At 36.1% G+C, this 144,179-nt stretch overlaps 12 protein-coding genes and 1 non-coding gene across 18 annotated transcripts in view; 5 read left to right on the forward strand and 8 right to left on the reverse strand.

Annotated features, from left to right (window-relative positions):
• Nucleotides 1-3,187: 3,187 nt before the first annotated feature.
• Nucleotides 3,188-6,099, forward strand: LOC128235961 (spidroin-2-like). The gene is made up of 2 exons (XM_052950746.1): nt 3,188-3,241; nt 5,372-6,099. The coding sequence occupies exons 1-2, from the start codon at nt 3,235-3,237 to the stop codon at nt 6,097-6,099; spliced, it is 735 nt and encodes a 244-aa protein (XP_052806706.1). The 5' UTR covers nt 3,188-3,234.
• Nucleotides 6,100-9,720: 3,621 nt separating this feature from the next.
• On the reverse strand, nt 9,721-27,163 carry LOC128234260 (KAT8 regulatory NSL complex subunit 1-like). 2 transcript variants are annotated; one of them, XM_052948380.1, is made up of 9 exons: nt 25,263-27,163; nt 23,246-23,988; nt 21,385-21,490; nt 19,513-19,610; nt 18,674-18,787; nt 18,359-18,468; nt 17,099-17,226; nt 15,901-15,976; nt 9,721-13,002 (listed from the first exon to the last, which is right to left on the reverse strand). In XM_052948380.1, the coding sequence occupies exons 1-9, from the start codon at nt 26,549-26,551 to the stop codon at nt 12,379-12,381; spliced, it is 3,288 nt and encodes a 1,095-aa protein (XP_052804340.1). In that variant the 5' UTR covers nt 26,552-27,163; the 3' UTR covers nt 9,721-12,378. The 2 variants fall into 2 exon arrangements, with proteins under 2 accessions (XP_052804340.1, XP_052804339.1); XM_052948379.1 differs by having other exon boundaries at nt 18,359-18,471.
• An 8,221-nt stretch (nt 27,164-35,384) lies between these two features.
• LOC128233647 (condensin-2 complex subunit G2-like) lies at nt 35,385-69,001 on the reverse strand. Of its 2 annotated transcripts, none has more exons than XM_052947429.1 (29): nt 68,947-68,977; nt 67,924-68,049; nt 59,717-59,824; nt 59,094-59,268; nt 58,049-58,215; nt 57,151-57,285; nt 56,761-56,855; nt 55,096-55,246; nt 54,522-54,614; nt 53,823-53,948; nt 51,989-52,168; nt 51,496-51,648; nt 51,035-51,152; nt 50,219-50,323; nt 49,859-49,935; nt 49,277-49,426; nt 48,894-48,971; nt 48,499-48,569; nt 47,717-47,859; nt 46,201-46,406; nt 45,789-45,896; nt 44,325-44,468; nt 42,561-42,657; nt 42,023-42,258; nt 39,352-39,495; nt 38,449-38,540; nt 38,107-38,210; nt 37,663-37,765; nt 35,385-36,747 (listed from the first exon to the last, which is right to left on the reverse strand). In XM_052947429.1, the coding sequence occupies exons 2-29, from the start codon at nt 67,999-68,001 to the stop codon at nt 36,678-36,680; spliced, it is 3,507 nt and encodes a 1,168-aa protein (XP_052803389.1). In that variant the 5' UTR covers nt 68,002-68,049; nt 68,947-68,977; the 3' UTR covers nt 35,385-36,677. The 2 variants fall into 2 exon arrangements, with proteins under 2 accessions (XP_052803389.1, XP_052803388.1); XM_052947428.1 differs by having other exon boundaries at nt 35,597-36,747; nt 67,924-68,029; nt 68,947-69,001.
• Nucleotides 41,034-41,183, reverse strand: LOC128236322 (U12 minor spliceosomal RNA). Its single transcript, XR_008261322.1, has one exon. It is a non-coding gene; the product is annotated as a U12 minor spliceosomal RNA (small nuclear RNA).
• A 6,640-nt stretch (nt 69,002-75,641) lies between the features above and the next one.
• On the forward strand, nt 75,642-78,708 carry LOC128235962 (uncharacterized). The gene is made up of 4 exons (XM_052950747.1): nt 75,642-75,655; nt 77,508-77,691; nt 77,937-78,074; nt 78,205-78,708. Exons 1-4 carry the CDS (start codon nt 75,642-75,644, stop codon nt 78,706-78,708), a joined length of 840 nt encoding a protein of 279 aa, XP_052806707.1.
• A 1,200-nt stretch (nt 78,709-79,908) lies between these two features.
• LOC128235162 (zinc finger protein 189-like) lies at nt 79,909-87,426 on the reverse strand. The gene is made up of 2 exons (XM_052949904.1): nt 87,262-87,426; nt 79,909-85,183 (listed from the first exon to the last, which is right to left on the reverse strand). Exons 1-2 carry the CDS (start codon nt 87,347-87,349, stop codon nt 83,169-83,171), a joined length of 2,103 nt encoding a protein of 700 aa, XP_052805864.1. The 5' UTR covers nt 87,350-87,426; the 3' UTR covers nt 79,909-83,168.
• Nucleotides 87,427-90,314: 2,888 nt separating this feature from the next.
• LOC128233780 (endothelial zinc finger protein induced by tumor necrosis factor alpha-like) lies at nt 90,315-96,962 on the reverse strand. Its single transcript, XM_052947632.1, has 2 exons — nt 96,853-96,962; nt 90,315-93,664 (listed from the first exon to the last, which is right to left on the reverse strand). The coding sequence occupies exons 1-2, from the start codon at nt 96,920-96,922 to the stop codon at nt 92,016-92,018; spliced, it is 1,719 nt and encodes a 572-aa protein (XP_052803592.1). The 5' UTR covers nt 96,923-96,962; the 3' UTR covers nt 90,315-92,015.
• A 3,062-nt stretch (nt 96,963-100,024) lies between these two features.
• LOC128234871 (zinc finger protein 37-like) lies at nt 100,025-104,705 on the forward strand. Its single transcript, XM_052949459.1, has 2 exons — nt 100,025-100,130; nt 102,482-104,705. The coding sequence occupies exons 1-2, from the start codon at nt 100,061-100,063 to the stop codon at nt 104,242-104,244; spliced, it is 1,833 nt and encodes a 610-aa protein (XP_052805419.1). The 5' UTR covers nt 100,025-100,060; the 3' UTR covers nt 104,245-104,705.
• Nucleotides 104,706-109,225: 4,520 nt separating this feature from the next.
• Nucleotides 109,226-115,157, reverse strand: LOC128235226 (uncharacterized). The gene is made up of 10 exons (XM_052950004.1): nt 115,109-115,157; nt 112,991-113,290; nt 112,381-112,674; nt 111,965-112,285; nt 111,415-111,687; nt 110,938-111,228; nt 110,363-110,725; nt 109,829-109,960; nt 109,682-109,712; nt 109,226-109,551 (listed from the first exon to the last, which is right to left on the reverse strand). Exons 1-10 carry the CDS (start codon nt 115,149-115,151, stop codon nt 109,383-109,385), a joined length of 2,217 nt encoding a protein of 738 aa, XP_052805964.1. The 5' UTR covers nt 115,152-115,157; the 3' UTR covers nt 109,226-109,382.
• Nucleotides 115,158-117,756: 2,599 nt separating this feature from the next.
• LOC128233562 (uncharacterized) lies at nt 117,757-123,546 on the reverse strand. 4 transcript variants are annotated; one of them, XM_052947292.1, is made up of 10 exons: nt 123,428-123,546; nt 123,029-123,328; nt 122,522-122,812; nt 121,909-122,220; nt 120,807-121,079; nt 120,302-120,592; nt 119,732-120,094; nt 119,219-119,341; nt 119,097-119,127; nt 117,757-118,971 (listed from the first exon to the last, which is right to left on the reverse strand). In XM_052947292.1, the coding sequence occupies exons 1-10, from the start codon at nt 123,477-123,479 to the stop codon at nt 118,797-118,799; spliced, it is 2,211 nt and encodes a 736-aa protein (XP_052803252.1). In that variant the 5' UTR covers nt 123,480-123,546; the 3' UTR covers nt 117,757-118,796. The 4 variants fall into 4 exon arrangements, with proteins under 4 accessions (XP_052803252.1, XP_052803251.1, XP_052803253.1 ...); XM_052947291.1 differs by having other exon boundaries at nt 121,909-122,229; XM_052947293.1 differs by lacking the exon at nt 122,522-122,812 and having other exon boundaries at nt 121,909-122,229.
• A 3,970-nt stretch (nt 123,547-127,516) lies between these two features.
• Nucleotides 127,517-134,090, forward strand: LOC128235963 (uncharacterized). Its single transcript, XM_052950748.1, has 5 exons — nt 127,517-127,543; nt 128,140-128,466; nt 132,465-132,554; nt 133,410-133,521; nt 133,982-134,090. Exons 1-5 carry the CDS (start codon nt 127,517-127,519, stop codon nt 134,050-134,052), a joined length of 627 nt encoding a protein of 208 aa, XP_052806708.1. The 3' UTR covers nt 134,053-134,090.
• A 6,328-nt stretch (nt 134,091-140,418) lies between these two features.
• Nucleotides 140,419-142,455, forward strand: LOC128236073 (uncharacterized). Its single transcript, XM_052950893.1, has 2 exons — nt 140,419-140,721; nt 141,165-142,455. The coding sequence occupies exons 1-2, from the start codon at nt 140,520-140,522 to the stop codon at nt 142,397-142,399; spliced, it is 1,437 nt and encodes a 478-aa protein (XP_052806853.1). The 5' UTR covers nt 140,419-140,519; the 3' UTR covers nt 142,400-142,455.
• A 1,122-nt stretch (nt 142,456-143,577) lies between these two features.
• LOC128235965 (uncharacterized) overlaps nt 143,578-144,179 on the reverse strand; it is a 1,838-nt gene continuing 1,236 nt past the window's right edge. The window contains exons 2-3 of the mRNA XM_052950749.1: nt 143,700-144,179; nt 143,578-143,592 (exon numbers count right to left, since the gene is read on the reverse strand). The exon at nt 143,700-144,179 is cut by the window's right edge and continues 799 nt beyond it. Coding sequence (XP_052806709.1) covers nt 143,578-143,592; nt 143,700-144,179 — 495 coding nt within the window. The remainder of the gene's footprint in view (nt 143,593-143,699) is intronic.

Here is a 144,179-nt window from a genome sequence, read left to right on the forward strand (position 1 = left end):
TTAATTAAGTTCGAATTATAGTATCATGGAGCACTATTGACATGCCGTATCCTCGTTATTTGACATTATATATATTAAAGATGAGATAGGAAAACAGTATATGAAACTAAATGTTTCAGTAAGGAATTCATTATATTAGGGTTGGTTTTATGAAATGTTCAATCACTTTATACTAGGTTAGAAATTATCAATATATGCCTTTGAAAATGCATTTAAAATTGGTATATTGAGTGTAAAATATTTTGCGCAGACCAGCATGAGCATGCACTGCATACATTTATCAGTTATTATTGTAAGAAAAAAATCATTATATACATAATTCATTTCTTATATGTCTTACCAGTATGCAAATAATTAAAATTAAAAAAATCACCTGCCACCTATGGTTATGCATGTATAATCTTAATGAGAATCATATTGCAAAAAAATCAAAGGCTATAAACAAAATACTACGCACAAGTATAAAATGATTTATATGTTAAGGTAATTACACATTGAACGGCATTCATTATAACATTTAGCTTTCAAGTAAAATATTTTATGAAAATGACAGAACAAAACAGAACAGAGCATTTGTTGTTATCTTGAAACTATACAGTTCATCGTTATTACAATATCATAAACGCATGGCATGGTAATAATTGTTAAATGATTGTTATTATGAAAATTACATTATAAGTATGACTTTTTTGTTTTAAAAAATATATTAAAACGAGTTACTTAGTTAAAACATGAAAATCAGTTGTATATGAAGTTTTCTTTCATTAATAGTCATGTGATATGTACATTTCGTAGTGACGTTGTGCGCACTATTTTGGATTTATGGCATATTTGTTATTGTGATAAATGCGTCTTTATATTATAAACAGGAGTTTAAAAATGTCAAACAGGTTGAGAGAAGTCATTTGGTAAACATACATTTCGATAGGTTAACATTACTCAAAAAAACTGTGACATTAAACTTACAGGTTTTTTGTGGTTAAATTTAGATAAATAAATAAATAAATCGTCTTACTATTATTTCTATTCTGGAGCAGTTACATTTAGTTCTAATATTATTTTGAAAATATATCTGGGTTTTATTATTAATTTAAAATATTTAAATTTACTTAAAGTGCTTCTGAAGTACGGGCTCTGATCTGCTAACTTTCCTCTCAATACAGTACATTTTGTTATAGCGTGTGAGTTCGGAAGGTACTTTGAACATGTATTTCTCCATTATAACAATGATGAGTTTCTTGATACCTTAGATAGTAATGTAGATGAGTTCATAGCATGTGAAGATCGAAGCCATGATCCTGATCTAACGAAGGAAGTACAATCAGCTGATGTAAAATTGGCGGTTAAGGATCTGAAACTACGCAAAGCACCTGGCCATGAGAGTATCACATCAGAACACTTAAAACATGGTGGCAACGTTTTATACAGATACATAGCTAAATTATTTACATTGATGATAAACTGTTATAATGTACCTGAAAGTTGCAAAATTGGAACTATAATCCCAATACACAAAAAAGGAACACCTAAAACAAATCCCAGTAGTTATAGGCCCACAACACTATTACCTTTTAAATACAAACTGTTTGAGCACCTGTTACACAAACTATTGACTCACTGGCGTTCTTTACATAATGTACAACTCCCAAATAAACAACAAAACGCCTACCAGAAACACCTCGGATCAATCACTGCTTCCTTATACCTACAAGAATCGATCTACGAAAGATTCGAACTTGGGTCCAACGTCTATGCTGCCTTACTTGACACTGCTGGAGCTTTTGACAATGTACCACACAGTGCAATAATCATTAGAATGAGAGAAATCGGGATAAAAGGGATGTTTCTACGCTGTAGAGTACAGTGCTTATAAAAGATACGTTTTGGTAAATGGGATAGCTTCGAACCAATTCGATGTAAAGCAAGGCATCCGACAAGGGGGAGTACTTTCCACGTGGAGTTATCTCCTCTTTATAGACGGTCTCCTGAACTAACTTGAAACTACCGGAAACGATCTTATCCTTAATAACAGTATTCATTGCGGTAATTCTACGCTTGCAGACGACTTGATACTGCTATGTGGAAACAATATATGAATAAAACTGAATAAAAGTAGATGGTTTTTAAAAGAATCATTGTCAAATATATCGAAATTCTCACTAAGTTGAAAATATTCACCAAGCTGCTTTATGAATACGGCCCCAGCACTCTTGTCATGTTGACGTCACTTGGTCGAAAGTAAAGGCCATGGTGACCTTTAGCCGAAAATCCGATTTCGTTCAATAACTGAAGAATACTTACAAGTATCCAGGTACCCAACACATGGTATGCTCGAGAACAGCATCTCCTTCGTATTAGTCATGTTTTAAAAACATTCGCGGCGCCTTTGACGCTATTCATTGCTTGTATATATTATAATCGTGAAATATTAAATTACAAATGAATGAACGTGTTATAATTATGTAAACGAAACAAAATGTGTTATGATGTGTGTGTTTTCTAAACCATCATCTCAACAACGGTATTATTCTAAACACTTCCATCATCTCAAACACGGTACGTATTATTCTAAACACTTCCATAACACGGTATTATTCAAAGAAAACATGGATAAGTTAATATATTAACAATACGTAGGTGGACATATGATAGGATATGTTTAACTTTAAATAAGAAACTATGGTAACAATAAATATAACCTTTATTTTCATCTTGAACCGAGCTTGCTGTTGATGCCATTTCAAACAAGAACCAACCATTTAGTAGCGTGAAGTATTTATTGGTATCCAGACATTTTTAAATTTACGGTGTCAAATGAAATGAATGTTTATTAATGAGATAAAAAGAAACTACTATTCACCTTGTGTCCGCAATTTTAAACATTTGCTTTCTTATTTGAAAAAAAAGACTTATTTATGAATTAAAATATTTGTTATAAGACTAAAGAGGTAAAAATAAAATAAAACAAACGTCGCTTCCACCAAACCCACTTCGACGTATTGACAAGTGGGTACACACATTCTATTCAAATTAGCGTAATTAATTCACACTGTCTGGACACCTCGATTGTCAAAATTGCAAAAGCTACTGTTTTGACAAACGCCAGACAAATATTTCCATAATTTACCCATTTTCAAATGAGTTACTGTCAATTAGCGTGTGACAGGCTTTGGAAAGGTAGGATAAAAGCAAGGGCTACCGTGGAAATGTATCTTGTACCGACTGGACGTGAAAATGAATGGTTAGAGGAATTTTCTTGCTTTTGTTTAAGCCTTGTGTTGTTTTAGTTATTTTCCATGCATATTGCTTATCTTTATATGCCGTCTGCTTGAGATCGATTTTAATTATGGCAATGTAAAAGTGTATTGTTTCAAAATATCTAGTTTATATTTATTACGTAGTTCATGGCGTTATCTTAAAGTTCTTAATACTGGTGCATGGGTATGTTTGTTTGAATCTGTTTACCTACCTGTTTTATATGTATTTATATGACAAATATGCTTTGATCTAAAATTATGTTTATTCAATTGACTCTGCTCACATTTCAAACGTTTATGATTAAGTTACCGTAGTTGATATCGTTGTAACCAATATTCAATTCATAAACTTATCATGTTTTAAAGTAAATTCGTTCGAGGTTGTTATTGAACTGAGGTAGTACAATTATATCTTCTCTTGACACATTTCTTGATGGTTCTTGACCGGTTAATATAAATAACGTAGTTCATGCCGTTTTTATATTATACCGAATTGAGGAATCCAGTTGACGAAGTTGGCGACAAGTTGTTTCCCAAAATTTTATCAATTAAATCGCAAAACAAATACATACATTTGCTCATATGTGTGTTAATATAAGACTACACTCCATCATTGTTCAATTACATTCGGAACTCCTCGGCCATTTTTCTCGAAAACCAGTTGTATATGGACGGTTTACATACTCAGAAATCGTTATGTTTAAGACCGCTGCAAGAAGATTGCGTAGTAATTTAATTTAGCAGTTAAACTGCATGACTCAACTCTTGGGAATCTTAATTATGATTGCAAAAATACTCTTCACTGGCAATGAATATTTACTTAGATCAATAAATACAAGCGAAAACACTACATTTAATTAATGATATAATTCAAAAATTTACGAACAACTTCTACTGATGTACCGGCATAAATCTGAGGTTGTTTTCGAGAAAAATGGCCGAGGAGCTCCGAATGTGTTCAATTAGTGTACACAAATGCTTGGTGGCAAGATTTACAGTACTCAACGTGTACAAGTATGTGAAATAGGGACGACTGATGACCATGTTGCTTTTAGTATTAATTTGGAAGAGTTTGGTGTGTAGAGAAAAAATATATAAAAATATACCAATATCAATATTAAAAACAAAGTGTTTTGGCCTTGAAAGTTTGCAAAGTAGATCATTTGACGTCAAATTTCAAATAGATTAATAAAGAAAAAAAAACAAAATGCATCAACTTGTATTGAACTCTCAGTTCTGTATTCGGCATATTAGTAATCATCAAGAAGTAACCTACATACATTGGGAGTCGCCATCAATCAAAATCTAACAGTATCGCCTATGGCTCGCTAAAATGACATGCTCAGTTAAAACACGATTATTCAAGTTTATGCACGAACAAATTATAGCATATATGATGTTGTGGATCAGGAAACAAGTAGTATAGCAACTTCCATAAATCCGTTTCCACCGTTTGATATAGTACAAACTCTCGATAACTTACATGAATTGGCCAATATCGATACAGTATAAATTACTTATGTTGTTAAGCAAAATATGATGTTCTAAAACAATTAACTATGAATCAAGCTTAAACAATATATAAGGTACATATTTTGTAAATTTAACTTTCAAGTTGTATTGCATGGCTTTGAAAAAATAGCATGGCTAGTTTGGACATTAAAACAAATTGATTGGTCTACAAATATTATTGGATAAATATTTACCAATGAAAACACATGTGGCTTGCTTTAACCAAATTAAAGAATAAACTAGTTTTATTTAACTGACTGGTGTTGCTTTTGACGACCAAAAATGACTTCAGCAGGGAATATGCGAGAAAGACGTTTTTAACTAAATCAAATACATTTCATATGTTTTCAATGTAAAAAAATGGAAATTTGAACATTATTTTATAATTAAGATACATTCTATAACAAAACATGTGACAGAATAAGTTAAAAACAACATGTATGTGATTTAAAAAGTGTTGTTCAAATAAGAAGCTGTTAGCTACCGTTGTCGGTTTTAATAATGATAACTATTGCAGACATTCATAGGATATAGCCAGCATGATCTCTATAGTTCACACTTTAGCTTCTCATCAAAGGCAAACAATATATGTTCTGTTTCAGGTTATTTGAAGTCCGCAGTTGTTGCCCTTGGCTTCCTGGCGCTGTGTGCCTTTGCAAACGCCGATGACAGCCGTGGTAGAAGATCACAACAAGGGTATCTTCAGAAGTATCCACACGACCTTGGAACAAGTTACCGCATACTTGGTATTGGCAAAATGCCTTCCGGCTCTGGTAGTTATGGACACGGATCCGCTGGCTACGGTAAACAGGGATTTGGCGGCTACGGACAAGGTTCAATGAGCTACGGCATCGGTAAACAGGGATTTGGCGGCTACGGACAAGGTTCAACGAGCTACGGCATCGGTAAACAGGGATTTGGCGGCTACGGACAAGGGTCAACGAGCTACGGCATTGGTAAACAGGGATTTGGCGGCTACGGACAAGGGTCAACGAGCTACGGCATCGGTAAACAGGGATTTGGCGGCTACGGACAAGGGTCAATGAGCTACGGCATCGGTAAACAGGGATTTGGCGGCTACGGACAAGGTTCAATGAGCTACGGCCTCGGTAAACAGGGATTTGGCGGCTACGGACAAGGTTCAATGAGCTACGGCCTCGGTAAACAGGGATTTGGCGGCCACGGACAAGGTTCAATGAGCTACGGCCTCGGTAAACAGGGATTTGGCGGCTACGGACAAGGTTCAATGAGCTACGGCCATGGTGGGCAGGGCTTTGGTGGCTACGGACAAGGTTCAATGAGCATCGGACACGGTAAACAGACGTACTGACCGATCGGAGCTGTGGGCTTACTGGGTGCTTTGTAAGTATTCCACGCCATCAACTTACATGTAGGGATATTACGAGCAATTCGAGGGGTGAATGCGAAAGTGACATTAAATAAAGAAGATAGAACCTTTTTGCTTTCACCCCTCGAAGTGTTTGTCTGATGTTTCTGATATGTTAATCTCAATTATAAGCCAGACTAAGATTATGCGTTTTTACCATAGTTTATCACAACTTAGGTGAATATTGGTACTAAGATAGAGCACAATAAAACACAGAGATTTAGGTCTTCCGACTTCTCGGATCGCATGAAACCTGGAACAAATATCTAAAACATGTTTACCTCAAAACAAATGTTTCAAAAGATACCCAAATATCTGTTATATGGTACATACAGTTTGTACACACAATTTATATAGTGAAGTTGTACAAGTTGTTACATCTTTCGGGATTTTTCTTTGTGGTCTCTGATGTAATGTCGACTTAATATACAACTCAGGTTGAAAAGAGGTTCTGCAATTAACAGCATTAAAATTCATAGTGTTTGTATTTCAGATTAAAAGCTTCCGGAGTAGCTCTGTAGTAGCTCTGGCAGGGATGTTGCTGTATTTGTCATCGACTTATTTATATAATTTATTATTTTTATAAACAAATCTTTTTGATAATAAAATTATCATCACACAAGTGTTTCTCATTTTCGATACATCAAAACAGTAAAAATTGAAAAAAAATAATGTTCCTTCGTCTCCTTTGGTTTAAAAGATGATGATGATGATGATGATGATGATGATGATGCACATGAAAAATGATTCTAAACATAAATGCAATATACATGCAATGCTACGATAACGATGGTATTATATAGAGACTTGGACTTGTTTAGGCTTGACTATACAATTTCAATATCCGCTTTAATATTAGTATACTTGTGTTTTTCAACACGATTGAACGGTAAACAAGATAGTTTTCGAATTATGTTTATATTTTTATTCGAGATAAGTTCGATGAAGTTATGCGCCAGTTGTAGCGCTTGATATACAATGTTCGTTTTAATAATCATGATAAAAGAGAAAATGGAATTCAGCATCGACTGTATTTGGAAAGTTTATCCGATAAATAACGAAAGCTGTGTTTCATAATTTTGTTTAAGATTTTTTGGGGCCATCTAAACGACCGTTCGTTAATTGTTGCTAATCTGTTTGTTTGGTGTGTATCGATCAAAACACCACAGACGTCTAACGTTTTTAACGTTTACTTTACGAGTCTCTATAAACCTCGTTGAGTGGAGAAATAACGTGGCATATGTCGACAACTATGTCATAATGAGCATCACTACCAAAATATACAAACAACAGTTTGATTACCGAATTAAAGACCACGTGATGTGAGTATTAAACCACCATATATATATATTAGAATAAATATATCTGACAAAATAGTGTACTCTTATATAGATAGCATCACCTCTAAAGCTTCAACATTTCTAATTCATCAAACGACATCTTCAGCATTCAAAGTAGTCAAAGACCGAGATTTTCAAACACTAACTGACCCAAGCTTGTAAACAGTTCCACATGAGGAGTACTCAACAAAAACAAAAAAACAAATTAAACAAACCGAACAAGTTAAAGAAATAAGTAAGTTTCGTGCTGAATAAACCCTAACGGTTACCAGAACCCGAAATGTGTAAGAGAACTGATCAAGTAACTAACCTGGCCAACATTAGAGCAGCCGAGATACCTAATGCACAAAGTCGTGTGTACTGATCTACTACCATCAAACACGTTCTCGTATCTAAGCAATAACGTTCAAAAATCAGCCTAATAAGTGTAACGGTCAAATGGCTTTAATGGCCCAAACGGAAATTGGCCAAAAATACATAAACCAATTCTGGAGTTGGCCTGACCTTTAGACGTTACCTCCTAGATACCCACATTCCATCCCGTTTTACTACCGAGTCAACGCCTTTCAACATTCGTGTTCTCCCATAACAGGAATCGCCTACGGGTCGAAACTTCTACCCATCTTTTAACGGGGCCAAACTCCTTTGTTTGAAAGTTTCAATAAATATATCTCATTCGGTTGATCAAAATTTCGACAACTTCCTCCTACTAATTTTGAAAATAAGTCGTCCGCACACGTATGACACTGCAAAATTGTATGGAAAGTTGAATGCGAAAACTTGAAATATGTGTAGAACTTCACCATTTATGGTTGCGACATATTACTGACGTAGATGATTACCCTTAATTTCTGCGATTAATATCTAGGTAATATTGGCGAAAGTTTTTCGGTAAGCTAAATATCATAATACTTAAAACAGGCTTGAATGTGCCCACGACTGTCACCTGTGACCTTTTCATTCTGAGCTACACTAACCGGCTCTCTAGTGATGTTTGCGATAGCCACAAAAAGATAACTGGTAAAACACCAATAGATAAAACATTACACAAATAAGTGTATGAACAAATAGATGTATGAACCTACAAAAGCAATCACCAATTATGTTGAGAAGTTCGACCTTATCAATGAACACTGATTTAAACTATATAGTTTATGCAAGAATTTAATTGTGCTGTTCATTTATCTAATATACCGACAGCAACGGCCGGAAATGCGCGTCAACACCTATAGTTTTGGAGCGTTGGATGACAAAAAATCGAAAATGCCTATTTTAGGTAATAGAAAGGCCGTAACTATCCCCTTTCTCTATGCAGCTGAAAACATCTTCATCATCTCAACAACACTCCCCCAAGGTTTCGAGACTCTGTCTAATACTTTTGGAGATTTGAACGACCCAATTTCGCATATAATACTCCACGACGGAATCACGGACGGACCAAGGGCATATCTAGACCCCCGCCCCCCCCCCCCCCCCCAATCAATGGAGGTATAAAAAAGGTACCAGGTAACAGTGGAGAGCACGATACTGATGCAAGAAAAGGCTATATCAGCTATACGGGAGGTAAAAATAATAAAGGGCCTTACCACAGACGTGAACAAGAAAAGGCCATTAGTTGAAAATGTATAGTAATGCGTTTTAGGATATATTTCCTCTATTATTTAACACTGGGTGAGTCAAATCCATATATGTTTTCATTTATTATTTTACTAGTTCCCTAGTTGGTTTGGGTTTTCCAGTTATATTTCGTCAATTTAGAGGTCAATCTCAGAATGAGGCTGCTGTCCTACGGAAAGACCTTCCGTTGGCGCAAAACGTTATTTGTCTAGGAATCCATCTGATTTCATATTGTTTACACATATAAAAGCAGCGGAATTGAAATTATTCGATTTTGTTGTTTGTTTATAATGTATTGTTTTTTTCTTCCTGAACTTTTAAAGGCACATTTAGGGAATATCGGGGTCTGCCGCGCGTACGGGCTACGACAAAGTAGGGATAAATTGCCCCGACTAATACTTAAGCGAATAATAAATGTAGTTAACTATATCTTCCAAAATAATTGTATTTCGGTAATCGAATATTCGATCGAAAGAATTATCGAATATTCGAATATCAATTTTGCCATTCGTTTGCATCCCTAGTTGAAAGCAATCAGGACAAAATTGAATCCGGATTGTATCCATGCTGTACAGTACTCATCCTTAAGTAAACAACAAACGAAGTGTTCCTCCATGGTAGTTTAATGTTGAAGCATTGAATTGCACAGGAATAGCTACTGTCTAATTTTCATTCATAGTGTTAACAATCTTCGTTACACACCAGTGTAAGTAACAAGGCAAATCATATATAATATAACGGTTAGTTCTACAAAGTCATTAGATTTTATACATACGATATATACTTTATCTAGGTATGTCAGTCAATTATTTTCCTTTTTTGATACGTATTTAAGACCTCGGGCTTATAAAAAAGGATTAAATTCATCAAAGCATATATTTTCGTTTCATAATTTGATAGATCTATCTTAGACTTTATAGAAATATTATTTTTAAGAATGACATCTTCTCACTAAATAATTAAATTATAAACTACAACTGTAATGAATTCTATCCAAAACACAACAATAAAACAATTTAAAGAAAGATTCTTGAATTAGTTCAATACTCAAATGAGAGCTCTAATAATACAGGAGCAAGTCCATACATAATAGCACTTCAATGGTGTTGATTTGATCACAATTAACAACAATATATATAACAAAAGGAAAATGCAAAACAACAGGTATACTCAATACAATATAGGTAAGTTTATCTGGTGTTAAGTTCTGGCATTAAAATCACATGTATGTGTATGAATCAAAAAGGAACTTTATGGAGAGAAAAGTGTCACCAAAACATACATAAAACAACTATTTCAACATTTTTTTCCAGTCAAGTTTATAATCTCCGGAGTTAATTAATTAGTACGAACAGAGCAAATGTATGAAATTTTGTAGCTTTTTTCAAGTGCAAAATTTACCATGGAGGTCCGTTATTCCTTTTTTAAGAGTTCAGAGAACTTTTTGGAAAATATGCTAGAAGATTCATAGATAATCATGACCATATATATATATAATGTACAAATGTATAATGCCTTTTTATGTGGCGAAAGGATGATGAATGTTTTATTGCAGCAAATGTCGCAGTTCAGCGCTGTTTTATTTACACTTTTTGTTAAATAGCACAGTGTAAATAAAATGTTATTTAAAAGGATTTCAAGGCATGGTTGAACAAAATAAAGAAATTCAACAATTACATTTCATGTGAAATTATAGCATCCAAATTTTAAAGCGATGAAATGTTTATCCAGACTAGGTTCAAAACTGGTTGATTACTATTACATCCATGTGTATGCTATTGGTTGGCGGACAGTGCGTTTCTCTTTTATTTGTAGCAAAGAATAGTGAACGAATTCTTGATACAAGAACTTTCAGATGCATCTTCAACAGTAGTACAGAATTCCAGATTGTTTTAAATTAAAATGTAAATAATGCCTTGAAGTGGCTCCTACTATTTGGAGAAAAAATCTTAGTTCATATTAAATTGTAAACAAATACAACTACTTATAATTAAAGCATATTTTTTCAAAATGTTTCATTCAAAAAAGCTGAACAAGAGCATCATGGAGTAAATGCAATGGGCATTAGTTTTTTTTTATTCTGGTCAACCAAACAGCATCACTCAATAATTATTAATGCCAGAGTTGAAGGCCTTGCTCTACGAGTGCGTATTGTCTATGGTATTATGTGTAGTAAGTTGCATTTCAATACCTTGAACAAATTTTGAACCTTGGCCAGGTGATCTTTCTTGCAAGAAAACAACCAAGACACTAAGGCAATGACAATACCTCACCTTTTTTCTTTGGATGAGCTTAAAAAGGCTGATAAAACAGTGATACATGGATAATGATGATTGATCTGTTTGAAGTGATAGAGTTAGCCTATATACACATTATCATACTATTAATGATTATTTACAGAACTATTTACATGGAATATTTTAAGTCAATACAAAACAAGTTTTTGAAGTAATTTGTTAAAAGTTCTAATCAGTGATCACATAATTATGAATTGTAATGAAACTTGGAAAATGTTCCTTACATCTGAATAAAGATCTATAAAAGATATCAAAATGCTAGTACAAACAAAAACAAGTGCTTTGTAACAAAAACGATCATTTAACAATTGCAATGCCAACATCCTGATCAACTCAAAAACCAGTATTGCAATTAATTTCACTATTAAAATGATAAAGTAATCTTGGTATTTCTGCGTAATCAATAACATGATTTTGTTCAAAACACAAAGAATAAAGTTCATGCAAGTAGGTTTCATGATTAAATGAGAATCATTATCACCTGCAATATATAATGATCTTATACAACAATGTGATAGCATATCATCTTATCATCTTCAAAAATGCACTTTATACATCTCAAAACATCGATACAAAAATCAAAACCTGGTGATGACCATACATTTCTTAAGACTTTTTGCCCTACATAGAATTTACTTAACTGATTATGGAACACAATCTCCATCTTTCACACCTAATTTGTGCTGTCAACTAATATTACAACATCAACTAACAAAGACATGGGTAGTCTGATCTCTCCTCGCCTCTTTGCATACAGTCTTCACTATCACATCTTTCTGGACCATCTTTAAATCAATCACAGGACCTTTTATCATGAATCTGAGTCATCTCCAATCCTAACCCTTACACAAGTTTTCTCCCTTTACTTTAGCATCACTTCATTGACCAGATTTTCATTTCCCTTCATTACCTCTCCACTTTCCAATACCATATCATTTTTTACAGCAAATGAACAATCATTAACGGCATCATCTCTTGTTACATTTATTTCCAACTGACGCTCTTCTCTCACTCGGGCTTTCGTTCCACTCTGGATCGTTAAAATCGTCCACATTCGAGTCCGTCGAGCCCGAATACTCAGGAGATGGCGGCACGAAGGCCACTTCCTCTTGATTTTCCGATTCATCATAGTCCCCACTAACAAACTCAGTGGCAAGATCATTCTGAACTTTAAAAGTTCTTGCCCGTCGAAACTTTTGCTTCACTTTAAGAGCACTAATCTGCTCTTTTTTCATATCCTCGTAAGTATTTTCAGGCAATGGAAAATCCCTTGGTTGGAATGGTTCAGTTTGATACTCAAAGCTGGAACACGGATATTCATCTGCAAAACTGTACCTACGGGATGTTGACGTAGAGCCACTCCGTCTCCGGCTATCATTTAAACCAGCCATCATATCACACGAGCTTCCGTACGACTCTGCCATACCTCCGACGAACTCGGACGATCCGTCAAGCGCATTACTCTCGCTCTCTCTTGACAATCGTGTCCGACGAGAAGGGGGGTATGTAACAAAGCTTCTGAATCGTTTCCTCTCATCAGTTTCTGATGCCTCGTGTCGTTGAAGGAAAGCACTATCGGAGACATCCTCTTCCTGAAAGATATACACATAAATTGATACGTAATAAAGTGTAAGGCCTTGTCAATACCAACAGCACTCAGTTATGTATCACACTTTGTATGTGTATACTTAACACTAAGAAAACATTCAGCACTTTTATTAAAGTTTGCACTGAAATTGTGCTCTAGATATTTTACGACAATAAACACTTACCATCCATTTTATACTTAAACAACAGTAATACATAATTCCGATGTGAAACAGATTCAGGTCTTGTTCTAGGCATGCCACGAGTCAGATAATTTGACTCATTCCCCATGCAAAATTCAAAATGTTTATATTTTACTGTGGGATTTTCATACCCAATCAAGAATTTCAGCGGTAAAAACTTTTTTTTTCTACTGTTTTGGATGAACAAGCCTGATTCTTATATTAAGGATTGGCATATATGAAATGAAGAATTTGAGCATCCCCGAATAAGCATTTTACCACTGCAGGGCTTGCAGGCTTGTACTTAGAGCTATTCCAGTGAAACATATAACCCACTGGGGGAAGGCAATCATTTAAATAGTAAATGGGTGTGTGTCATTTTTGCTGACTATGACCCCAAAAGAGTAAACTTGTTTCTGTAAGGGGGTGGTATAGTTTAAAAGTGCCTCCCCGCGGGGGTTATATGTTAAAATGAAACAGCCCTTATTAAGACCACTGTAAGAGTGCAAATACTTTTTCCAAAAATGGCCTGTGACACAAGATCATAAGATGATGGACTTTTCTTAATGTCCTCAACTAATGCTGATATTAACAAGAGATGTTTGTCAAACATTATGCCCCCTGAGCGCCAAGTTGCCAGAAATATTTGGACAATTGAATGAAATATGCATGGACTGAAATGACAGCTGATTTGTCATTGGATGCATATGAGGCAGGTCATCTACTTATGATAACTTAAGAAGGCAAATAAATGCCCAACTAAAATAGTAACATAAAAGAAAATCATTTCTATACAAACATTTATACATCAATCCCAATCATCTGTGCATGCATTAAAAAAATATGGACAATCAGAAAACCTTTTTTCAGCTTACAGTCACACTGACCTTGACCTTTGACCCACTGACCTCAAAATCAATAGGGTTCATCTGCTGGTCATGACCAATAAGCCTACCTAGTATGAGGTCCCTGGGTCAAAGCGTTCTCAAGTTATTGATCGGAAACCGTTTTTCATGTTAAGGTCACACTGACCTTGACCTTTGACCCACTGACCTCAAAATCAATAGGGTTCATCTGCTGGTCATGACCAATACACCTACCAAGTATGAGGTCCCTGGGTCAAAGCGTTCTCAAGTTATTGATCGGAAACCGTTTTTCATGTAAAGGTCACACTGACCTTGACCTTTGACCCACTGACCTCAAAATCAATAGGGTTCATCTGCTGGTCATGACCAATAAGCCTACCTAGTATGAGGTCCCTGGGTCAAAGCGTTCTCAAGTTATTGATCGGAAACCGTTTTTCATGTTAAGGTCACACTGACCTTGACCTTTGACCTCAAAATCAATAGGGTTCATCTGCTGGTCATGACCAATACACCTACCAAGTATGAGGTTCCTGGGTCAAAGCGTTCTCAAGTTATTGATCGGAAACCGTTTTTCATGTAAAGGTCACACTGACCTTGACCTTTGACCCACTGACCTCAAAATCAATAGGGTTCATCTGCTGGTCATGACCAATAAGCCTACCTAGTATGAGGTCCCTGGGTCAAAGCGTTCTCAAGTTATTGATCGGAAACCGTTTTTCATGTTAAGGTCACACTGACCTTGACCTTTGACCCACTGACCTCAAAATCAATAGGGTTCATCTGCTGGTCATGACCAATACACCTACCAAGTATGAGGTTCCTGGGTCAAAGCGTTCTCAAGTTATTGATCGGAAACCGTTTTTCATGTAAAGGTCACACTGACCTTGACCTTTGACCCACTGACCTCAAAATCAATAGGGTTCATCTGCTGGTGATGACCAATACACATACCAAGTATGAGGTCCCTCGGTCAAAGCGTTCTCAAGTTATTGATCGGAAACCATTTGGTATTCCGACCGACCGACCGACAGACAGACAGACCGACCGACCGACCGACCGACCGACCGACATGTGCAAAACAATATACCCCACTTTTTTCAAAAGGGGGCATAAAAATATGAATGGAGGCTATTCTGACACAGAATACACACATCATATCATGGGTTAAGTGTTTTGCAGATCAATGAAAGTGCATGCATTACCAGTTGATTTCCTTGTTCACACAAGAATTTATTCACTTGATCTCACCAAATTTCCACTGAAATGCATCTTGGTGTTTATTTTGCATTTGTGACATTACCCAGAAATCAATTATCCGCCTTGCTGTCTAAAAAGAAGGCCTGGAATGATCTAAACAGAATGGGATTTGAATAACAATGTTTACAAAAAATTCTGTGTCACTGGTACTACTTGATACTTCTTGCATAAGGTTGTAAAAGACAAAAGGAGATGACCCATTCCAAAACAGTCATTGTTCATCATTCCAACCACAACATGTGACTGGGAAATGTTTGTCATGATGACCCAAAACAAATTGCTGCTTGTCCAGGCTTTTAACTATATTTTTAGTCTATTTCTCAGGATTTTTTATTCAGTCTTGATCAATACTTTTGATGGGTCATCTACTAACCTTTCAACGTATATATGATGTTAATTGTTAAATTAATCAAATGAAACAGTAGACTTGATATTTAAATAACGGGTTAAAAAATTTCATCAAAATCAGAAAATAGATCCCATTTTGGAACTATAGAAAGGTTTGACATGGAAAAGTATGAGGTTACAGCTAGGCCAGTCCTCGACCAATGGCCAATGGTCAAGTTGGAGGCATGAACGGGGTGATATAACCATTTACCTCCGTCATTTCTTTGTCTGTACCATCAGGAGTACTTGGCTGCTCCTCAGCTGCTTCTGACCCCACCTCTCTCCACCTGTATCGTAAAATGTGCAATTTTATACATAATTTTCTGTTAATTAACAGTGTTATCAGAAATGACCTTTGTCCCCACGATACTTATGTTAAACAGGAACATTTCTCAACAATCGCTTAAGCCAGAATGACAATGCTGACAACAATGTCACAAAGGCTATGGCAACACTTCCACTTTTTCTTTCTGTGAAAAACTGACAAGTTAATAAAACTACTTACCAATTTGAAAAAGAGCAAGTATAGTTTCCCATTCAACACAAACAAGTTACAGGAACTGCACTTGAATGAATAAACAGAAACCACATGCCTCAAATGAAGATACCACCTTATTTTGCTTATCAATACTCTTGTATCTAGATTGACTCTATACCCCGAGTTCACTTAGAATTGTGAAAGTGAACTGTATGCATATGTCAATACTTGTCTGTTGTTGTTTTTGAAAAAAAGTTGACAATTGTTAATTCAAAGTATTAGCATGAGTTGCCAGTTTCATGAAAATGCTTTTTCAGTTATGGCCATGTCAATGTGGTTTCACACCAGCATCTTCAACAACATCAAGGCTTTCACATTGACTAGATTTTTTTATTTAAAAAACAACAACAGGGAAGCCTTAATTGGATAAGCATTGACGCCTGGTTGCAGTCCTCTTATTGTCAGAGATTTCCCTGATGCAAGAAAGAAATGAGTCCCTTTTTCTTTTTTTTAAATTGAGAGATGTCAATTATGCACAATAGATGTAGCTGGCGTTCTGGTTGAAATAAGGGCTTCAAGCCAAAAGCAGGGTAAAGCAGATTTAGAACACTTTTGAAATAGTAATTGCTTATCATTTAAAATTGTTTCTATGAACTTTCTACTTTTTTGATGCAACTGTCTGAAAAAAGACAATCTTTAAAACTGTACAAGTCTGTTAAAGGCTACTGATCCTTTACTAGCTACTGGCTAGGGACACCTATTTTCAACTTGCCGTGCATCCCTTCGACCCAAAAATATATTTAAAATCCCTCAAAAATATTATCATTTTCATTTAATGTTTATTCAGTTTAAGACTGTTCACTAACTGTGCTCAGGAGATCCAAGCGAGATTATCTAGTTCAGAATGTCCCTATTAGTAATAATCACTCACTTTGGTGTTTGAATCTCCTTATACTGCAGTCTCTCTACACGCGTGGAGGCGGCCATACTGTAGGGGATCACGATGTTGTTGATGTCGTACGCATTCTCAAACCTCTTCTTACGAGCCTCCTTCTGCTCCTGCAGAAATACAGGATTCAATGGTAGTAGGATTTTGACCAGTAATAAGCACCCAACTTGTTTTTGACAAACAATACACTGACATTTAAAAGTCACTGCATCTATTTGTTTAAAAATTATCAATTCTCAACTAATTGTGTATGTCTTTTTTAATTTAGATTTTTAATGAACTTTCAATATTGACCAATTAATAAAAAAATGCTTTAAATTGACCAAACCAAAAATGTTAACTGATTTCATACAATTGGCTGCATAGATAGAAAATGTTCTTCAGAGACTCATCAGTGAAGGGTCTTAGTAATAAACATCTATCAAGAATCTTTAAAAAAAATAAAAATATTTTCCTTATGATTGTATTGGTGTTAAAAATGGCAATGCAAGAACTTCTGAAATACATCTAGGGTAAGTACACATAAATAACAGGCCTCGACAAATCCACTTGCCCACTCACATTTGTGAGTGAATACGGAGGTCGAAGAATTCAATCACACTCGTTCGCCCCGGCTACTAAGATTCTCCATATTCAAATATTAATCCTAGTAATTTCTACAAGGAAATGATTGTGAAAAACATAATTAAAATACCTTATGTAAACAGTCAAATCGAAACTGGACATGTGACCTCATGATGGACAAGTAATTTAGTACATTTTCTTATCGAATGAACATGGTCAAACGCAGACACTGTTAAATCAATTGTATGTTGTATATCTTTCTTCAGGAAATTGGAAAAAACAAAGAACTTATTGTTTAATTATCTAATTACTATTAAATTAATTAATAAAATGTTTTAATAATTAATAATCAATGATAAGACGGTATTAGACAATCTGATTACCGACTTCTTCTTGCATGAATCACGCAGCAGTAAGTGGCCGGGACTGGGTAAAAGAACACTGTTTTGATAATCAAGAGGATCAAAGTTAATCATCTTTGATAGTAAATTAGAGTGGCTGCAAAACTAGCTAATGTGTTCCCTGAGTTCGTTTGAAAATTTTGTTGAAAAGGTAGAGTAATTTTTATGCAAGGAGGTAGATGTTCAGGTTCACTCGCCCTGCAGGGCAATTGACCAAAAACGAATTTTCGAGGCCTGAATTATCAAATGATTTCAGAAACAAACAGATCATGCTTACCTTTAGTGACGCAGATGAAGCACTGTGTGAGAGTCCATCCCGGTACTGGGGAGAGCTGCCATGGGAACCAAACTCTCCATCCTCTCCTGGTAGCAGAGGACGCTTCTGGGCTGCTGATGGGAGGAATATTGACAAACATGTAGACTGTGTGTAAGACAGAATATACTTCAGTTTTTATGTCTGTAATTTACACAAAACCTTTAAAACTGATGATTTTATATCTATGATACATGATGATATTGGTCCTGTAAACATCACGCTCATACCGGTACATAGGGAATACAGGTAGTACTGATTGAATTAACCTATCTTTACCTGCAACCAGCTGAGCAGCCCTCCTTCGTTTCAACTCTTTCCGACGAAGCTTGTCTGAGGTGACCTTCTTTCCTGCCTTGGTCGGAGATTTACCTTCATACTTGCTGCGTAGCTCTGAAAAATAACATGTAATTAAAAAAGGACACTAGCATTAATGTTCCAATCAAGACCTATATATATGCTATAAAAAGATCATTTGAAAAAGATCTGCCACAAGGTTTGTTGCTCACTGTGAGCACCCACCTTTTGGAATGTGAATTTGGTCAATTTTAACAATTCAAGGGCCAAAACATTTGGGTAAAAAGTGATATGACTAGATCAAACTAAGTCAAGATAGTTTGCCAATAAACATTGTGAACAAGTTTAATAAAGATTGGATAACAAGCAGGGTTCTCAATAAGTTTGGGTTGAACCGTCTCAAATAGTAAAGTAAACAACCAGCTTCTACTTATTCTACTGAAAATTCATTTAGTTTTCCCGATTTGAACCGGCCCTATTGCCATTTGAACCATCCATTTTGGCCGGCAGCCGGTTCTTATTGAGAACACTGATGACAAGTCAAGGGCAGAAATGAAGTGTGACACCCACCAGACAATGACGATGCTATACAAAAGGATTTCTATACATATGTTTGCCATGCTATGCAGGCGATATAAATCAAAACATGTTATACTAAGTACATGTATATACTAAACGTATGTAAATCATAAATGATCAGTAAAGTCAGAATAAAAAGCACAAGTTCTGATGCAAGTTTATTCAAGTTTGTTCTGAAATTGCATCATCTAATTACTAATAGTTCCGGTATATAAATAGTCAATCATTCTCAAACCACTCACTTGCTGAAGACAACAGGACAGCTGCTGGAGTCTTGTTGAAACGCTTTCTATTTTTCCTTATTTGGTCTTTCATCTGGGCATTGAGCAGCTTCTGCCTCCTACAAATAACATAAAAATGATAGTTTTTGTTGAAAAAGTTAATAATTGCTTATTGCTACAACAAAATATCAGACTCTTGTACTTATTAGAAGGAAATAAATGTGGAAATGGATAAAATGCCTTTCAGATATAATCTTAATGTGGGACAAGAACAAATCTTTCATGCTAAACATCATTCTCTCATATATTTAAGTGAACATTTGCCTCAAGTATCAAATCAGGCAATGTGCAATTAAGTGTGCATGTACTTTTTATCATTTTCAAATCTTAAATAATCATCTGGCCCCAATTTCTCAAACTTCAAAAAGTCGCTTATTTTAATTAGCCAAAATACATACTAATAATACATTTTGATAAATGAAACTAGAAATGTGTCCATAGGACACGGATGCCCCCACTTCGATTTTTTGTCACAGAAAATAAGCCATAATGATTATTCAGGATAATCTGAGGGCTCTAACTCCTAAATGATTAAAGCGATTTCCATGGCTATCGAACTTGATCAAGATATTATGGTAACAAACATGTGTTAAAAGTTTGGTGAGGATTGGACAAACAGTTTTCAAGAATTAGATCGGAAACAATCTTCGGGACGTATTTTTCAAGTCTTTTTTTGCAAATAAAGGGCCGTAACTCCTAAATGACAAAAGCGATTTCCATGGCTATCGAACTTGATCAAGATATTATGGTCACAATCATGTATGTAAAGTTTGGTGAGGATTGGACACATACTTTTCAAGAATTAGATTGGAAACATATATTTTTGAAGTATTTTTGGCAAAAAAGGGCCGTAACTCCTAAATGACTAAAGCGATTTCCATGACTATCGAACTTGATCAAGATATTATGGTCACAAACATGTGTTTAAAGTTTGGTGAGGATTGGACAAACGGTTTTCAAGAATTAGATCGGAAACAATCTTCGGGACGTACTTTTGGCAAAAAAGGGCCGTAACTCCTAAATGACTAAAGCGATTTCCATGACTATCGAACTTGATCAAGATATTATGGTCACAAACATGTGTTTAAAGTTTGGTGAGGATTGGACAAACGGTTTTCAAGAATTAGATCGGAAACAATCTTCGGGACGTACGTACGTACGTACGTACGTACGTACGTACGTACGGACAAGGGCAACCCTATATGCCGCCACTTTGTGGTGGCATAAAAATGGTTTCTTCTAATTAGGGTACAGATTTTTCTTATATAATTTCTAAAAACTCTATAAGAAGTAAATATAAAGCACATTATAGAACAACAAAAATAGTGAGTTTAGCTTAATCCTGTTATAAAGGACTTAAGTTTCGAGAAGTTTCTTGAAACTTCTTAAGCTTAACAGGCTTAAGTAGCGTATTTCAATAAGCCAAATAACATACTTAATTTTGATAAATAAAAACTGGTTTATTCTGATCATCATGAAGATAAATCCTATCTTAAGTATAAAATCTCTTAAAGAAGTTAACACTAATTTATTGAAAACCAAAAATAGTGAGCTTAGCTTAATCCTGTTATAAGGGACTTAAGAAGTTTCAAGAAGACGGGGCCAGAGTGAGTGTCTCATAATCCATAGGAATATCATTTTTAAATCTTAATGGACTTTTAATTTCTGGAATCATACATTGTACCCATTCCCCTACAGTAGTACATTTACACATATCGCAACTTCTAACATGGTCAAGTACTAGAAATCAATAAATAAATTTGAAAACAGTTGGAAACTTGCAACATTGTACATTGCAAGATGTTAACTATAATAAACACTTGAACAGTTTACCTTTTCTCCGCAGCTATGGTGCGGACCGTAACTTTCGGTTGTGACTTGGAGGATTGCCATTCTCCACTCTTAAGTAATGCCTCAAAGTGTAATGGCAAGCCAATTTCTGTAAACAAACAAGTAAAACTATTTCATTCAAGTCAATCAAGGGCAGAGTCTTAAAATATTAAGAGGAAGTATATGAACACCATTCATTTAAACATACTTGACAAACGTTTAATTGTTTTCAATTGTTTTCAAAGACTTATATCTAGTTTTTTTTAGCAAATTTATCTTTGAATAACATTCAATGACACATTTAACTGATACTTTGTTTGCAAGATTAATTTTTCTGAAAATCAAAAAAATATCTTCAGCGATTACATAACAAAAACAATCAATAATAATTGCCATTTGCAGCCAGTCCAAATGAATGAAACATATATTATGACAAAACACTAGAATAATATCTTGAAAATCAATAAGACTTTATTTCATGCTTTCTGGTGAATTATCGAAATATAGCAGTGGATCATATCTCGAAAAACTGACTGTTTGAAACATTCAAGTTAATCGAAATATGATTTCAATGATTTCGCCAATTTTAACTTTTTCACTGAACAAATGGTAACAAACACATACAATCCTGGGAGAAAATACAATGCCATTATTTAATTTTGATTCTAGAATGATGTCATTTAGTTGAAATCATGCTCGATTTTCCAATTAAATATCAATTAATAGAAATTGTTTAAAGATTGCTAATATATATCACCTCATGAACACAATAAGACCTAAAAAAATACATTTGGTTCGGGTTACCCGACCCTACCTACGGAATAGGCGCCGACCCTAACGTTTTTATAGTCAGTTTGAAAAAAAGAATGAAAAACTAAAAAAAAAAAAAAAAAAAAAAAAATTTCTTTCTTTTTTTTGCTTTTCAATATGTAGTTTAAAACCTTAATTGCTTATATAGAAGATAACTTTAACACCATTCTCCAATGATGAAAATGACATTCTTATATAAAGCCTAATAAAAAAATAAAAAAAGCCTACCTACCCTACCTATTTTTGAAAAGGATGTAACCCTAACCAAACAATTTTTTTTTTTAGGCCCAAGTAAATAGTTCACAACTCGTGAAATATAACCTTGGTGCTCACTTGGTGAAATATGTTGCATACAGCTATATTTTATTTTTTAAAAAATGGTCTGGGGTTGCTACAGTGTTACTTAAACTGAAACAAACAATTATCCTCTATGAATTACTGGTATAAGCTAAATAAAGACTCCATAACTTTGAAGGAATTACCTTAAAGTTTCATTTAGAATTTCATTTAGAAGGGAGAATAACCATAACTGGTCAAGAATAATTGATTTTCAGTGGTAGAAATATAAGCAAGCCCATAACCAGTAAAATGCTTTCCAGGATTGCTCAAATTCTGGATTTTATATAACCGGGCTTGTAATAATATGTAAAGCACTAGTAAATTTTTTTAAGATTCTCATTCAAGCACTAGTAAAAAAGATTCTCATTCAAAAGGATACTGTCATTTTTATGATCTATCGCTACAAAACTTAAGTTTACAAATTTGAATAAATGACTAATTAATCATTGCATCAACTGTAAAACCACAAACATTTTGGATGATGGGAATCCCCATTTTCTGACATGAATCATTACTGTATTTAGCAACTTCATGCACACAATAAGGCCATCCTTATAAGTTAAAACTGTTTGCAGTAGTCCAATGGACACGCTAAAAATGCTGCTTCTCAAAAACATTTCCCACCGACCGACCCTACTAACTAAAATCTCACGTCGGGCCACTGCAAACAAACTTATTTTTCCTATGAATAGCCTTTCTTCTATGTAAACAGTACCTTGAGGAAAGGAAAGAACTGGATGGAACGCGGGATCAAGCAGAGACACCTTCTCCATAATGGGCATGCCCTCTGTGTCCACTTTCTGAACGTTGTTGTATCGACCACCACACATTGGGCAAGGCTGTACTGGGGGATAACACTGACAATGTACACTAGATAAGCGAGCAGCTTTGTGGCTTGCTTGATGCAAGCCTAACGTCCGCAACAGTTTTCGCTTTCTGTAAAACCGAACAGGTCTACATCGAGCCGCGGCACATGAGGCATCAATCGCCTGTCCACTGAGATCTGGAGAAGCATTCACACTAGAAGGAACGTCACTGGTACTTGTACTTGTTGACGTAGAAGTCTGAGTAGATTGGGAGTCAATGTAGCCATTTAAGGACTTAGAAGATCCCTCCTTACTTAAATGATCATTTAACATCACCCTTTGAGGAGTCCCAGGAGATAACCCAGGCCCCAAAGACTGTGTCAACTTTGATGCTTGTTTGTTCACATTTATCATCACAGAGGCTACATTGGCAGGTGACATATCCGGCTGTTTAGAGGTCCCTGCATCACCCCCAGGACCCACCGGAGGATCACAAAGTGTGACCACTCCCTTGCTGCTACGGATTGTCTTGTAGATCTCACTCTGCTGGCGGATGCGGTACTCGAGGTCGGATACCTGGGCCTGTAGCCAGGTCCAGCGTGCCACAATAGCTGCCCGGTCCACAGACCATTTCCATTCTGCCCTCTTGTACCTGAAGTACCAAAATAAATAAATGCAATGATAAGCAATTTAATGCTTTTACAAAATAGTTTGTAGACTCTCCCGGCCAACAGATGAAAAGGAGGTATACACTAGAGATTGTTTTTTTGAAAAAGAGCTAGTCTCCCCTACTGTGTGCTCGTAGCTGAGAAAAACTAAATGATGGACATGAAATTTGTAATTTTGGACTGGAGACAAACCAACAGTGAAATTTGGTTTATTCACCCGCATTAAATAGTGAACATCTACTGCGACCTTGACCTTTGACCTACTGATCTCAAAAACAGGAGGAGTCATCATGAAGTTCCTGGGTGCAAGCGTTCTTTATTTATCTAGTGGAAACGAAGTGTGACGTACAGACTGACAGACTGATCACAAAATCAATAGGGGTCATTTACTAGTCATGACCAACTTGCATACCAAGTATGATAGTTCCTGGGTGCCAGCGTTCTTGAGTTACTGAGTGGTAACCGTTTCTTCAACTCAAGGTCACTGCGACCTTGACCTTCTGATCTCAAAATCAATAGGGTTCATCTACTCGTCATGAACAACTAGCATACCAAGTATGACGTTCCTGGGTAGAAGCATTCTTTAGTTATTGAGCAGAAACCATTTTTAAGCTTAAGGTCACTGCAAACCTATTGTTTTTTTACCTGAAGATAACTGCGACCTTGACCTTTTGGTCTCAAAATCAATAGGGGTCATCTACTAGTCAAGAACAACTAGCATACTAAGTATGAAGTTCCTGGACCCAAAGGATCTTTAGTTATTGAGCGGAAACTGTATTTTTCACCTCAAAATTACTGCGACCTTGACCTTTGACCTACTGATCACAAAATCAATAGGGATCATCTTCTAGTCATGACCAACCAGATACCAAGTATGAAAGTCCTGGGTCTAAGCATTCTATAGTTATTGAGCGAAAATTAAGTGTGGCGTACTGTCTTGACAGACTGACTGACCGACATGGCAAAAACAATATGTCTCCCCATGAATGGGGGAGATATAATGAAATCAGCATATACATAATACAATATACACACGGACTGACTGACTTGAACCAAATTACTATCTCATAGGACATACTTTTACAAGATGAATACTATTGAATTCAACAAAATTTACTTTGCAGTTGAAACGAAAATGATACCAAGTCTGATAAAATACATGAATCAGACTCTCCAGTCAAAAATGGGACTATAAAGCAGTAAATCAACTTTCAATTTGAAATCACAGTTTACTTATCTTGTCACTACCATCACTTACAAAGGAGTTGGTGCCTTTTTATCAGAGATTACAGGACAATCCTCCCACTCTTCACAGCTCTCTCCTCCTGAACTGCTCTCTGTAGCCTCACCATCAACAGCCATGTTCCAGTGGCGAACATTTGTACGGAGCTGACCAGCTTTTCTCTCGGATTCTGATGATACTGATTTTTCCATGACAAGGACACTTTTGTGATTTTTTTTGTCATTGTGCGGTGCTTGAAGTTTTCTGACTAAAGCTACAAGATTTGAAGTGGAGAGGTTCTTTATATCATTACTGTTAAAGAAAGTATTTGGTAGATCATTGAAAGGTCTTATTGCTCTTGATGCAAGGATTTGCAAGTTCTGATGTTGAAAGTCCACAAATGATTTTAATTGGGTCTTAACTTGTGATTCTAACTGACGCCCCTGTAAACGCCTTAATCTGCGCAACAAAAACTGACTCCTCCGTTCGAGCAGATGTTGTTTTCTGCTTGCATCTTTCTCCAAGTCAATAGCACAGTCTTGTACCACACTTGTTGAATCAGTGTTTAAAAGAGTCTCCACATTTTGAGTCGTGGAACTACTAGTTGAATTTACTTTCAGTTTGATTTCAGAACTCGGATTGGCTGCAGACGATGATGGAATCGTAGATTTACTAGAGCAACTCGCAATTTCTGTTGTCTGACACATGTTGGATCTCTTACTCAAATTCAACACAGTGCCATTCGTTGAATTGACAGTCCTCTTATTGCCATCTTGAATTGATTTTATATAATGTATCTGTTTTACAGCACCAATTGCACTGAGTTCACTTGCATGTCCATTCAATGCTTTCTCTTCTATCAAAGATGTCTGCTTCATAAATTTGCGGCCAGTACCGTTTGGTCCATTTCCGTTAGAGGGTTGGTTCATTTTCTTTCCAACTATAACTGATTTGTCCGCTGACTCGTCACCGTTCTGCTTAACAATATCGGGTATCTGGTCTGACAACCCTAGTTGATTGAGACTCCTTTTGACGTTTTTGGCCAGAAAGCTCTCCTGCAGCCCGTTTCCGTGAATAGGTGTTAACAAGCCTCTGTGGTGCTGAGATTCTGCTCCAACTCTTGTTTTTAAAGTGTTAATATCAACAGAATGTGAAATAGGTTTAGAACTCTGTTTGACAGAACAGTTTCCCTTAGTTATCAAGCTGTCTGATACAATAGGTGGTGGGCTACCCGACAACTGTATTCGTGACTGACCATTTGTCTCCGTCAGCGCTGGAGCCATTGTAGCAATACAACATAGTCTCAAGGACAACGGACCTGACATTTAGGTTTCATCATGCAAACTATGCAACACCAATTAAATTCTGGATGACAGTTGAATATTATCGATAATAACATCAAATAAATTCATATAAAACAGTTTCCAGTACGTTCTTTGGCTGAAATCTAGTTCTAGTACAAAAGATCAATAAATATGACCCAAACAAAAACACGTGACTTGTAGAATTACTCTCGAGGTTTACTTGTGCTTTTCAAATGTCAAAATCCAGGTCATGGCGCGTATAATCTTCAAATTTGTCGGTCTAGCTCTGTCAAAAATATATGAGACAACCAACACAATGACCTGTCACTGCAAAATAAACTTGTTAAATGCAGAAACAGCGCAAAATACGTTCAGACCACGTGACCTAGGCCACGTCCCTGCTAGAGCACTATCCTGATTCTAAACCATCACGTTAATTTTGTAATAAGGAAATCTGCAAAACGCGATAGAGTTTATCCATACAGCACACTTCATATGACGGGGAATGCTATCCTCTGTTAATAATCCATTGTTTAAGGACTCAATTGTGAGCTGCTACCAAATAAAGACCACATAATTTGTGTCCATTGAATGCACGGCTGTTCAATAGTAATGGCGTACTGTGGTTTTCGTCCTCATAACAAAAATGCGGGACAATGAAAGGCAATTCAACTATCAATCCTTCTAGCCCTCTGCGGCCCTATTCGTTGATAGGTTAATATTTTGCATAATTTGCTGTTCAAGTACTAGAACTTACAAATAAAACTTCACCAATTATCTGCGTTATTTATGAACATATAAACAACTGAGTAATGCTAAAATTCACTAAATATAAACAAACTTGTGTATGCACTTTTATACACAATTCTTCATTAAATGTTGCAATCTAGTGCCGAAGCAGAATATTAATGTTAATCAAAAATATAGCCTATGCGTAAACTCGATTTTTGGAAGAGCGTGCGTCTAAATAAATATTTGACGCATTTTACGCTTGGTCACTGAGAGGGTGCTGAGCAAGTTTTTTCTTTCGATATAAACATGATAATTTCTTTGGTTCATGGTCAATATTGTTGTGAACTTGATTGATAAGTTTTCATTCACCGAAACTCTCTTTCAATGGTAATAAATTGATATTGACACTAACGTGATAAATTACTCACAGTAATATAAATATATAGTAATAGGATATTTAATTAATACAGTACCCCCAGATAAAATTTATCTAGAAGACTATTCATTCAGTAGAATTAATAGATGTAGAAAGTTCATTTTGCAAACCATATCCCCAAATTATTCAGACATAGCGCTTACATACAATTGTATTGTTGATACTAATAAATATAATTGTTGCTATTTACCTACTCTCAAGGGGTGCAATATTAACTTTACCAAAACGGCAGGTTGAAGCGATTGTCTCCCCTACATCATATGACATTGAGTCATTCCTAAAATTAAATGTGGCGGGAAAATTAAAAATAACATTTGCGCATCAAGTGATTAGGGGTGGTTCCAGGATTTTATGTTCGAGGGGGCGTAACTTAGGGGCGTAAACTTTGGACTCGTGCCCCTCCCTCAGAACCAAAATGAATTTGGTTTAAAGTGTTGACAGGGGGTTTGGGGGTACTCCCCCAAGATTTTGCAATTCCTAGTCCTAAATGGTGCATTTTGTGCGTATTTCTTTACTGCTTTTCTCCTTTAATAAAATAAAAAGTAAATTTGGGCGATTTTAAGGGGACGCACACCGGGTGCCCCCACCCCCTGGATCCGCTAGTGTTGATATATTTTGAATACCCCGATATATTTTGATACCCGAATATATTTTGAATACCCGGATATATCAGTTTTTAATATCAAGATAGATCTTTATTAAATTTTAAGATATTGTCTCTCTGAATATGTGACTGCACAGGGGCGTAGCTGCGCATGTTTGAAAGTAAAGATCCATTTGCTAGGGGGTCCCGATGCAAACTGGTGCTTGTAACTGGGGCCTTTCTAGTGATCAAAATTATCTGTACTATTGTGACCGTAACTAAATCATTATTATCTGGGTACAGCAACAAAGCTTGCTGACTGGTTTGACCAGAGTTTATATAAAACGTCTTCGTAGTAGGGGGTCTGGAGCTCCCTCGTTGAATTTTAGTTTGTGGATGCCAGTAGCCCAGAACGTTTTCGCGTAAACATATTTCAGACTTTAAATTTCTTAAATTAGAAAAGTTAAATAACTTTGTCTTAGTAAGAGCGTTGAGGACAGTGAATGTATCCAGTACTAGTACTAGTAATGGATTCGGTCAGGTCTCATCGTACGGTGCGCAGCCGGCTACGTTTTGATGCATCCCGACGTCGGGTATCGTTGCATAGGTTGCAGGAATCGTTAACCCTAACGCGGCTATCAAACAGACACACTGATGCCGCGACGCCACTGCTTTAAATGCGCGTCCGTACAATATCGTTCAATCCGTGTTTGTCGAGATTAAAAGTGAAGTAGTCATCTTCCGTTTTGGGTTTTTTGCAGTGTTTTTAATTGATATTAATACGACGAACACTTTAAAAAACATTGCTGGTCAACCCGTTTCCGAACGCTGACCACTATATTATGAGGTCTAGGGCTTTCAAGCGGAAGTGGTGAGGCCGGAACCCGCTCTACACCATTACAGGATGAGTGTCCTCTCTACGGAACATGCCCTCTACCCATTACAGAATGAGTGTCCTCTCTACGGAACATGCCCTCTACCCGATTACAGGATGAGTGTCCTCTCTACGGAACACGCCTTCTAACCCCATTACAGGATGATTGTCATCTCTACGGAACACGTCCTCTACCCCATTACACCGAGACGAGTGTCCTCTCTACGGAACACGCCCTCTACCCCCATTACAGGATGAGTGTCCTCTCTACGGAACACGCCATCTACCCCATTACAGATGAGTGTCCTCCCCTCGACCATTACAGGGCGAGTCTCCTTTCTACGGAACACGCCCTCTACCACATTCCAGGACGAGTGTCCTTTGTATGGGACTCGCCCTCTACCCCATTACAGGACGAGTGTCCTCACTTCGGAACACACCCTCCAACCCCCATAACACCGGGACGAGTGTCCCCACTACGTAACACTTCCTCTACCCCCATTACAGGATGAGTGTCCCCACTACGGAACATGCCCTCAACCCATTACAGAACGAGTGTCCTCTCTACGGAACACGCCTCTACCCCATTACAGGATGAGTTTCCTCTCTACGGAACACGCCCTCTGCACCATTACGGGATGATTGTCCTCTCTACGGAACACGCCCTCAACCCATTACAGGATGAGTGTCCTCTCTACGGATCTCGCCCTCTACCCCATTATAGGACGAGTGTCCTCTCTACGTAACACGTCTTCTGCCCCATTACAGGACGAGTGTCATCTCTACGGAACACGCCCTTTACCCCCATTATAGGAGAAGTGTCCTCACTTCGGACCACGCCCTCTACCCCCATTACAGGATGAGTGTCCTCTCTACGGAAACACGCCCTCTACCCCCATTACAGGACGAGTGTCCTCTCTACGGAACACGCCCTCTAGCCCTTTACAGGATGAGTGTCCTCACTACGGAACACGCCCTCTAGCCCTTTACAGGATGAGTGTCCTCACTACGGAACACGCCCTCTACCCAAATTACAGGACGAGAGTCCTCTCTATGGACCACGCCCACTAGCCCTTTACAGGATGAGTGTCCTCTCTACGGAACACGCCCTCTACCACCATTACAGGATGAGTGTCCTCTCTATGGAACACGCCCTCTAGCCCTTTACAGGATGAGTGTCCTCTCTACGGAACACGCCCTCTACCCCCATTACAGGTTGAGTGTCATCTCTACGGAACACGCCCTTTACCCCCATTACAGGATGGGTGTCCTCTCTACGGAACACGCCCTCTACCCCATTACAGGATGAGTGTCCTCACTACGTAACACGCCCTCTACCCCATTACTGGATGAGTGTCTTCTCTACGGAACACGCCTTCTACCCCCGATTACAGGATGAGTGTCATCACTACGGAACAAGCCCTTTACCCCGATTACATGATGAGTGTCCTCTATACGGAACACGCCCCCTACCCTATTACAGGATGAGTGTCCTCACTATGGAACACGCCCTCTACCCCCATTACAGGACGAGTGTCCTCTCTACGGAACACGTACGCCCTCAACCCATTACAGAATGAGTGTCCTCTCTACGGAACATGCCCTCTACCCCCATTACAGGATGAGTGTCCTCTCTACGGAACACGCCTTCTAACCCCATTACAGGATGATTGTCATCTCTACGGAACACGTCCTTTACTCCATTAACCAGACGAGTGTCCTCTCTACGGAACACGCCCTCTACCCCCATTACAAGATGAATGTCCTCTCTACGGAACACGCCATCTACCCCATTACAGATGAGTGTCCTCCCCTCGACCATAACAGGGCGAGTCTCCTTTCTACGGAACACGCCCTCTACCACATTCCAGGACGAGTGTCCTTTGTATGGGACTCGCCCTCTACCCCATTACAGGACGAGTGTCCGCACTTCGGAACACACCCTCCACCCCCATAACACCGGGACGAGTGTCCCCACTACGTAACACGTCCTCTACCCCCATTACAGGATGAGTGTCCCCACTACGGAACACGCCCTCAACCCATTACAGAACGAGTGTCTTCTCTACGGAACACGCCTCTACCCCATTACAGGATGAGTTTCCTCTCTACGGAACACGCCATCTGCACCATTACGGGATGAGTGTCCTCTCTACGGAACACGCCCTCAACCCATTACAGGATGAGTGTCCTCTCTACGGATCTCGCCCTCTACCCCATTATAGGACGAGTGTCCTCTCTACGTAACACGTCTTCTGCCCCATTACAGGACGAGTGTCATCTCTACGGAACACACCCTCTACCCCCATTATAGGACAAGTGTCCTCACTTCGGACCACGCCCTCTACCCCCATTACAGGATGAGTGTCCTCTCTACGGAAACACGCCCTCTACCCCCATTACAGGACGAGTGTCCTCTCTACGGAACACGCCCTCTAGCCCTTTACAAGATGAGTGTCCTCACTACGGAACACGCCCTCTAGCCCTTTACAGGATGAGTGTCCTCTCTACGGAACACGCCCTCTACCCCCATTACAGGACGAGAGTCCTCTCTATGTGCCACGCCCACTAGCCCTTTACAGGATGAGTGTCCTCTCTACGGAACACGCCCTCTACCACCATTACAGGATGAGTGTCCTCTCTATGGAACACGCCCTCTAGCCCTTTACAGGATGAGTGTCCTCTCTACGGAACACGCCCTCTAGCCCTTTACAGGATGAGTGTCCTCTCTAAGGAACACGCCCTCTACCCCCATTACAGGATGAATGTCCTCTCTACGGAACACGCCCTTTACCCCCATTACAGGATGGGCGTCCTCTATACGGAACACGCCCTCTACACCCATTACAGACTGAGTGTCCTCACTACGGAACACGCCCTATACCCCATTACAGGATGAGTGTCCTCTCTACGGAACACGCCCTTTAACCCATTACAGGATGAGTGTCCCTTCTAAGGAACATGCCCTTTACCCCCATTAGAGGATGGGTGTCCTCTCCACGGAACACGCCCTCTACCCCCGTTGCAGACTGAGTGTCCTCACTACGGAACATGCCCTCAACCCCATTACAGGATGAGTGTCCTCTCTACGGAACACGCCCTCTACCCCCATTACAGGATGGGTGTCCTCTCTACGGAACACGCCCTCTACCCCCATTACAGGATGAGTGTCCTCACTACGGAACACGCCCTCTACCCCATTACAGGATGAGTGTCCTAACTACGGAACACGCCCTCTACCCCATTACACCGGGACGAGTGTTCTCACTACGTACCATGCCCTCTACCCCATTACAGGGTGAGTGTCCTCTCTACGGAACACGCCTTCTACCTTCATTACAGGATGAGTGTCCTCACTACGGAACACGCCCTCTACCCCATTACACCGGGGCGAGTGTTCTCACTACGTACCATGCCCTCTATCCCATTACAGGATGAGTGTCCTAACTACGGAACACGCCCTCTACCCCATTACAGGATGAGTGTCCTCTCTACGGAACATGCCCTCTACCCCATTACAGGATGAGTGTCCTCTCTACGGAACACGCCCTCTACCCCCATTACAGGATGAGTGTCCTCACTACTACCCAGCATGTTTCCGAGTGACATTTTCCGTTTCCGTGAAACAACCGGTTAGTTAACGTTTAATGATTCGCGGAACGCCTCGCACATCCTTCACGTTGATAGCATGTCGTCACGCTAGACAACCACACAGACGCGACAGAACGCAGCGGTGTAGTGGGCTTCGAGCAAAGAGGTTCGGAATGACCTCTAGGCTGGTTTTGTTTGACTTAACGTAGGCATGTGAAATATATGTATCTTTTATTTGGCTGATTTTTCACTTTACAGAATGTACGTGTAGTTGGCTATGGCCGACATACATAGCTTAGCAACCTGGAGCAGGCACTTGACATATTTGAGGGCAACACGAAATGTAAAAAAAAAAAACATCGACATCCCTCCTGCACTTGTCACATCCCATTCTTTCACCCTAAAGTACTTATATCAGATGTGAACGTTTAATGTTTTTATTTATTTTAGAAACGAAGTGTAGGCCCGGACCTACCATGTGTAATGGAGCTACACGAAGGAGACCTGAAGGTTGCAATGGGGAAAACCCCAGCCTTATTCCAACGGTACCCCGGGTCGATAGTATGGCTTTCCGTGGTCTACCGTTAGCAACGGTGATGAGATAACAAAGTAATTAAACGACATCAATTGTGCTTGGTTTGCAATTAAAGGCACATATGTTGACATATAAAATACAGTTGTTGTTTTTGCAGATACACGAAATGAAATCCGAAATTATTGACCCTTGAAATGGTGCGATCTGGTGCTTTTCTGGAAACGATTTATAGCAACTGTTGTTAACCGAATTCTTTTGACATTGTAGTCACTACCATAAATGGCAAAACGTATGTTACACATTCGTACCGATGAAACAAAGACCTATGCTTGGTGAAATGGACATAGCTTTTTTACATTTTATTCCCTTCTCTGTGTGCATACTTTCTGTTTTTGTTGTTGTTTTTGAAGACAGGGACAGGCGAAACAAAGATCTGTACTTGGTGAAAAAAGAGCTTTTTACATTATATTCATGGTTCTCACTCTGCCATTGTATACATTTGCTAAATGTATACGTACAACTCGAAACACAGAGTTACATACATTACACCAATGACAACACTGAATTTGCTCTATACATTTAGCAAGTCAGAGCATAATTTTTGGTTTCTTCCTTGTTGTTTTTCAAATCATTAAATTTATTGTCAAAATGTTTATTAAAATACACTATGTGATATACATCTAAAGACACCGATTATTATGTTACCAAGGTGACCTACACCAAACTCCGGTTATACCACTGTAACTAGTGAACAATTTATGGTATTATGGACGCAACAGTCTTTTACTGTTAAGCTAACCTTTTTCATAAAAGACAAATTTAACTTTTCGCCGCTCCTAGAAATATTGGAGCGGCGGCCTCCGCCCCAGCTCTTACGCATATGGACTTTATAATCAAATATTTATTCTGCCATCCTCTTAAGTCGATCTAGGTAAGACGTCCATTGATAAGTTTTTTACTTTTTGTGATATACATGTAGGTGGAGATTTTTTCAACCATTTTTAACTGTATCGTAATTTCAACGTACACCGTGAAACGCCACATGGATTATCATAGTAATTTGAATATTCTCAAAATATCAATTAGACAAGGCTTTATGCGTTCAATGTCACTGTGGCTTTGACCTATATAGCTAATGACATCAAAATCAATAGGGGATATCTATTGGCCACGCCGTACCTCCACGTCAAAGTTCAGAACCAGGATTTTTTAAGTTATCACTCGGACAAGCTTTTCGCGTTCAAAGTGATATGGAACTTGACCTATTCATCCTAAAATCAATGGGTGTCATCTACTGGTCACGCCAGCCTCCACATCTCGTTTGAGGACCATTTGTCTACGTTTTTGCGTTCGATGTCAGTGACCTTGACCATTGACCGGAGGCCCCTAAAATAAATAGGGATTATTTACTTGTCGAGCCAAACCTTGTCAAGTTTGGGGTAACTAGTGCAGGCATTGTCAAGTTATCACTTCAAACTTTTCGCGTTCAAAATTATTGTGACCTTGACCCCAAAATCAATAGGGGTTAACTATTGGTCACACCTTCAATCTTTATCTCAAATTTGAGGGCCATAGGTACAGAATTGTCAAGTTATCACTCAAGACAAGCTTTTTTGTGTTCTATGTCAGTGACCGTGACCCTATGACCTCAAAATCAATAGGTCATTTTCTGGTCACGACAAACCTTTATGTCAAGTTTGAGGGCCACGGGTGCAGGCATTGCCAAGTTATCACTTGGACAAGCTTTTGGCGTTCAAAGTCAGTGTGACCTTCTCCTGATGACCTAAAAATCGATAGAGGTCATCAAGTGCTCAAATCCAGCCTTGATGTCAAGTTTGAGGGTCATGGTACAGGCATTGTCAAGTTGTTAAAGTTTTTCGCATTCAAGGTTTTAAACTTGACCTTTGATCCAGAATCAAAAGAGGTCATCTACTGGTCACCTCCAAGTCAATTGTTAGGACCATAAGTACAGGCATTGTCAATATTTACTGGGACTAGCTTTGGTCCATCAACCAACATACCAAGTGACTGACATGTGCAAAGCAATATAATTCCTCTTCTTAAAAGGCGGGGATCACAATATAATGTTAAACAAAATCTCACTTTAAGTGCTTCAATTTTATTTCGAGCATTAAAGTCAGTTACATGTAAATTTTACAAACCATTAACCATCTTAAACCATTAACATTGTTATACAAGGAAAACGTATCAGTCTACATTATTAACATTTTTTTGCACAGCAATCAATACATTTTACTTATAAACTGTACACTTTTCACCCATAAAACATTCAAATATCACATAACAACACTATATAAGTGGCTTAAAAATAGTTTTATTATTTGATTATTAACCATAGATAAAAACTTCAAACAGTGAACGCTACCTAACCATGGTATACAACATAGTTTACTGCGACTTTACAGTATAAAAGTAAGAAATACAAATCTAAAAAGAAGTTGCAATAATACCAAAAGGCTGTTCGTACGATTAGTTTTTCTTTTTTCATAAACCGTTTCCAGATAGATATTTATTATTATTAATTAAAACATGTATTATAATGTCTTTTTATATTTTGTGTTACATATTTTTGCATTACTAAGACAAAAATTATTTTGCGACAAGCAGGCAGAATAAAATACAAAGCCTTGGTTTATTTTTATCAACTTGAAGGGGGCTGTACTCCATATTATAAAATAGCGGAAAAAAAAAGAAAATTGTTGAAAACTGACATAAACTTGGTATCGATGTGTACAATGCATTGAAACTTACTTACTGAAGTACCACATAGTTTACAATTTATTTACTTTTAGCAGTTTTTTCGTATTTTTTCTTTAAAAAAGATTACTAGGTATGTCTACCTAGTAGAATTCATTCCTTATGCCTGATTGGCTAGTCGATGCTATCACATGATATTACCAAGTTAGGTATATAGCTTAAATATTCCAACCGTTTAGGGTACTGGACTGGAATTTTGGTGACACTGGTTTCGAACCCGGTTTTCGACTAGATTTTTGTTTTTACATTTTGGTATTTTTTTTACAATTATGATATCAAAGAGTAAAACATTTTATCAAATAATTGTCCTGAGATTTGTTACAGAAAAAAACTTTTTTTGGTGTCAATCTGGTGTACAGTCCCTTTAAGATTATAAATGATCATGAAGGTGATATTCTATTTATATTATAAAATACTAATTAAAGATTTATAGCGCTAAATTGATCATATATCACTCAATTTACAATGATATAAATTCATGACTTCACATCAACGAGTTATTATAATAGTTTTACATTGTATATTGAAAATAAATAATTACATAATTTCATAATGGTCACAACATTTGTGATATAGTCTCATTAGGCACAGGCACAATATAGGGATTTAAAGGCAGTTTTACGGTGGAACCATCCCAAGAGCTTCCTGGCACAACTTCAGTTTTGTTTCAACAGAAATCCTTACCGACCTGTAATAGAGTAAAAACAAGAATATAGTTTCTGTCATTTCAATGTTTTCTTTCTTCATGTTTTATTCTAATGTATGGTAATTTCATCATTTCATTATTTCATAATCATGGGCCATGATTACGAACAGACTTAATAATCAAAACTGTAAATCCTCATTTCATTGTAACTTTCCTTCTAGTTGAATCCTGATGATGAAATTTGCTAAATTTTATTATAATTTGGAACTGACATTTATTTTTGTAAAACGAATGGAATAAAGACGATCATTTGTAATTTAATAAAAGTCCTTTTCGGAGTGATTAGAATTGGACTTGAGCATGTTCTTAATCAATGGCCCAGGAGATTCATTGCATAATTAATAGCATACAATGCATAAATAGCTTCAAGGAATCTGACCCACAAATGCGCTGGTTCTCTAATAGCTCCATTAATCTTAATATTAATTGTTGATACCTGATGCCTGGTGATCCCATACCATTTGTGAGGTATTTGCTAGCTAATCACTTATATGTAAAGTAAATATCGAAAAATACATCATAGTAAAAGTTATTGGGAGTTTTTATTTTGGCTCTTTATTTTAACTGAAATTGGACATAAATGACAAATTTTGCAGTCTTTGAAGGCAACAAACCTTGTTTATTATATGATTTTCTTTTTCAACAAACAATACTGTTTTAAATTATACCAGAACTATATGGGTCACCACTCATCAGACTCACATTTTTGAGGGTTTGATACTGTAAGTAAGACTAATCAAAACCAGAGCACATCAAGCTTGTCTGTTTTCTCATTTACGAGCATAACTCAATCATTATTGAAGCCAGAGTTATTGGCTTGGCTTTACATGCCAAAATAATCCGCCATTGATCATGACATGGTGAAAACATGACCTGACAACCTGAGAACATCCTTACTTCAAGTCTTCCAGATCCTCCTCAGCAAGGCTGTTCGTGAGTGTGTCTGTCTGTGTGAGTAGCATGGTCCACAGTTCTTTCAGACTTAAAACATTTCGCCCGTCTGTAATAAATAATGTTGTTCTTATTTATTTAGACGTTAACATAGATGTTAAATTAGAGCACTGGGGACCAAACACCAACCCTTGTCTGTTGTTGTTGTTGTCTTTTCAGTAATGCTGGTCTATGTTTTTTGAGTTAAACAAGGACCATAACTCAGCAGCTACTAAAGCCTGATAGCTATGGGTTTAGCTGTACATGTGTGTATAGTCTCTGGCAACATGTGTATTAAGTTTCATTATCTTTAAACATCATAGTTTTTGCATCGAAACAACAACCACATCGATGGCGACACCAAAACAGATTTCTTTGCAAAGAGGTGAAAAAATATAAATGTAAGCTTACAGTCATTAACCACAGCAGTCATCAGATGTACAGCCCCATGCACGCTGTAGAGGTCAGAGACATTGCCTGTGTCACAGCAGTCATGTAGCTCTGACATGAAGTACCTGTATGAATAAGACATACAAAATAAGATTTACTAGCAAAAATAAACATTGCTTGGAATAAAATGTGTAAGTGAACAGTTTAATTTTTTTAAATTTCATAAAATACAGCATAAATATATGATGGTAAATCACCATTTAAAGGATAACGCAAGGTCAACTAATAGTTAATAGTTTTAATAGTTAAAAGCAGAAATTGAATAAATATCAAACTTTTTCAAGCAACACAAAAATGCCTCACTTGAGAAGTAATTGTCTTCGAGCCAAAATGTCCACCATCCATGAAGCCAGAGGCGGTAATGTTGTAATGTGAGATTCCTCTTCTAGATCATCCTGGTGACAAAGAGAACATTTGTGCAAAAAAAAAAAAAGTTGATTTTTATGACTACTTTTTATCTAAAATGGCTAGCATTTTTTAACATCAAGTTTATTCGCCATCTTATAAATCTAACACATTATCTATATCACTATTAACTCTTGAACTATTTGGATAAATGTAACTTTATGAAAGCGTGGGATAAAGATAGTGACTTAAACAAAAAGGCTTGGTGGTGTTTTTGGTATCAAAAAACAGTGATAGAAATACCCCTATCAGACTTTCGTAACTAATATTTGTTTTTCTTTTCATTTTTTTGTGAAGAAATAACTCATAACAGATTCTTCTTTATTAAGTGAAGATAGAAAAGTAAAACCAAGCGTGTTTTTATTTTTATGGAAAATGAAAAAAGTTCAGTTGTATGTTTACAGCACCAAGCAGTCTGTTAACCAGTCACATTAAAGGCAAATATCTCTTATCAAGGTTTTATCCCCCCCACCACAATTGACAATTTGATCTGCAAAATTATTTAAACACAATGACTGTACACAATCAACACACTGCTGACATTCAATCATACACCTAAAGAACACGACTCGCACCGTGTTTAATTTTTAAAGGTTTAAAAATAATGATTGTGAACAGTAAATATCAAGCTGACCAGCAATCACACATTCTTATAAACATTGCTTACACCATGTTTAAACGCATACAACTCTGATTGGACACAACACGCAAAATATACAGGGATACAATACATTATGTTCATATTGTAGATTATTTGATCATTTTTGAATCACTAAAGCCTGCCATATAATAGAGATGTACCTGTCTGCTGTAGAAAACAAGCTCTGCCCACACCGCTGCCATAATGGTTGCCATGACGTCATGGAGCACTGTGTCATCAAGGCAACTGCGTGCTGACACTGTCAGAAGAAGTTCTGTCATGTGGGTCTTTACCCCATCCAGTACCTGTGACAATGTATATTAATAACAACTATCAAAGGGCTCATGAGAAGAAATTGACACATTAATGCAACCAAAAGTGAATGCATTAAATTTTGAAGTACATTGTTGCAAAGTAGTTCAAATTCAAGAGTACTTTTGACCTTGAGCAGAAAAACTTGAAACATGGGATGAATGTTTCTGCCAAGTTATCTATGTAGTGTGAATGTTTCTGCCAAGTTATCTTAGTGGTGTGAATGTTTCTGCCAAGTTATCTCTGTGGTGCGTAAGTTTCTGCCAAGTTATCTTAGTGGTGTGTAAGTTTCTGCCAAGTTATCTATGTGGTGTGTAAGTTTCTGCCAAGTTATCTATGTGGTGTGTAAGTTTCTGCCAAGTTATCTTAGTGGTGTGTAAGTTTCTGCCAAGTTATCTATGTGGTGTGTAAGTTTCTGCCAAGTTATCTATGTGGTGTGAATGTTTCTGCCAAGTTATCTCTGTGGTGTGTAAGTTTCTGCCAAGTTATCTCTGTGGTGTGAATGTTTCTGCCAAGTTATCTTAGTGGTGTGTAAGTTTCTGCCAAGTTATCTATGTGGTGTGTAAGTTTCTGCCAAGTTATCTATGTGGTGTGAATGTTTCTGCCAAGTTATCTCTGTGGTGTGTAAGTTTCTGCCAAGTTATCTCTGTGGTGTGAATGTTTCTGCCAAGTTATCTTAGTGGTGTAAATGTTTCTGCCAAGTTATCTATGTGGTGTGAATGTTTCTTGCATACCGGACGTTTGCTTCCGGTCATGTGACAAGTGCTGGAAAAACCCATCTTACATACTCCATATAAGATGAGTCAAGCGCAACAACACGCCACTTCTTATTTCATTTATTGTATGGTTTGTGAAAAATATATTATGCCATTTCAATAAAGCGCAATCAAATATATATGTTTGCAAGACTTTTAATCAAAATTGAAAATAATTAATTGTTAAAAACACTATTTTTAGCTTTTTAAAATTACTGCACTCTATGACGTCAGTAAACAATGTCGCACGCGCTTTTTGGTGTAATTGTACAAAAGTTTGTTTTCTAAGTCATTTTTTCCACAAATTGATAAATTTAGATAATCACATTATCTTGGTGTGAATGTTTCTGCCAAGTTAAATCTGTGGTGTGAATGTTTCTGCCAAGTTATACGTTTGGAGCATGCCCTAACACTATTAATTAAATTCTTCAATCCATTGAGAAAGTTGTCAAGAATTTTACAAATGTTCACCATATTGGGACCGACTTCTAGTTAGTATTTGTGCTTTTTAAAGCTTGAGTAGTCTAACATCTAGGTGTCTGCCTCTCAACCAAGAGGTTGTGGGTTCAATCCCCACTAGGGGTACCTTCTCATGGCCTCTTAAAATGAACACCAGTACTGGTTTCTACCAGGGAACGGTTTCAGGTGCGAGTCTATAAGCTGTAACCTTTCATCAAAATACAGCTTAAAAGAACAGGGGCAAGATCACACACCATACACATTCCACTGAAATAGGTGGTTCCATTTAAGCATTAGATTATTAGTGTTTTATTAATCAGGCAAGATCACGCACCACAAGCATCCCACTGAAGTAGGTGGGTCACTCAGGGGCGACCTGTGCCATCTCAGAAATTCTCCAGAGATGTCACTCTGAGGCCTGTACTCCTACAAGCCCATTATTTTCCTTACTCATTAGTTTAAGGCATAAATTTACAAATGAAATTGGTGTTATATATACAAAAATACCATAACATTAAAATAATTGACAAAATTTATTATTTAGTAATAATATATATATTTTTAAGGTAAAACATATTTATAGGCATTTATTACAAAATGAAAATCAATTCTTAAAAAAAGTATATTTAAAGGGAGGTAATAAGTTTTCCTTATTTTGCATTTCCTTCTCAGGGGTCCATTTTTAATGGCGTGTTTTAAATCCATTTTTATTCCCTATTAAAACCAATCAATGTCTGTATAAGAACTTGATTTACTGGTACTACTTCCAAAAGACGGCGAAATGTTCTTGTTTAAAGCTGCACTCTCACAGATATACCGTTTTTACACCTTTTTTTATTGTTTGTCTTGAAAAGAGCAATGTTTTACGTAAATATCTGCAAACCAATGATAAAAGATTGCTGACAAAAGATCAGAGCTCAGATTTGCATATTACTGTTAGAAAATTAATGTTTTATGGTTTAAACCGTTACCAACGGTTTAAGAAAAATGCATAAAACATGATTTTTTAAACTTAAATATAAAAATCTGCGATCTAATTTTTGGTCAGCAGTCTTATATGACTGGTTTCCATGGATTTTTCGCAAAAATTGGCTCGTTCCAAGACAAAAAATAACAAAATTGTCAAAACGTTCAATCTGTCAGAGTGCAGCTTTAAATATTAACTAAAATTTGCAACAAGTCTTTAAAAGGTAAAACTAATAGTTGTTGACTCATGGTTGCTTTCAACATTTCAATTTACTTCATTATCTATTTGCCTTTTAATACAAAATATTAGATGTAAAATTAACATCACATGGAATTATACCTTATGGCAGTCTGTGGGATGGTGTTTTACATATCCAGCAATGTTTACAAACACTCTTCCCAGGGCAGTGGACATAGTTTCTGCTGGAAAAATGCCAGATGCACTTTTGTCACCTTGGTTACCAGGGTCATCTTCATCATCATGGTCGCTGGGGTCACAAAGGTCATGATATTTGGCAAGTTCGGTGAGTTGGTACATACACAACATCACACTAGATAGGAGCTCCAGCTCCGAATCTGATGAAAATAAAATGGTTAGGAAATAAAGAATTGTATAGTAAATTCTAATACATTTATGGAAAGTAAATATCATACTGATGCAGAATTTGGCTTGAGTTTGGGATCCTTTTACATAGGACCTCGGACATTTCCAATACAAATTTGAGGAAAATGAAAAATTTAGTCTAATAATTATATGCTTTAATTAAATAATTATGCTACATAAAAACGTTTTCTACATGCAATTCAAAGCTTAAAACATGAAGATAAGATTTTTATTTGTAATATAGATATATAACACTTTAAAATCACCAATTTACCATTAGCTAGGCACGCGGTGCAGAAATCTGCAACTTTAACACCAAGCGTCTCGCCGACACCAATCAGGAACATGTTATTAAAGGCTTGAAATATCTCCTGTAAATAACAGAAAGCAATTCATTTAAATATATTTCAACATCAAGAACTACAACCTTATGTCAATACTCTCTTCATTCATTTAACAGCAAAAACTCATGGCAGGACTGGCAATCTGCCCTGTTTGGTGCCAAGATTTGACTCCAATCAAAATAGGAGTTGCTTTTCGCCCCAAACAGTCCCACTTTCCCACTCATACATAAATAATTACATAATTATATTTTTAAGAATGGTTTTGATTTATGGCACAATTGATCTTAATATGTTGAATTTTAGGTTGTTCAGGGTTAATTGTCAAATGTTTTAAATTTTCCCTATCAGCCGCTTTCTCCCACAGTATAGCGAGGGCCATGATTTTTTTTTAATGTGAGTTGTTTTATTCGAATGGTGCTATATATATATATATATATATATATATATATATATATGTATGAGGAGAGTTTTATTAGCAGTGGCAACATAGCTGCAAAACACTGTTTCCATGTGCACATACATGCAAAGCATACCACTGGCAAGGATGTTGACTTTTGGTTTGGTTTAAACATATCTTATTTTTTCAAAAACATTCATATGGAATAGTATACACAATATTCAGTATAAGGATTGGGCCGGAAAAAGATTAACAACTTTCCCTTTCCAAAGAAGTCTAAGGCAATTTTAAAGGCAACATAGCATTTCATACTGAAATATGGCTGAATCTGGCAAACCCCTCCAGAGAAGAGCAAAAAGCTTATTGTAAGTTTCGTGGCTTAATAAATGTGCGTTAGAAATTAAAACAGATCTAGGCAATGTGTATGGGTAAAAAGGCTCTTATTGGTACCATACTTTTCTGAGACGGGTATCCTTGTTTAAGAAATGAAAAGAGCATTAAAGATGAGCCCTGGCCTGGCTAGATGATTTCGAAAGGCCCTGACAAAACTATTGATATTAAGCAAGATGCAGGTCTTATGGGGAAAAAGATAGGGAACCCATCAGGGATATATTTGTCAACGGTGTTTTCAATTTTAAAGGAACAAATTAAAAATATGCAGGGTTCAGGCATGTTGGATGCAATCTTGTTAATCCTTAAACAAAAGCTGGCACTTGTTTAAAGGCGTAAGCATTGCTCTTTACAAGGACCCCTGGCAGTTAAAAGAGATTGTCCAGGGTGATGAAACATGGCTTTATAGTTTGGAGCCCGTCAGCAAAGAAATTAACAAAATGTAGCTAGGTGCAGGAGTACTGGCCACTCATGAATGCTTTATTTTGTAACTAAAAAATTCTTGTCGCCATAGTCCCAGTACCTAGCAGTGCACCTGCACATCACTCTGCACTGGTAACAGAACATCTCTAAGATTTGCATTTTGTTCCTCTAACCTACTGGTTGAATCCCCACATCAGGTCATATCTACATGGACGTCATTATGAGTCGCACAGTGCCATTGAAAGTGCAAGTGCACAGAGTATAAATATATAAACCAAAGAAGAGTTTGCAAAGGCATTTTCTGATTGACTCAAAAAGTGTGTGGATGCCAAGGGGGAATTCTTGGACACTAAAATATACATTTCTGTCAAGACAAAAGCTTTAAAAGTAATGTGCCAGTGTTGCCACTACTTATTAAACCCTCATAGCTTTTCTTTATCAGAATATAGAACCTTAATTTTCTCACAAAACATCTAACACCCACTTTTAAAACGATGACAGCTAGCTGACTCTGCCCCTCCTTGGTTTGCCCATGCTCATTTTTCACCCCGAGCACGGGAACTGCATGCTTGTCTGCCCAGGCCAGAATTTCCACATAACCTGGCACACAGCTGAACTCTCTCTGGTCCTGAAATATAGATATAGAATGTTTGAACCCCGACAAACAAAAAAAGGTGTTATTATCAAAATGATGTGAGCAAACAACAATAACTGCTTGTCATTGCCCATCTGTACATGATTTTAATATAAGTGATACATCATAATCCACCTGACAGTCATTGTAAATCAGGGCTCATCCTTCTATAACCCCATCATCATCGTCGTCATATTTATCTTCATCATCAGCAGCAGCAGCAGCAACAACAGCAGCAGTTATCACTGGATGTAATAATACCCCCCTACACCACCTTCTAGTAAAAAGAAGTATCACTGGGAGTGATGTTTGCTCTTTGAATGCATTTATCAACGAGAAGGCATCAATGAAGTTCTGCTATATAGATATAAGGACTATAACAACTGTGATAATGTTTCTGTTGTACAGTTGAAGTCAATACATCAAAAACATACATAAGTTATTAAGGGAAGTTAAAAAATATAGTATAACAGAAGTAGTCATAGACTGTCACATCTCGTGCGGAATTAGAAACAGTATCAAATTCGTCTCACGACAAAGGATTACAATTAAACAATGGACAATAACTAAAAGAAAACTGCACTAAGAGTAAGGGTTCCTTTGTTCTCTCAATGAGTGTGCGTAAAGTATGGGGTAGATAATTGAAGGACTTTTGAGTTATGCTCCGAACAAAAAATAACTATGAAAATAAACAAACGGCAACAACTTAAAAATACTGCACCGTGAGTTATGATTCATGTGAATTACACTTCTTCTAAGTAAGATCTATCTGAAAAGGATGTTTGAAGTAAATAACACAAGAACTTTTTAGAGATCTGCTCAAGACAAAAAATAAGTATGAAAATTAAAAAAGGGTATTTTTTGCTCATAAAATACTGCAGCCAGAGTTATGATTCATGTGAACTGCACTTTTCCTCAATGCGATCTATCTGTATATGTTGTTTGAAGTCAATTCCTCAAAGTCCTTTCAATCTTTGCCCGGGCCAAGGTGAAGAAAAATGTAAAAAATTAAGTATAAAAATAATCCAAGGATAATAACTAAAAAAGGCCATACCAGTACACAAAATAATGTTTCCTTTGCACAGCACTTCTTCACAACACAGTCTGAGTCATTACGTGTATGAAGTTTGAAGTCAATATAGATATATGAAACATATGGAGTAATGAGGAAAGTGGTCTGGTCCAAATGTCCCCGGATGGATGGACCTATGGACGGGCTCAGAGAAGGACCTCTGGACGGAAGAATGGATGGGACAAGGTGATTCCTATATTAGCCAGCACCACGACGTTGTGGGGCTTCTACAACATCATTACCTGTCCATGTAGTAGTAACAGCAGTTTACAGTAACGGCTGAATGTTTCCACCAGTAGATTCTCATTTACAAGCGGGGCCCTTCCTTCCAGGACTTCTGTGAGCTGATCCTGAAATTGTAGTTATTAATTTGTAGAAGTTAAAGTACGGCATTAACTTGTGTTTGTAATATATATGGTACTTCAATAAAATATTATTTTCTTCTTAGATGAAGTCAAAACTAGTGCAGATAAATCTTCAGGGCGGCGGCAATTGATGTTTTCAATCTAGAATTGAAGTCCAGAGTATTACCTTACATAACTTATAATGTGAATTTGCAAACGAAGAATTTCATTTCATGTCAAAGTATATATTTTTACTGCATGTGATGATTCAATACGTCATTTGTAATCAAAACAAATAAAATGACAGTACCATGGACTTCCTTAACAGATCCCTATATTCCGGGTTCTGCTGTATATAGGTCAAGGTCACCCCCTGGGTTGGGATCTGCCCAAGCATGTAGCCCAGTATGGCAACACCAAGGCCAGGTTGCGGATTGGTCTGTTCTACGAATCCCACACGTGGTCGGGACTTCTTTTTCTTGTTTCCTGTCCGATCTTCATTTGGTTTTACTGCGTCTGAAATAAATGTTATAATTAATTATTAATATTATTATTGTGACTGTTGTTATGCTGTCTACCACAAAAATAAGGGATTCTGATTTCAAGTGTGGGTGAATGAAAACATGACCCTAGCCTGTGGATGCCAATGCTCATCCATTTTTTTATGTCTGATGAAGAGTAAATGGTCTTGCTGCCCTATGCACATTGTCACTGCTAACATATGTACCAAGTTTCATATTATTAATATCTTTATTGGTCTTTCGACTTATGGCCAATACTAACTAACTGTGTTTCCTATGATGAAACTGCAGCTTTGTCAATCATAAGTAAGATAACGCCAAAACAAGAATGATGCAGTCTGGGCTTTTTTTTCAGTCAAACATGTATGTGACATCAATTAATAAGACCAGAGCTATTGCATGTGCCTATTTTTAGGGTTTTCACATCAAAGCTAAAAATAGAGTCATGAATAAATTTTTTCTTTGATAAGAGTATCCAGTTTTGACTTTGTTGTTATTACCATCTTAAATGCATTTAACATCTCATGATGATGTTGGTTTATTTATCCCCCGCCTTGAAAAGTTGAGGGGATATAGTAATGGTAGGCGCGATTCTGTGCGTGCGTCCCTTCCACATTCATTTCTTTGCAACTCCTCTTATGTTTTTCATGCGATTTCTACCAAACTTTCACAGATTGATGATCATAAAGTGAAGCAGCGCATATTGTCGGGCTTTCCTGATTCGACCATTTTTGAAAGAGTTATTGCCCTTTCTTTATTTTACATTTAAAATTGGTTTCTTCGCAACTCCTCTTACGTTTTTCATGCAATTTCTACCAACTTTCACAGATTGATGATCATAAAGTGAAGCAGCACATATTGTGGGGCTTCTGCGAATCGACTATTTTTGAAAGAGTTATAGCACTTTGTTTATTTTACATTTAAAATTGGTTTCTTCGCAAATCCTCTTACGTTTTTCATGCATTTTCTACCAACCTTTCACAGATTGATGACTATATAGTGACACAGTGCATATTGCCGGGCTTTCGCGATTCGACCATTTTAGGGAGAGTTATTGCCCTTTCTTAATGTTACGCATTCCTTATGTTCCTGAGAAACTACCCTTACCATTGATTGGCTTTCGTTACAAAAAATGCCCCCATGAGGCGGGGGATATAGCTGTCTGTGACCGCTCTTGTTTATAATTAATAACTTGGGGTGAAAAATGAAATAAAAAAAATGAGTGTAACAAAGTAAAAGAAAAATATGCGTGAGAAACTTTACATAATTTTGACTTGGCACAAGGTTTTTCACTAAGCTATTTACTAAGTGTGGGTTGTAGCCAGTCTGTGATGAGTTCCATCACCGAGGCAACCTGTCCAGTCTTGCACAAACATTCCACCAGTGTCCCATACTCCTCTTCTGTGTTGTCGGATGTCATACGACGTAAGCGAGGCACCCATGAACGACTAAAATGACATTATTGAATTATGTTTTGTTCTTACTAGTTTGCTGTTATTTAATATAAATAAATTGTTTGACTTAAATACTATTCATTTTTTTCTAAAAAACCTTAAATCTGAATGTTCACACTTCATGAAATATACCAGTATGTTGTCATTACAAACATTGCAAGAAACTAGCCTTTTCCTATGCATCTGATTAGTCAGTCATTCAGACCAATTCCCAATGGTATAATTCATTAAAACCAATTAAAAAGTCTAATTTTGAAGTAACTCCTAAAATTTCAATCCCAATTCAAAGATAATAGCAATTAAATTTCCCAATTTTGGGGATAAGGTCTCATTCCTTAAATGCCGAATAATTTTTAGAAGCTGTTACTATTAAACACAAACATTATGCAAAATCAGTGTTTTGTCACAAGAAATTGTAAACTTAAAGAAACAAACAAAAGCCAATGTTACATTTTAAACACACATGTGCATATCAGACCACTTTCAGGTGTGATTTGGCAAAGAAGACTTTCACTGGACCTTGTGCACCATATCACGGTGTCATTTGTTTAAAATGAACTCCACTAAGACAAAAATCTATGACAAAAATGGTGCTAAAGCTATTTAGTTCTGTAACTTGATACCATATTATACCTGATGGTGGGTATGTGTTTTGGAGGTAGGAAGCCTGCCAGTTGTAGAAGATCATCAGTTATATGACTGTCCTGTAAATATAATCAAAGGATGTCACAGGCCATTCTATACAGTCCTACTGTATTTTGAACTTAGAACTAACCGAAATATAAACAACCATGTGGCAGTCTTGCCCAATAGTCAGCAAATATATGAAAATTAAAACACTTCTGAAAGTTGAACTTTTTGAGTAAACAACTAGTTGAATTATGTAATTACCAATACATTATTTGTTCAGGGATTTGTTTAGGTTATTGTACTAAATTGAAAATACACAAAATCAGAAGTTTGGTGATACTGCCCTACTTGAGAAGAAAAATACATGCAGAATGTTATAATCAGTCTGAAAAACTCACAGTAAAAGCCTGGAACATCTCTGGTAGAGCATAGCTGAACTTCTTCATCAGAGTTTTATTCAGGTCTGCATTGGAAGCCTGCAAAAACGAAAATAATTTTATTTTCCTGATTAAACTCGAAACCCACAACCTCTTGGTGAAAGGTAGACAACTTTTCATCCTAAATTCATGTACCCACCCATTGTTGGTTTCACATAATAAAGCATATTACTTAGCATATTAGGTTGGTTGCTATGATCATACGCTATCAACACAACAATAGTTAATCATGCACATTACTCAACAAAAAACAACAGCCAATAATAGGTTAAGTTTTTCTGTCAGAGTTACTTTAACAGACAGGCAGCGACTTTTGATGTTTTTGTATCAGAGTATACAACTACCTTTTTCAATGTGTTCACATTAAATGCCCAGAGTATACACATGGTCTCACACAGTCCTAACATGACTGGGGTGTTTTCAAGCCTCAGGGGGTCATCCTCTTCTTGTTCATTATCATCGTTACCATCCTCTCCCAATGCACCAGAGTCATCCTAGAGTGTTTTTTATACATATAAAGTAAGCATGCGTTAATCTGTCAGGATGAGTTAAAATATTTACTGATAAACCATAAACTGAGGAAAGGTCTAACAGTTCACAGTGTTTTTTCCAACACTTTAAGGGAATGATGGCGATAGGGGAAAAATAAATTTGTTTTGGCAAATAGGAAAATAATACTTACATGATTCAAATAATGTTCTACTTGTTTTCAAACCTTTTATTCAATAAACATATGGTAATATTCACAAATGGCACTATATTACTACAATTGCTAAATGTCAAGAGGAAAAAAAACGGCAGGGGAAAAATATATATCTTTTTTATTGCTCTAAAGTAATAGAATTTTCCTATCATTAAATTTTCCTGTCATTAAGATACTACTAGGCTAATTGATTCCAATTATGGCAATGAGTTCCTTCAAGTACCTGTGGTTGTGAACTTGAGGCTCCAGCTCGCTTGATGGTATACAGGACAGCTTTACACAGCATCGTTATGTAGCTCACTAGAATATCCATATAGTTCATAACAAAAAAATAGAAGATTTTGTTAGGAGTCTGACTGTTGCAAAGTTAACATGAATAACGCTTACAGAATTTGGAATAGGAAAATTATATGGTTAACTTAGGTCATTCTTTTACCCTTGTTGACCTCTCAAAGGCATTACGGATACCATTGTACGATGTACATTTGAACCTCTACAAGAAGAAAGCAACATTATTTCTCACTTATAAAATAGCAACATTCAACCAATCAAATATTTGTTCTGACTGTCAAAGCATTCGTACCTATGTCATCAATGTTCATGTGATGTTTGGCATATCTGTAGAACTGCCTGGCAGCTGCAGGGTTTGTCTCGATCAGCATCACACATCGCGATACCTTCACATCATCTACAATCATTCAATTATTTTTTTTATACATGCAAACATTTCATATACTAGTAAAATACTGCAGGATTTTAACCGTAAAATAGAGACTCCTAAATAAATTTCGGTATTACACACCATGTTTTCTGATTCTTTATCACATAGTATGCAGATGTTAATGCACAAATTAACTACTTCAGAAATATTATATAAAGAAACAGGAGGAATGCTGTTGTGTTTTTAGTACTAATAAAAAAAAGCATTGGGTTGTCGTTTTATTATCAAAAAATGAATATATATATAAAAAAAATGATATATATATTAGTTATTACATAAACCTTTTTATTCACTTTTCATTGCTTGTGAAGAGTTGCATCACACTCCACTTGCAGTCTGGTGCAATATGGGCATTACACAAGCAACTCAGAGTACGCTTTTTTCTCTCACCTTTTTGCTAATGGAGCCAGAGCCCTGAGAGTTGTGAAAATGGTAACAAAATACCTAAAATAAATTTACCATAGCAAATTTTTAACAAAACCCCCTTTAAGCTAGAGTATGAAGATTTGAATCTTATTTTTGGGTAAGAGTATACTTTCTTCGACTGTTAATTGGGCGTAATTTCTGCCCTTATTTTCTGTGGAAAAATCACAAACAAACGGATGTAAAGAACAGCAGTAGGGTTTCAATTTCTCAGTGCAACCTGGGTCCGAGTAAGCAGGCAAAGTGTTAACATACTTGTGGCCTCAATGGGCACAAAGTTGGAGAAGATCAGCTTGACAATTCTCTTGTTGACTGGTTCAGAGTCGATCACCAATCTAGCCAGCAGATGTTCCAGGGGCACAATGTTCCAGTACTGTAACAAATGCAAAACACAATGTTATAGTGCAATGATAACTGTTCTCAGTAAGTTTTTATAGACTGGTTTAACATCTGCTGTAAGTCTAGCCTGCAGGTGCCCAGGTGTACAATGTTTCAGTTCTGTAATGTACAAAATACACTATTTACTAGGAGCAGATGCCAATGCTTGTCTGATTTCCTCGCTTCAACAAACAGCATAACTCAACAGCTATCTCTGACAAATGAAATTGATGTTGTAAATACAATGCCATGCATAGTTGTTGAAAATTGTGTGTACCAAGATTTACACTTTTACAAAGTATTATATTCTGATATAAAACCATTGAACTATTTGTTACCTTGATAGTTCTTAGGGACTTGACAGAACACAAGAGATTCAGCATGGCTATGCGGACACTTTCCGACACGTCATGGAAGTGATTATGTATCTCAGGAAGTAGTGGCTTCAGGAACGGGTGACACAGGGGGTTCTCCAGCAGGACAGTGAGGCCCTGAAGTAATGGTTGAATGAATATCACAAGTCACTTTTGGAACTCATTTAAATAACTACCTTTTTTCTGCTTATGTCTTTTAGTTTTGTGTGTTTTGTAACAAGTTGTGAATAAAAACTGATTTTTGTTTCTTTCATTCTGTACAATATCTTAACAATTTTACTGGAAAATCTAATTGATAATGTTAACCAGACATATGGCATTTTGCAAGTTGTTTTATATAAAGACATGTTTTCCCCTTCAATTCTGAATTCATATTTTGCAATGTTATAATTATCTGATTATGAGGGAATTAAATTAGAACCAAACTCGTCTTAAATAGCAAGAAGACCAACTGTACCTTGATGACACTTTCCCGTACATCAGAAGAGCTGGCATCATTAAGCATGTCATGTATGAGTTTAACAGTGAGGTTTTTCAGCGTTTCCTGTGGAATAACCTCCCAGAAATCCCTCATTATTCGAAACACACCAAGCACTGAGAGACTGCGAACATGGGGGTATGGATCTTCCAATAACTCCTGAAATAGAGGGGATTGTAGTATACTTGAACATTTATCTCAAGCAATTGAAAACAAATACAGACTTTGCTAATTGGGGATAAACCTGTAAAAGAAATGTCCTCTATGAGTTTCACAGTGAAGTTCTTCGATGTTACCTGAGGAATAACATCCATGAAATTCCCTATTTGGAGAACTCTCCAAGTACTGAGTGGCTGGGCACATTGGGGAATGTTTTTTTTACATTTTGGTACTTTTTTACATTTATGATATCAAAGCGTAACACATTCTATTAGATAATTGTCCTGAGATTCGTTACAGAAAAAAACTTTTTTTTGGTGCCAATCTGTGACATAGTCCCTTTAAATATTAACAAGAGCCGTCGTAAGACAGCGCGCTTGACTACGCCGCTTTGACTTAGAATACAATAACGATGTAATAATACTAAGTTTGGTCTCTTTATGTCAAACCTAACTAAAATTATTCGATACATAAGGTGACTTTGATTCTGCCCTCCCACCAGCCCTACCAAACAATGTCGCAAGTCATTCAAATATCTTGATTTCCCATTATGAAAATGTGGTTAAAAATATACAAATATGCCTTTGAAAGGAAATTAAAAAAAATATAAAAATTCAAGGGCCATAATTTGTATTTAGGCTTAAAACGGAGTTATTTTTCTTGTAAGGTCGTAAATAATTTTGAATTTTATTAAGTGCATTTAATGAACGGTATAGAAGTTTTTTTATTAAAATCTCAACTTGCCCTTAACTTTTACTTGCCTAAAACAGGGGCCATAACTTGTATTAAGGATATGGAGTTATGTAACCTCATTGGGTAATGGTCCTGAACAATTGTGTGAAGTATTAAGTCAATTGAATGAAGGGTATAGAAGTTATTAAACAATATCCCAACCTGCCCTAAAACTTTAACCTAAGTTCAATAGTCAATCAGGGGCCATAATTTATATAAAAGATAATATGGAGTTATCTAGCCCCATTATGTGATGGCTCTGAACATCTGTGTGAAGTATTAAGTCAATTGAATGAATGGTATTGGAGTTTTAAGTGAAAATCCCAACTTGCCCTAAAACTTTAACCTAAGTCAATCAGGGGCCATAACTTGTATTAAGGATAATATGGAGTTATGTAACCTCATTGTGTGATGGTCCTGAACAACTGTGTGAAGTATTAAGTCAATTGAACAAAGGATATAGAAGTTATTAACAAATATTCCAACTTGCCCTAAAACTTTAACCTAAGTTCCATAGTCAATCAGGGGCCATAATCTGTGTAAAAAATAATATGGAGTTATCTAACCTCATCATGTGATGGCCCTGAACAACTGTGTGAAGTATTAAGTCAATTGAATATAGGGTATTGGACTTATAAGTGAAAATTCCAACTTGCCCTAAAACTTTAACCGGACGCCGACGCGAGTAGTATAGCCCACCTATTCTTTGAATAGTCGAGCTAAAAATAATTGTTTTTTTTTATAAATCTTTGTTGAAAGAGATATTTATTTTTTTCACAACTCTGGTATTGCTGGACAGCAACAGAAATGTTGCATTTCATTAAATTGACATTGACAATGCATTCAAACATGTTGTTGTGTCTTATCTGGAATGAGATGCTATCTTTACTGTGCCATATACTACATGTTTTTCACAATTTACCTGGAGCATATCAAACTGTTTTTGTAGGAAAGCGTCTGCTTCCTGGATCCCAGCGTCTGTACCCTGCAGTGGGAACACATCGAAAAACAGAGACGCAGTGTTTGACCGCACCTGACTGTTCGCCACCTGAAAGTCAAAGGGTTACATACCTGACATTTTATTAATATTGTGTCAGTGTTCAATCATCACACACAGAGGTCAGATATCTTCACCCATTCCAAATGAGAATATTTTTACAGTTATGCCGAATTTGGAGTTTTTAAATAAATGTTTTTAAATTTCTTATTGTCCATTTCTCAAATCATTGAAAAGTCTGTTTATTTCAATAATGAAGGATTTCATATTTTAGTATTGTGGTTCATCAGTGTATGAAAACATTTGGTCAGTTATAGTTAGTAAAGTCTAATGGAATATATTGATAAACCTCAATTCTAAAATATTCAATGTTCATATTTATAGTCTCAATTTCAAGACAATAGAAACTGACTTAAGTACCAATTTGGTTGTGAACAGTAGCAGTGTAAATGACGTCTTAATAAGACGGTCTTATACATTTTATCATTTGACCAATCACAAGAGACATTTTTGTACTTGTTGAGGTAATTAGGAATTTTGCTTTCAACAGAATATGAATGCGATTGAAAGGATATGCCATTAACAAAGAAAGCACAACAGTGTCAATAAAGTTGTATGGTATACCCTGAGTGACCTCCACATGATGGGGCCATACAGGCGACACAACATCTCATCCATTCCCTTTTGTTTCTTCTGGCCATGGATGTAACCTAGAAACTGTATTAAAACGACATGAGTGAATTCATCAATACTGCCATAGATTCACTGTAGAGCAAGAACACTACAATCCGGAGTGTTACAATCATCTGGATTTTTTAAGAAACCAAGGGGCATAACATATAAGTAATTTAAGAAATTAGACAAAAGCCAACCATGACTGTTTTGTTTCAGTCTTCATAGAAAAAAACAGATAGGCTACAAGTGTAGTGTTGACAAATTGTCAATGACATTAATTGTTGCAAATAACTGAAACTGCTGGTAGTATATATTGAGCTGAAGTAGGATTTTCATCATAGCAGTATCCTGACTGCAGATATTCAACTGCAGTATAATATTCATCATAAAGGTACATCACAATATGCTTTTTAGATTAATTTTCTTGTGCAAAAACCATCAACGAGTATAGAAATTGGCTGTAAAAGCTGATACATGATGAACCTTTCCATTGTTTGTTAGTTCTAAAGGCAGACAGACTCACACGTTTGAGGGGCGGGAACAGCTTCAGTTGCGCATGTACTGCATGGTGCATGATATCCTGTATACATGTTCTCTCAAACTGATCCCTTGCCCCATCCTCATGCCCCTGCCACGCCCGGAAATACACCTCTCCATACTTCTCATGCCAGGAACTGTCAAGTATATAACCATGTATGTAATGTACGTAACAAAATACTTGTTTCTGGGATAGGGCACTTACTTAATTCAGGCTCCTAATAATAAACACCAGCCAGTATTCATGAACGTCTAAAGTTTTCTCCTGATTTCATTCAATACCTATTTTTTTTTAATTCAAAATTTATGTATGTTTATGTTTTCTAACATTGTGTGTGTATTTTAAATAATGCCAATAAATCAAAGACAGTAAAACTGCAGTCGTTCAAACAAGCGGTCATTCGAGGTCGGAACTTAGTCCCGAACATTTTTCCTTCTATTTACATATAAAATATACCTAGGCTGCATCGAAATCTAAATATGTTGAGGAGTCAAGCAATATAGTCGGTCCCAAGTACACAAAACAGTATGGCTCCCTCGAGGTCATAATTACACACTTTTTCCCGACGCGTGTTCCAAATTAAACAATTGCTAGGTGTTAAAATTTTCGCAAGTTATAAAAATTGCTATGACTTGAAAAGCAGTTTGATAAGGTGTGAAAAACCGTTTATCACTGTTTACGCATGACCGATAGTAGTTGATAAGGGCATTTGAGAAGATAATTATGAGAAGTTAATTGTGAGAAATGTAAATGAGTAATAAAAATATGAATAAACACTACCATATCGATCCAACTCTGAAAAGAATTCCTTCTTGTCACTTTGCTTTGCATATGGCAATTTTGTAAAAATAAACATTTACATTTATTCATTTATTGATATTTCTTTTATATTTTACATTTAGTATATGACAGCCTTTGAACATTTGGGCGATTTCCACAACGCAATACCTAATTGGTGTCTTAGTAAACAGTCAGTTTGACGACTTCAAACTTAAAAGACACTGAAAGATATTTCATAACAGACTGGAAAATTGAAATTCGGGTCGTTCAAACATCAGTTCCCTCGAGGTATTGGCTCGGTCCCCGGTGTCCTTGAGCGATCGCAGTTTTACTGTGTTTTGGTAATTATGAAATAATAATATCATACTGCATGACAAGTGAGATACTTTTGTAAAGGAACGACTGTTAAGAAAAAATGTTTACCGGGTATATCTGTCAAGGGTCTGTCAGTATACGCAATTGTTCTACTAAACATTTCATCAAAATGCACTATCAATTATCAACAAAATCATGTATCTGCAAAAATGAGTAATCTCAAATTAAATGTCTAAAAGTTCATTGATAAAATTGGCTTTACAGAAAGGGTAAAAAACAAAAACATATTAAAAACATCAATGATTCCTTCTATTTTAATAGAAGAAAGTCTTATTCGAAATTCATTAAAACTTTTCAGTTTCACTTATGACATAACTTTAACAGTCTTTTTACCAATGGGCTTGCAAATCACCGGGAAATACCAAACTTACCAAATACCAAAACCTCAACACCATATTGCAAAAACATGAGTGTGCAATACAAATGCATTGAAAATTCATATCTGGAGCCACAGGTACTGTTAGTATAATGTACCAACTGGGTGGGACTGCTTACTTGGGAGTGGAGAGGATGTTGTTTTTCACCGTGCTGTGGATCTGGGCAGTAAATCCTTCATCCAGGGTCATAACATACGACAGAAACTTGATCCCCTACAAATACAATAGGTATTCGCAATATGTACGATATCTTCATTGGATGATCATTATTGGTTTTAAAATGGAAATGTTGAACTTCACTTACATACTTTCAGGAGGTTCTGATTCAAGTTTGAAAAAAATACAAGTTTGATAAGAAATAATTCAAAAAACCTTCAAGGAATGAAGTGACCCAGTAAGATTCACTGACGTTGAAACAAAAGGCCTCATATGAAAGCTATCAGTTCATTTTATTGAAATAAATTTATCATTTTATTGAAATCAATTTATCATGTGTAAGATCAACTACCTCGTCATGACTCAAGTACAGTGGCGAGATAAAACAACGTAGAAGCATGGAGAGAAACTCGGCGCTTGTGCTGCACGTGAAATCCACCAGACCCATCGCCTCATGTAGCGACCATACACGCTTCAGGTCACATACCTACAATAGCACAGTGACATAGCAATTTGAGATGAAGAGTTTCATCTAAAAAACAAACTGAATGCCATTTGTTAATATATTAACTCTGTGAGCATGCTAAAAATGAATTTGTCATTTATACATATCACATCATGTAGCAACCACACACACCAATATCAATAACCTGGAAGTGGTAACTGTGAATAAGATTTTTCAGTGATATATATTGCTTCGTTCGGCTACCACACAGGTTTTACTGACTCCAACACCAGTATTGAGTGAGAGAGATTTAGAGATTCAGATAAAATACAAAGTAAGAATAACATCCGTATCTATATGTAAACTGGGGTTCTTTGATACAAAACTCAAGACTGATATAAAACTATAGTGAAATACAATATTAGTGACATGTGATGGTGATGTCCACTGCACCTCATAATAAACCCAATAAAACCTCTGTAAACTCATTCAACTATAATTTTATTAACGTTCTCATCCATGCACAACCTACCATTGACCTTGTTTAAGAGTTTGTTGTACGAAGAACACCAGGCTGGCCATGATAAGCCTTTCTCTGCTGGGGAGTCTCAAAAACACCAGGCTGGCCATGATAAGCCTTTCTCTGCTGGGGAGTCTCAAAAACACCAGGCTGGCCATGATAAGCCTTTCTCTGCTGAGGGGTCTCAAAAACACCAGGCTGGCCATGATAAGCCTTTCTCTGCTATGCAGTCTTAAGCCTCAAACAAATGTAAACACACTTTACAGAATTAATGATAAGACTTACCAATGGCCTGGGTTTGAGGTCCAGAGTTCTCTGTACTAAGAACACCAGGCTGGCCATGATAAGTCTTTCTCTGCTGGGCAGGTTCTTCTTCCACCAAGTCTCAAACACTCCTGCTGTTGAGTTCCAAAGCTTGTCACTGTGATCCACAGGTATCCGTGGCAACAAATCTGAAGTTTTAAGTGGTGAATGCTATATAGGACACTCATATTACAATCGTACATCTAAGTAGTAAAATAAAATCTTTTCTTGACAGAATGTTATTTTGGAACTCTGACTACAAAAAATATAATGTTCACAGTAGGGCTGAAAAAAATCAAACAACTTTCTTTTGTGCCAGCTTTGATTCTGACAGTTTAAAAGCACCAGTGTGATAAAAATCATCATTCAGTCTGTTATTTGATTTTGTCAAATTTATGAAAAGTTGTATAAAACTTTTACAAGAATGGGTCAAAATATCTGACCCACGAGATACTAAGAAAAAAGCCTTCATAGCCGGTTGGTATTTTATTGCCAGCCACTGGGATGGACACAGTGAATATCAATCAATTCATAATGGCAAACAAATTCCTCACACAAAGAAAAACATCACAACAACCTTCCTTGTTAATCAGCATGGTATCTCAAGTTTATCATTAAGTGTGATAAAAAGGCCTAAAAGAATATCTGACAACAGCAACAGTCTCAAAAATGCTAGTTCAAGTTGGGTCAATGTTGTTGTTTTTTTGTTAATGTTTTCTAAGTCCAGTCAAAACAACAAATCAAGGTGCAAAAGCTTACCATGACATTTTGAGTATTAAATTAATAATACCATATGTTTTAAATGTGATAAACACATGGATTTTATGCTCAACAACAGCTATATCGACTTGTATCAGAAAATAATACTTTTTATCTAGGGTCGGAAAGAACTCCAGGGTTGCGGGGCTTTGCCAGGTAGTGTACTTTTGTCCTAAACACAGATATTTATTTAAGCCTTACTGTCGTAATAATCATTGCCAGACAAGGATGGAATCCCCACATGAATGAAAATATTACACCAACCTACCTTGTAATAGGGCAGCAGTATTAACCATGGCTTGGGGTATCTGTAGTGTGTCAGTACATGGCAGTACTGAGGAAATCAGACTTGTCAGACACTGGACAATGGTGGATAGGGTGACAGAATTCTCTTCTTCATTGTCATCATGTATGTCTGCTCTCTCATGATCATCAGGCTGTGCCTAAAATAAAATGTTTATTTATACTGAGTTCCTTTACAATAAAACAGTAATGTATATGTCATCTATATTTCAAGCTGATATTAGTGAAAAATCAATAGCCTGACTATTTTTTCATCAAAAAGCAGTCATGTAGCTAAAATTTATTAAACAAGAGCCAAAACTCATCTGTTGTTTTTCATGGGGCAAAACTAAACCTAAAGTTGTGGGCCTGCTATGCATGTGAACATGTATACAAAGTTTCATTTCAACATTTTGAGTTTCTTTAGTAATGGCCAAAGTTAAAGCCTTCACTTGCTGATGGTGAGGATGACACCAAGGCTTTCACATAACTTTAACTTCTTTTCTGGAAAAACCCAGCGAGCTAAAAATGTATTGCCAGAGCTTTAATACATGTGTAGCTTCACAAGTACACTATGTGAATGCTGGACTGCCAGTGGCCATTAACTACCTGAGTGACTCCATGAGCTGACACCATACTGTACACTCGTTCCCACACATGGTCCTGTTGTTTTCTGCTGCACGATGTAAACACTTCACCCAGGTCCCGTACTTCACACTAAAAATGTTGATTTCAGATAGAGATTAATGAATAAATGTTTTATCTTGCACAAAGTCACTAAAATTGGTTGATAATGAGATGATGATTTAAAACTGATGCTTATTAACACACAGTTTATTCCAAGTTTATCTTATGCTACGCGCCAGAAATTGATGGTAATCAGTATTTATGACAATCATGTTAGGCCACACCAAATTGATAACTTGTTCATCGGAATTTTTCAAAAAATAATGGGGCGAGCTAGCAAGCGAAATAATAATAAAAATATTTGTTTCGCATTTAGCAAAAAAGAGGAGCGAGCGAAGAGCGAAAAATATATATAGTCATTTAACTCACTTTTGCTCACATTTTATTAACATCCAGTGAAAGAATGATAACACTAAAAGATAATTCTATACAAATAATAGTTTTGAGATCAAACAAATGCTATTTGTGATCAAGCAAATGTATTTCTTTAAAATATTTAATAAATAAGAGAACTCAAAACCACAGTTTTCCAGTTTTTAAACGTTTTTGAATTTATTTTTTCGAAATACCCTAATCAAGGCCTGGACACAAGCGCCAATGGTCACAGCCACCTGCTTGCCCAATGGCATATCCAAATCTGTTAACTAGGTTTTCAACTTTTCCTTAGGAAAACTTGGTTAAAAATAATTCTCTATTAAAATATATTGTCATATCTCATGCCATGGAAATGTCTAGACAAGGTGACTTGACAAATAACTCACAAAATAAATATAGGCATTTGCAATCAAATATAAACTACAGCTATCACTCTTGCAATGACTACACGATTGGCCTTGGTAGCCATCTATGATCTTAGTTCTGGAAGAGAATTTACAAAAATCCTACACCGAATTGTAAACCATTTCAGCACCAAATATGTCACAGAAAATTCCAGCCAGCACTAGATTGATTTTAGGCTTCCCAGAATTTAAAGCCTATCTTTTTTAAACTTGCAGATTTTCCTTATTTTTTTTTAGATATCTTCTTCAAATTTAGACAAGTAATAGAAATACAAAAGACACTTATACTTCTTTTGTAGTGCAAATACTGATTGTGTCAATTTTCTTATACATGTATAGCAAAGAATATTTCAAGAAAATACAAGAATATGCAATATTTTTTCATATACATGAAAAATGTGCCGACAGCGCTTGTGCCTACACTGGGCGAAGAAACAAACATATCTATATCTTTATGGCGTCTTGTGTCATTTTGTTTTTGTAATCCCCCATCCCCATGTATTTAGTGTTACAATGCATGCCCCATTTCAATCGTTTCTAAAGGTTTTTCGTTGCTTTGATTGGATATCATTCGATAGGAAAATACAATACATCATATTATTCATATATATATATATATCATTTCCTTTTATTAACATACACGTTTTGTTTAGGGAAAATCATTTGTTTACAAACAACTTCAGCAATAATTCCATTAAAAATGCACAGCTTTATATCAATTCAGTTGACGTATCCCCATGTATTTGAAGTTACAGTAAATGCTCTTTTCAATCGCGTCTAAAAGGTTTTTGGTGCTTTGATTAGATAGCATACATTAGACAAATTCTATGAACTTACACGTTTTAATTCTTTAAGGAAAATGATTTTACTTTTACGAGCAACTTTAGCAATTATACCTTTTAAAATGCAGAGCTTATCAGATGGTTGTTTCCTACGGTGAGGACAAACATGTGGTCAGTTAATGTATGTAGAAACTATGTTTAGAATATCGGAACTAGTCTGTTTTTATGAATGAGAATAGGATTGTGCTTTTTAAAGTTTATTGATAAATTTAATGTTAGGCCAAATAAAAAAATAGGTGCGTTTCAGGTAACGCTGCCAAAAAAAATAGGGTAGGTAGGTCGGTCGGAATATTTTTTTATATTTTTTATATTTTTTTTTATATATTGATTTCAGTAACAGTTGACTAAGAAAGTAACAAACATAAAAGTTATCAATTTTCAGGTTTATCAGTAGTTTTTAAACATGTTCCATGCTTCAAAGGAAACATTCTTTTTTTGTCTGGTTAAATACTTTGACAAAGATGGTTGGATTTCAACTAAGTTATGGTACACCACTCTGCTATTATTTAAGACTTTCCAGGAATGGTTTTACTTTTCTTTATGCACCCTTTTGCTTTCAATCACCCTCTTTAGAATGCTAACCTCATTGTAACATAATTACATGAAGAGTGGGACAGCAAATTTACCATATAAGCCATTAGCCAAGGAAACCTCAATGCTGTCAAGAGGACCTGGGGGTTCAGGTTTGAAGAACAAGTAACATGCAGGTTTTATTGCCAAAATTGCACACTTTTAAAAGTGTGACATATCAATCCGAAAGTCAGTATCTGACACATTTGTATCTGACAAGAATATATAGTTCAAGAATTGAAATATAACTGCCACACAAGCACAAACTACCCGTAATTCACCTTAAGGAGTTCGGACAATCTAAAAATTCGGACATCCATTATTATTTTCAAAAATAATTTATTTTAGGTACCTAATTTTCGGACACCCAAGGGACGTCGATTGTAACTTTTACAGTTACTAAGTCACAAAGACAAAAAATATTGATCTTTATCGTTACAATGCCTGGCTAGATTACCTAACCGTATACATCACTGTGATAAGTTAGTTAGTTACTACCCATCCTAAACGATTTATTGCCTGTTGAAAAGGATGTGTGATATATTTAATTGAGGATTAAAGAAACAACAAGGGCAATCAAGAGATAAAGAAAACACAGTCATGACGTGTTTGTAAAACGATCCGCCAATAAACTTTGAAACTTGTACCACACTTTTAATATAGACTTTATGAAGCAATAATCGTACAGTAATACTCATTGTAACATCAATAGAACAATATTTACACCTCAACTTCCATTCCTTAAATGAACTGCCTTTCCGCAATTGCGTTCATCAATCGATGAACGCAACATCTTCGGATATGTTCGGATCACAATTCATCGCATAAACAATATACATGAACACTATTGATCTTGTTATTGTTTGTATTGTGTCAGCAGGTCCCATAAAATATAAATCAACATTTTAGAAAGTGCTTAGTTATTATATTTTAAACGTTTTGTTGCCAAAAGTGTTTCAATTTTATGTTTAAAAGTGATTTCAAGTGGTTGATCTTTTCCAGCGTTATTAAAACGTCATTTGAAAAAAAAAATGTTTCCGGTAACAGTCGGGTCTTCCTATTTACAGAATGGGTAAGAAGGGATTACTGAAAGGTAATCCGAAATTAAATGAAGTATGTTTTTAACGTTTCTTGAATACAATAATGAACTATTGGTGTAAATATAAGGAATGAATTGCGGGGTTGATGTCATTATCGGGGATATGAACGCAATCTAGCTGGTCAAAGTACGCGTGGAGTCCTTCGGACTCCACACACTTAGACCAGCCCAATTGCGTTCATATCCCTGATAATGACATCAACCCCGCAATTCATTCTTTAAATAAAATTCAACACATTCAATGCTACAGGTAACTATTTAATGTGATGAATTAAAGTTTGAAATGCAATACTTAAGTTACAATCGAAAACACCACTCAGAAACATTGATCCTGCATAGCAATATCCATGCTCTCCATGAGATCCTCGTGGGTATAACTGAGAGTTATGTGACGTCACACAATGTGACTGTTTGATCTGAAGCCGATAAAAGGTGTTTATTCATTTCAATGCATGTATAAAATGGTGTTGAATGTGATTTTAATTAACTTGATGAAGGAGTTACACTTATAGGAGTAATAACCATTGATAACTACGGATAAATTAATAAGTGGTAAAATGCAGACATGAAGAAAAAAAGGCAGGTTTACCATACATGTAGATTAAATGTAAAAATGGTTATTTTCTATGAATTCGGAGAGCGAAAAATTAATCATTTTAAGGTGTCCGAACTCTAAGGTGAAGTACGGTAAATACTAGGGATGCAAACGAATGGCAAAAGTGATATTCGAATATTCGGTAATTCTTTCGATCGAATATTCGAACACCAAAATGAACCTTTAAGAATTGTAGTAAACTATTATTATTCACTAACGTAATAGCGGGAGCCCTGTTACACTTCCTGGTCGTATTCGGTACACGCGGCGGACCCTTATAATTCCATAAATTAGCCTCTGAATTTCCCCATTTTCAAAATATATCCCAAGAAAAAGCGATATATCTTTAACAAAAAAAAAAACGAATTGTACCAATTCCTCTGCATTCATTTTTGTAAACAATGCAAAATAAGATCAGGGAATTGTGTTTTTCCCGGTTAAATTACGATATGCGCCAACGTTGGACTTGCAGCCTCGTTCTGGGATTGATGTTTACGAAATATATTTATAGAAAACGACACCATGTGTAAACGTCGCTTTTGCCTTAGGTATTGTACAACAATACAGGACATATATCCTTAAACGTCAAACCATACAGTTAATTTTTGTACGCAAGAGCGTTATATTGAAAACATGGAAACAGTTTAATGCACATAACTAGCACATGTCCTTCATATCATCAAGGCGATTTGAGCAATATCGCCAAGCTTGATTAGCAGTGAAGACAAAACATTGGTATAAAGGCCGATCTCTTAAACCCTTAATTGGCATGGCCATTTAAATGTACTCAAAATAATTGGAATGTGTTTTATTTCACTTGTCTAACATCCAATAAATGCAAAATTACGGGGACCGTTTATAGTTCCCGGCGATATATCCGATATGACGCGTGTATAGTGTCATCAAGTTCACACCTATGGCATTAGGGGTCCATCGTTGTAAAAACAAGACAGACGAAGATGACAGTTCTAGGCAAAAAGTTTATTAATTTATTAATTCAACAAAAACATCGAATATTCGAATACCTATTTTGACATTCGAATACCAAATATTCGATTATTTGTTTGCATCCCTAGTAAATACATTCAGAAATCCAACTCTAATATTGTCAACTTTACGTACATACATTTCGTAACAAATGCTTTTCGTACCCAAATCACATTTTTTTCAGGGAAAAATAGGTTAGGGTCGGTGGGAAAAAATAGGGTCGGTCGGGTAACCAGAAACAGACCTATTTTTTTATTTGGCCTTATTTATGTTTAATGTAAGTACCTTTTTTAGAAACAGTACTAGTGCTGTTATGAATGCTTCGTACTCTTTGGATGTTAAACAGGTTTAATCCGAACTACTTTGCTTCACCAAACGTATGCATGACTTACTGTCGTATCAGGGCATGTGTGCTTATATAAATTGAAAGCCTAATGTCAAAAACTATGCCAAGAATACACCGGAACGAAGCTTTTAGCGAAAATGAAAACTTCTCATTGGAAATATAAACGCCTAAAATCATAGAATGAATAGTATCTTGTTATTTGTAGCAGGTTAATTACAATGTATAGTATTTGAAGCATTAGCAACGCGAAACCTGAGATACAACTATTTTAACACTAAGACAATAATTATATTTGTTTCTTATCTCATAAAAGTCTAATAAAAAATCACCATTACAAATAAGCATGCTCCAGGGTCATGTCAGGTTTAAATAACAAATCCTGCAGGCGATGGGACACTTGCGGTCGGTAATAATTTCTGAAACATCATGGGCTAAACTAGAGTGAATATCAATACTGTTATCTTCCTACCAGAGCCTCCATTATCTTGACCCTCATTAATCTAATAAATATAACGATCTAAAAATAGTTATATTCTGCTAAAAATAAAATGCCGGGATACATAATCACAGAGCGGAAATAGCTGAACAAGCAAAAACTCATACTCGGACTGCAACACGACCAATCCATTTGTATGGTTTCTACGTCATTCTGCTAAACATAGAGCGCATTGAGACAAAAAATGGGTTAAAACGACATGAATAGAAGTAGTTCTTTGGAGTTTGTGGTCTTAAGACTACCTGCGCGCATGCGCAGATAGTCTAAAAACCAATCAGCATAAATATTTAACACTTGAATGATTTCCATATATAGTTTAAATATACACATGAACATCTAAAAAATCTATAAACATTATTCGCAACACAAAGTGTGATTAATACCCAATCACACAGTCTGACACCATTTTTTTCCATCCTTTTTGACAAAATATACACAATCCGGCTTGTTTGATGTTTTTTGTGAATGGTAAAACTCATGGGATTGCATGAAGCACATATGTCAGTTAGGTTAAATTTTAGCGTCATCCTACTGTCCACGAACATTGACTCATCGGCAACCAAAGCCTCCAACATGAACACGCCCTCGTTGCCTCATGGGGACAGGAATTTCATGATCCGCTGCATCGGAGGAATCTGAAATATTAATAAGCAATATTATACATAAATGTTCATTGTAGTATAATGTAGTATGCATTACTGAAACAGTTTGTTGATAACACAAGAAAAGTGGTGCTAGTTTCTTGGCCAAACTTTATTTTTCTATTAATGTACATGCATTGCATATGAATTAAATAAACACTATACTCTGATCTGTAGCAAAATAAAAACAAACATGTATAAATCATTAAATGTATATTTTTGAAGGCTACAAATAATACCAAAAATACATCAGATTTGCTAACAACAAAGAAGTTAAAATACACACCTGAAGTTTTTACCTGGACCGGTGTAGTAGGTATAGATGACCGATAGGAAACTGTCTTTTCAAGGTAACGGTCATCAGAATTCCCGTCAATCATGTCCGAACCAAATTCAAACTTTGGATAATCACTGTCATTCACGATGAAATTCAGCACTTCTTGCCCAGTATATATATACGTTTACTTTAAGTGGAAGCCAAATTAAAACAAACACATTTGTCCAAAATTTAATCAAATTTTAAATGGTGGTAGAATTGTCATTTGTTCATGTAATTTTCAAGAATCAGGAAGTGAAATAAATGTTTTCATGTTGCCAATTTAGTCTCGATCATCTAGACGCTTGTATCCGGGTCTATATCTTTCATTGACTCTAATTAGAGCGGCTGCATGATTGAGACTAGCCGCTGGTTTGATAATTGTTACGATCGAAAAACACGGTTATAAGGGAAAAGGCTACATTCTACTAAACAAATTAGCGCTCATAAAAAAAACTATTTTTTTAAAATGGTGTGGGCGCAAGTGATCAAAAAATAAGATTTTTTTTTTTGCTTTTCTGAAGAAATAGGTGCGGGAAATCCGATGAACAAGTTATTAATTTGGTGTGGCCTTATATGTTTCTTATTTTTAATTGCTTGGGTTGGATGATTCATTTATTATGTTCAATGAGATGTTATTGAATCCTTATAATATCATAAAAGGTACTTACACTGTATCAGAGTTTCAGCAATATTTCAGAGAAAGTTCTGACTGTGACAGAATGTTATTTGGCAACAAATGGTTCACAAATTTATTTATTTTGACAATGTCTTATACCAGTTTTTTTGTGTCTGTTTAACAATTTTATATTTACACCTCAACTTCCATTCCTTAAATGAACTGCCTTTCGGCAATTGCGTTCATCAATCGATGAACGCAACATCTTCGGATCATAATTCATTGCATAACAATATACATGAAAGCTATTGATCTTGTTATTGGTTGTATTGTGTCTGCAGGTCCTGTTAAATATAGATCAACATTTTTAAAAGTGTTAGTTTATTATATTTTAAATATATTGGTACCAGAAGTGTTTCAATTTTACGTTTTAAAGTGATTTCAAGTGGTTGATCTTTTCCCGCGTTATTGTGATGTCATTTGAAAAAAAATGTTTCCGGTTATAGTCGGGTCGTTCTAGTCACAGAATGGGTAAGAACGGATTACTGAAAGGTTTTCTTAAATGAAATGAAGTATTTTTTTAGCAATTCTTGAAAGAAATAATGAACTATTGGTGTAAATATAAGGAATGAATTGGGGGGTTGATGTCATTATCGGGGATATGAACGCAATTGGGTTGGTCAAAGTCCACACACATTGACCAACCCAATTGCGTTCATACCCCGATAATGACATCAACCCCGCAATTCATACCTTAAAATAATGAATGTTCTAAAACCTACACAACACATAGAGTGGCATATATATATATATATAAATGAGTATGAAATGATCCATACCTGAGCAACAAAACTGATGAGGTCAGATAAGTTGCCATTGTCAACTGTTTCAAGCAGTTTGTCCCTTCGGTTTACCATTTTAAGCACTGTTTACATCACTCGCAAACTGCAATAAATCATATTGTCCTGTAGGGAACAAAATTGCTTTTTTAACAACATTTTACCCAACTATAAATTGTACACGCGACAATTATATAAATATGAAATAAATAATTAGTGATTCTGCATGTTGGATCATACATAGTCTAAAATAATAGACGTGTTATACGGGATTCTTCCAATCCCTAACGTCTTAACGAGTTTGTGCAAAAACAGAGGGATTTTGCAAAATATTGAAATTGTATTTAGAGATGTATTTTATGGTTGATAATCGTAACAACTCAGCCATTGCCGAAGTGTTACACTTGTTGTAAAACTGTGAACTGCAGCCTTGCAGGTGCCCTTTATGTATATATCGTTATGTTTTGACAGTATGAAATGAAGAAAAACACATCACACTCATAAAAATTTGTTGGATATTTATTTTTTGTGTACGAAACTAATATAAAATAACATTATCTGGTAATATTTGATATATGATATTTTATAGACAAAATATGCTTCAACCTGGAATCCCTACTACCCACTTTTGGTACAAAACAATTTGTACGTGAATGATTGGCCATATCAACAATCATACAAAAATCTGTCAACGTTCACTTATTTGGAATCAAGCAAAATATAGTGTAAAAAAAAATTCATCAACGTAAAATAAACAAGAACAAAAGTGCATGAAATATTACACTAGCAGATTTATCGTTCAGAACTTGATTTGACTAAGGTAATGAACAAACCCCCATTCCCACATTTAAACCATATCGGGACCAAATTCACAGACTGCCTGGCCGTGGGAGGGAACAAACATGATTTTTATAACTAGCCAAGTAAAAAATCTCATGCAATTTACGGGGCGGCCAAATTGTGAACTCTAGAATTCTATTTCTCTATGACAACTTTGCGATCTGATAAAAACACACAACTTACCAGAAGAACTTGGAAATGTTTTCAAAACATTGAATCTTGCGCCAAAATGTGTGCGTCAATGTTAATCGCATTGTGGAAAGTGCACAAATGGGTTACATTCAACCATTTTTATACAGTTTTTCACGGCCTAAACTTTCAGGGGTTTTAACAAAACATTTAAAAAAAGATATTATCTAAAACATTTGGGTTAATTCATAGATTTACCTAACGGTGATCAGATGTTTTATCGGTAATCACAATTTTCATGGTTGCTTGGATTAGATAAGAATTTGAAGAATAAGTTCATGCACGCCGCAGGTTTCGAACCAATAACATTAACCAATATTTTTTAGGGACTAATCCAGATGGCCCCCCAAACCGGCAAATACAATATTTTCTCAAAACAACCCTATAATTGTCAATGCGAGTTAGAATGAGGTCGAAAATATATCACTTTACATGGTTAAAAGAATAAACTCAACACTCATGAGTTTATACGTTTAAAAATAGCGCATTTAATAATGGTTCTCCAGCTTTAAAAGGGGCGTGGAATGTTTTTCCGAAGACATTACACGTCATGTGATCGTTTCACAAACCAAACTGTCATCAAGCGTTTTAACAACTTGCTGTCATTTTCAGTAGAGTTAACTTTTTTTTAAAGATTCCATCGATCAATTTCAGGGCTCTGTGTCTACGTTGTTTCGCATAATTGCAATGTCCGTTCTTCCGGGGAGCCATGGAGTGTGTATATTTAGCATGTGAAGGTCACGTGATGTGTACAATTAAATATACCGACGCTACTTTTAAACTAACTGGAATTTTACGTGGCAGACAAACCCTCGGCAGTAAATTTTGAATTGGAAAATTGCACAAACATTGCGAACGATGTATGGGTCATAAACAATGTGATACACCAGTAAGTAAGATCCAATGCGTTGTACAGATTGATATCAATTTTTGACAATTTTCTTTTTCTTGCAATTTTATCATCTGGTGTGCAGTCCCTTTAAGAGCCAATATAACATGTAATATACAACATCTGACAACATGTTGTTAGCAGGTAGACGTCTTTCAACCCTAAATCTTTAATGATACCTGGAGTCACGGAGGTCCATGCTAGAGCGTACATTACCGACACTGCTGGCATTTTGATCACCCGAACAACTCTGAGGATCGGGATTTAGACAACATAATTTGTCGCAATCGTCTGAATCCGGAACCCGGCCCTGGGTGCGCTCGCTTCGAGTATACCCTTGTGTGGCGTTACGTTGAGCTACCCCACCCCCAGTATGCAGGTGCCATGGGCGGCGAACGGTATAAGTTATAAATATATTATCTGTGATGTGTGGAGTGCTCTGTTGTAGAAACATCAAACATACATTGGAAGCTTTTCTAAATGGTCACTTTTCAAAGTCAGTGTGGTATTTGAAACAGATGTTAAACTATGATATAAACCTTAAACAATCGGCAAAAATGAATCCTTTTTTGTTTTCTTTTTCAATAAACATTGAAGAAAAAATGAATGAAATTTAGGAATAGACTGTATAAGGTGTCGTTTTAGCTATTTTACATGAACCTGAGAACTATTTTGTATTGTTTTTCGGATTGGCCTAGTCCTTCACCAATTTCTATTTTGCATATGTGTTTTGTGGATGTAATGGTCCACCATTTCAATTTATTTCACCTCATGATCGATGCTCCAGACTTCAGTTTCAGGTTCCAATTTTATTATATGCGCTTAGTTGAGGACCAAGGAGAATTGAGTATTATTCAAAGTTTCGCATACAGCAAATTTACTGACAAAGTTCTGTTTTTATGATTTTAAGAAAGAGTAAATACATGTATACGAAACATATACTCTTTTTTGGTCAAGTAAAAAATCCTAAAGTATGATGTCTATGGTTTGCATTATGTATGTTCTTCTAAACTTAGGCTGGTTACCTGCCTTACCATTTCATTGTCGTACTCTTGTTCTGCAGAGTATGCTGGGAACCAGACAATTCTATAATTTGCTCATTTTCTTTTGGTCTGATGGTGTTTTTGTTTAGACGTCGATAACTTAACTCTCAGATTATCGTCTGTAAATCTGCCCCGGGAAAAAGACTTGGCCAGTGTAACATTATACGGCAATGAATTAATTCCTCCCGCTATTTATAGTTCACCTTGTATGATAAGGCCGGCACCAGCCAACACAGGCGGTCAGTTTATCTCTAGCAGTCAGAGCTGTACCATCCTCACCAATATCATATGTATCAATAATAAATAGTTAGAACACATGCAGTCGTTCTTCATAACATAACATGGTGTCAGAAAAGAACTCATCGCTCATATAGTATTAAATGTGGATTATTTTAACATTGGATCGTTAATTAATAGATTAAGCGTCTAATAAACTGTTCACTGTGAGAATGGAGTTAAGTGGTGTTCCAACACCGTGCATGGATTGGAATAGCTCAAATCTTCCGGAAGCTTGGAAGAAGTTCACAGAGCACTGTGAGCTTATTTTTAAGGGTCCACTTAAAGGGAAGGATGAGGATGTACACATCACCTATTTGCAACTTTGGATGGGTGAAAAGGGTCGGGACCTGTACAAAACACTAGAACTGTCAGCGTCCGACAGAGAACATTTGTCAGCAATTTGTGAAGCGATTACAAAACACCTACAGCCGACAATCAACCCCGTTTTTGCACGATATCGTTTCAACAATATGACACAGGGAGAACTTTCTTTCGAAGAATTCTTGACCAAATTGAGAGTAATGGTGAAGGATTGCAATTATAAGGACAGTGAAGACATGATCAGGGATAGGATTGTGTTTGGAATAGTATCACAAAAAATCCGAGAAAAACTCATTAATATGGGAGAAAATTTGACCTTGAGCAAGGCTATTCAAATATGTCAAAGCTTTGAATATGCTCAAGCACAACTGCGCGAAATGCAGGCACCATCGCAAGGAGCAGCCGTTGTTAATGTGGTTCGTTCAAGAAGGGTTACTGGTCATAACACCCCAGGCCAGCCTGGTCACAATTCCTCAGGCCAGTGGGAGCAGAGAAGACAACAGCGCGGCACTTTGGGAGAAGACGTTACCCGGACTTGCCAAAATTGTGGGCGGAAACACCAACAACAACACCAGTGTCCCGCAAAGGGAAAACAATGTCACAAATGTCAAAAATGGAACCATTTTGCATCAGTGTGTAGAAGTGTAAATGAAGTTATTGACAATAACAATTCTTGTACTCATGATTTCAAGGATTTAGTGATTGACAATGTGGAGTCCACTGTTAGGAATGGGCAGGTATTTGCAGAGTTCAAGGTAGGTCCTTCCAATTTGTCCGTACAGTTCAAGATTGATACTGGTAGCCAAGTCAATATATTGCCATACAAAACCTTTAGAGACATAGGCATAAAGTCAGTTCTAGAAGCCTCACATTCAAAGCTTTCAGCCTATGACGGAAGCACGTTAAATGTAAAGGGATGCATTACTTTGAGGTGTAATCATCCTGGAACTGGCCAAACAAAGGATGTTTACTTTCATGTAGTTGACACACATTCAAGTCCTTTGCTAAGTCTCCAATCATCCCTTGACTTTGAACTCATAAATCTCACATACACAGTTATGTCAGATTCCCAGGTCAACCCCCTCACTAAAGACATGGTATTAAAGGAATACAAGGAAGTGTTTGATGGCATTGGTCTGCTAGCCGGTGAATGTAAGATTCACATTGATCCCACTGTCCAGCCTGTGGTGCATCCCCCAAGAAAGGTCCCTATAGCATTACAAGAAAAGGTCAAGGATGAGTTACTCCGCATGGAGTCATTAGGTGTCATCGAAAAGGTCAATGAACCCACTGACTGGGTTAGTTCAATGGTCGTTGCCGAAAAAGCCAATGGCAAAATTCGTATATGTCTGGATCCGCGTGACTTGAATAAGGCCATTCAACGTCCACATTACCCTTTAAGAACTCTGGATGATATATTGCCTCAGCTTTCAGGCGCAAAGTACTTCACAAAGCTTGATGCTAGGAGTGGTTATTGGGCATTGAAACTTGAGAGAGAGTCATCGTTCCTTACATGTTTTAACACCTTATATGGAAGGTACCGATATGTCCGAGTTCCCTTTGGTCTGAAGTCAAGCGGTGATCTTTTTGTGCAAAAGATTGATGCTTGTCTCGAAGGTCTAAGTGGCATAGCTGTCATCGTGGATGACATACTAGTGTATGGGTCATCTAGAGAGGAACATGACTCCAATCTTAGAGCAGTCCTAAAGAGGTCTCATGATGAAGGAATTCGTATTAACGAAACCAAACTCGAGGTCGGGGTATCAGAAGTAGACTACTTTGGTCACCTTCTCACATCAGATGGTTTGAAAAAATCAACCTCAAAGACAGAGGCTATACAGAAAATGAAGCCACCCAAAAATAAATCAGAACTTGAATCCATATTAGGTATGGTAAACTATCTGTCTAGATTTGCCCCAAACTTGGCAGATGTAACAGCCCCTCTGAGACAATTACTGTCTAAAGAAGTTGAATTCTGTTGGGAAACTGCACAAAGTGATGCATTTGACAAAATGAAACAAATCATCACAGACCCGAATCAGGTTTTATCCTATTATGACAAAAGCAAGCCATTAACATTGCAAGTTGATGCCTCCAAGTTTGGTCTCGGAGCAACAATAATGCAAGACGGGAAGCCACTTGCATATGCATCAAAATCCCTCACACAAACTGAGGTCAATTACGCACAAATTGAGAAGGAAATGTTTGCTATTTTGTTCGGCTGCAAGCGGTTCCACCATTTTGTTTATGGTCACAAAGTCAACGTGCAAACTGATCATTTGCCGTTAGTTTCTATTTTCAAAAAATCAATAAACACAGCTCCTGCACGATTGCAGCGTATGCTACTACAGCTACAGAAATATGATCTTGACATCAAACATTATCCATCCAAACAAGTACCAGTTGCAGACACACTGAGCAGGAACTTTCTAAATGAAACGTTCCCTGAATTGTCACAAGGCATGGACATGCAGGTACACATGGTTATGTCTCATTTACCTGTATCTGACAGAAAATTGAATGAATTGAAGGACAAAACAAGTCAAGATGAGACTTTAGTATTGTTGAAACAGACTATACTTCAAGGTTGGCCAACCTCTAGAAAAATGTGTCCGTCCCAGATATTGCCCTTCTGGAATTTCCGTGATGAGTTAACTTCTATTGATGGGTTAGTCATGAAAGGAAATAAAATAATCATCCCCAAATCAATGCAGTCTCAGATGCTTGAACTCATTCACACAGGTCACATGGGAGTTGAGAAATGTCTCAGAAGGGCCCTGGATGTTATGTTTTGGCCAGGAATATCGGCTGATATTACCAATCTCGTGTTAAAATGCAACACCTGTTTAAAACACAGAAACTCAAACCCAAAAGAGCCATTAATTCCCCTTGAGATTCCTGATTATCCATGGCAAATTAGTGAGAAGGTTATATCTGATGGTGGTCCCTGTTATATCTCTCAGGAGTTCGCTGATTTTGCAAAAGAATGGGATTTCAATCACCAGACAATTAGTCCCTATCACAGTCAATCAAACGGTCTAGCTGAGAAATATGTGTCAGTTTGTAAGAAACTCCTTACAAAGGCTAAGGACGCTAAGGTGATATCTCCTAATTTAGTCAGGCAGGGTATTCAAGATAGCAAACAGAAGGGGAAGAAATATTATGACAGACAAGCAAGGTCACTAGAGCCCTTAACATATGGAGAAAATACAATGATCCAACAATTAAATAAAACTTGGAGACCAGCCACTGTAGTTGACAAGTTAAATGAAAGATCATACACTGTTCAGTGCCCAGATGGGTCTATGTACACACGAAATAGGCGGGATCTATTAAAGACCAATGAGCCCTGCCATGGTCAATTTGCAGAGCCAGAAATACAGGAAATGCCTTTAGGTCAAACACCTACCCAGACTGACATCAAAGATTCGGAAAGCCCTCTAATTGGCAGTACTTCCTCTCCATGTATCAATCACAATCTGTACGTGACCAGGGCAGGAAGGGCCGTAAAACCAAAAGTAATTGAATCCATGTGATGTTCATTTCGCTTGTAAGCTGATTGAATCACTTATCTAAATTAGTTGTTTGATGTTTAAATTAGTCTGACAACCTTTAATAAATGTCCGATGAAATTCAAATCCTGCTATTATAACCCTAACATTGAATAACTCTTTCTCTTTTCCTCTATAAATAAATATAAATAATTTGATATCAAATCACATATATATCTATTGATAATATCTTTTGTTTGTAAAGAAGGGAGATGTAACATTATACGGCAATGAATTAATTCCTCCCGCTATTTATAGTTCACCTTGTATGATAAGGCCGGCCAGCCAACACAGGCGGTCAGTTTATCTCTAGCAGTCAGAGCTGTACCATCCTCACCAATATCATATGTATCAATAATAAATAGTTAGAACACATGCAGTCGTTCTTCATAACATAACAGCCAGGACTTACTGCTCGGACGTTGAACATATTTGACCCAATTAAGTTATTCGGACAAACCTCCCGGCCTGTTTAACACAATACCTACAACTTTGATGTAATCAAATAAAAATATTCCTGAACATTTTGAAAACAAACATCAATGTGATATGGTGTAACATAATATTCATATGAATATATTTTGTGCTTTTGACGATTTGTTCCGCATGTATGGCAAAAGGTAAGTATTACAGTTTACAGTTTTATTATACACTCAGCACATGTATACAGGATGTGAAAAGAGGTAAATATATTTAATACAAATTACATGTGTAATATATAGAACAAATTTGGTATTCAACCAGGCTGTAAGGTATCTATAAATCAGTGTGTGTGTACCACGTGATAAATTTCGTCATATATGCTACGTAGGAAGGCAACATTTTGCTTAAAATGAAGACTTAAATCAAAGATAACTTTTCTTTTACAACTCCATTTTAAATGAAACAAAGGGCAGTAATGTTTTGACAGTGCTCCGTCAGACGGTCGTATAGGGAAAGGTTTGTCGATGTGTTTTAAGAAACTTGACTCTCAATCAAACTCTGGTAAAAGACCGAAGGCAGGGCTCCGTAAGCGCCGTAGACTGCGCTATGTTGCATTTAAGATGGCGAGAAATAGTGAAGTTATCTTTGTTTAAAGTTTTTTTGTTCTTTTTTTTCAAATCAAAATATTGCCTTCCGAAGTAGCATTTATGACGCAAATTATCACGTGGTATACACACACTGTAATGCACAAGTCAATTGTAACCACGCCCCCCCCCCCCACAGGTCCGGGAGTATACTGGAGATAGCCGGGGAAATGGACCGTGTTTTTACCTTTTAGGTGGTTTTGTCTTCGCTTTACATATAGCGGTGAATGGGCCTTACTTCGGGTCGCTGTGGTGCGGGGCATTTGCTGGGGAGTTTACCATCTGCTCGTCCCCGCAGGGCGGGGATTTTAGCCGGGCTTGGCTTGCCCGAAAGTCAAAGTCCCCGCTATTCCCCGGACCTGGGGGAGCCGTGGTTACAATTGACTGGTGCATAAATACAGATCACAAAATCTAACAAAGTACAAATTCGAATCAGTGAGCCCTTTAAAGGGTTTGGATATAAACATAGTATTGACGAGAGATTTAGTCCATGCCAGGTGGGGTTTAAGAAGTGTTCAAAAGGCCTAATACATCTTTTTTCGTAAATACATGTATTAATAAAACACAGGGACAATAAAGCTGTTGCTAATAACACTTCCGTCCGTTTCAAGGAAACCAGTATTAGAACACATCCTACATTTACAGCCAATGATATCGCAGATAGGCAACCATTAAGGGGTCACGGACACTACGGACCATGGACATTACGAACCAGACACTACGGACCAGATTTAGGGACATTACGGACCAGATTTAGGGACATTACGGACCAGATTTAGAAATTTACGGACCATGATTTATATTGTTTTTAAACATTTGTTTTTTTGAATCATTCACTCATTGGTCTGAAATTTGTTAATAAATACTTGAATATTAGTGCTCAGTATGACAATTATCTTTAATGTAACTGAAAAATCCCATGAAATTCCAATGTTAAACATCAATGTATTTTTAATAAAGTATAATAATAATTCGAATAATAATGAACGTAATATGTGTTTATCTTATAATTGTAAATGTGAATATTAATGTTTTCATATGTGATCGATTGCTTTCTGAAATAAACTTTGAATAGTCATATTTGTTTGTTTTCCGTTTCATCTGATTTAATTGAAAGTGCGCCGTTACAATGGGTTTTCACACTTTTATGATTGCCAATTAAAGGTTGTCAGTGTAATGTTTGTTTCTTTTGTAATATACCGCCGATAATTACGGGTACAATTATAACTAATTAAGGCAACAGAAATTGCCAGTTTTAAAAATCAGTTTGCAAGAATTGCAACAAACACACATCGTTTATTTAATATAAAGCAAGAGTTGAGGTTTACATACTCACAATTTCCTCTGCCATAAATCTGATAAGATCTATAAGTATGCCTTGCGCTCGTTGTATCCACTGTTCTAGAGGTGTTTATGCAAACCACCGCGCCGTGGAATGCGACATATGTGAACGTTGGCAACATCTACGCTGTGGTACCGGTATATCCATTGCCCAGTATGATGCTGCGAACGTGGATGGGACCGAGTTAGAGTTCACGTGCATCACGTGTAAGGATGAAACTCGACCAGAAGAGACTATGGAAGTCCAGGTATGTTACAGTTTTCTTATGAGATTGGATGATGAATTTGGTAAACATATAACTAACATAGATTTCAAATTTCGACAAATTTTAGTTTCAGAAATGGTTCAAACTGATGAACCAATAGCTTGTGTTTAAAACATTTTAACATTATAGGACGAGACGATCAACCACAGCGACGTCCCAAGGACACCCGACCACATCATGCGACTGCCAACAACAGACAGTGTTCTTGAGGGTAGCCATCAACCCAGGTCCAGACGTTTGTGACTGACTTTGAGGCCGGAATCTGGCAGGGACTTAGAAGCGTGTTCAACGATACCGACATTCGGGGATGTGCCTTCCACTTCGGCCAGGCCCTATGGAGAAAGGCCCAAGAGTGTGGACTGCAGGTAATATATATAAAAGATGCGTTGATAAATAATATATCCATTTGGCTTTAAATGATGATACCACTACTTTTACTACTACAATAATAGAAATAAAAATGATAATATCTTTTTTATTTTGGTGCTATTTCAGACTGCCTACAGTACGAGGGACGCCGTGTATCGGCTAATGCGTAAGGTCTTCGCGCTACCTCTACTGCCAGCGGGCGACATCCCAGCAGCCTTCAGAAAGATCGAGGAAAAGATGGACGCCAACGACGAAAGAATGGTCTCCTTTCTTCAGTATGTCAGCAGCACGTGGATACAGAATGAGATGTGGCCAATCGCTTCGTGGTCCGTCTTCGGCCACTCTATCCGTACCAACAACGATGTCGAGGGTTGGCACGCGAGGCTCAATCGACGGGCAAAAAAGGGAAACTTGCCTTTCTACCTGCTTGTTGAACTCCTGTACAAAGAGGCACAGGAAATTCCAATCATGTGCAAGTTGGTGAAGGAAAGGAAACTGTGCCGCTACCAACGAAAGGCTACAACATTGACACAAGGCCGGCTCATGAAGCTTTGGGCGGAATATTCTGCTAATGAGTTGACAACAAGCAGTCTGCTCAAAGCATGTGGGAGACTGTATGGGCCTGTTTAAATATGAATGGTGGCTTTGGGGACATGTGCTGTTTATTCGTGATTCATGTAAACACTGATATGTTCTTACATGTGCTCGATTTATTTTGGTAAATAAACTGATTGGATTCATGTAAACACTGGTATGTTCTTATATGTGCTCGATTTATTTTGGTAAATAAACTGTTTTGGAACATATATCTTCTGTTGCTTTTAACTGATTTAACTGCCGATCTATTCGAACTTCACGCGATTTTTTCACAGTTTTATGGAAGATATAACGTCATACTGAGCACTCATATTCAAGTATTTATTAACAAATTAAAAACTATAATAATGAATAACTAAAAAAAATATGTTTAAATCATGGTCCGTAAGTTTCTAAATCTGGTCCGTAAATTTTTAAATCTGGTCCGTAATGTCCCTAAATCTGGTCCGTAATGTCCCTAAATCTGGTCCGTAGTGTCTGGTCCGTAATGTCCATGGTCCGTAGTGTCCGTAATTCCCATTAAGTACTAGGCATAATCATGAAGAACTTTCGCGGGAGCTGCCACTCCTCCGTTACACACTCCCTGCGCAAGATTTTGCGTTGACAATGTGTCAGCCAGTGAGGTTGTATCTTAAGTCAGTCAGACTACTTGAATTAAAATCTCTATGATTAAGATAGACTCGTTTGCTAGGCTCACTCCGCCAATTCTTAATCATTAAGATTTCAACTCATGTCAACTTAATATTGCCAAGACAACTTTTTATGTGTTTTTTTCCAAGAAAAAATAGTCTGTCATTTAACATATGCAGCATGCTCTTCTATTGGAGTTTGTTGGGGGTCTACCCGTGCCTATATGACTACATTAAGGCTTGACCTGTTGGCAATTTACCCGAAGTAGTATCTTTTTAACCAAAATGCTGTGGAAACAGCCATTAATGAAATATGGATGGTCCCACAGCACAGAAGAAAAGGCTGCACTCTTGGAATATAATATACTTATATATTCCTACCAGGGAAAATAAGAACATGCATGAGGGATTGACGAACGTTGGAATCCTTTCGAGATGTTCCTGTATACGTCAAAAGCTTTTGTTTTCGTATTTTTTACATTCCATTCACTATTCTTTCCATTAAGTAGGAAGTTAAGACTCCCTATAAGCTGAATTTGTATAGCACATTTGCCACGTGTGTCTATGTTGTTGTTGTTTTTAATATCAGAGTAAAACAAAAAACTTTCGAACAGATATTTTTTATTCCATGTATACTAATCATCCACACAATTTCATTGAATCAAATGTTTTCAATCAAAAACCAATTTAAACACAGTGAACAAACAGCATTAGGAACAGTTTACACCCCACAGAACATGTGTTATTACTATTATTATGTGATATGGAACATAAAAATATAAAACATATATACAGCATTACACTACCTCTGACATAAATGCATGCTCAAAAGGAGGCATTTTTATGTTTGGTAAAAATATAATGTTTGAATAGTAAAATGTAAAATACAACACAGGTTGAGAATTTTCTTGATATTTTCCAAACTAATTGCCAAATTATATTTTTATTTCTAATTTGAGGCCTTACGTAAATCGTAAAAATGCCTTTACTCATGTTGGGGTCTATGACCAGCAAGAATTACATCGGAAACAGCCAACTTAAACAACTCTACACAAATTATTTAACACATGAAGGAAAACACAAATAACCAAGTACCATATGAATACATGTAGTCACTAACAGCTAAATAAAGATTTCAATATTCATGTACAAAGTATATATATATATATATATGCCTCACACAAACAATTTCATTTCATAAACTAGTCATGAAGTCATGTATCTTACAACACACACATAACAATGATGAGAATTATACAATTTCTCGAATGGTTAATGTCAACATAATTTTCACAATACACACTTAAAGGACCATCTTGCTTCAAGATAGAATTAACATATTCTAGCATTAAAATGTATTTTCACACAATCAAAGTAGACAAAAGAAAATTAAAGCATTTTGTTTCACTTCAACAAGCATGTACACCTAATATAAAATGATATATACTTCACTTAAAGGGAAGAAAGCCATCTAATTGTTTTGTTTCATTTTCCATGTACAGTAATACCTTTTTTCACAATTAAATGATTTCTTTTTAATCTAAACATATATATCAACAGTTGAATTCTGCAGCATGGATAAAGCACCTGTCAGAAGCAGTAAAGGTCACTAACCATGACCTTTGACCCCAAAATCAAAAGAGGTCATTTCCTGACCATAACCAATGTACAAACCAAGTTTTAAGACTCTATAACAAGACATTAATAGTAATTGACTGTACAAAGTGTGATGCTGCTGACTAAGCCAATCAATGAATGTGTAAACAATTCTTTGCAGGCGTCACATAACCATATAACATCCAAATGATCGCAGAGACAGAGGTATAAGTCAACAATTACAGACAAGAAGTAACTGAAATCAGAGGTTCTAACAAATGACCATTGTCAATCCTGAAAAATAGCCAGAGGTCTGTTTGAGTCTGAGGGATTCGTGCCCAAAGCATGGTCAAGGGGCTTAGAACCCTGTTGAAATTATTTCCAAAGTTAGTTACATTCATAATCGAAGGATCTTAATGCAAATATACTAGCAAAAACCAATCTTTACCACTGCACAATTATCTCAAGTTAAAACCTCCAAATCCTGATTTTAGGATTAATCCTGAACTCATGAACCCCTGTAGATTTTAATACAAATACTGAACGCAATGTAGAGGCAACATTATTAATATCAGCAAAATTCTTTTAGGTACTATCATGTAAAGGATTGATGTAACAACTTAGTGCTTATATAATTAACTCTCCTTTTTTATCATGTTACAATAAAAAGTAAATAGAGGCAGTTTAAAACATGTTTGTTGATTAAAATAAAATTGATGTATTAAATTGTCCTTGTTACAAAAAAAGATTACAAGCTCCACTTAAAGTATTTCTGGAATAATTAGTACATATATTATAATGTTCAAACATCATTCCCAACAATATTAGTAAAAAACATTTAACAAAAGCAAACTTCTCATCCACCAACTGCAATTACAACTTATGCCGATTGCTCAGAACTTTGTTCAAGTTAACAACGTAACAAAAGAACATCGTTGTTCACTTTTAAACATGAACTATGTGATGATGTGCTGATGTGCTGACATATTTAGGAATAAATAAGGACAGTTGAACCAGTTGCCTCAAATTTTGTTAGAAATACAGCAGATTACTAGTGTACGGCATTCAGTAAACATCCAGTGCAGTAACGATTTGAAAGTTAACAACATTGGTGTTAACAACAGTGTTAACTTTAACAAAGTTCTGAGCCATTGACACAATAACACACACTTACATGCACACAGCAGCTGAGTACATTTTTGCAACATAGTTATCTCCAAAGGAAAAGTACTAAAGCGCTGAAGTATTTCTTATGAATATCTTCATAGTTGAAATCAGGATATGGACTAAATGAATGAAAAAAGAAAACCAAAAACACAAAAATGATTTGGTTTTCAAATAAATCTAACTGATTGTATAAGACAGCTGCAAACCAATGATTTTTAAAGATGATGACCTAATACAAGACTTAAGATATCATTCTCACAAGCATCTACCACATATCAAACCTTTAAGCATAAAACATAAATGGCAATTTTAAGCCAATCAGAACAATAAAAAACACAAAAAAGCAAAAAGTGTCCCTTTCTTTTTATATCAAAATATGTCATTAAACATACATGTGCACTAAATCTGATGGCATACATAGGATTATAACTCATTTGACTCAAAAATGATTATTACAACTTCTCATTTGTATCATCTACAAAACAGCATATATGCTCTTATAACATGTACATGTATGCATAATGCTTCCTGTCAATCATTAACACTTACACAACATGATTAACGACATTGATGTTAACTTAGAAACATGAATTAGTTGAATATTATGTTTATATATTTAAACAAAACATGTACAGTTGAAACCCTTGTCTCAAATCTTGTTAGAAATACTGCAGATCACAATTATTAGATATAACTTTCAGAGCAGAAAAGACTTGAAAGTTAACAACGAGAAATTAACAAAATTGTTAAATTAAACATAGTTCTAAACAATCATCCTAGTGTGTACCTAATTTTCCCAAATTGAAATCTAGTGATTTTTTGTATTAGGTCTCACATCACGCCTCTGGTGTTAAAATCATGTGGTTAACTTTAAAAATTGTGTACATGTATTGAACTGACAATCCCACAGATGATATCTTTTAGAATTATGTTCAAAACTTGTACATAAAACATTATGCCGCTCAACTTCGCCCAAGCATACATTACACAATCATGATATTTACGTTTAATATAGTAAATTTCTTAATAAACGTTTTGTTTAAATCATCCACACATATTCAATATATGATTAATGAATTATGTAGGAGCTACTGTCACACTCTAGCTGATATCCGAGACGCTCACTGTATTGGGGTGAGGAGTTATGGTCAGAAACGACTCTTCATCTTCCTCTACATCATCTTCGTCTTGGGAGGACACAGTACAGTGAGCTTCATGGGCCTCCTTCCTGCGCTTATCAGGGAACAGTGCATCACACTTACCACATCGCAGACCGCCAACCATGTGGGATAAACGATGCTCTTCCAGACTCTCAAACGATGAAAACGGTTTTCCGCAATCCGTACAAATATGGTGTTTAACGTTCGTATGCCTCCTTTCATGTCGTACAAGCTGATCGAGCCTAAAGAATACTTTGCTACAAACTCTGCACGGATGAGTTTGCCCAACACCATGAACACGACTCATGTGCTCACGTAATTTTCGGCCACCTAAAAACGAGGTAGAACACTGGTCACAAATGTACAGTGTACTTGCTTCAGGCCTTTTCTTTCCTCCGCCGTCTGGCCTTGACCTGCATATCAAGTTGTGTGAGCGAATTGCATATTTGCCGGAGTATACGTTTCCGCAGTATTGACATGCCGCTGCATTAAACTGGAAGTGGGTTTTTAGATGCTCTACAAGTGAGAAGCTTTTCAGGTTGATCTGACATATGTAGCAGATATTTGGTGGCACACAATGTGCTGAAGCGAAATGACCATCCAGGTGCAACAGAGACTTGTAAACTTTCTTGATGGGCTTCGGGCAATGTTCACACATCATAACTTGGGGATCATGCTTGCCAGAGTGCTCTATCTGTTCATACTTAGATACCAATTCCTCTTGACACTCAGTGCACTTAAACGGTTTGCTGTTGTTGTGGGCTTCTTTCAAATGCTGTTCAAGCCTGGCTTTCACCACAAACAAGCTTTCCTCATTGCAATAATGGCATGTGTGAATTTTTGGACGAGAACTTTTACATTCTGCAGCATGATACATGAGGTGCTCTTCAGTGAAAAATGGAATGCAACATCCTTTACAAATCATTGTATACTGCCCACCATGCTTCGTTTCCATATGCTCATAGAAGTTGTTCTTGCTACTGTATCTATTCGGACAGTATGGGCAGTCAATTACATCGATGTGGTAGTCAAGAGGATTCTTAATGACAGTCTCAGCATTTGGGTCCTTCGGTTTCTTTTCTTTTGGGGTTTTCTTTTTCTTACTGTACTGAGATTGTTCAGCACTCACCTCACCCTTCGCAAAATCAATTGTTATATTAAAACTACCTTTACCTTTACTTTTTCTCTTTTTTCCTACCGGCACTTTAGGGGTGTTAGCTTTTCCTCGAGATGGACTGACATCATAATATTCATCAAAGTCAAGATCAGCTTGAACCCCTTCTTCTTTTATCTTTTTTATCTCTTTCTCTTTACCATTGCTTGTTGCTTTTCTTTTCTTAGCTGTTTTCTTGGTTTCCGTTCCATCAAGAGCATACTCAATGTTTTCCATGTCAGACAATGGTTCGTCATACACTTCTTCATCTTCATAATCCGTTTCTGCATTGACCTCTACTAAAACCTGCATTTCTTCTTCTGGGTCACTCTCATTTTTTACATTCTCACTCTTTACAGATTTTTTGTTTTTAGGATCAGGCTCGGAATTCATCTGGATCTGATAGTCTGGTCCTTGGCCTATCTCAGTATAAACAGTATCATTCTCATCTTCAACTGATTTTTTCAGACCTTTCTTTACCACTTGAGTTTTCCCCACAACAAATTGCTGAATGTTCTTCACAATATCTACATAATTCTGACCATGCTCAACCTCAACAACAACATATGGTGACTCATCAGCTTCAGCTAAAGTATTAGCAATGCCTTTGACATCTTCAGACTGGTTTTCTGTCCGTGCGCTAGCTATTTTTACAATATCAGCAAGCAACTCCATTCCCGTTTGAGTTTCATTCGTGACAAATGCGTGCTTTGGGTAGACGGTTTTAGTTTCTTTATTAAATGTGAAGTCTGATCCCTTGTTATGAGTCAGTAGATGTGAATATATGGCATCCAGTCCATTAGCTGAAAATACAAAAATAAGTTTAATATGAGATATTGCTGAATTACACTTACACATACATTTTCAATAAAAAAAGAATATCTATATATCTATCAATAAATAGCTCCCAAACTCAAGAGTGAAATCTACATATGATTTTGTGCAAAAATGGCACATCTGATAATTATTATTCATTCATAGAGGACGAGTGTTTCCAGGCAGGTGGCTAGAAAATCCATCTCACCATGGAAATAAATCATGCTCATAAAGCTCCAATTTAAACTATTTACATGTACAATTTTTCGCAATTTAAACGATGATGTACATGTATGCTTTTTGGTGAAAAGTTCCACAACTTATGTTTTTTTGTGTTTCCAGCACGGATGGAAAAATATGATTCTTCGGCAAGCCTCTTTACCAGCTTTTGCAAACGCCCTCAGTTCGGGATTTTCCATCCACACCAGAATTACATGAAAGATACTTCTGTTTGTTTACATGCCTTACACTGATGAATATAATTGCATTGCAGGAATGACTCAAACTTCCACATGTAAAGGAAGTACATAACCGGCTGGTATCCAGCGTGCGCTGAATAAAATAGCGATTGTGTGGGTCCATCATTTGACCCAATGTTAACAAGTTGAAAAGAGATGTGGAAGTCATATCAATGCTATTTTTTGCAAGCATGGTGTAAACATTTATTCGCAAAGTTATGGAATGTTTGCAAAGTGATGGAATATTCATTTGAACAGATTTTAATAAAATTTCAAAAAATTGTTGTGCCATCATGAAGATAAATGCTGTCTGGATTAGTTGATACCAGTATGTTGTTTGCATATATATATATATATATATGAGATTTTTGGTGCTAAATTCAGAAGTCTACAGGTCATGGACCTGGGCCTATCTTTGATAATCATTTGGGGGCCCGTAGAATATTCACATGTGAATTCAATTTTCGTCTTAAATTTGGCAACTGTAGAATAATGTCAATTTATTGATCTGCTTGAACAGATTAATTATAAAAATCGTAAGGGAGGCCAACGCGAACGCAGAAAATATGCTAGTGTCCGATAACCAGTGAAGACTATTAGGGTGGTGTGCTGATAATTAACACCGAGATGTCGCATGTAATATGTTTGTGGTTTGTCGTTATTGTATTTCTCTAATTATCGAAGAATTAATCAGAACCTAATATGTACCTGATTAAATTAATATTTAATTAGGATAATTGATGTATCGATCATTATTTAGAGATGAAATAGTCGTCCTTTTAAAGCTAGTTTGTCTTCAAACAGAGATACCTTTAATCAACCTCACAGTTATGCCTTGTTCAGTATAGATTTAATTTTAATTAATAACTGTGATTTTAATCAGATTCCATTGGACTATTATCGACTCAAATGAAAGTACTGCGCATTTGAGTATATTTTAATTAATGTTTTCCTACATGTTAATATTCGGCCGATGTCGGGCGTCTCGAAAATGACCACATGTTAAGATCTCGGAATGAAATCGCGCTGCACGCGTGAGTTTGAGCTCATCTCACTAACACAGACGAGAGTTGCCTATCCATGGTTTATAGGCCAGGGGGTAAGTTTACCCTTGAAAAAAAATAGTAAATAGGAACTCTTGATTTCCCAAACTTGGCCTACCAGTATTGTAAAAAACTAAGTTAAATTTGAGAGAAAGTTAACTCATCATCATCAAGCCTAGTAAAGAAGATAAAAATGTACAACTGGATTGCAGGTAAAATTTTAGGAGAATTTACAATAGAAGGAAAAACGTATGTATTAAAGAGGTAAACACATGGTTGAGCAGGGCAGTTTTGTGATAATTGGCCCTTGAGCTCATAACATCCCTCGACTATATATAGGGCGGCGGGCCCTTATGAGACACTTGGGCTGCAACAACCCAACTCTGCCTTGTATTAACCTCTAAATAATATAAATAGTTGGTTGAAAATGTCCAGGCCGATTTTGTCTCTGAGCGAAAATGGACCGGGCCAAAATTGTTACCAGATTCGGCAAAGAAACAATGATAAGAATAAAACTATTTTTAAAAGATTTGAAATTCTTTTAACAATAACAGTTCGTCTAACCTTCACACTTGCAGATTCCGCATTTCAAACGCGTTAAATCCAACTCTTTAACAGGTGGTTTGGATGTTTTTGATTGTCTTCGCGACATTATGACTTTTGAAATGGATAAAAGTCATAAAAAATAAGAGGAAATCAGTTGTTTCACGCCATTGAATTATTTGAATTCGTGGCAAAATTATTGCTAGGGGACGTAACTGCGCAATGAAACAAGCTAACACATACTAATTATTACAGGCATTTGCAACTCGAAATAGTTGATCAACTGAGTCGAAATTCTACCGCGCCTGTTCTATGCGGTCAAGAGCAGATGGTGTATCCAGGAAATAAAGCTATACAGTATAACATTTATTTATATAATGATATTATTACCTGATAAACCAATGCTTTATTTAACAACATTTTCAATTAAATGATAAATGGTTTATATGTCTGTGAAATTACTGACCTACTAGCTGAAGGAATATCTGCACTGTAGTCTACAGTGTAGACAAATGTGAATTCCAGCTATGCAGACGACACGAAGCTCTGCAACAGATGTGCGCGCGTTTCAGGAAAATGTAACTGTGAGGGTCGTCATAAAAATAATGCAAATATTTTATAGATGAGTAAAATGATTAATTTCCGAGTCCGTTTGTGAATTTTTGTTTAAATTTTACATCTATTTTCGATAGCATGAATCTAGAAATATATACGGGACTATTGTCTGAACTTACAGGTTCAATTTTTCAAATGGTGATTTATATGTATGAAATGCGAATAAACTACATTTTACTTAACAATGAAAAAAAAACACACACAACAAACAAATTCATCGCCAGTTCAAGTAAGGGCCATTTTGATTTTTTTTCTCATAGAATGTATTGATGTAAAGATTTTTCCAATATTTCAAAGACAAGTAATTCTTGAGCAATGAATATAATTAAGTTATTTTCTAAAACAATGAATTGTGCCCAAGTACATTATGGCTGTAGAATATATTTCCATTGGAAGCTTGACTAAAGGCGTTCATTAACATATTCTTTGATAGAATGCGCCTTGAAAAAGTGTAAAACATGTTTGATTTTTGATAGCCTTTAATGCTATGTGGTAAAATGAGTTGAGACTGGGGTTGAGATTAGACTTCAGTATTTTCGTGAAATTGGGACCTGGTTAATTACGCTGCATAACGGGTACATATTAAAAATACACCTCAGTGCTGTTCCAAAAACGTTGATGCAAATACTTCATTATTTAAAAAAAGGTTATCCATCTGAATGTTATCCCACTTTGCCTTGTCCACTTTGCCTTGTAGTTGCATGACTTAGTAGACGTTTGGACAAATTTGCAAACAAAATGTTATATCGTAACTGCAAGGTTGAAAAAATGAAGTCACACTCGTTTAATTTTGCATTTATTGTTTTATGCTAGGACAAGTATGACGCTGAGCGCTCGAAACCCGATGTGAACTAACACTCTGGCTGTTAACAAACAATTGGCCGGTTGTTCATAAATTTGTTAGTAAACAACGTCGTTAACTGTTAAACGTGTAATATGTTTTGAGGTGTTAACGTATATTAATATACTAGTAACAAGATCAGTTGAAACAGCTGTTTTAAATATGTATTTTGAAATACTGCAGATCACTAGTGTAGTTCAAATAATCATGTACGTTGACGGATTTTTTTGACGATTTTTGACATGGCAAATCCTTCGTTAGGGATTGAAAGAATCCCGTATAACACGTCTATTATTTTAGACTAATCACTAGTGTATTCTTCAAACTTCCAGAGTGGAGAATATTTGAAACGATCATGTTAACAACGTTGCTTACATTAACGAAATTCTGAATAATAGGCCCAATGTGTTTCAACCTACTTTCTAGCTGGAACCAAAATTGCTTTTCCTCATTTAAAATTTAAACCTATAAAACACCATGACGCTGAGGTACATTTAGTGTATTATTTGCAACCACTTGATTCAATCTCCTGTTATTCTCATTTGAAACTACACGTTCTTCTTTGTCAAGGCTTAATTAACGATTCCTGCATTCACAGATCTTGTTTTTGCTGTCAAAATTGTGACCAAAATGTTCAATGTAATCTTCTTCAAGCGGATTAAATGAATCAACTCCAACTATTATGGGAAATACACATCACGACCTGCAAAATTAATATCTTCGCTGTTTCGCCATCACAAATCACTTCATTTCCAGCTAAAAACCATATGTTTCGATAGTTTCAATCCGGGTCTGCACCGATATGAAATTACGTTGTTGTATACATAATATGAATAATTTTTCGATTCCAACTTGAGTATTGACAGATTACTATCTCTACCAGATATATTCTACCTCCACGTCAAGTTTCGGGACAGTCGCTGCAAGCATTGTCAGGTTATTTATCGAATAAGATTTTCGCGTTCAACGTCATTATGACCTTGACCTTTGGATCTAATGACTCCAAAATCAATAGGGATCATCTACTGGTTAAGCCCAACCTCCAGGTCAAGTTTGAGGACCATAGGTCCAGGCATTGTCGAGGTATCAGTCAGCCAAGCTTTTCGCATTCAAGGTCTCTGTGACCTTGACCTGACGACCTCAAAATCAATAGGGGTTATCTACTAATTACGACCAAACTTATGTCCAGCCTGAGGGCCATGGGTGAAGGCATTGTCAAGTAATCACTCGGACATGCTTTTCGTGTTTAAGGTCACTGTGACCTTGGCCGGATGATCTAAAAATCAAAAGGGGTCATCTACTGGTCACACCCAACCTCCACGTCAAGTTTCAGGACCATCGGTTAAGGCATTGTCAAGTTATCCTTCGGACAAGATTTTCGCGTTCAAGGTCATTATGACCTTGCCCTTTGAACTTAACGACCAACATCCAAGTCAAGTTTGAGCACCAAAGGTCACATTGCATTAAAGGCCACAGTGACCTTGACCTTAGAGTTGATGACCTAAAATCAATAGGTTTTTTTATCGTCACCACCAACCTCCAAGTCAAGTTTGAGGACTATAGCCTAGGCCCAGGCATTGTCGGACAAGCTTTGGTATACCGACATACTAAATTTTGGTAAAAGCCTAAAAATCATATGTCTTTTTGGAATGTTACAAGACTGGGAAGCAAATGTAACAAATGACCCTCTTTAATTCCTTTCTTCTCATCTGCCCTAAAATAATCATGTGTACAATGAAACACAGTATTGCAACTTGCAAGGAGCCAACACAGTGATAGAGACCATCGACATCTGATAAGCCCCAGAGTTAGCAATGCCCGAGTACTCAATATAAAAGCCACTGACTACCTTGTTCCACAAAGGGGAATCAAACCTGGTGTTTAACAAGCATATAAGCTATATAGGAGTTTATTACACTGTAACATAATTTTCCAATACAATAAATACAATCCCTTATGCCTGATAAAGGGCCTTTGACAATGCAAAAAAGGGCGGAGAAGGCCAAAAATTAAAATGTTTTAAAAATCTAGATTTTATTTTGTTTTGAGGAACACTCGTTTTCAAGAGTTAAAAATACTTTTTATTGTAGAAAGGAGTTGAGCAGCATTTTAATCAGGGCAAAAATCTGTTCAAAACTTCTTTGGAAAATCTGCTCAACTTCTAATTACATCTACGCATGTTGTAAATGATATTTGTATTATGCATACGTAATATTGAACCTGAACACTAAAAAAGACATGAAATTTTGAAACATACTGTCTTGGTCCTTCAACAAACTTTTGCACTGTGGAAGGTCCTTAAGGGTAACCTTCATTTCATTGAATTTTATTTGTTGACATACTCACTATCAAGATAGAGTGGTCAACTAGTAAAGCTGGGCACCTCTCACCTATAGGTTGTGGGTTCAACTTCAACACCCGCCAGGGGTACCGGGTACCTTCAAATAGCCTCAGCTCTCAAAAAGAACACTAGTACTGGTTCCTACCAAGGAAACGGAATCAAGAATGATTCATAAAAGATTTAAGTGGTCATTACAATCAAGCTAAAATAAATTAGTATCAACTAAAAACTATCACATTTGACAAAGGTCACTGAACAAAGAGCGTACAATAGAAGCCAGATAGCATATAGACAGTAAACACTTAACAAAAGTCAGCTTAAAATCAAATATAATCATTCAAGTAAATCATTTTTTTTGGTTTGATGATAAAATGAAACTTTTAAGAATATAACAACACATTAACATGTACAAGGAATGAACATGTGCTATACTGTGACAATAAAATTATAATATAACACAAATTGAAATGCAAAAATGTTTTGTCTGATATGTCAATTCTACAAGAATTTATACAAAAACGCTAACATACATCTCTATACAAGAATATATCATGTAAACTGAGATAAAAATATTTAAAATAACAAACAAAACATGCACAGATTTAGGTCAATATAAACACTTCATGGTCTGTATTAGTAATTATTCAATTAAGCAAGATGTCTTTATAGTATACATTTATATACTTTTTTCATATCACATGTCATCACCAAATTCAGTAATACATGATGCTGACAATTATTATGTGACAAGACCCCATTTCCACAAAACATTGTTAGTCCCCTATAACAGGATTTAGCGGAGCTCACTTTTTTGTTTTTATAGATTGAATATAAATATTGATCTCTTTAAGAGCTTGATAAAAATTTTCATTATGATAATATCTATAAACAATTTTTCATATATCAAAATCAGATTTAAGTGTGCACTTTTTTTGTTAGGCCTAACTACTTTTAAAGCATGTCAGCAAGTCAGAAATCTTAACTCATGTATTTTTCTATTTCGTTGATCCCATCATTTGCAAAATATGGAACTGGTAGGCTTGCAGTTGGGTACAGGGTGCACTTTTCTTCGTGAGTTTTTCGTATGAAATTGTGAGCAAATCCCATTCCACATTTCACACATGAGTATGGCTTTTCACCAGTGTGAGATCTAAGGTGAGTTTTAAGATTCCATGTAGTTGAAAATGCCTTTCCGCATGTTTGACATACATGTGGTCTGTGATTAGCATGTGTACGCTCATGCTTAACCAACTGCTGAAGTTTATAAAACATCTTTCCACACACTTTACAAGGATAGTTCTTTCCTATGCCATGCTCTCTGCTCATATGAGCTCTTAAGCTTTTTCCATATGAAAATGCTGCTGAGCATTTTTCACACAAATAAGTCTTCTTAGCTCTTGGATCTACATAGGGCTGTCCTCCAGACCGAGCTTTACAAAGTATCCGATGCTTCCGAATGGTTTTCTGATGGAAGAACTTGGCTCCACAATAGTCACACATGTATCCACTGGTCTGGTAGTGGGCTTCAAGATGCTGAAGCAAACTCGACACGTGACCCTCTGTGAACTGGTGGAGGCATAATGGGCATACCCAGGGTTGCAAGGAATGTTTATTCAAGAAATGAATGTCAATGTGAACCCAAGATACATAGACGGTGGTTTTGTTTGGGCAACTTGGACATTTCAATAATTGACGATTGTGTGTTGTCATGTGGGTATATTTGTCAAATTCAGAAATTAATTTTTCAGAACAAACTTCACAAGTATATGAGGCTTTTCCATTATGATTGGATTCAAGGTGGTCCTGCAAACGACTTTTCACAACAAAGCACCTAACATCGTCACAAAATGGACACACATGTGTTCTTGGGCGTGGGTAGTTACACCCAGCTACATGTAAAGCAAGGGCATCTTCAGAAAAGGCTGGAGTGAAGCATTTTGTGCAAACCAATGGATATTTACCGGAATGGCGACTTTCAATGTGGGCAAAGGCTGAGTTTATGTAAGTATATTGCTCCGGACAATAAGGACAGCTTATAGCAATTTCCTCATAAGACATTGGATCTGTTTGGTATAGTACCATGCTTGAGTTCATCATTTTCTCATCAGTGTTGCTGTCATCCAGAGACTTGATCTTTTTTCCCTTTCTACCAGCATGACAGTCGCCAGTAGCTTTTGGACCATCTTTTTTCTTTGAAGGCTTGGCACGTTCTGTTTTAGGTTTCTTAACGTTGCTTTTCTTTCTATTTTTGTTCAGATTTACACTTACCAGAGATGGTTTCGTGTCACTGTTTTCAAGGTTTGCCAAATACTTCATATTAAGTTCAAAAGTTTGGTCAACAACATCGGCAATGTCTTCCACATCTGTATCTGCCAAATAGTCATCAACTATTTCCTGTTTGATTTCCATGTACCCATGATTATTCTTGTTCTCATTTTCAATTTCAACTTTAGGCAAAAACTGGTCTGATCGTGACATTTGAAATTGACATTCTTCAGTGAATGTTTGAGTTTCTTTTGAAATTGGTTCACAAAATGGATATGCAGTTTTAGTAAAGTGATAATACTGGAAATTCTCTCCCTTTCCATGGGAAATAAGATGTGAATGGAGATCTCTGAGGTCATCAACTGAAAATACACAAAGAAGATTGGGTTGTAATGAAAACAATGTTGGTTGTTATGAAAGCAATGTTAGACAAACAATATATAGGGAATCCGCAAACCCAATTAAGTACCATTCATGCCATTATTTCTGATCATCAATTATGATTTTTTGTCTGATTTTCAATCCCTAGTTCAACCCTATTCAACCCTTTGCAAGACGTTTCTGCTGTAACTCTACTTACTAACAAATGCGCACTTCATGACTTGTGCAATTTACATGTCACGTTCCGTATATTGCATCCCATGTCTGGGTGCGGGAGATCAGGCATGATATAAAATGAGGATTTTACACAAATAACTCTCTTCGAATGTGCCATCACAAAAAAAATAGTTTTTTTTTAGATATTTGCTTTTCATTGAACTTGAGTATAATCATTTTGTTGCCACACTTGTATAAACTATTGTTCAACCTTTACAAAACTGTTGAAAATTCTCAAATGTGCAACTGCAAATCTTATTTTTTATTTTGAAATGCGTGTACATTATAACGATTAATTCATTACACTGAGACAGGTCCTTAAAGATTTAAATGGTAATGGTTTACAAATGAATATAAGAGAAATAAGCAGCGTTGTCACACAACATGACAAATGGTACTGATTGGACTGATAATTGCACACAGTGGTTTTGAAATATCAATAGGTTTACAAAGAATATTTTTTTTCGCTGTCAGAGCTGAGTTAACCCGTTTAGAATTAGCGGCAAAGAGTTTCCCAGTTTATAGTGTGTATGTTTTGCATTTGAAAGCCAAGTGATTAGTTCAGATTCATATAACGATGCTATTTTTAAATCAACTAGGAATTATGTGGTAGACAACCACAGTAAATTTCAAATTGGAAACGTACGCAGAAACTTGCGAAAGATACATGTGTCATATGCAATGTGATACATGTATCAGTAAGTAAGAATGTGTAAAACGTGGACTCCCTGAAGACAGCAGCCTTGTAAATAAAAAGCAGGGATAATGTGAATCATGCAATCATACTCAAATAATCATTAAATGCAATAAAGGAGTATATCGAATGCTCATTCATTCAGATATATATATAGGAGACTATGAAGTAAGAAATAAGAACTCTAGACTAATTATTTTATAGTGACAATATTCCTAGCTTCAAGCTGGCTGACGTCTACCGCATGTATATGTATTTATAGCTGCATTTAATGACAAAGACAACATAATAAATATGTAAACCTTCAAGTGAAACTTCAACATAGAGTATCCCCATCAATAAACACATCATTGTTTAATTTGAAATCAAAGGCCAATAATATTAGTGATTGGTAAGATGAAGGTCCCTTGTATTGCACACCTAATGCCAATTTATTATGGGAGGAGTTGGGGAGAGCTATGAACGGGAATGAACGATGCATCAAGTAAAATATTCCAGATATGTCGGTGCAATTAACGTGTGTCAGTAATAAGCCTCACTACAGGAAGGCACGATGGGCCCAACAAACCTGAAAGGCCAAGCAGAACATGCATCAGTAGAATACTTGTTAACAATGATATAATTCAGTGTTAACTAAAAGTTAAAATACCGTAATTCACCTAAGAGTTCGGACACTCTAAATATTCGGACACCCATAATTTTTTTCCAAAATAATTTATTTTGCGTACCTAATTTTCGGACACCCAAAGGACATCAACCATAACTTTCACAGTTACCAAGTTTCACAGACGAAGATTATTGATTTTTATCTTTACAATGCCTGGCTAGATTACCTAACCGTATGTGTGATGTATTTATTGGAGGATTAAAGAAACAACAAGGGCAATCAAGGGATTAAGAAAACATAGACATGACATGTTTGTAAAACGATCTGCCAATAAACTTTCAAACTTGTACCACACTTATAGACTGTATAAATCAATTATCGTACAGTTATACATTAATCCTGCATAGCAATCTCCATGCTCTCCACGAGATCCTCGTGGGTATAACTGTAAGTTATGTGACTTCACACAGTGTGACTCTTTGATCTGAAGCCAATAGAATGTGTTTATTCAGTTCAATGCATGTATAAAATGGTGTTTTAATATCTTGATGAAGGATTTACACTTATAGGCGTAATAAATAAGTTTATGACCATTGATTACTACGGATAAATTAATAAGTGGTAAAATGCAAACATGAACAAAAAAGGCAGGTTAAACAAACATGTAAATAAAATGTAAAAATGGTAATTTCTATGTATTCGGACAGCAGGTTTTTCGGACAGCGAAAAAAATAATTAATTTAAGGTGTCCGAACTCTTAGGTGAATTACGGTACCTTTCAATCAAATTTGGCTACTAATTATGATTTAATGTACGAGCCAACATAGATACCAGTCCTTGCTTTTTAGGTGTTAGCAACAGATAATGGTCGTTCAATTTCATTTTTTTTTTATTTGGACATTTTTTCAGTTTTTCACCAGAACCAAAAACCAGTCAAAATAGGTGTACGTTGATGGATATTTTTACGATTTTTGATATGGCAAATCCTTCACGTACAAACTGTTTTGTACCAAAAGTGGGTAGTTATACAGACTGGGATTTCAGGTTAAAGCATATTGCTTTAATATAATATCATGAAGCAAGAAATATTACCAGATAATGTTATTTTATGTTGGTTTCGTGCACCAAAAAATAAATATCCAATGTATAATTATGAGTTTGATGTGATATTTTCATTTCATACTGTCAAAACATAAAGATATATATATATACATGAAGGGCACCTGCAAGGCTGCGGTTCACAGTTTTACTACAATCGAAACACCTCTGAGATGACTGAGTTGTTACAATGGTATTTACGAGGTTTGTTTCGAAGTTTACCGGAGATTGTCGAGTTGTTATGATTGGTATAATTTCTGTCTGTGTCATTCAAGTTACGTTTTATTGGAAAGGTAAATCCGAAGTTATAACGAATGTAAAGCTTGTTTTTAGCGAAATATCTTTGTACTTACATAGTTAAATATAAATATAAAACTCCCCCTCCACCCGGTTTTTACACAAACCCATTTAGACGTTCCTCGTCAGAAAAATCCCGTATAACACGTCTATTTTTTCAGACTCAACCATAAACAAACCTATTTGTGTCTTCCTGTGTTATGAATGTGGAGTACTTAGGTGTTAACATATTCAACAATTCAGTTCGTCATACCCACCTTCAAATCTACAGACTCCGCAAGTTACTGTGAAGGGATAAATAGCTTCGTCCTGCCGTTTTTCTTCCATAGCGAAGTTCTTTCATTTCAAGGCAAAGTTAGAAATAGGGGAGGTCACTGATACTGAACGTTCACTAAAATACGTAAGGGTGTGTTAATAACGTCACGAAAAAAAAGCTTACTGATGATCTCGTTTCCGCTGCCGGTGCGACTCCAAAGGCCATTTTTCAACGTTGAAAACTGACCCTGACAACATTTCAAAATTAGATTATGATCGAAACAGTTGTTAAAAACTGATCAGCATTATTTATTATTTTATCATTAATGGTGTCATTCCTCAATCTTACTGTTTACGTTCTTAACAAGCAATGCCGTGGGCGAGCTCGAACCTACAACTTTAAAGATTGTTTAAAATGCATATAAATTCAACGACCTGATGTTTCTAGAAAGCATCCCAATTCAATAGACACCACTCGTTCTTTCTTACATATAATACCAATGTGACAACGGTTTTAGACCATTGATATGAGCAGGGGATGGAACCAGCGACTTCTAGCACCTTACCAATCGACCAGGGATTTGCTGTAATTACGAGCGAATCGCTACTCTGTAAAATAAAATACTAGCTAGTCAAGATATATGCCTTTTAAACGAATACAAGTAATTCAAAATATAAATATATACAAAAACCCATGCTCTACATTGGCGAAACTTATGGAATTCATTCGCTCTGCACGCCTGAGTGCGTTTGTGTTCCGAAAATAATTCAAAATATTCTCTGGAGAATTATATGATGAGGATATCTCGTAATGTAGATAGTACTTGAAAGTATCTTTCTGCTTGGCTTCGTGATTACATTTCTTTGTTATTTTATCAGATAACATTGAGCTTTAGTACCGGTGAATTGCGCTCAGGTATACATATGCTTTAAAATCATGTTTACTTTTGTTAGAAACGTATTTATGTTAGTACGAGTTATGTCCATTTTTAGTTAGTTAATCTAACACTTAATATAAATAATAATTTTAATATACACGTCAATTTTTCAGGTCACGGGACAGTACTGATTTAGTGAAAAGTCTAAAATGTTTTTTTTTTCTATTTAGATTTAGCAAAAAGACACCACAACAAACAACGCTTATTACTATATTTGAAGGTCTATTTGAAAAAGGTACCTACATTTTCCAAACTTTTCTGAATAGTATCAGCAGATATATTAGCATGAACAAAAATCATAGTATTAACAGCTTGTGGCATACATTTCACTAAAATGATATTAATACTTACAATTGACTGAAATCTGTACCGCATAGCAATGAGAATCTTGCATGCGACTATTGGGGTCATTTATAACACTGAAAAATGACCCGCTTACGGTGTGGGTGATATTCAATTTTGGTCTAAACGATATTGGATTGATGTAGCCAATCGGATTGCGTTGTTTAAATAACCAACATTTACAATAAACACATGATGGGATTGATCAAGTTTGATATTGAATACCACACTTTATGATAACATAAATTCATAAGCTGAATGAGGTTCTTTTCGATATGAATAAAAAAACAACATACATAACATAACGGGTATGAATAAAATACGATAACAAGGCTACAGTAAGAAAAAAAGAAAGAAAAGAATATACATCAACAACAATAACAAATCTTATGTATTTACCCATCTTTTACTAAACTCTTTAATTATTTCAAAATTATACGACATTTTAATCAATATGATAAAATTGTAATAGTTTTATTTTAATTCGCTCATTATTCTCAAATTTTCGCTTTAAAAAAACTATAAAAACTATGGGCAGAATAAATACTTTAGTTTTTAATAAGAAAGAAATCTGTTTCATAGCAAATTTTTTCTTATCTTTGTGAAAATAAACCTTATCTTCGTATTTAAGTCAAAAATCATAGTTTCACGAAAATAACTGTTTTTTTCGTATATAGCCATACCGTTACATAACAATGATATGGTGACATGAAAATAAAAGCGCATTCTTTTAAATAGGTTACACAGTGGAAAATGTGTTTATAAAAGCCGTTTATAGTCATGCAGACAATTTCAAAATGTAAGTCAGATAAGAGCACTGTATACAATAATAACATGAACTAGATCCCCGACTGTACGGCCAGTCCACACGGGCACGATTGGCATACCACATTCTTTCAAGAATATAAATTAAGGACATAAGTATAGATTTTAAACATCGGAGTTATAAAAAGCATTGTGTACATGGGACTTATGGCATGGTGTAGTAATGTGCAATTGGTATAAACAATATTACAAGTTAACATTTCCGCTTGATTTATATTGATAAATCTAATTATCAGCAAAGTTGAAGTAACAGAGTGAGAACATCCAGGTGCCATACCCTAGAATATATCACTTGGTTCTTTAACGTGCATGGTGTAAAGCACAGATTAAACTTTTCTGGTGATTAACCAAAGCTGAGTATTACAATATTTTGAATACTACCCTCTAAAGCCGAGAACCAGGAAAGGGGGCTATTGGTAACAATTCTTAGCGTCTTTCGGTCCGACGGGGTACAGGATTAAACTCACCAATGCTCGCACGCTCAGCAGATGCTCTACCGCTGGGCGTGAATCAAACAGGCTTACTATAAGGTGCCCTGGTGTATAGTAGGGCGAATGCCGGTCTGAGGTTTTTGCAAAAGCTTTCCATTTTGACACCGATGTCGCTCATAACCGCTGATGTTTTCAAAACACAAACAATACATTTGAATTGACTTGCCTCGAAAATTTATATGGTTTGCTGCCGCGCCACCTGAAACTTAAATAAGGCACTATTCGCGTTGACAACTTAAGGCGTATTATAGTTGTATTTTTACAATCTCTGACTGATATGCCAAGTTTAATGTGTCTTGTATGTTGTTTATTGCAGTCCTGTTTATTATAATACTAGTTCTTATTGCATTCTGTTTTTCACATTGTTTACCTTAAGTTTCAATACTAAGTATGACAAAAATTTGTACGGTGTAGATGAAAATGTATACTGACCTTGACAAGTTCCTGCACATGATCATTTTTCTTGTGGTGTAAATTATCCTGGATCATTCAGATGAGGTTAATTACTTTCCATGGCGTGTTTTATATAACATTCCGTACTTTAGCAACATTTATTGTTACAAGTTACCTCCCTTTTTTCTAAGTTTGCCACTTATTTCAAGCTAAGTAGCTCAATGGAATCAAATATACAGGACGAACGGATCTATTCCGTTAAAGTTATTTGCGGTGTCTGTAAATATAAAGGTAAAAAAAACTTTATTACTGCTGATATTGCATTCCTACGTGTGCCTTCTCTTACTTGAGGAATTTTTATCCAATCCTTACCAAACGGATGACACTTAGTACTCGAGGACTAGTCTAAAATAATAGACGTGTTATACGGGATTCTTCCAATCCCTAACGTCTAAACGGGAATGAGCAAAAAACGGTTTTTTTTTAAAAATATTGAAATTGTTTTAAGTGAAGTATATTATGGTTGAAATTGATCATAAAGAGTTATATTCATATTTTATCATGTAAGTGAAATGTTATTTTGCACTTAACAAGCATTTAAAGCATTAAAACAAGTTGTTTACCTTTCCAATAAAACGAAAGTTGACTGACACAGAAAAGGGGAACAACTCGATACAATCGTAATAACTCGGCCTCCTCCGACAAAGCTTCGAGATAGACCTCGTTGCACAATCGTAACAACTCGGCCATGGCCGAAATGTTCCGAGCGATTAAAACTGTGCCCTAAAGCCTTGCAGGTGCCCTTCATGTATATATCGTTATGTTTTGACAGAATGAAATGAAGAAAAGCCGTCAAACTCATAATTATAAGTTGGATATTTATTTTTTGTGTACGGAACTAATATAAAATAACATTATCTGGTAATATTTCTTGTTTTTATGATTTTTTATAGACGCTATATGCTTTAACCCGGAATCCTGATCGGAACAACTACCCACTTTTGATACTAAACAATTTGTACGTGAAGGATTTGCCATATCAAAAATCTAAAAAAATCCGTCAACGTACAATTATTTGGACTAACTCGAGGACTTGATCGATCGCCAAAGTATAAAAATCTAAATTCACTATTTGAATACTGAGATGTAAAAAGTCATGGTGCTGTTTTGAATTGTTCTTTACAGATGAGTTTAAAAGACTTGCATGTTGCCAAGAGAACAATATTATGTTGTTCGTCAAATCCCAACGAAAGAAGATTTTAACTCTCTCAAACTTAATGACATTAGATGTGAGTTTTTACTAACTGTGAAATTAAGGGTCCCAAAACACACTTGTAATTGATGCCAATCTGCGATGTTTTGATAGTGATACATCTTTTGCACAAGTATTGTTTACAAATTAAGGGGATATTTTCAGATTAATACCATTATACTATAGAAAAGGAATGGTTTGCTTAAAAATATTGTGTTTACACCCATTTTTTACTAGCCGGTTAACCAAGTGTTTATCATAGTTAATGAATTATGTTAAATTGTATGAAGTGCATGATAATTTGTGAATTTCTTTCAATAAGTATTTATAATATTCTATGCTGGATGCTGGAGTAAAATTAATTTGAAGAAAATTACTTTTCCTTGTTTATGAATTTAATTTCACGAATGATTTATGCGCATAAGGCCTAAAAAAATACAATTGGTTCGGGCTACCCGACACTACCTAAGAAGTAGGTGCCAACCCTACTGTTTTTAAAGACAGTTGGTAAAAAAATATTTTTTTTTCTTCATAAAGTGTGTGTATTAATATGTGGTTTTAAACCTTAGTTGCTTTTACAAAAGATAACAATAACACCATTCTCCAATGACACCATTCTCCAATGATGACAATGACATTCTTACATAAAGCCTACCTACCATACCTGTTTTTGAAAGCCAACCAAACAAATTTTTTTTAACAAAGAGTTTATAGAAATTCAGCAATACGGAACCGATATGTGCACATCGATTCAATTCATTATTAAATTTTACAAGTAAATGTTTATGGTTAAAGTTTGCTATATAATGTATGTTCATCAAATGAATTATCAAACTTGTTTTCACTTAAATTGATATGTTTTCTATACATCCTTATTAAGGAGCATGTGGGTGATTGGACCCGACATCTAGTTGTAAGACAGCTCCTGTAAATCAGAATGACAAAGGGTAAAGGTTCCTGAGTTTCCCCCCAAAAAGAGGGTTTTATATGAGTTTGCCCCTGCCAGTCGACCATATCAGTTCTGTATGCTCAATTTTCTGTCAAGCATCTTGTTAACTTAAGGAATACTTTGCTCAAGTTGCAACTTCATACTGTTTATGTTATCATTTTCCCAAGTGCTTCTCTTTGATATTTCCAAAAAATAACATTGAAATGGTATTGATTTTGTTGTTTTCTATTGGAGGGTTATAGAATGGTATTCAGGGAATAGTAAATTCTTAGTTGTGAACTAGGATATATATAAATCACTCTAAAGGTTGGAACAACTGTTTTGAGCGAACCTTTTTTGAAAAGTAACAAATCATCTCTCCTCATTTATTTTATTTTCATATATATAAATCCATGTATATTTTTTAAATATTGACAAATAAACTTACTTTACATTTTTCAGCTGACGATCTCAGTAATCTTCAATCACACATTCAGTCTCATGCAAGAGGAGATAATTTCCTGTACTATCACACCACTAAAACTGCATTTCCATTTTTTGAGCCATCTTCAAAAGAAACTCAGACTTATCCTGAAGAGTGTCACTTTCAAATGAACTTATCAAACCAGTACATTCCAAAAGCTGAAATTGATAACACAACTGAAATTGGTTGTATGGAAATCAAAGAGGAAGTAATTAATGATTATTTGGCAGACACTGACGTGGAAGTTATTGCCGATGTTGTTGATCAAACTGATGAACTTAATCTGAAGTATTTGGCAGACATTGAACACAGTGACACAAAACGACCTCAGATTAGTGAAAAACTGAACAAACGTAGAAATAAAAACAGGGTAAAAAAACCTAAAACAGAACTCGGTAAGTTGTCAAAGAAAAAAGACGGTCCAAAAACGTCAGTCAGACGAAATGTTGATAGAAAGAAGAAGAAGGTGAAGTCATTGGATGACAAAGATGAAGTCAGTGGAAAATCAGCAAAATCTTTGGAGAATGACAAAAAGCCCGATATGACTAATGCTGGAAAATCAAAACAATTTTCGAAATATGAGAAACCAATTAATAATAAAAATGGACCAGAGCCAAAGCAGATACAATATAAAGAAGATCCAATTTCTTTTGAGGAATATTCTTTCTGCTGTCCCCATTGTCCGGAACAATATACGTTTATAAACTCAGTGTTTTGCCACATTGAAACTGGCCATTCAGGCAAATATCCTTTAGTTTGTAAAAAATGCTTCTGTCCATCCTTTTCCGAAGATGTCCTTGCGATACATGTAGCTGAATGTGATTACCCACGCCATAGGACACATGTCTGTGCATTTTGTGAGGATATTAGGTGCTTTGTTGTAAAAAGCAGATTGCAAGACCATCTGGATTCCGAACATAGTGGAAAGGCGCCATATGCGTGTGAAGTTTGTAATAAAGCAATGGTTTCTGAACTCGACAAGTATACTCACATGACAGAACATGATCGTCGCTTATTAAAGTGTTCAAACTGCCCACAAAGTGGAAGATACTTTGCGTCTTGGGTCCATTTAGACGCGCACTATTTGACGAAACATTCCTTACGTCCGTGGCAGTGTCCATTATGTCTCTATCAGTTTTCTGATCGTACAAGGACTGGTTTTCTGGCACATCTGAAGGTTCACTACCAATGCGATGAATATGTATGTGAAGATTGCGGAGCCAAATATTTTATGTTAAGAAGCGTTCTTGATCACCAATTGGTTTGTAAAGCAAAGCATGGTAGCCAAGCACCAGGAATACAAAAAACTAAGAAGACTTATTTGTGCGAAAAATGCTCAGCAGCGTTTTCATACAACAAAAACTTTAGAGCGCATATGAGCAGAGAACATGGCATAGGAAAGGCTTTTCCATGCAAAGTATGTGGAAAAATGTTTTATAAACGTCAGTCGATGGTTAAGCATGAGCGTACTCATGCTGGTCATAGACCACATGTATGTCAAACATGTGGAAAGGCATTTTCGACTTCATGGAATCTCAAAACACACATGAGGTCCCACACAGGTGAAAAGCCATACTCATGTATGAAATGTGGAATGAAATATGCTCACAATTTTATAAGGAAAGCTCACGAAGAAAAGTGCAAGGGCAACATTTACTCAACTTATAGCCTCCCATATAATGCAAGCTCTGAACATGGGGAAGGTATCGATATGGAAAAACGCAAGATTGAAGATTCATGATTGTAAATGGTCCGCATATGAAATCTGAATCTTACAATGAAAAAGTGTTTGTCTATATGTGTTATTCAGTCTGGACCCTGAGAAACAATCTATAAGTGATATGAACTTTAAAACGAAATCTGTCGTATCAGACTGACTTTTAAGCCATTTTCTGTTACAGTCCTTGTATACCGGAAGTTTGTTCTGCATATCTTTTGGAAAAATATATTGATATGTTGTATTCTGTTTCTCTGCTGAGGTTCTTTCATTTGTTTGCTTTTATGTAAAGATAATGCTTACAATTTTGAAAGCAAACATTTTAATTGAACTATGTAACAATTACACATACGTGTTTGATTCTGAATATTAAATTAGGTACATTGAATTTTGAATGAATATTCTTGTTTGCTACACATATGCAAGTACACATGTATTTCTAAAAACAAATAAATGAAAGTTTAATTGTTGTCATATCCGCTTGCTCCACATAGTTGTCACCGTGACGATCCATTGTATGTTAGTGCGTTCGAACACCAGCAGCTAATTGTATAAAACATTGATAATATATCTGTTGGTTAGTTTGCTCATTTAAATGATTTGATTGGTTAATATAAACTATTGGATAAATATTGACCAATCAATAAACATTTCGGATAACTTTAACTAAAGTAAAGAAATACATTTAACCTAGTTTATTCAACTGGCCATTGATCTTATAAGGTCTGTTACTTGGCCATACATCGCTAGGCTTCAGAATAACTTGATTAAAATGTTTATTGTGATAATTGTGATAATAGTGTTAATAAGAAGGTCCAGGTCCTTAGGTCATGGTAACATTTTACATCTAAATAATAGATAATTGGCCTGTCTATTTCTCAGCAACCCCATGTTTTAAGCTGAATTCAACTTCACACGAACTTTCACCAGCAAAAGATGTGTATTTCCACCATGTTCTTGCGAGTTCATTTTCAAACAGTTTTGAAGAACATTAGCTAAAAGGAGCCTTTACTACAAATAGTAGATGCGCATATCACCACCGTGTTCTTGCGAAGTCATTCATTATTATGATGACCCCTTAATCGTTGCATAGACGAAGGCTGATGAAACGTTTTTTAAGTTTTGAATGCGTTGGCTTATAATATCCTTCGAAGACCAAGTATTCGTAGACCAAAGTTTGTCCCGACAGTGCCTTGACTTATGGCCACCAAGCTTGACTTGGAGGTAAGGCGTGACCAGTAGATGGCCCCTTTTGATTTTGAGGCCATCGGCTGAAAGGTCATGGTGACAGTGACTTTGAATGTTAAAATGTGTCCGAGTGATATCTCGACAATGCCCCAACCTATGGTTCTCAAACTTAACTTGGAGGTTCTGCGTGACCATAAGATGACCCCGTTTGATTTTGATGTCGTCGTCTCAAAGGTCATCGTCACTGTGACCTTAAATGCTAAAAAAGCGTGTCCAAGTGTTAACTTGACAATGCCTAGATTTTGGTCCTCAAACTTGACTTGGAGGTTGATATTGATCAGTAGCTGAAACCTATTGATTTTAAGGTCATCGGGTCAAAGGTAATGGTCACAGTGACCCTGAACGCGAAAAGCTTGTACGAGTGATAAGTCGCCAAATTCTAGATCCATAGTCCTCAAATTTAAGATGGAGACTGTGCCTGACCTGTAGATGACCCCTAATACGTAGTGACCTTAAATGCCAAATCTTGTCCTAGTGATAATTTGACAATGCATGCACCCATGGTCCTCAAACTTGACATGAATGTAGGGCGTAACCAGAAGATGACCCGTATTGGTTTTTAGGTCATCAGGCCATAGATCGAGGCCACAGTGACCTTGAACGCGAAAAGCTTGTCCGGGTGATAATATGACGATGCCTGCACCCATGGCCATCAAACCTGAAATGAATGTTGGGCGTGATCAGAAGATGAACCCTTTTGATTTTGACATCATCAGGCCTAAGTAGAAGGTGACAGTGACCATGAACGCGAAAATCTTGTCCGAGTGGTAACTTGAAAATACCTGCATGGACGGTCCTCAAACTTGACGTTTTACACAATCAGTATCAATTAACTATCCGAAAAGAAATTGACTGTGAATCCCTTACGGATAGAAGCACAATTCAAAAGTTGACATTAATGCATACATACAAACACAACGTGTTACAATCTTATCTTGAACAATTATTTCATCCAAGTTTGAAAGCGTTTAGTAACACCAAGTACGGAACTCAGAATGCTTTCAAACGTTGGGTACCTACAAGAACTATGTATGCAATGTCGATAATTCCATCCGCATTGTGGATATGGAACGATCTTGACACATCCGTTAAAGATGCAGTTTCACTGCTGTCACTGTCCGCGTTTAAAGGTTAACTGACATTTGTAAATAGTGTTCCAAAGTCCCTATTTTTTATATACAAGGCGAAAGATGATCGCTTCAGTCCATCATGCCCGAAAGCGTAATAATTGCTTCAACTTTATAATAATAATAATATCACGATTTCGCCTTACTGAGTCTTGGGTACAGATATTGCAGGTACTGAACACTTCCTTTTTAAATGCAGTCGTTTTACTTCACAAAGGGGTCATTAGGTCCAAAACCTGAAGGTCATAATGACCTTGAACATGAACACCTCTTTCGAGTGGTAACTTGACAATGTCTGCATCGACGCTCTTCAAACTTTACGTGAAGGTTGGGCGTGACCTGTCGATGACCGCTTTTGACTTTGGTGTCATTAGGTCCAAAGCTTGAAGGTCATAATGACCTTGGACATGACCACCTTTTTGCGTGGTAACTTGACAATGTCTGCATCGACCTCAAATCGACGTGGAGGTTGGGCGAGACCTGTCGATGAGATCATCAGGTAAAGTATGCCGGCATTTGGGTCCATGCATATTTTATTCAAGTGTCCAAAATGTCCAGATGTTCCTGAAAACATGGTGCTCTGGTTGACATTATGTTTGACAAACATCTCTTGAAATTTTATAACTGGTCATGTTGACCAGAAGATGAATCCTTATGATTTTGAATTCAGTGGGTCAAAGGTCAACGTCGTGGTGACATTCAGCTGGAAAGCCGTTTTCGATCAAAAACTTAAGAATGCTGAGGCCCCAAAATTCCAACCGTTTAGTCAAGATTGAAATAACCAGTAGACCCATCATATTGAATTGGTAGTAAGTGGAATACAGGTCAAGATTGTGTTGACCTTGACCTGAGTTTTCTGATCAATAACTATATAACGATGGAGCCCCGGGACCCTTACGAGTGTTCATACTGTGATCCTTCAAAAATTTGTCCAAATTAACCCAACTACTTCTACTACTTCTGCTGCTGTTGCTGTTCCTGCTACTGCTACTTCTCTGCTGCTACTTCTACTACTTCCACTACCACTGCTGCTGCTGTTGCACTACTACTATAAAATAACATAGAAAATCGCTACGCAACGATGTCAATGATAAATCATAACTATGTTCAGGAACACGGACATACGAATATTCTTAGGCGATGGAGCTCTTACAGTAAGAAGAGACACACTCTAAGGTGTATTGAAGGTTTAAATTATAATGAACGTCGCCTGACATTAACGTTAAATCATCTTGACGTCGTAACAGCTGACTTCGTGCTCCGCGTTCTAAATCACTTTACGTTCTGCAATTTGCCTCCTTTTTGACGAAACGTTATTCTAGGTAGAATGTTATTTGTTATGTGTAAATACCGAAAACAGCACATGGAATGTTTGAATGCTATACATTTCTTGTGTTGTTTTTCATCTCTCGAAGATCAATCTTTGGATTTAATATAGAGTTTCCAAGCTATTGGGTTGAATTGACTGATTCTTCATAGGAACACTTACCATCAAGTCGAGATGTACATCCTTTTTTTACTTTTTTTACTTACGTGTTTTGCTTGTTGTTTTTGTTTTGAGTTTTGATCCTTTGATTATTACGTATAAAACATAAAATAATAGTATACATTAAAACATCTTTCATGTCGGTGCCACTTTGTGGAATGAACCAATTTTCACAGGAACAATCACTTAATAAGAGGACATACGCACATTGTAAGCATGTTATGACTGGTTACTTTTTCTCAGAGTTATGGCACCTGGATTACTAAACATAAAAATGAACATATTTTCCAATTTGAGCTTTCTTTCGGAAGTTGTATCTGTCGGATGTCATACATTGTTTCCAACGACTAGCCCTGTTGTCAATGGTATGTTCTAATATTGTGGCATGTCTGGAAGGCCACTGGCGGAGTTATGAATAACTTTACATGCGGGTTAACTATGAAATTATGTGTTGGGTACAATCACCTTGGCTGAGATTAGCACAGGTTTTGATATGGAATCGCAATTTTCCTTCTTAAAATATCAATGCGCAAGTTAAACAAAATGTGCAAACATGTGAATCGCATTTTGCACATATTGCTGGGTTTGATTCTAGTCGTACGCTATTATATTTGTTTCTAAGTGAACAAGGTTAATAACAAATGAAAAAAGAAGTCTTCTCACTAATTACAATAAATAAAATTGTCGCAAACTTATCACTAGTATAATTTTTAACAACATGCATGGTGAGATAATTGTGAAGATTCCCTGTATACAAGTAGATGTATCGGACCATATTTTCACAGATCACATTCTTCACACCTGTGAAGAATAAGATCCTATTTATCACAGGTGTGTTGAATGAGATCTCATTGTTAACGCAACACAGTCACACGTGTTACATTTCCTGTGAAAAAAAAATGAAATTCTTGTTAGCCCTCTTTTTGGACATACACATGTCTGTTGACGTTGTTGAGTTTATAAAGGTCTGCCCGCCCCGCATAATGAATGCATTTAGACTTGATCCCGTCACATCCGCAATTGTGACTTAAACAAATTTTTGATGCCAAAGGGGGAGTTTTGCCCCCACCGGTTGATGGGATATTCGCCAAAGGAGTAACCGTGTACCCAAAATGTTGAAACTTAGTCAAGACAAGGGAGTGCGTTGAATTATTTTTTTATCCCTACATCCTCTCTGCATGAAATTTTATTTGGGCACTGTCGCGTCAATCATGTAAGTTTCTTACAGTGTCTGTTTCTCTCTCAGATTTTGCACTCATGAAAGAGCTTACACTTTTTACACAACTTGGGTTTATTCAAGTCTACTGTTTTTTTACCAAATCTTCGTACGCATTTCCGAGAGACGTCTTGTTAGTTTCCAAAGTTTCATAATGAGCGGCTAAGTCACTGCCTTGATCAATAGTGTCTTGTATGTCAAGGTATTGCTGAATGGTATCCATTTCATAATGGACTGCTGATTCAGATGAATGTCTGAAAAATTAAGTGGAAAACATTTTGAAACGAGCTCTGCATAAATTGCGTAAACTATTTCAGGATAAAATGTACTTTCAGTATTGACCATGTATGCGATATGAAACTGTTTGATATTGGTCTGGCTTACCTGTCTGTGTCCTTGCTTTGAGAACCAGTTGCTAAAATAAGAAAATAAATTAAAAAAAACAACAACAAACATTATAAATTCAGTTGATTACACATGCATTTAAGTGTAAAGGTCATACAAGAAAGGTAAAAATAACATTCATATCACCTTGCGCTGGGATCTTTGATATTCGTGAAGACCTCAGACGTTTTATGCAAATCACAAGTAGAACTAGCAAAAGGCAAAGTGCGACCCCGCCAACAACACTACCAACAATAGCCCCGACTGAATACGTCTGTTCTGTAAATAATACACAAATAGATGGCATATGTGCCGAGTTGCGTTAGCGTAGATAGTAAAAAAACTCCAACCGATTTTTTTTACTGAGAACAACAAATAACCCCTCAATACTAAATTGCTTGAAGTTAAATTCAGTGATATGGCAGCGGCAACATCTATATTTATAAAGAGGTGATCTATGTGTTGATATTATTACGAATTTGACCGGTCCTTGCCAGTGTATTTCATTTATATCGTAAATTATTTAACTGAACTGATTTTTTTCGTATATACGGCTAATTTGAATGACGACACACAAACATATACTTCCCCAAGATGAAATATTTAGGTCTTAATATTATCATGCAATGGAAACTACGGGAAATAGCAGATGCCAATCACATGCAATGATTTGTTTCATACCGGTTTGCAGGTCTTTTGTCAGCTCTACTGTCAACAGTGTCTCTTTAAAGTCGTTCTGTATCATCACTACGTAACGAGATGATTCAACATTTTCATTGACTTCTAACGATACATTTGCAATTATACCTTGCGTCGTAATGTAATGTTCAAACACAGGCAGAAGTATTAAACCTTGATACAGACCTCGAACTTCGAACTCATCCTTTGTTCTGATACCATTTTCTAGTGGATATACATGTACTCTCACTGGACCGGAATTTGAGTAGATATGTAATTTAATGAAAGTATCTCTATCGCTTTTGGCCACTTTTACAGTATAAATGCTTCCACTGGGTAGATTGGGTTGAGCAAGAACTGGTGCATCTGAAAGGTGAAAATGTTACGGTGCAAAGTTACTGAAAGGGCTGTCTATTTGTGAAATAGTATGTTTTTAAAAAAACCCATCTTACAATAACATTTGTTAATGCGCGACGTGGGCGTAATGCATAATATCAGTTTACTATATATGTTGTGTACATAGTTAGATGAAGAATGTACGTCAGTATTACACAGTTAACACAAACACACGCATGTACCTTTTATCAAAATGTCTACTGAGGCATTTTTCTTGATACTCTGTGTGGCGTAATCTGCAATGCCATTGCTCACCGAGCAGTACCAAATCCCAGAATATTGGTACGATACACGAAACAGCTTGAGTGAATTTCCATCTGGGGGATAAGTGGCTACAATACCATACCCAGGCCAGTGCTGAACCCAGTCATAGAAACTATAATTGTTTGGCACGCCTTTGGCATAACATCGAAGGGAAAAATCTGAATCGGTCGAAGTAGTGTTAACTGTTTCAATCAACACATCAGGTGAGTCTGAAACGAACTTTGAGACAGTATACAATGAACATGATAACACATAAAAGAAACTGTGATTATTAAAAAAACAAGCTACCAAATAGTAAACGAAAAATCTCTAAACTATTTGGCATAAAATATGCGAAAAAAACCCGTTAACATTCCATACCAAAAGTACTTATATTCTTTCATATCTTTACGTACATTGGACCCCGAGGCTAAGTGTGGAACTACTTTCTTTTAGATATTCAGGTCTTATATTTCTCGAAACACAAGTATAATTTCCAGAATGATATCGTGCAATCGTCCCAAAAGAAATGATTCCTGACATTGTCGTAGTGGTATTATCTGTGTCGTTTTTCCACAAGTGTGTGCATCCGGGCCAGCAAACAGACGTGCAAATAATTTGAACCGTTTCTTCTCCTTCAATGACGACATACGGTGTCTTTTCGCTTATGACTGAGGCATTTGGACCATCTTCAATAATTTATAAAAAAACGACTTGATTCGGATTTTTAGCTTATAGATAAGTTATTAACATTTTATCCATCGAAATTAATCGTATATTTCCTTAAACATCTTATTTATACGTATATATCTTTGTGTATAACAAACAGTATGCAGAAATCAAACCAGAATCAATATTCGGAAGTCAGTAATGAGGTTTGCTGGTTTAATATCGTTCATATCTCTGATCTGAGGAAAGATACAGAGGTTATTGATTATAGGCTTACTTTAGTTTACCAGTACTTACATATTACATTAAACACTGCGGCATAACTTTCGTTGGAGGTAAATCCTTGTGCGACATTTTCCATGACAGTGCACTTGATTTCCAATACGGTATCAGCCTCAGAAATCTCTTGAATTGTAAGATACTTTCCTCGTTGTGAAAAAACAAATCTTGAATTGTTTAAGTATGTATTGTTATCTATTATCCAAGTGTAGTTTAAAAGAAGGTTATGGCTTGCAGGAATGGTTGTTGAATTACTCGCACACATGAATGTCAGATTATTGCCCTCAAAGTACGCGTCTCTGCTCGGTGATAAATGGATGGCTGGTGTTTCGGGGATGCCTGAGATTGCAATTAAACAACACAACATTTAACGCAAGAAATCAAATTCAATACTGATTGTAAAACAACTATTGCAATCCGAAGCACTAACATACCGAGCATGTAGACGGTTATCGTCTCTAAAGTTGTTGAAGGGCTTCTGAATGAATAGTTGCCTTGTTCACCAGAACGGAAGTTATCCAGTTTAATGTGCAAACGACCATTTGAGATGTTTCCACTTGGGGCTAGTGTACAATTTAAATACTCGTCTCCAAAGCAGATACCACTTACACAAGTGACTTGGAATATAGAATAATTACTTGGTGTGTATAGGCCAACAGAGCCGTCGTTATGTATATCGTGATTGTACAAAAGAACCGGTTGTTGTTTTGGTCTTGAGAAGATACGCCCTAAGTCCGATAAAACAAAGAAAATTAAAAAATATATACAAAGAGTTATAGATGGAGCCCCACCGCGAACATTATGAATGATCATTTGCATTGTTTTGGGTAAAATATTAAGTAATATTTAGTTTTAATTACCAAGATAAATGCGCTAAATTGCCATGCAGCCGTTTCATGATATGCTTTTTTTTAACTTTATCTGTTTATCGTCTATGATACTACAAGCAGGAAAGAGATAATTATAGTGTAAGCAACATTATGTGTGTGGGTATCTAAACAGTATGAAATGAGGCCTCCCGTTTATAAAAAAAGTTATTCTTACCGTTTATATTTAACATTATTGTAATAAAACCTCCAGACACGTAAGAGCAACTATACATCCCTTCATCTTCTTGTAGAGTGGAAGTGAAGTTTAAGTCTTTTTTATTGTCCGCCCATTTCATTCTAGCAAGTTTTTTCTCTCCAAGTGCAGGATTGAATTGTGCATTTGGTTGGTTGCTATATATTGTTCGCATCCCATTTACCTCAGGGGGACCTCTCCAGCTCGGAAAATCTCCAATCGCGATAGTGCATACCAAAACTGTTTGGTCACCTTTATACACTGTGTTACAAATTGCATTTCCTGAAGTATAAAGAAGTGTTCGTTGATGTACACGGTCAAGTTAAAAGGGATATGTAAAATAAGGTGATGATAATACCTTTGAGCTGTAACAAATAAATAGTCATGTTATATGTGAAGGTTCGTAGAAAAGTGCAGAATTTCAGAAAATGAGACTTAAACAATATTCATAATCTGCTCCCAGACACATTTTCAGCCTTCATAAAATTTCCTGAAAGGCGCACATTGCTGGCCTGTATATATGTTGGAGACATTATTCAACGGCACCCCCAGCAATACCACTATAAGGGCGTATTTGGTAGGATTTTTTTTCGTCCCAAAATTTAATATGGGGTGAGACTGGAGGGATGTCATCACCTTAGGAGTACTGAACACTTTTACAATGAGGTTACACTAAACTGAAAGGTTTAAAGCATTGCTTATAAAAACACATCTTGGCTTCTACTTTCAAAGCTGATTTTCATATTTAAAGGACTTGCCATATCGAGAGAATCAAAGTTTATTTGTACGGTCTGGCGTACTTGAGTATACCTAGGTACACACCTAATGTTAGAATACAAATCGCGACATGCTAAACTTTTAATTTAGCCTAAATTACTTCAAAAAGTAAGTTTATGCTTGATATTCGTTGTGCGATCGGAGTCAAAACTCTTTTTCCCCGAATTTTTGTACCCGTGGATCCATGTGCCAATGCGTCGTTATGGATAATTTGAGAAGATTCCCCGGACGCCGATTCATTGGCAGTCATCTCCACAGATTTGTGGAATGGAGAAAATTTCGCCCGTGCAATGACGGGTCCGATACCGTGGAACCAATCCAGACTCTGCTTCTCTTTTACTTTAACGCCCCAGACTACCTTATCGATCTTAAAAAACAATTGCAAGTCTCACCACCCATACTAGCTTCACTGAAACGTCGCTTGACGCAGTACTAATAGTTCTCAATAATTAAAAAATGAAATGTCATTTTGTCCTGTTCCTGTTTCCTGTCTCGTCCATATATAAGTGCGCGACATGGCACACACTAACTAGCATTAGTCATTACCATTCTCGCAAGTGGCACTTGATGAATGGATGCAACTTACACCAGCTAACTCTAACACCGTGTACATTGATTCTTCTCCAATAAGTCTATTATTGTTATTAGGATTTAAACATCTTAAAGTCACCCCCGTTCAAAACAGCCAGACCTAAAATCGCTTTCAATCGACTCCCGTTCCTAGTTGAACCTAACCTGCTATTTGAAAACGACTTAATCTACTTGAAACCATTTTTGGGAGAATGTTTTTGCAAATATTCATAACCTTCTGATGAATGCACGTCTTTTAAAATGTACTCTATGATCTGAAAGTTCAGCGTCCATGTTGCATATGAGGTTGTCCGGTAAGCGCAGTGATTATCGCACTCGATTCCAACCAAGTCGTCAAGGATTCCATTCCCGGCGTGAGCGAATGTGAGATTGGTTGGTGGTAACTAAGCTAGACAAGTGGGTATTCTCAAGACAATCTAATTCCCCTTACATCACAAACCCACACCCTCGTGCAACATAGTGCAAACGAGAGTGACTTATCTTAAGTTAACTTAACCGTTTTCCCAATCGTTGGTAAAATAAATGTTTGATCTAAAACCACGTGCAATATCTATGCATGTGAAAAGAGCTCGAGGAAAATATGCAGCAATATTTCCCCATCAGTTCTTTGTTTAAATATTGGAGTGGAGTACTAGTATTTGATTTAAAAATTGTAGGCCGATTCTACGAACGTACAAATGCACTTAGTTTTTATATATACAACAAATCCAATCCAAACAGTAACATACTTACCGGTCAAAAGTATAAGACATATTATTTTCAAGTAGTCCTCCATTTTAAGTATAAGCGTATACATCAAACACAAATGCGGAAACTATTTAAATGCTTCCTATAACAAATACTTGTTTTCAATTACCGAAAAGGAAGTTAACTAATATGAACTGGCTTACTTACTGAGTAGCAAACATTTAAGCAATCTTCAGTAATGTATCAACAAGAGTTAACTGCCAGAGGTCTTATCAATGTAAGTGAGTCGATTGCATGAACAAATTACGAACATCGCATAAGAATAAAACTCGGACAACATCAAACCTAAAAGATGTCGATGAAAAAAGATGTCAGTCGTGTCAGACGCAACACCGTGTCAATCTGCGACAGTTTCAATGAAAATCTTAGTCGATTTTTAGGCAAATTGAAATTATCTTAGTGTCATAGTGTCATTATTGTTCTACATATTTGAGTGGACTGAACATTAGCCAGTTCTAAAAATGAGCACAAAGATGAGGAAATACTTTTTTTATTAACGCTTTGCCATTTGAGATTTGTATACAGGTTTAAGATTACTAATGTAAATACTATGATACATTATTGAAAAGGGCCCCTCTTATTTTATGTAAAACCCGTATGCAAGTGTTTTAAATCCACGCACGTAGAATATCGTCACTTCTTTACGCCTCATTGTGGAAGATAATGGACCATTATAATTGGATTGTCGAAATGTTGTGAGGCAGGCTACTTCTATGTTCATTTATAATCTGTTTCCATGTATATTTGTAAAGGGACTGCGGCCAGTTCAAAAAAAGGAGACCAACCATTTCGAAGTTAACTTAAGGGCCTCCCACATTGTAAAAGTGGCTGGAAAAGCCTTAATATACAAAAAAACTGTTTACAAGTTAATGTTTTATAAGTTTTGAGGAAAATTCATTTCGAAAGTCAAACATACATTGTTTGAGACATGGTTTGTTGTAATAAGGAGTTGAACATATTTTACGAAATAATATTTTATCAGATTTTGAATAAAAATCCATTTGCATGTTTTTCGGTTTTGGTGTCAAAATGCCCCAGAACACTCTATCAACGATGACTTGTGGGTTCTTGATGATATCCTTTTTAATTAAGAAAGATAGTCAATGAAATAATGAAAAATAGTTGATTAGGTTTATTTCTTGGTTTAGAAAAACGCAGATATTATTCTTAAAATAGCTGCAATCACCACAAAAAGTCACTAGGCATTGCAAATTGGTAAGCATTGACTATTTTGACAGAAAAACATACTCATACTGTATAAAGACATTTTCGAAGAAATGCAATTGCTTTTTGATTGAGAATCTGATAAAATCTTAGTTCGTAAAACTTGCTTAACTCCTGATAAAACATACACATGTTGCAACGGATGAATGTATTATGCTTGCTAAATATTGAACCTCACATCTAAACCAAAACTGTTTTTTAATAGTTTTTGTTTGGTCATTCAAACGACTTTTGCACTGTGGAAGGCCTTTAAATTGATATTAAGTTTACTTCGGTCGTTTTGTTTTGACATCCTCTTTAAAGCGTCTATAGTATTTCGTTTCAGCAAGTTTATCTTGCATGTAATGGGATATTTGCTTTTAACTAAATGTATTAGGTGGCTTTGTTCACAAACTAGGCTGAAAAGTTATTCAGTTTGCTGCATAAAGTATTTGTTATTGGTGAAGCGTGATTCGTGTTAAATACGGCGGCGCTATTCCCCCCTTTGATCGTCGCGTTAAAAAGTATTCTACATTTTCTTAAACAGTTTATAAATAGCTGCATGGATCCTTAAAGATATGGTGATGTCAAATAATTGCAAAATTCTTTTTGTTTTGTAAGTTTTAGGTTGCGGTATATTTGAAATGGGTAAGAAAGGCCAAACATTGAGTAGAGAGACACAAAATATGTTGTAACATGTATGTTTAACACGGCATTAATAATGTCAGACATTTCGAAGACTTGACGGAAGCCATATACATACTTAAATAAAAATAAAGGATCAATAGAAAATTAACCCCAACGGACAATCACAAACTGTAACTGAAAGTAACTAAAAAAACTCCAAGGTTATGCTTTTGGTCTGCTTTTGTCACATTGTGGAAAAAAAACGGGAATACAAATGCACACATGTATAAAAGGATCTTCGAAGAAAATGTGTGGTCTGTTATTGCCTGTTATTGCCTGACATTTCCCAAACAACAATTACATTATTTCAGGTTGACAAGTGCATTGTGCTTTAGGCTCAATGTATACAAGACCAGGAACAATGATAAATCAATAGCTTGGCCTGCATAGTCACCGGATCTAAACATTATTAAAAAAATGTCTATATGTTTATAAAAAAGAAATAGTTCTTGTAAATTTATATAATCAACAATGAACAAGAATTTTTTTGGTGACATTCTGCGGGTTTAGACTGAAAGCATGCCCGCCTTTGCTCAGAGTCGTACATATCAATTTCTCAAAGGTTAATGCAAAAATGAAGGAAATACAATTAAGTTTTACATTTAACACCATATTGTAGATGTTTTTATAAAAGCTCGCAAAGAAAATTATAATGATAACAAAAATAACCAGTGAAGAAAGGTCAATTGCTCTGCGTTCTTTCAATAATTTGTTTGGTTTTTGAAAAAAATATATTTCGGATGTACAATTTTTTAGGTATTCGAATATAATGGCGAACGTCCAGCGAAGCTGCGTATTTTGTCCTTTTGCGTACATTGCCTGTTGTCCTAAGTCATCAATTGACATTTCCTCTTTACGTTCTGTAATTTGTTCCAATGTTTGACGAAACGCTATACACTCCTATACAATCCTATACTGTGGCATTTCCGAAATGAAATTGGCGGGTTTCAGAATAACTTTACACGCTTTACACATGAAATCGCATTCGTCACATTTCAATATTAATGCGCAAGTTTACCAAACACGTGCGTTTTTAAATCTGAATCGCATTGTTCAAATGTTGGTTATTTACAACACTCGTATTCTATTATATTTGTTTCTTAGTGAACAGTAAGGTTTATAACAAATGGAAGAAAAAGCCTTTTCATTAATAACACTATATGTTCACGTCGAAAATCGACAACATCATTTGCACAATTTTTAACAACATGAAATGGAGAAATTATATTAAAGATTCCCTGAAAACAAGGAGCTCTATCGGACCATATTTTCACAGATCACATTCACACCTTGTGATCTTTCACGCGGTACAGTTAAAAGTCGTGAATTCCATGTGATAAGTGTAAAGTTCTTACCCGAACCCCCTTTATGGACAAACACATTTAATGATGAGTGATCTGTGAAACATATGGCCCTGCAAAGGTATAATCTGAAACGCTTGAGTTTATTTTCTGAGTAGGAGCCATTATTTGTTTTTATTTTGGAAAATCTTCTCGTCCTGATCTCAGTTTGACTAGTCTCTGTACTTTATATTGTTTAATTTATTTAACTCGACTGCAACCAACACAGCTTCGTTTTCGTACTTTTGGTTTAAGCTACATTTAAATAATAAGACGTTGGTATAGTACTGTCGTTTCATGCAACTGTAAGTTTATGGTGTCTTTACGGCATTCACTATTATATGGGCACTGTTGCATCAATTATGTAAGTTTCATCCATTTTTTGTTTCTTTCTCACACATTTTTCTCTCGTAACATACACGGTTTAAGCGTCTTGGATTGTGTCAAGTCTCCTGCTTTTGTATCAAATCTTCGTACGCATTGCCGTGAGACGTCTTGTTAGTTTCCAAAGTTTCATAATGGGCGGCTAAGTCACTGCCTTGATCAATACTCTCTTGTATGTCAAGGTATTCCTGAATGTTATCCATTTCATATTTTGCTGCTAATTCTGATGAATGTCTGAAAAATTGAATAGAAAACATTTTGAAACATGCCCTGCATAAATTGCCTAAACAAGGATAAAATGTACTTTCAGTATTTATCATGTATGCGAAATATAACTGATTAATATTGTTCGGACTTACCTGTCCGTTTCTTTGCTTTGAGAACCAGTTGCTGCAATAAAAAACCCATGACATTCAGCTGATTGCATGGACAATGAAGTGTAAAGGTAATAAAATACTGATTAAAATAAAAGTCATATCACCTTGCGCTAGGTTCTTTGATATTCTTGTAGACCTCATACAATTCACAAGTAAAACTACTAAAAGGCAAAGTGCGGCCCCACCAACAACACTACCAACAATAGCCCCGACTAAATACGTCTGTTCTGTAACAAATACACACATACATTGCATATTTGCCGATTTGTTTTAGCTTAGGAAGTATTTCTTTAAACCAAAACAATTACTGAAAACAACCAATTACCCCTTAACTCACAATTGCTAGAAATAATATCCGGTGATATGGCAACGGCAACTTCTATATTACCAAGAGATTATTATATGGGTCCATATACATTTATTTAATTCATATTGTAAATGCTTTAGCTGATAGGATTGTTTTCGTATGTACGGCTAATTTGAATGATGCGAAACAAACATATTCTCCCCTAAGATGAATGAATGAGGTCTTGATTGCTAATTTAGATATCATTATGAAGTGGAAACTACGGTGAAAAGAACAGCAGTCAATCACATGCTATGGTTTGGTTTCATACCGGTTGGCAGGTCTTTTGTCAGCTCTACTGTCAACAGTGTCTCTTTAAAGTCGTTCTTTATCATCATCACGTAACGAGATGATTTCGCATTTCCGTTGACTTCCAACGATACATTTGCTATTGTACCTTGTGTCGAAATGTAATGTTCAAACACAGGCAGAAGTATCTCAGCTTGATACAAACCTATTACTTCAAACTCATCCTTAGTTCTTATGCCATTTTCTAGTGGATATACATGTATCCTCACGGGACCAGAATTGGAGTAGATATGTACTTCAATCAAGATCTCTCTATCGCTTTCGGCCACTTTAATATTATGAATGCTTCCACTGGGTAGATTGGGTTTGACAAGCACTGGCGCATCTAAAGAATAAAAATGCTACGGTTTATATTACTGGAATGACACTTTGTTTAGGAAAGATTATGCATTTTAATAAGAAAAACGGTTTATGTACGACGTAGGCGTAATGTTTGATATCATTTTATTATACAATGTATGTTGTTTACACAGTTAAAGGAAGAACCAACGTCAGTGACCATATACTGACCAGCGCTAAAATATGCATTTACCTTTTATCAAAATTTCCACAGAGGCATTTTTCTTGATATTCTGTGTGACGTAATCTACAATGCCATTGCTCACTGAGCAGTACCAAATCCCAGAATATTGGTATGATACACTATCAAGCTTAAATGAATCTCCATTTGGGGGATGAATGGCTACAACACCATACCCAGGCCAGTGCTGAACCCAGTCATAGTATATATATTTGTTGGGCACGCCTTTGGCAGAACATCGAAGGAAAATACCTGACTCCGTCGAAGTAGTGTTTACTGTTTTAATTAACACATCTGGTGAGTCTGAAACGAACTATAAGACAGTAAACGGAAAGAGCGAAACAATATCCCATAAAAAATGTGATTTAGTAAACATCCCAAGCTACCAAATAGTAATCGAGATATCTCCAAATAACTTGGCATATAATATGTGAAATACTAAATGTAAACACAGCAAACCAAACCTACTTATGTTTTACCGTTATTTGAAAGACAAACACTTCATTTCTGTACGTACATTGAACCACAAAGCTAATTGTAGAACTACTTTCTTTTAGATACTCAGGTCTTATATTTCTCGAAACACAAGTATAATTTCCAGAATGATATCGTGCAATCGTCCCTAAAGAAATAATTCCGGACATTGCCGTAGTGGTATTATCTGTGTCGTTTTTCCAAAATTGTGTGCATCCAGGCCAGCAAACAGACGTGCATATGATTTGATCCATTTCTTCTCCTTCAGTGACGACATACGGTGTATTTTCGCTTATGACTGAGGCATTTGGACCATCTGCAATAAAACGACTAAATTCTGGATATAAGCTTACTAGATATTAGTCACAACTGTGAACATTGCAACCATCGAAACTGTCGAAGATTACTTCAAACTTCGTGTTTATCTTTGCGTTTAGCAGTACGTATAACGCCGACCAGAGGCAATATGCGGAAGTCAGTAAAAAGACTCTCAAGGGTTTGAAGGGACTTGCTCATGTTTTATAAAATACACTTTCCTATGTATAAAGAAATGTGGCCACTTATTAGGAGTGTTTAAATCTAAGATACCAACAGCTGGAACCCTTCAGCAAATGTTGATATTTGCTCAAATATCGTCTTTGAAGACCACAATTTTTATTAGTGTTTATAACGGCTATGATAGATTCGTTGTTGCGTAATGGGTTGATTGACATTGTCACGTGATGTTATTAATGTTTTGTTAAATGGTCAAAATATCCATTTCTGCTGTTTAAGTCCCGGTGGCTTAGTGATTAAGGCGTCTATTTTTTTTAATGTGTTACTGACTTTACCGGCGTGGGTTCGTACTGTTCTAAAACCAACATATATATTATACTATAATTGTATTTCTTCTGCAATTTCAATATCATAGAGTAAAAAAAATGATTAAATAAGTGTTTTCATATGCATTTCCGTAAAAACAAATTTTTGGTCCATAAACATGAGCGATTCCCTTTAACAGTAATACACATACATATAACATTAAAGGTCGACGTCTAATTATATGCATGCATCTTTGCGTGTATTATTATGTAGAAATCCGACCTGATATAATATACAAGTGTACAAAAAATATTTATTAATTACTTTGTATTACCGGTACTTACATATAACATTAAATTGTGCGGCATTACTTTTGTTGGATGTAAATCCCTGTGCGATATTCTCCACGGCAGAACATTTTATTTCCAATAGCGCATCAGCTCCAGAAATCCCTTGAATTGTTAGGTATTCCCCTCGTTGTGAATGAGAAAGTCTTGAACTGTTTGAGTAAATATTGTTATTTATTATCCAAGTGTAGTTTAAAAGAAGGTTATGGCTTACAGGAAGTGTCGTCGAATTACTCGCACACATGAATGTAAGGGTATTGCCCTCAATGTAAGCGTCTTTGGTGGGCGATATGCTGATTGTTGGTGTTTCTGGAACGCCTTAAATAAAATTATTCACTTTAGTTCTTAAGATAAGTTGTTTATATAAATAGGCTAGGAAAATTGTACTTAAATTGATGTATGTTTTAATAATAGAGTATCTTTACATTACTAACCACGGCAAAGAATACATACATTTAATGTTGCTGATAGATGAAATAGATGAACACTGGATTACCGGCACGAATTCTTTATTGATACAACTATATTAAAAAAATAAAGACATGAGTAGGTCTGCATTATAATATGGCACAGCACCAAATTTAAGAATAATACGTGTCGGCTGACATACCGAGTAAAAATACAGTTATTGTTTTTAAAACACTCCCTGCGCTTTCGAACTGGTACTCCCCTTCCTGACCATGCCAAAAAGTATCCAATATGATATGAAATGATCCATTTGAAATGTTTCCACTTGACGACAGGCTACAATTTAAGTACTGGTCATTATAGCAATTGCCATCTAGACATATGGCTTGAAAGATGTTTCCACTTGGAGACACAAGGACAACTGAACCATCATTCGTATAGTTGTGATTGTAAATCAGTATTGGTTGTTTGCCAGGTCGCGAAAATATTCGTCCTATGGAATATAAATGTCACAACATATTTGATAACAGATGGCATTTATTGTCCAGTACCGATAAAATAACCTATTTAAAGCATCGTCGGAGGGAAACATCTCCAAACAGTTTTTTTAAAAAAGGTAAATGATTCACGTCAAAAGCTTGAAAGCATCACTTGTTTTGTATTATTTTTATATTTATGTATATTGAAGTTTTAATTTCAATATGCGTACCTTCAACTGTTACTGTTATTGACATGGTTCCTATAGATGCGGCAGAGCAAGAGTAGTTTCCCTCGTCCTCTTGAAGAACCGAAGTGAAGTTTAAGTCTCGTTTATTTTCCGCCCATTTCATCCTTAGCAGTTTGTTATCGATTAGAGCAGGATTAAAGTGCTGACTGGCCTCATAATTGTACAATGTTGAACGTCCACTTATGTGTGGGGGACCGTTCCAGCTAGGATAGGCGTCACTCGCAATAGTGCAAACCAAAACTGCAGGATCACCCTCATATACAATGTTGCAAATGACCTTTGCTGAAAGATAAGGTTACACAATTTCAACCGTTGTTCTTGTAAATATAATTATCATAATTATGAGCGATATAACATATCCAGTTAATTTAATTTTCTTACCTGTAAGAAGTATAAAACATATAGATTTCAAGTAAACCTCCATTTTGAACATAAGCGTATTTATTTAAATCAAATACGGAAATTATTTAAATGCTTTCTATTACAAATACTTGTGTTCAATTACTGAAAAGGAAGTAAACTGTAATGATTTACAAAAACTATTTCAGAGGCTGAAACACTTAAAGCTGCACTCTCACAGATATACCATTTTTACAACTTTTTTTTATTTTTCATCTTGGAAAGAACAAATATTTGCGTAACTATCTGCAAACCACTGATATAAGATTGCTGACAAAAAAATCAAATCGTAGATTTTCATATTTCCGTTCGAAAATTAATGTTTAATGGCTTAAACCGTTACTCACGGTTTAAGAAAAATGCACAAAACATCAATTTTTCAACTTAAATATAAACATCTGCGATCTAATTTACTTGTCAGCAGTCTTATGTAACTAGTTTCCGTTGATTTTAATTTTTGGCTCGTTCCATGACAAAAAAGTTGTCAAAACGTTTAGTCTTTAAAAAGTGCAGCTTTAAGAAATGTACTTCAATATACACTGAACAACACTTCTAAACGCCCACAAGGTGTTTGATTTAAATATAAAATTGAAATAACAAAAATCTCAAACTTGTTTAATACACACTTTTTACGCTTTCTATTGCAAACACTTTTATAAAATTTCCATTCATTAGAATACTTCATTCATTTGAAATAACAATTTTATAGTTAATCACCTATAAAATAAAAAGTCTCAAAGTACTCTCCAGAATAAATGTTAAAAATGCACTCTTACTCCCAAATAAGATTTACCACAATTAATACAATTATTTTAATATGCTTGTACCAAAAAGGATAAATAAATGGTTTTATGAAGGATACCGTGTTTAACTTGAAAGAAAGGTGCAGAAACACTGTATTTCTACCTTATAAGACGATAATATATCGTAGTAACTCTTTTCGCACTCACCAATCATTTCATATTTTTGAGCATTCAGCTATTAAATACACAATTACAATCTTGTTATCACTCAAATTTATTTTTGTTATAATGTTTATGCATTGACTTTAGATAAGAGTGTCACTTTAATTTAGTAGCTTGTTTGTCCACCATTTGCAGCAATTACTGCATGGCACCTTGACCCCATTGAAACCACATATCTGTGCATGTAGTTATGTGGGATAATCGCCCATATCCGACGAATATCCAGCCTGAGTTCGCCGGTATTGTGTTGTTGGCGCAAAGCCCTAACTTTCCTCTTTAGCAAGTCCCACATATTTTCTATCGGATGAAGATCTGGCTTTTTGCGGAAAAATATAGACTATAAATGTTTTTTGTTGCCGGCATATTCTGTGTTCCCCGAGCAACTTGACAAGGCGCATTGTCTTGCAACAACATCATGCCTCGATAAGTTTGAATGTACGCTATCAATACAGGTTGAATAATGTCGTTCTGATACCTCACTGTGTTTATATTACCATGGATTGGGACAATTGGTGTCTTTAAGTGCATGGAATTTCTGCCCAGACCATTCCATGTTTCGCTCTTCTCTCAGTCAGTAAATGCAGACGCGCCCGTGTGCCCCAAGGAGCTTCAATCTGGTTTCATCCGCATAAATGACATTAGCCCAGTAAGCGCTAGTAAACCGTTGAGTCCACAGTTAACTGGTATTTGGACTGCATATTTGGCCAGTCAAGCTATCTGATTCGAGCGATTCAGTCGCTAGGGTGATCTCTTGGACTGGGAATTATAAAAAATGTGTTCTTGGAAACCAGGCATATGTTTTACTTCATGACTGGTACCCGTCCGCGCGTAGAGCTGAAACGTGCATGCCGGGTCCGACCGGTGTGTATACTCAAAGGTACTGTCGAAGATCGATGAGTCGGTAAATAAACAGTATTCTTGGCAGAGTTATTAAAGAAAATTGCGAAAACGCTACTAGTTTGCACGTGTTGAGCTATTGTACTTTGGAAATAACTCCTTCTATACAGGCTTGCGACGTATACAGTTGTTTTATTTCAAACAAATATTGTAGATCTTAGCTCGTTTCCGTACATGTGTCTCAATCCGAAATCTGCTAACATTTGTAACCTGTGAATGATAAAGATTGTATAAAATATTCAAAAAAAATAATATGTAAAAATATACGACCAAAAGTGGATTATTTGTTTATTATGTGTATCATAGAGTACAAGAAAACATTCGTTTTATAATTCTCAGTCCAAGAGATCAGCCTAGGGACCGAATAGCTCGACTTGCCAAAAATGCAGTACAAATACCACCAGGTAACTGTGGTAGATTCCGCCTGTCCGATGCTTACCGTGCTGCTCTGTGCCTCGCAGTAAGGATAGGAACCTTCCGTGGTCGCCGGGCGCGAATACCGACGGCCAGGAGCCGGTTACGGACGGTAGGGAGCTAATTTACCGGTTGTACGTGCCAACGTCCTCCTTGCCGTTGACGTAGCCGGGATGAAACGGTAACGTAGATGCGATAGAACCTGATATCTATCTTAGTGGCGAGTTGTTTCTCAGCGTTTAGGCCATCGGCGCATGTTAGCAACACTGTTTTTCTCCCACAACTGTCGGATACTCGAGTGACGCCGTACAACCTGAATTATAATGATTATATGCGCCATTAGTTAAAACTGTACACTTTTAATATTATTCCCGCATTATATCGGAATGCATTTATTAATTTACCTTATTGGTCATACCTGCCGAATCGGGTTCCTACATCAATTATGCCGACGGCCCTTGTCCGCTCTTCAATGGTCATTCTAGCCATTTGTTTCTGTTTAACGTGTTTTAACGTGTTGAATTTCAACATATATTGCGTTAAAATTAAATTATCGTTTAATTCATTCACTTCGAAATTTTCGTGTCAAAAAATCGGAAATCGCAGCTATCATATCGCATGGTCAACCTCGACTGTTGAGTGTTGTTTGCTATATAAAAATATGATAGAGTATTCAATATGACGCTGTAGGTTCAAATTTCAAGACGATACATTAAACAATTTTATAAAATGGACGTTTAGAAATTGTGTTTAGTGTATGTGCATTTTTAAAATAGATTACCGACATTGGCCTTATCAATGTAAGAGAGTCGATTGCATAAAAATAACGAAAATCATAAAAGTATATCACTTCATCAAGCTGAAGGTTAAAATAAATAAAAATGGAAAGCGTGGTAAACCCAATAATGTGTCAATCAGTATTTCTTATTATATGCAAAAATCGCACGTAGATAACGTCACTTTGTTAACGCCTCAATGTGATAATGGGTCATTCTGATGGGAATACGGCAATGTTTTGATTTACACGTCTTATTCATTTAAGCCTTTTTCCAAGGTACTTCGGCCAGCTAAACAGAAAGAGACACAAAATGAATCCCAAGCATTTAGTAGTAAAATTAACTAACCAAATAAAAGGCGGTATTAGGCTTACTTCGGTAGTTTTATCTGAAACCACCCGTAAAGAGTCTATAGTGTTTTATTTCAGTAATTTGAGTTTGCATGTAAGGGATTATGTTTAATGTGGATTTATTCACAAACTAGTCCTAAAAGTTATGCAGTAGAGTGATAAAATAACTCGTTGTCACTGAGGCATGATTTCGAGCTAATTACGACAGTGCGTCTTCCCCTTTTAATGTCACGTAAGTAGTTAACATATTCCTAATAGTATATATACATTGGAAGATTCCTTAAAATATGTTGAGTCATATACTCGGGATAGCAACGTTTTTGTATGTTTTGGTTTGCAGTATATTTGAATTGAGTTGTGAGACAAAACTTTGTTGCCATATGTGTGTTTAACAATGAAATTACAATGTCAGAATCTTAAGGGGACTCTTAACATACCTCGTAGTACAATTGTATCTGTTTTAAAGATAAAATGAATCGATAGTCAATGTACATCAAACGAGAAGACCACAAAGTAAAAGTAGCTAAACATACTACAAGTTTTGATTTTGGGCTAGAGTTTTGGCATTGTGGATAAATAACCGGAAATACTAATGTACAGCAATATGAAGAGATATTTGAAGAAAATTCAAGTGGTATGTTATTGCCTGACATTTAATACTATTTTAGCATGACAACATCCAAGTACATCGTGAAGGTAGGCTCAATGAAAAATAGTTTATCGAAATCTTGGCCCGCACAGTCACCGGATCTTAATATTATTATAATAACGTCTAGATGTTCATAAAAAGAAAACATTCCTGTAGAGTTTCTTTTGAGTGATACACTTTTGTTGGATGAATTCTGTGGGTTTAGACTGAAATCACACCCGCCTTCGTTCACAGTCTGTACATATCCTTTCTTCGAGTGTTAATGCAAATATTAATGCAAGTAAAAATACCTTTAACACAGGTTTCAGGGATTGGTTTTGTTTGGAAACAGCCAACAAACGTTATGGTCGTAGGCATAGATATTAAGTAACATATATATTCGCAAGTGACATGTTTATTTATTAAGTTGCTCAGCCGTTTTTATGTTAAGGCGAACCGTCGTTCATGTAATTAAACTTTTTTTTTTTGTTTCCGCACCGCAGTGCATGGACTGCAAGAGGAGACCGATTCGCAAACGTTGGCCGCTAACACATGTAGTTAGCCTAAACTTAACTCACGGCAGGTTATACATGTACTGTCTAACTCGCAGTGTACAGAAATGCTAAATGCTGTTTGTGACTTCCTTTAAACCAACTATTTTCAGATTGGCACACACATCAATATTTTGCCCCGGGGGGGGGGCGGCGGGCATACACGGGACTTTAGACAGAAGACAATTTCCGACAGGCGGGAATTTGACACGCCGAATAATTCCGGGTCCCGGGTTTTAGACATAAGACGGATTTTACATCTCGGTACCCGGAGTTGTATAGACAACCGTATTTCGTATCCCGGTACCCGGAGTTTAGACAACTGTACTGTCGCACTAAAAAAATGGCGGACAAACTTTCACACGTTTCATCCTTCTCAGTTAAAGAGATGTGTGAATGGGTGGATAGCATCTCAAAAGATCTCACAACCATATTTAAAGGTACAGTATTAAATATAAACAGGAAATGTTCATCATTACTATAATTTATTTTGGCATATCGTATTAAAGTTCCATTCTATTGCCATGTGTTTTTGCGCGCGCTGTCCTTTACGATTTTGACATAAAGTCCGTTTTGATCAATTTCTTCTTTTGTCACTATGTTTTCAAATGCCCTCTGCTGCAGTCTCGTCAAAAAAGCGTCTATATGAGGGAGAGGGTTTTTAAAAAAATGACCGTTTGTCATATTATAACATGAAATTTTAATGTTATAATATGACAAACGGTCATTTTTTCATTGAAAATAATTAACATGATTATCATTATAGACCCACTCATTGACCTCATTCATATTTGGATTACCTGCCCTTGTAATTGGCTATATCATAGAATATTATTGCAATTTTCGATGTTTAATACACTTTTTTGTGCAGTGTTTTCGATATTCCGCCCTAAATATACGTCTGTAGCAGGGTATTAATCTTAATAGCCCCGTAATTATAATATTTATGCATTTATGCCCATAAGAAGAATAAATCGCTTCTTTGGATATCTTTTTTCAGATTTTTTGTTATGCTGCAACAACTATATATTAACAAAAAGGTAATTAAATGTGAACTCACAAATGGTATAATACTAGCAAAATATTTCAGTACTGTATGCTATGGTGATGGTGTGATAAAAGTAGTGCAAAGTATTCTGTGTTTCGAGCAACCTGACCTTATATACTTTCTTATTAATGAAAATGTCCAGGACTCCTAAAGCTTTTACAAATATATAGGGGGAGGCACTGAATAATACAATTGAACGTGTATATACATCCATCTGTTTATTTTATGGACTGCAAATTAGTCATGCATTGTGAAAATTTTCAAATAATGTGGCACAACTCATTTATGTTTCCAAAATGAAGACACCACCCAGATCCCTACCTAAAAGGTTTGACAAGGTCACCCTGAGACGTTAACTGTCGTCTCCTTTGTACTTTGTCACACACACACTAAGAGGTTACAGGTCAAAAATAAAAAATATGCATGTTTTTGGTGACAAAAGGGTGATGAGATCTCATTAAAAGGGCCTCATCACATCAGATAGAATTGACAGAAATAAAAAATCATGATACTTTTACCTGTCCAACTCAATGAGTCTCAAGAGAAAATGAATTGAAACCATCTACACAAAATTTTGTAAACTAGCCACAATTACCTGTGTGCGGATTTGTTTGGTTGCAGACTGCTGAAACACATGTTTTGCCTTATTTTTTTATATATATGTACATTAATCCTATCCTTGCTTAGCTAGATACTAATTACATTCTGATATATGAATGGTATATATTGTAGCATGCTTTTAAAAACTATCTCTGTCTGCTAACTTGTCTTGTCATACTGAATGCTCTGCAGAAGCGCCAGCGGCCAGCAACTTTTCTGGGTATTTACAAAATGTAGCAATTTTTGCCCCAAAAATTGGCTACGTAAATTGCTTCAAAGTTGTGGACTGTCCATTTGAGGGAGTCAACGTGACACAATCATACACTTTTATGACTAAAACTTCCTAGCAAACACAAGACGTTGATACAACATCGGATCTAGGTAGGATCTAGGGTGTGACGTTGGCAACTTAACTTCAATGTCAAAACGGCTTCACATTTAATATGATGATCATCCTGTCATACCGACGTTGTTTTTTAGGCTTAGTTCGTCACGACACAAATACAACGTCGCGTTCATAATGTCAGAAATACGACGTCCAATCAACGTATGTTTCTGACTTGTAGACATCTGGTACTGTTCAATATCATTAGTATTCTAAATTAATATTTCTTAAATCGATTTTGAAGCCAATTTCTGTAATTCAAACACGAACATAGAGCCGATTTATGCCGTGAAAAGTGGAGATAAGTTTAAACATTAATGTACGGTTTCCGATTGGAATTGTTCATACTTTTTTGCATACAAATGCTGTTACAATTTTTAAACATAATCCAATGTTAAACAAAAACAACTGAACTTTTTGTCTGAGTGTCAAACAGCTTTGATCCAAATCAGACTTGCTGTCTGATCTGGATCCGAGCTGTTTGAATTATCATTGTAGCCGCAAATAGCAGACTAAGTTAATTCAAATGTACACAGTCTCATTTTCACTCATAACGATTTTTCTACAAACCAGGACTTGTCTCTATCTGTTTTCAACTCTTTAATGCTTGTATGGGACTTTTAACTACTCTATTTATAATGTTTAATTATTATTATTCACATGGCATGGCTTACATGTAAAAATTTATTTGACCAATGTTACAGAGAACTAACAAAGATTTCATCTGCTCTAGCTGTCAATATACTTGATATTTTGATCATAGGTGGATGTCTTAAGTTTAGGATCCATATTCTGTTTATATATGACACTTTATATGTCCGATGGCTATTAAACACTTCAACTTGGAAAAGCAAGCAATATCTCATTTAATTAGCAATTGTTAACAATTAAAAGCCAGTTTAACAGTTTCTCCTCATTTCTGTTTATAATATTGTCATTATGGTTACAGGTAATTAATGTTGTTTCACATCTTAAAACCGTAAATTTGTTCATGTAAAGAATTGTCATTATTGAGTGTTCTGATTCAGAATGATACCAAAACTGTACATGCAACCTTTTAAATTGCATTTGTGTCTATTCCAGAGAATGACATAGATGGCCAAGGGCTTCTGGCAGTGGTGGAAGATGACACATTATTCAAAGAGTTGGTGCCAAAACTGGTTCTTAGGGCCAAACTGAAACAAGGGCTCTTTTCAGAAAAACGGGTAAGATTCATTTAAGGAATGAAGAGATTTTTTTAACTTTGCATCGAGGTATGAAATCCAAAACCTGATCACATACTATGAAACCCCGAAGCAAAGTTAAAAAAATATCTTCATTCCTTATAATTAAGGGTTAAAAGCAGTGAATAATAAAACAATATGGTATAGATCTACAACGTTATTTTCAAGTCACTTGTTTACCAACAAAATTACGTCAACGTCATCGCGCTTGCATTCTATTATGTTATCAAAATTGGAACTCAAAAACATTGACCAATCACTAAAAAGCAATGGAGATAAAAACAAACAAAACTAAATTATTATGTTTTGTTTTGTTTTTGTTGGGCTTTACATCACTTCGACAGTAGTTCAGTCATTTCGCAACGCCCGGCTAATAACTAGTGGATGAAGACCCCAGAAACCCGTCTAGAGTTGCACGGACAGGCAACCGGGTAAAGCTTCCTCACATAATGATTTTCACCCCGGACGAGGCTCGAACCCACAGCAGTGAGGGACAAAGGTATTTAAGTCGGAGACTAACCCCTCGGCCACGGCAGACCCGGATCATTATGGATCTGCATTGTATTTATCTAAACCTGTTAAGTCCAACCTACGGACACATTTTCTAGTTTCTTTTAATAGAACTAACATTACAGAATATTAACACGGACATTCCAAGATATGTCAGTGTGGGTGTGGGTGGTGGGGGGGAGAGACATTTGTTTTCTATGAAAATAATTTCTAAATTCAATGTGCGGAATTTATTCAATGAATTTTCAGGTTAGAAGTACTTTCATCTTTCAGAAACTTGAAGCGGCACCTGAACCTGAAGTGGAGAAAACCACACCAAAGGAAAAACTGACAAAACCATACAAGAAACTGTGCGTTAAAAACGGCAAATGGGAATTGGAAACCGTTCAGAGTTTGGTAAATAATATTGATTGACCCTAAATAAAATGTTGAAATTTGTAGGTTGATTCTTGTTGAGACTGCTTTCGGTGTGCTGGACATAATAACCACAATGGCGCTGGCCAGGCTTAAAATTTATCATGGAGAAAGGGATTTTAAAATAACTTGGTGTAAATATTTGTTACAAATAGACGATGTGTTGCTTGTGCATTTAATCTATGTGCGCTATATTTAGGTGTTTGTTCCAAATTGATAAATGTGAATTTATTAAATGTTGATTTTGTATGGAAACAGGTTAACATTTGGTTGGAGCACCTCAACAATGTCGCTGCAAACAGAGAAAGGGGCCAGGCAAAGGCTGCAGAGACACGGTCTCTGAAAAAGGTAAAGCATTCACATCATGACAGGTACATCAAGAACAAATGTCTCAACAATAAAGAAGTGGCTTTACATTAACATGTCTAATTTGCTTAAATCGAAAACTTTTAAATTGTAAAGAGAATGTCTGTACAAACTGGAACTGAACTCTAATGGCATTTTTTCACCTCCAAACATAACACCCCATATATCTACCATTAGAATTAAAAACAACCTATTTTGTTTTATTTGTTGTCAAAATATATGTTGAAAAGTTTGGTAAAGTCATGTTATAATTTACTAAATAAAGTTAGTTTTCTTATTAGGTAAGCTTTTGTTATCGCACGGTCTCCGTAGTTGTGGTCGTCACGGTTTTATTTATAGCAATTGCTTCAGATGACTCCTGAACCAATGGTCGAATTTCAAAATATTTTCCTTGGGTGACCCTCTACCAAGTCTCAGATTAAATCTTTTCATCTACGTTGAATAATTAAGGTCCCTAGGTCAAATCTTAAAAAAAACGTTTTATACTCTCTACATGCCACATTTAACATCCAATCCTCATGTATGAAATACGGGCAAAATGTGAGTCTACATGAAATGTAGGCTAAGTTTGAATTTGGGTTGCGTGGGGTTAAAAACTATGTATTCGGTCAAATTTTAGTAAAACCTTGTATACACTTCAAAGGCCACATTTTTCACCCAAACATACTGGTATTTTGTCAGAATGTTTGTTTCCATACAACTACCGGTACTACAAGGAACTACTGATACTGTTGCTCCTCCTCTGTCATGGGAATGTCTAAGTCTTTGTATTGTGATCTCAGGCTAGCGATATAGGGACTATTGGCTCTCTTGTTAAATAAAGCTTTGTTTTTCTAGAAAGAGTTGAGGACAGAGACAACTCCTGGTGGTGCTGCCACATCGACTGCGACTACCCATAGAAGTTCCGCTAGGAGCCCAAACCATAGCCAGGCTCAGAGTGCACCAGACAGTGAGTACCCATGCTACTCAGCTTAATAGTTATATATTTTACATATAATATTAGAATATTTATACTCCCAAAAAGTCAGAATTTTTTATATATTTTTTTTTTTTTTGGGGGGGGGGGGGGTTTATGTAGGAATATGTCCATAACATCTTTTCAGTGCAACTCCTCCTAAACCGCGCAATGACTTTTGTTTAAACTTTACTCAAAAGGAGTACATGATATGTAGATTTTAAGAGTTGTATTGTCTATTCAGCACTATACTTTATGTATGTATAAATATTTTAAGTTTACATAAAACCCTTTATAATACACAGCTGGAATCAAAATATACTTATAAATTACTTTTGTGCAATTGTATACTCAAATCACCATGTACTCCTGCCAAAGCATGGTTATTATCTATCCCAGGTACCACAACCTGCATACTATAAAATCATGCTTAATTGAGTAACTTCTGTTTCAGATATCATGGTAGATGTTTCGAGGTTTGGACGGAGGAGGGTACCAAAAAGATTTGATGAATATATTATGTAAAAACAATAAAAATAAAAATAAAAAATGAAGTTCACAATGTTCTATATATTTTTGATCCTAGTGATTGGTCTATTTTTAGATCACCTAGAGCCAAAGGCTCAAGGTGAGCTATTCTGATCACTGCCCACTTTCATCCAAGTTTTCACAGGAATGTTCCTTTGGTGGACCTCTTTCAAAAATGTACTGGCCTGGTACGGCTTTCACAAAGCATCTCGAGTCGATATCTTGCTAAAACTAAAATTTCAACATTGGATATCTCATTCAATTGTATTGCCACTGCACTAAATTTGTGTCTGCTTGTGAAACTCCCATGTTTCACAGGCAGACAAAATTATTAGCAATAATATTGAGGTCATTATTTGATATTGAAATTTTGAGTTTGAGCACGATCTCGACTCAAGTCGCTTTGTGGAAGACAGGCCTGGTACTGGTTTGTTTTAAATACCAGGGATCATGAAAAAGTAATCTGTTGCCGTGATATAACTGAAATAATGTTGAAAATGGCGTAACACTCACCCCACACTCCTCAAAAAAACACAACAATATTAAAAACAAACACAACAAAACAAACATTTTCTTCAAGCTCTTTCATTTAATATCAAATACAGTGGTGTTTTTTGCTCCTGAACAGAGAAATAAGAAAATGAATGCAAACTATTTGTAACATTTAAAACATTTAAAACAAAAAAAAAGCCTACAGAAAAGGGTTAACCAGCTAACAACAAAAAGTTAGTGCATTTTTATACACCAAACTGTTAGTGCATTTTATACATTTATTCTTGCTTGAGGGAACCATGTTACTGATTTTTTTAAAAAGAGGTTTAGTTTCATTATTACTCCAAATGTGGTATTTATATCCCCTGTGATTTCCAAATATATGTTATAAAATTCATTTAAAGGCAAATTGCAAAAGTATCAAGGTATGAAATGCGACAAACAAATATGTGTTGGGGTTGCCCCTTTCTGTAGGACAATTTTTTTTTTTTAAACGGCGCATTCAATGTGTACTTTATCTCTTCACATCCAAATAATTTTATTGACTTTGTCATTGCATGACAGAGATAATAATTGAAGAGACCTTTCTAAAAATGTATACTTTTATATACTTTCTGACATTCTTTTTTAAGTTCCAAAATATAGCAAAGGGTAGTCATCCCTTTGAATATAAAAACAGTAATGCTGAAGTCATTTATTTTATAAAGTTTTGTTTTATTAAACCTAGGAAGTAGGTAGGGAAACGTTTTGATGTGCTTTCCATCAGAATAGATAAAATGGTGCAACTTTTTTCTCCATATATTTAAAAAGCATTGGTTGGAATGAATAAAACAACTGTCATCTGGATGACATTTCTGGCTGGCTGACTTCTAGCTCTTTCATGTCGGGTGAAAAAAATGCTTATCTGGCAATATTGGCACTAGGTTTGCCTTCATCCATCTATCCCCGGGACATTAGATACACAAAGCATCTCCCACTATGGGGATTTAGACAAAAGTATTGGCTCCAGGGTGGGGAATTAGACACCCAAAAGGAAAACTTGTCTAATTCCCCTGGGTCTGCCCGCCGCCCCCCCCCCCCTGGGGCAAAATATTGATAGGTGCATTAGCGCCTAGTGTTTGCTTATATAAATATTTACCGAAATTATAGAAAATAATTATTCAGTACCAAAGTGAATACTTCAATAACATCTGTGCATGTCCAATATACATTTATCTGAACGATCATTAATAAAACAAGTTCTTTATCATTACCTGCTATAAAAGTAGTTTTCTCTTTAGCAAACGCTTGTTCGACAAGAATGTATAAAGCGTTGAAAAATCATAAGTTAAAAGCACTGAGACCTTATACCGTCTAGTTTTAGTAGCACTAAGTTCACTGTGGAGGAGCGACCACGGGAACTTGCTCACTAGTTGAGCATCTGTCTTCGGTATTCGCGACGGAAGGAAGCGTTGCGGCGGTAAGTTGAAGCCCAATATTTGCTCTTCTACCTCGTATTTCACCTTGTTATGTTGATTTTGTATACTGACGATAATTTCCCCAGGTCAGAAAATTTAGAAAATGCTATAACACTGTAGAGATTTGTAAAAATGACCAAAAAACTATGCATTGCACTCAAAAATATTCGCCGTTTGTTACAAAAGGCCCCCGTATCGTCTTTACAGAGTCATAAATCAAAAAAGTGAAGCGACCAATTTATTTGTCCAGTTGTATAATATCCAAGTTTCAAAGTTTGAGTAAACTCGATGAAATATTCGCAAAGATACGGCCTCCAGAATATGTTGGTGACTATACTGAGACTTGTTGTTTTCTTGCTCGTTGGTAACTCGAGACTTGATATTAACTGTACCGAGACTTGATCCCCAAAATATTGAGTAATGACTGTATGATGTTAAAAAATAGACGCTTTTCGATTTAATTTTTGTAAAATAAGATATATTACGCAAATGTAACTTTTAAACTTGGTTGTCATTCCTGCCATTTCGGTTGCTAACCGCCTAAAAGTGAGTGCAAATAAAAATAATGTGAGCACAATATCGGTATCATTTCTTCATGCATTAATTGATGTTTTCCTTACAAACTACAGTTGGTTAAGGGGACAGGGGGTAACCAATCCCCACTTCCCTCCCCCTGGTCCCCACTCCATCCCCTATGCTTCCCCTCCCCCTTGTTCCCCCAACTCCCTCCCACTTGCTATCCGCTCCCAACCCCCGCTCGCCGCTGCCTCCCGCCCCTTATATCGTACCCCGTCCCCTGTCCACCCCCACACAGTTACCTGTTAGTCGTTGGCGCTGTACGTCTGTATGCCTCACTGTTGAGTCCAGAGAACCCAGATGACCATTTGTCTTTCATCTCGGACTCGAACTGTTGGAGCAAAATGATGCACTGAGGTAGCCTAACGTAGCATAAAACATAAGCTACTTCCGTTTTCAAATGTGGAAAAACCTTGGATTATATGCACAGCGGTATGTTGTGTATGTGGATTTAATGATGATATTTTGAGGCTGAATGATTTGGATAGAAGCTACCAACTGACGAAAGCCTTTTTCCCACAAAAATCGTGTATTTTGAATGGAGACATGCGATTTCAAGAATTGATTTAAGTTGTTTTTTTACAGAGAATGGACATTCCCGATGACAGTTTTGAGGTTCGGGCGGAGGAGGTGACCGACATTTTTTGGGCGACAACATTAAATCTTTGACAGAGCAATAATACATTTAAATGCAGCGTTTGCAGTTACACAACAGACCGCATATTTAACATGGAAAGGCATGAACAGCGCCATAAAAAGAAGCCAGTGGACACTAGTACTCCAAATAAGAAAGAGGAGCCAGTGTGCACTAGTACACCAAAAAAGACTCCAAATAAAGAGACATTACCGAAATCAGATCGCTTAAGTCATTCAGCCGAAATTATCTTTGAACAATGTGAAAAACCGTTCCGTTCCAGATTTGGTTTGAGCTTACATATGAAAGGCAAACATAATTATTAATTATGAAGTATAACTGCAGTGTGTGCAACAAAGGTTACAACCAACAGAAGGCGTATAAATTCCACTGTGCCAGTCATCTCAAGTTTACTCTTCAAACGTGCAAATATTGTTCGAAAAGCTTGCATGGACACGCTTCACTGAAAAGGCATGAAAATATTTGCCCACTTAATGATAATAAGCTTAAAAGTGACTTTAGTTGTAATGAATGCTTTCAACTATTTAACTCCAAAGATAGTTTGAACTATCACAAGAAAGGAAAGCACGGGCCTAAAAGGTAGTCGTGGAGATCGTCTTTGAATGCTCATAAAAAAGCTTTGTAAATAGAGTACTGTTTGATAAACCAAACCAGTGGTGGTGTTTTGCAAGTGAAAATTAAATTCGTTTCTATTTTCTCTCTAGACAAACTACAGCATATAGTAGCTAACGATCCTTGATAATTGAGAATGCCCAGCTTTGTTTGTCTGATGTTGTCGTGGTATCAACGATGTCCCGTTACGTCGTCCTCGTTTTGGGGTCGTGACATCATTAACTGGAAAATCCAGTTTAAATTGTAGAGTTTGAATGTTTCTATGAATTGATAAGCTTAATAAATTTTTTTATTTCATTTTGCATGAATAACACGTGGAAACCATTTGCACTAGTTTGGCGGAACAAGCATTTAGTGGTAGTTTGAAAGCGACTTCAGCTAGTTGTGTATATTTAGTACGGAGAGGCTGATATCGAGTTTTACATCAACATTCACTTAGAAGTATTTAGTGCAATTTAGTACAAAAATATTTTCCATTCGTAAAGTCTGCAATTACACAAAATGTTACGGTTATCGACACCGTTACAAGTCGGTAGGAATATTTTAAAGAGGTAACCAATTGAATGGTTTTGTAGGATCATCTGACAGCCTGACATCTTTTAACAATGTGAGATTTATATTTGCAACAATATACATGTAGTACGTATGTGTAAATGTTTTGAAAGCGGATATAACATGCTCACAATGTGGTTTGTGTCGTCAGGTATCAATTGGGGACAAAAAGCTTGGAACAATTTGGGTTGAGGGGAATTAACTTCAGACTATCATGTCTTTTTACGTGCATGCCGTCAGTGAACGTGAACGTAGTGACGTAAGGTCAGAAGCTGGTCATTTTGTCGTTATCAAGGGTCCCTCGTCATAATGTGAAACATTGTCTTATATCGTAAAGTGTCATTATATTATGTTATACTGACGTTAGGTCACTACCTTTGACCTGAAACGGTGATTTTATATTTGTGATGATAACAAAAGTTTCAGTTTTTGTTAATAATATTTGTACGAACAAATGGGCCAGTAGTGCTTGTAATGTTTATGTCAAGGCATTTTTAATTGCTGAACACTAATACTGATATCAGTAAATACATTTGTATTAGTAACACGATTTAATTGCTCCTCATTTTGAAATGCGGTTTACCTATTTTTTGTCAAACAAAATTCTAGAAAGTTAATAATTTACCTTCCAGCTGGTCCTGGTCTTTAGCAATATGGCTTGCATTTTGATCCAGTTTTGAAATGTTATATTTAAGCAAGTTGTTGTTTTTGTTATTGTTTATGTAATACCTGAACAGGTCATTATATTTTTATTTCAATAGACAAATCAAGGCAGATCATATTTATTATTTATTTCTTTTACACTTACATGTAAAATCGTGTTAAACAAACACGTTAAAATATTGTTGCAATATTCATTTTGTTGTTTAAATATAGAAACGAGCCAAACATTGCGTGCCGGTTGATCTGGTTTCACACTGGTCGCAAAGGCCCTAAAGTTAGGGCTTGTAGGGTTAGTGAAAATAGATTAAAAGTTGTTGCAAATAAAGGTATGAAAAAACTAACTGATTGTTAATTTTATTCACCCAAAAAACAACAAAGCCATATATGCATGAAGGTGTCAGTCAGAAGATCACAGTGGCTTGATGACAAAGGCGCATTAAAGTCACAATAAAAAAATTCAACCAGCCAAAATTATATTTTATACATACTTGAACATGTATATCATCAATATAATACATTGCCATAAACATAAAATGAGATTTGAAAAAGAAAAAAAATACCCTATACTGTAATATGAAACAAGTGAAGAATGTTCGCTCGGCGAAAACGTAAACAAAGACCAATTCTCGTCGAAAATGATAACTTCCAACTAAGCTACAAACAAAATACCTGGCTCATATATGCAGCGACCAGTTATGTGCAGGTTAACACCGGTATCCTTGTCGAGAGAAACAGTATACGACGAAAATGCTTCAAAATGCGAATTATCACAAGCGCTAGGAAGAGATTGTGCTGTCAAAATGACGTAGTACCCGGCTCGCATTCATCGATTAGCCAAAGCGACCGAAGGACGGGAACCACGGGAACAATCAACACTTTTACATAGACTATCGTTACCTTACCTCAAAAGGCACTCCTGTCAAATATTCAACCCCTCGTATAGTTTGCATTTTCTCAATTTAGTACGCTGTTTGTATCATGATTATTACTTTATAGTAAAAACAACAACAAAATAGCATACAACAAGCGTTTTTCACAACGTCCTTCAATTCCTCAGAGACACCGAGCCCCGGGCTCTCCTCGCTTTCATTCTCAACTGGCACGCTCGTTTCTCACTGTGTTGTCTGCAATTTTATTGCAATTAATACGGATTATTTTTTGTGTGTTTGGCTTGGCGGGGGATTTAAATTATCGTCTTTTGTGTTAACTTTTAATGTATCGTTTCTCTATACACCGTGTGGCTTTTTCACTTGGCGCCGGACTTTTTTTTATATCATCGGTGGATTTAAAGATTGTACAATTAGCGACTTTAGCGGGTTATCTGCCCCAAATCCCACTATAGGTGGCGCTGCTGTCGAGTAGGTCCTTTATCCGGGTATCCTCGGATCTTATCAATTCATCCACGCCATTGTTGTTTACCCAAGCGTTTGACAGTTATACATTGAAAGTGATTAATCATGCCTGAAACAACTTGTGTTGTACCATTTTGTTCACGAAAAGGACGTCATAAGTTTCCGAAGGACAAAGCCCGACGAGATGCATGGGTGCACGCAATTAAAAGGGGAAAATCGAAGTTCGAAATGTGGTCACCTACGAAGTACTCGTATATCTGTGAGAATCATTTCACGGGAGATGATTACCACTCTGAGACGTATTCTGGTGAGAATAATGCGTTTATATTTGTTTTAATTCATTATAAATATAAAAGATTTCAATGCAAATAAGAAATAGCAGCCCTAATTTGCACACTGACCATATATACAATATACATGTCAAGGAACTAAATCAGTAAATGTACAATGCAGTCCGTATGTGTATCTTTCGAATCTGTTCTTAATGGCTCTCAGTTATTTTCCGCATACCAGAATTTTGTCAGATTATGTAGTGACTCTGCAACCCCCTCTCCCTGTTTTCTCATTTCCCCTTTTATCCTCCTGTAATGTGGGTGGGGGTGGGGGGTGGTAAAACAATAAACTTGTGCAAACCCCCCACCCAAACCCCACCTGTGCAAGACTTACTTAGAAATCATAACTATTTTTTTGATCATAAATGGTGATTTTGATTTTGATATTTAATATTTCTATTTCTTTTTTACATTTCAGGGGTCGAACGACAGAAAAAGGCTCTCCGAAAAACCGCCGTTCCAAGTGTGTTTTCTTGGACATGCCAAGACACATTGCAGAAGAAGAGGGCACGCAAGGACAGATGTCTCTCTCGAGATGCTAGAAAGAGGAAGCTATTCCACGACATTTCGAATATCAGTGAAGAGCCACAGCCAGAGTTTATTGCTCAGAAGTTAGAAATTGTTTCAGATGATTTGGATGTTGGGGCAGTTGAGGAAGTAATTCCAATGGACACTGAAACTGTATCTGAAGTTGAAACTGATGTGCAAGGGATACCTTCATATGTAGATGCTGTGGTTCAGACACCAAAACAACCAGCATTTTCTATTTATAACTTTGAACATGATTCAGCAGCAGTTCATTTTTATACTGGACTTGAAAATTATTTGAAATTTATGTTTGTTTTGAGTACACTTGGACCAGCAGCATATCATCTGAACTATATATATCACTCTGTTATTAGTGTGACTGTGCCTGACCAATTTTTAATTGTGTTAATGAAACTTAGGCGACACACAACAAGCTTCGAACTGTCTAGAATGTTCAATGTTGCTGAAAGTGTAATTTCAAACATATTCATTACATGGGTTCTCTTCATGGAGAAACAGTGGAGGGAACTCAACATCTGGCCGAGCCAAGAACTTGTTAAGCACTTTGCTCCAAGCAGTTTCAAAAGAAACTACCCAAACACACGTGTTATAGTAGATGGAACAGAATGTCCAATTAAAAAACCTAAAAACCCAACTGCCCAGCAAGCCACGTTTTCAACATATAAAAACAGGAACACTGTCAAAGTACTGATAGGAACTTCACCAGGGGGTTTGGTTTCATATGTGTCACCTTCATACGGAGGCTCAACAAGTGACAGGCAGATTGTGGAGCGTAGCTCATTAGCTAAGATGTGCGATAAAAAAGACAGTATTATGGCCGACAAAGGTTTTAATGTACAGGACATTTTTGCGCCGCATGATGTATTTATTAACATTCCAACATTCTTTAAGAAAAAAAATAGAATGTCCAATGAAACTGTGATAAGAGATCGGAAAATTGCAAGTAAACGGGTGCATGTAGAGAGGATTATTGGACTGGCGAAAACATACAAGATACTGACAGAGCCCATGATAGCAACAGAAACCAAACTCTCATCTGAAATAATTTTTGTGTGTTTTATGCTGTGTAATTTTAGAAATGGCATTGTGCCCTCATATGCCTGAACTTACAAAAATATTTTCACCTTTATATTAAAGCAACACTCTCATTCAAAATCAGAACTTACACACGTTATAACAAAAAATGAGTGATAAAGCTTTAACTTCTTATTATATAATGCATTTATAAAAAGTATTAATAAAGTGATAGCAAGATCAAAAGATCCTTCAAAAGAACCATAGTTTTCAACATTTATTCAACCTTTTTGGTCTATTAATCTTATTTGGGAGTAAGAGTGCTGCTTTAACATTTACTGTTTATGTTGTGTTTTTTTGTAAATAAATATTTAAATATGCTGATGTTTTCTTTAATGTGTTACTTATGCCAACAAGGTTTTATAAAATAGACACAGTCACATGTCTCTGGTATTAGGTGTACTAAAATTTAAATTGACATCATATTGGCCGTCAGGTGAGAATATCGACTCCGCTGATAATAGTACTGGTTTTCACACGATAAATGGTTCTTAATCACGTGTCTTGTGCATGGTATTCATTAAAGCAAACATGAATCCGTTTGTCGCTCAAAAGCTCATCAGAGCTTATGCTTCTTATGTATTCTTATGTTGAAGCCGAAGTTTTTTTAAAAATCATTGGATATGACATGAGGTCAAAGTATTTAAACAATCTGTGGCAGGTGTGCACTACTTGCACATTAGTGACAATAAAATTTGGGATTTATATGTAACATTGATTTTCATTTATTTACATTCAAACACCAGTCGAAGCATAATACTCTTATCATCTTTATACTCGACCAATCTGCTACCTTTCACGTGTTACTGTATAAAGACACCAGTCCTTTCTATTTGATAAACCAGATAAAAAATAATACAAATAAAACATTGAACCATTTTTATTTTACATTCAGCTAAGACCTTATACATATATACAGCTAATAAATGGAAACAAGTGTTTCACAATGATACATTGTTCACAAATAGTTTTCAATCAACAAAGTCAGAGTTAAAGCTGCACTCTCAAACTAAAACTTTAAAAAACTGAAATTTATTCTAACAGATTCCAAATAAATGAGATAGAGATACATTCTATTGTGAACTATCTTATAAGACTTATTCTAAGATAAAAGAAATAAATATATTTCAAAACTGTCAATCTGTGAGGGTGCAGCTTTAAGTTGTTATAAAACAGTTCAAAACACTTAAGTTTTATAAAAGTACTTTTCAAGAATTGCGGCTCTGAAATGTGAAGTATTGAACTGGTCAAGCTTGCATATCATGTGTGCAATAAAGTTCTCATTCCGATGAATTCTAGTGAACAAAATATCACTCAAGGTGTATATTACCAAGTCACAAAATTGTCTTTCTGCACAGAACAGCTGACCCTGAATTTGAAAATAATATGGATGCTTAGTACTCAAAGTCAGATTTCCATTTGTCTCTTTCAAGTATGGCACAGTGACTGGTGATATCTTTTTGTGTTTAGCACTGAAGGGGCACTTATCTTCAATAAGTAGGTTTTCATCTACAATGCCATCGGGTGATGCACCTAAAAACGGAAGGTTTTTTGATACAAATATCCCACATGGTTTTACTTTGACATTATTTTTGCTTTCATATTGATGGATGGCCTCCTTTTCATACTGAATTCCATGGCGCATTGCTTCTGTAGGTTTTAATCCTTTTCCCCGAACAAAGGACTTTGCCAAGTCATGTAAGTCAGTTCTTTCTGTTGCGGTACACACACGGTGAAAATTAGATGACTGAATTCTTTTCTCTCGTTCTTCAAACCATCGGTCGTTCTTGTTTTGTCCCCTAGTATACAT

The sequence above is a fragment of the Mya arenaria genome, chromosome 5 (assembly GCF_026914265.1).
Source record: "Mya arenaria isolate MELC-2E11 chromosome 5, ASM2691426v1".
Taxonomy (NCBI): Eukaryota; Metazoa; Mollusca; class Bivalvia; order Myida; family Myidae; genus Mya; species Mya arenaria.

Coding starts and splice junctions, on each gene's coding strand:
- LOC128234260 (XM_052948379.1), bottom strand. CDS start 26,551: ATGTCAGGTCCGTTGTCCTTGAGACTATGTTGTATTGCTACAATGGCT. Junction 23,989..25,262: donor AAAAAGGCACCAACTCCTTT/GTAAGTGATGGT, acceptor TTGGTACTTCAG/GTACAAGAGGGCAGAATGGA. Junction 18,472..18,673: donor GGCTGCTCAGCTGGTTGCAG/GTAAAGATAGGT, acceptor TCCTCCCATCAG/CAGCCCAGAAGCGTCCTCTG.
- LOC128233647 (XM_052947429.1), bottom strand. CDS start 68,001: ATGGTAAACCGAAGGGACAAACTGCTTGAAACAGTTGACAATGGCAAC. Junction 48,972..49,276: donor ATGTGAACACATTGAAAAAG/GTAGTTGTATAC, acceptor TCGTTTTTGCAG/GCTTCCAATGCAGACCTGAA. Junction 36,748..37,662: donor GAGGATCTGGAAGACTTGAA/GTAAGGATGTTC, acceptor ACTCTATTACAG/GTCGGTAAGGATTTCTGTTG.
- LOC128235962 (XM_052950747.1), top strand. Junction 77,692..77,936: donor AAGAGACTATGGAAGTCCAG/GTATGTTACAGT, acceptor CCATCAACCCAG/GTCCAGACGTTTGTGACTGA. Junction 78,075..78,204: donor CCCAAGAGTGTGGACTGCAG/GTAATATATATA, acceptor GTGCTATTTCAG/ACTGCCTACAGTACGAGGGA.
- LOC128235162 (XM_052949904.1), bottom strand. CDS start 87,349: ATGTCGCGAAGACAATCAAAAACATCCAAACCACCTGTTAAAGAGTTG. Junction 85,184..87,261: donor CGGAATCTGCAAGTGTGAAG/GTTAGACGAACT, acceptor TTGTATTTTCAG/CTAATGGACTGGATGCCATA.
- LOC128233780 (XM_052947632.1), bottom strand. CDS start 96,922: ATGGAAGAAAAACGGCAGGACGAAGCTATTTATCCCTTCACAGTAACT. Junction 93,665..96,852: donor CGGAGTCTGTAGATTTGAAG/GTGGGTATGACG, acceptor GTGTATTTTCAG/TTGATGACCTCAGAGATCTC.
- LOC128234871 (XM_052949459.1), top strand. CDS start 100,061: ATGGAATCAAATATACAGGACGAACGGATCTATTCCGTTAAAGTTATT. Junction 100,131..102,481: donor CGGTGTCTGTAAATATAAAG/GTAAAAAAAACT, acceptor TACATTTTTCAG/CTGACGATCTCAGTAATCTT.
- LOC128235226 (XM_052950004.1), bottom strand. CDS start 115,151: ATGGAGGACTACTTGAAAATAATATGTCTTATACTTTTGACCG. Junction 112,286..112,380: donor GATAACCGTCTACATGCTCG/GTATGTTAGTGC, acceptor TTGCAATCTCAG/GCATCCCCGAAACACCAGCC. Junction 109,713..109,828: donor ATCAAAGATCCCAGCGCAAG/GTGATATGAATG, acceptor TTCTTATTTTAG/CAACTGGTTCTCAAAGCAAG.
- LOC128233562 (XM_052947291.1), bottom strand. CDS start 123,479: ATGTTCAAAATGGAGGTTTACTTGAAATCTATATGTTTTATACTTCTT. Junction 121,080..121,908: donor CGCACAATTTAATGTTATAT/GTAAGTACCGGT, acceptor GTTTTATTGCAG/ATGGTCCAAATGCCTCAGTC. Junction 119,342..119,731: donor GACAAAAGACCTGCCAACCG/GTATGAAACCAA, acceptor TATTTGTTACAG/AACAGACGTATTTAGTCGGG.
- LOC128235963 (XM_052950748.1), top strand. CDS start 127,517: ATGACAACATCCAAGTACATCGTGAAG. Junction 132,555..133,409: donor AGACACGGTCTCTGAAAAAG/GTAAAGCATTCA, acceptor TTGTTTTTCTAG/AAAGAGTTGAGGACAGAGAC. Junction 133,522..133,981: donor GGCTCAGAGTGCACCAGACA/GTGAGTACCCAT, acceptor CTTCTGTTTCAG/ATATCATGGTAGATGTTTCG.
- LOC128236073 (XM_052950893.1), top strand. CDS start 140,520: ATGCCTGAAACAACTTGTGTTGTACCATTTTGTTCACGAAAAGGACGT. Junction 140,722..141,164: donor CCACTCTGAGACGTATTCTG/GTGAGAATAATG, acceptor TTTACATTTCAG/GGGTCGAACGACAGAAAAAG.